This window comes from Esox lucius, chromosome 13 (assembly GCF_011004845.1).
Source record: "Esox lucius isolate fEsoLuc1 chromosome 13, fEsoLuc1.pri, whole genome shotgun sequence".
NCBI classification, from domain to species: domain Eukaryota; kingdom Metazoa; phylum Chordata; class Actinopteri; order Esociformes; family Esocidae; genus Esox; species Esox lucius.
In genome coordinates this window covers 37,653,516-37,788,366 of record NC_047581.1, presented here as the reverse complement: position 1 = coordinate 37,788,366, position 134,851 = coordinate 37,653,516, and the positions used below count along the sequence as shown (strand labels likewise).

At 43.6% G+C, this 134,851-nt stretch overlaps 1 protein-coding gene across 2 annotated transcripts; it reads left to right on the top strand.

Moving 5' to 3' along the window:
* Window positions 1-23,073: 23,073 nt before the first annotated feature.
* antxr2a (ANTXR cell adhesion molecule 2a) lies at window positions 23,074-95,307 on the top strand. 2 transcript variants are annotated; one of them, XM_029124704.2, is made up of 16 exons: window positions 23,074-23,142; window positions 25,680-25,751; window positions 30,135-30,206; window positions 30,561-30,642; window positions 32,774-32,878; window positions 33,085-33,234; window positions 37,115-37,175; window positions 37,748-37,843; window positions 39,128-39,197; window positions 46,769-46,847; window positions 46,950-47,045; window positions 51,220-51,267; window positions 51,625-51,723; window positions 61,396-61,569; window positions 61,807-61,887; window positions 95,036-95,307. In XM_029124704.2, the coding sequence occupies exons 3-16, from the start codon at window positions 30,142-30,144 to the stop codon at window positions 95,072-95,074; spliced, it is 1,245 nt and encodes a 414-aa protein (XP_028980537.1). In that variant the 5' UTR covers window positions 23,074-23,142; window positions 25,680-25,751; window positions 30,135-30,141; the 3' UTR covers window positions 95,075-95,307. The 2 variants fall into 2 exon arrangements, with proteins under 2 accessions (XP_028980537.1, XP_028980536.1); XM_029124703.2 differs by having other exon boundaries at window positions 23,075-23,554.
* The last annotated feature ends 39,544 nt before the right edge of the window (window positions 95,308-134,851 follow it).

The window sequence follows — 134,851 nt, the reverse complement described above, 5'->3', positions numbered from 1 at the left end:
TTTTCACAGGTAGACTTCTTGACAGGTGGATATCTTTAAAGAGAATAACTGGCTGTGTTTTTGATGGCTCAGTGTTGTGTGTGTGTGCGTGTGTATGTGTTGGCTCATTTGGGGCCTGTTTGATGTTTGAACTTCATTGTTCTCATAATGTCTGTGTCACCAGTGAAACAGTGTGAAATCTTTACATTCTGTTATAAGAAGAACCAAAGTTTTGCATGTTCAGTCAAAGTGATAATACCTGAGCATTAATACAGAGTTGTCAGGGATTTAGAAAGACGTTGGTCAGACCCATTCATCTCTGCAACAGGAGGAGAGTTTGGTTCAGCTGTGTGACAGGCACAAGGGATCTATCCATCTGAAGGTAAGCTGGGTATGTTTGGGTTTTAGAATTTGTATTTGGTAAGTTTCACTTTAATGGGAAATCCTGTTTTTTGGGAATACCAAATACCTATATAGGTACCACAAATGTGAGTGAAATTGCTAAATTATATATGATACAATCACTTCATCTTTAAATGTTATGGATTTTTATATGTTATGGATCAAATTATGAATTAAGGAAAATAGACTTCTGTTTTAATGACATAGACCTCTGTTTTAAAGACGTAGACCTCTGTTTTAAAGACGTAGACCACTGTTTTAAAGACAAAGTCCTCTGTTTTAAAGACATAGACCTCTGTTTTAAAGACATAGACCTCTGTTTTAAAGACTTAGACCTCTGTTTTAAAGACGTAGACTTCTGTTTTAAAGACGTAGACCACTGTTTTGAAGACGAAGACCTCTGTTTTAAAGACATAGACCTCTGTTTTAAAGACATAGACCTCTGTTTTAAAGACTTAGACCTCTGTTTTAAAGACGTAGACTTCTGTTTTAAAGACGTAGACCACTGTTTTGAAGACGAAGACCTCTGTTTTAAAGACATAGACCTCTGTTTTAAAGACATAGACCTCTGTTTTAGAGACATAGACCTCTGTTTTAAAGACATATACCTCTGTTTTAAAGACTTAGACCTCTGTTTTAAAGACATAGACCTCTGTTTTAAAGACGTAGACCACTGTTTTAAAGATGTAGACCTCTGTTTTAAAGACGTAGACCTCTGTTTTAAAGACGTAGACCTCTGTTTTAAAGACGTAGACCTCTGTTTTAATGACATTGACCTCTGTTTTAAAGACGTAGACCTCTGTTTTAAAGACGTAGACCTCTGTTTTAAAGACGTAGACCTCTATTTTAAAGACGTAGACTTCTGTTTTAAAGACATAAACCACTGTTTTAATGACATTGACCTCTGTTTTAAAGACATAGACCTCTGTTTTAAAGACGTAGACCACTGTTTTAATGACGTAGACCACTGTTTTAAAGATGTAGACCTCTGTTTTAAAGACATAGATCTCTGTTTTAATGACATTGACCTCTGTTTTAAAGACGTAGACCTCTGTTTTAAAGACGTAGACTTCTGTTTTAAAGACGTAGACCACTGTTTTGAAGACGAAGACCTCTGTTTTAAAGACATAGACCTCTGTTTTAAAGACATAGACCTCTGTTTTAGAGACATAGACCTCTGTTTTAAAGACATATACCTCTGTTTTAAAGACTTAGACCTCTGTTTTAAAGACATAGACCTCTGTTTTAAAGACGTAGACCACTGTTTTAAAGATGTAGACCTCTGTTTTAAAGACGTAGACCTCTGTTTTAAAGACGTAGACCTCTGTTTTAAAGACGTAGACCTCTGTTTTAATGACATTGACCTCTGTTTTAAAGACGTAGACCTCTGTTTTAAAGACGTAGACCTCTGTTTTAAAGACGTAGACCTCTATTTTAAAGACGTAGACTTCTGTTTTAAAGACATAAACCACTGTTTTAATGACATTGACCTCTGTTTTAAAGACATAGACCTCTGTTTTAAAGACGTAGACCACTGTTTTAAAGACGTAGACCACTGTTTTAAAGACGTAGACCACTGTTTTAAAGATGTAGACCTCTGTTTTAAAGACATAGATCTCTGTTTTAATGACCTTGACCTCTGTTTTAAAGACGTAGACCTCTGTTTTAAAGAAGTAGACCTCTGTTTTAAAGACGTAGATCTCTGTTTTAAAGACGTAGACCTCTGTGTGTTTGAGAATGCTGTGTCCAATGATGGTCCAAGCCTCCCCATCCCTCCTACACCCCTGCTCATGTCCCAGCTGTGCAACACTTTTTATGTTCAAGGTTCTTCTGCCCTCTGGCCATCTCCAGCTATCTCTCCCACTCACAACACACACACACACACACATCACACACACCCACACATCACAGACACAGACACATCACACACACACACACAGACACATCACATACACACACACACACACACATCACACACACACCCACACACACACAGACACACATAATTCAAATTATTCTCCTCTATCCTCGACATCTACATCCTTCCATCCGTTCAGATGGACGAGTGTTCCTCCCCCAGCGATTCCATCTCTCCTCTCCTCCTCTCCACCTCTCCTCTCCTCCTCTCCTCTCCATCTCTCCTCTCCATCTCTCCTCTCCACCTCTCCTCTCCTCCTCTCCTCTCCATCTCTCCTCTCCACCTCTCCTCTCCTCCTCTCCTCTCCATCTCTCCTCTCTATCTCTCCTCTCCATCTCTCCTCTCCATCTCTCCTCTCCAATTCAATTCAATTCAACTTTATTAGCATGACAGTTATTACAACCGTATTGCCAAAGTTAGAAGTACAGTAAGAAGGAGTCTACAGGGTAGCAGCCCCATTTAAGGTGACATCAAGAACAACAATAACCAGCATTGTCAGAAATATTCAGCAATAACAAAATGCTCTGAGTGAACAGCAGGTACAAATAAACAGATAACAGTCATATAAACACTAAGAGCAGAAATGACCGTCATCATCTGAAAGACCTAGTAACAGCTAAAACATTGAGGTGAGCAGTAACAATAAAGTGAGAATAAATAATGAATAAAGTGTAACAGTTCATGGCAGGTCACAGGTTATCCCTTATTTTGTGGCTCTCTCTGAGGAAGCGTCCAGCTAGGGGGGCTGTGTGTCCCTCCCCCAAGAACACCTGCATCTTTTCCTCATTGGACAGCATGGTGAATGATGACACTAGTGTTTCAAATGTATTAAAGAAATGCTGTCTGGTTTTTGTGTAATGTTGGCAGTGTAGAAATGCTGTCTGGTTTTTGTGTAATGTTGGCAGTGTAGAAATGCTGTCTGGTTTTTGTGTAATGTTGGCAGTGTAGAAATGCTGTCTGGTTTTTGTGTAATGTTGGCAGTGTAGAAATACTGTCTGGTTTTTGTGGAATTTCCTTCTAATTGCAAAAAAGGCTCTATAGGCCTTCTCCTTTAGCGCGTTCACTGCCAGACCAAATCTTCCAGAGGCACTGATTTTGACCCCCAGGTAATCGTAAGATAGGGTGTGGTCCAGTGTGTTTCCTAGAGTAAACATATGTCTGCTTTCTTGAGATCTGGGCTTTTTCTGGAAGATCATTATTTTAGATTTTCTTAAGTTTACTGTCAGGGCCCAGTTCTGACAGTATTGCTCCAGCAGATCCAGATGTTGCTGTAGACCCTGCTCTGTGGGTGACAGCAACACTAGATCGTCTGCATAGAGCAGGAATTTTACTTCTTTGTTGTTTAGGGTGAGGCCAGGGGCTGCAGATTGTTCCAAAAATATCGCTAGCTCATTAATGTAGATATTAAAGAGCGTTGGAGATAAGTTGCATCCCTGGCGAACACCTTGCCCTTGAGTGAAGAGGTCTGTTCACATAGATTGATTTGATTATGTCGTAAACTTTACCCCCATACCACTTTGGAGAATTTTATAGTATAACCCCTCTTGCCAGATTGAATCAAAAGCTTTCTTAAAATCAATGAAGCATGTAAAAATATTTTTTTGTTTGTTTTGGTATATGTGTCGATCTACTAGGGTGTGTAGGGTGGAAACATGATCAGTAGTGCAGTGATTTGGTAGGAAGCCAATTTGTCCTTTACTCAAGACATTGTGTTCTGTAAGGAAGGCCAGAATTCGGGCATTGATGATGCTGCAGAAAGCCTTCCCCATGTTACTGCTCACACAGATGCCTCGGTAGTTATTAGGGTCCGATTTGTCTCCACTCTTATGTATTGGGGAAATAAGCCCCCGGCTCCAGATCTCAGGGAAGCAGCCAGCTTTAAGGACCAGGTTGAACAACTTAAGCAGGACCTGCTGCAGCTCAGGAGTGCTGTTCTTAAGCATCTCTGTCCTGATACTGTCAGGACCGCATGACTTCCCTCTCCTTCTTCCATCTCTCCTTTCCACCTCTCCTCTACACGTCTCCTTTCCACCTCTCCTATTTACCATTATGATCTGACCACTCAGATTTCCTGACAACCCAGGAATATACCTGTACACCCTGACAACCAGGGAATATACCTGTACACCCTGACAACCCGGGAATATACCTGTACACCCTGACAACCCGGGAATATACCTGTACATCCTGACAACCAGGGAATATACCTGTACACCCTGACAACCCGGGAATATACCTGTACACCCTGACAACCCGGGAATATACCTGTACACCCTGACAACCAGGGAATATACCTGTACACCCTGACAACCCGGGAATATACCTGTACACCCTGACAACCCGGGAATATACCTGTACACCCTGACAACCAGGGAATATACCTGTACACCCTGACAACCAGGAAATATACCTGTACACCCTGACAACCAGGGAATATACCTGTACACCCTGACAACCCGGGAATATACCTGTACATCCTGACAACCCGGGAATATACCTGTACATCCTGACAACCAGGGAATATACCTGTACACCCTGACAACCAGGGAATATACCTGTACACCCTGACAACCAGGGAATATACCTGTACATCCTGACAACCAGGGAATATACCTGTACACCCTGACAACCAGGGAATATACCTGTACATCCTGACAACCAGGGAATATACCTGTACATCCTGACAACCAGGGAATATACCTGTACACCCTGACAACCAGGGAATATACCTGTACACCCTGACAACCAGGGAATATACCTGTACACCCTGACAACCAGGGAATATACCTGTACATCCTGACAACCAGGGAATATACCTGTACATCCTGACAACCAGGGAATATACCTGTACACCCTGACAACCAGGGAATATACCTGTACACCCTGACAACCAGGGAATATACCTGTACACCCTGACAACCCGGGAATATACCTGTACACCCTGACAACCAGGGAATATACCTGTACACCCTGACAACCAGGGAATATACCTGTACACCCTGACAACCAGGAAATATACCTGTACATTGTCTGAATGATGTCCTGGCCCACCCAGCAGCACAAATTAACTGAATACAATTCACAGTATCTGTAAATGCAGTTTAAAGGTGATTTTGAGAGACAGACAGACAGATTGAAGAGCACACAGGCCGGCAGACACATAAACAAACAGACAGGCAGGCAGACAGCAAGATAAACAGACAGGCAGTCAGACCAATAAACAGACAGGCAGGTGGACAGACCCAGGAGGCTGGATATGCTGAGGGACTGTAAAGGCTTTGTGGGGCACCTCCAAATCCCAGTTGGCACTAAACAGGAACCAGGTGGAAACCTCAAACAGCCAGCACAGACAGACAGACACAGAGAGACAGACAGACACAGAGAGACAGACACAGAGACAGACAGACACAGAGAGACAGACAGATGAGTGACAAAGACAAATAGAATAATAAAGAAACAGTGTGGTGCACAGCTGCAAACTGGGGACATCAGAGAAGTTATGTGTGTGTGTGTAAATGTGTGTGTGTGTGTGTGTGTGGCCACTCATGCTCCCAGAGCAGGGAGGCCCCAGTGCTCCACGAGAGCATCAAAGTTTAATCTCAAAGAGAGAAAGGGAGAGAAAAACAGAAAGAGAGAAAAACAGAAATACAGACAGAGAGACAGAGGGGGCAAAGCATTACAAAGGGAGATCTCACAGTCGTGGAAACGATGGAGTCAAAGACGAGTTCTGAAAGTGAAATGATAAATAACTTGTTTGGTAACTGTCTGGAGACGATATTTCAAAAAGTGAATAAAATGTGTTTAATTCTTAGTGGAATGCTAACGAGTTGTTTTGACACACACTGACAAGTCAGTAGTCAACGAGGACCAAGTCCATCACACATGCCGGTTCCTCTGCACCTGACTAGGGGAGAACAACACAGAACACTGAAGCCTTTTTTTTGGTCCTGACTTCTTTTCAAAATAAAGGGCCGGGGGACATATGTAAATGAGGGGCAAGAGCAACAGGATCATTTTGATCTTCATTAAATGTTCATTAAAACCTGCTCTTAGAGCCCACATTTGTTGCAACTGCAGAAGAAAGAGAAATGCCTTCCCTCCAAAAAGGCTTATGGGACACATCTCTGAACCCAGAAACAGGCCAGAGTTGGAGACGTTGAATAAAAGTCAGATTATTTAAGTGATTAAATTTTTTAATATTTTCAGTTTCTTGATAAGTTCATTAAAAAGTTAATACAATTTTTTTAAATTGGAGTTTATTTCCTGAATTGAATGACTTCACTTTGATTAGTTAATGACCCAAATGACCTTAACCCATTTAACACCAGTTAATCTCTGACTTAACCTCTGACCTGGGTCAGTACTTAAATAGTTTTCTAGCTCCTTTATTCTCCTCCCCTCTCCCCTCATTATCTCTGTCTCCTCCCCTCTCCCCTCATTATCTCTGTCTCCTCCCCTCTCCCCTCATTATCCCTGTCTCCTCCCCTCTCCCCCATCCTCTCCTTATACTTTCCCTGTCTTTTCTTTCTAAAATAAATGTGTTTTGAGTCTGGATTTGAATGTGACTACTGTAGGAGCACATCTGATCTCTTCTGGAAGCTGGTTCCAGCTGCGACTGGCATAATAGCTAAAAGCAGACTCTCCTTGCTTAGAGTGAACCCTTGGTATTTCTAGCTGATGTGATCCTAATGATCTGAGTGTTCGTTTGGGTTTATATTCATTGAGCATATCTGCAATGTATTGAGGTCCTAGGCCTTTGAACGATTTATATACCAGTAGTAATACTTTAAAATCGATCCTATATGTAACTGGCAGCCAGTGTAAAGACCTGAGGACTGGTGTGATATGATCATATTTTCTGGTTCTGCTGAGAATCCTGGCCGCGGCGTTCTGTACGAGCTGCAACTGTCTTATGGTCTTTTTGGGAAGGCCAGTGAGGAGTCCATTACAATAATCCACCCTGCTGGTGATGAAAGCATGCACTAGTTTTTCTAAGTCTTGACTAGAAACAAAGCATCTAATTCTTGCAATATTTTTCAGATGATAGTATGCTGATTTAGTTATTGCTTTGACATGACTACTGAAGTTAAAGTCTGACTCTAGAGACTCACCGAGATTCCTGACTTGTTTTTTAGTTGTTTGACCTTTAGAGTGAAGGTACGCGTTCACCTTGAGAACTTCATCTTTATTTCCAAATGCAATAACTTCAGTTTTGTCTTTGTTTAACTGAAGAAAGTTTTGGCACATCCAACTATTTATTTCATCAATGCATTGGAGCAGGGAGTCAATTGGGCTGTAATCGTTTGGCGATAGGGCTAAGTAGATCTGTGTGTCATCTGCATAGCTGTGATAAGAGATTTGGTTCTTTCTCATTATTTGGCTCATTGGGAGCATGTACAGGTTGAATAGGAGTGGCGCAAGAATTGAGCCTTGAGGAACTCCGCATGTCATGGACGTCCACTCAGACCTATGGTCTCCTATACTCACATAATACCCTCTTGCTTCTAAGTATGACCTGAACCATTTTAGGACTATCCCAGAGAGCCCCACCCAGTTTTCCAGCCTGTCTAGAAGTATGTTGTGATCGACAGTGTCAAATGCAGCACTGAGATCAAGTAGTATCAGCACTGATAATTTGCCTGAGTCAGTATTTAAGCGAATATCGTTTATTATCTTAATGAGCGCTGTCTCTGTGCTGTGATGCGGTCGGAAACCGGATTGAAAATTGTCAAAGTATCCGTTTGAGCTTAAGAATTTGTTCAGCTGATTGAAGACAACTTTTTCAATGATCTTGCCTATGAAAGGAAGATTTGAGATCGGTCTATAGTTGTTTAATATGGTCTTATCCAGATTGCTCTTTTTCAGGAGGGGTTTGACAACACCAGTTTTCAGGGAGTTTGGGAAACTTCCAGAGAGAAGTGAGGCATTTACCACTTTTATGAGATCTCCTTCTAAACAGTTTAACACACTTTTGAAAAAAGATGTGGGAAGTGCGTCAAGGGCACATGTTGATGTTTTAAGGTGTTGAACAGTTTCTTCCAAAACTTTGCAATCAATTTCTTCGAAATCAGACATAGTAACCACTTTCTCAGGTTGTGGTTGGATCTGTCTGACCCCAGCACTACTCGAGGATGTGCTGATCACCTTTCTGATATTATTGATTTTCTCAGAGAAAAAGAATGCAAACTCACTGCACTTGCTGTCTGAGAGCATTTCACTGGGAATCTGGCTTGGGGGATTTGTTAGTCTATCGACAGTAGCGAAAAGAATGCGAGTATTATTTAGATTTCTGTTTATAATATTTGAGAAAAAAATCTGTCTAGCTTTGCCTAATTCCATGTTGAAAGCATGGATGGTGTCTTTGTAGATGTTGTAATGGACTACAAGTTTTGTCTTTCGCCACATGCGCTCTGCTTTTCTGCATTGTCTTTTCATATTTTGCACTGCTGTCGAGTTTCTCCAAGGTGCTTTTTGTCTACCATTCTTCCTGACTTTCACAGGAGCAATATCATCAATTACACTTTTAACCTTTGAGTTAAAAGAATCAAGGAGAAAATCAACAGAGTCAGCAGATATGCTTGGTGTTAAAGATATGGCCTTCATAAATAGTATACTAGTGTTCTCATTTAAGCATCTCTTCTTGACAGACACAGATCTAACTTTGATGGCAGGAGAGATCAATATATCAAAGAAAATACAGAAATGATCAGACAGTGCTACATCCTTAATAATAATTGATGAAATATTTATACCCTTGCTGATAAGTAAATCTAGAGTGTGTCCATGATAGTGTGTGGGTCCATGTACATGCTGAGTCAGATCAAAAGTTATTAAAACTGTTTTGATTTCTTTTGCCATATTGTTTTCTGCATTATCTATGTGAATGTTAAAATCTCCAGCAATAGCAAAACAGTCAAACTCTGAGGAAACTAATGATAACAGTTCTGTAAAGTCCTCAGCAAAGGCTGGAGAGTATTTAGGAGGTCGGTAAATAGTGATAAGTAAAATGCGAGGGGCACCTTTTAACACAATACCCAGATATTCAAAAGACTGGTAGTTCCCAAATGATATTTGCTTACATTGATAGACATCTTTAAAAAGAGCAGCTACTAAATGAATCACCCATGTAATGACTAATGTGGTTTCTGGAAAAACCCTTTGTTAAATCAGGCCTTTTAGGCTGAAGAATGTGCAACGTGTTACCAGGAAGCCGGCCAAAAATGATAGCATTCAGTTCCCCTGCTCACATTTTAATCTCTCACATACACTTGGCCTCAGACAGAGAATGAGACAGAGAGAGAGAGAGAGAGAGAGAGAGAGACAGAGAGAGAGAGAGAGAGACAGAGACAGAGAGACAGAGAGAGACAGAGACAGAGAGAGAGAGACAGAGAGAGAGAGACAGAGAGAGAAACAGAGAGAGACAGAGAAACAGAGAGAGACAGAGAGAGACAGAGAAAAACAGTGAGAGACAGAAAGAATGAGAGAGGGATCGATAGACAAAGAAAAAGAGGAGCGAGACAGAGAGCAGGCCATGCTGCAAGAGAAAGCACAAGAGAAAGACAGAGAAACCAAGACTACAGAGAGTGAGGGAAAGCCCTGGCCAGGTTGCAAGAGAAAGACGGTCCCACAATGAGCACCAAATGTTCCTTTGCCAACTCAAGTATGTAACCCATTGAATGGTTCTCCAGTGGTGTGTCCTGTCCTCGCACAGCACAGTGCAGTTTGTTAACTTCTGATGGAGTGCCTGGATCAGCGTCGCGTTCTCTTCGCCACTCATCCACGGCTAGGACGCCTTGGCGCTTCACATTAGTGTAACACGGCTGGGTCCTCAGCACTGCAGCTCAATGTCCAGCTAAGTATTGCAGAGATTGGCCAGAGTTTGCTGGTATCATAAGAGTGCCCATTTAAATCCCTGTTTCCTGGTTCCCACTGGACCACACATTCTCTACACTCATTACTGTCACAGGGCCTTAACATTAGATGAGTGACTGGGGGGAGAGGACACATTGGTGAATCTGGAGAGGCTGTGTAGCAATACGATGGCCAGGAGGGGGTTGGAGGAGGGACATTCATCACTCATCATTCCAAACCTTTGTGCTTTGGGAAAACCAACACCCCAGAACACCAAAGTTCAAATAGAATTGACAGTGAAATTAAAGAGACAGAGGAGAAAAATTAAGTGGGAATGTAATTGAGAGAGTTACTAGTTTTCAGGATGACATAGTCCAAGACACCCCCATCCCCAAAAATAGAGGCCAGAATCATAAGTCAGAATGCAAAAAGAAGCAAATCTCATGCAATATTATTTTTTATTCACCCCAAATATGTAATACATGTGTTATTGTCAACAAAGTGACGCGGTTCAGTGACTCGTTAAGTAACAACGTGTGTGTGATCATTTATGGAAGGAGGACAGGAAGCAGTTCCCAGTTGTATTCTGTTGAGCTACTTGCATAACAACTGTTCTATTGTTCTCCACTGTCTGACTTATCATACAGGCCAAAGTTACACAATTCGAGATTTTTTTTTAACCCTCCCCCAAACTCATAACATGTTTTGTCTTTTCACAATAGATGAAACCCTGGAAGAATAAAACCAAAGTTTTTGGCAGCAGAAATGATCAGTAAACTAGGAACTATAGGTCACTGACAGTCCTCCTCAAAGAGACAAAACTTAAAAGCTTCTGTACAGCACTTCATCTCAAACTTAAGTGTGTATATGTATGTGTGTGTGTGTATGAGTTTGTGTGTGTGTGTGTGTGAGTTTGTGTGTGTGTGTGTTTGCGTGTGGCTCTAAGCTATTACCTCCAGCGTGGGCGGAAACCACCAAGCCCTCGCTGCTAATCATCCGTGACACGGTCTCCTTTCCTCGTCCCAAGTCTGCCTCCTGAAAACCTAAGCGGTAGAAGCGGAGATGGAACAGAGTGCAATGTTTCTTTGGCATTGTATGGCGGGTGGAGGGGACTGAAAATGGCAGCTGTCAGGAGCGGTGACGAGACGGTGAGTTGTGACGGGCGAGGCGGGCAGGAGCCCCCCTGTTCTATCCTCGCCCGGCCGACTGTGGGCTTGGAGAGCTTTGTCACATGCGGTACACACTCCAGGTCGTCACGGCAAACATGGAACGGCAAGCTTGTCAGGCTGAGTGAGGAGGTCTGGCTGCGTGTGAACTCATGTGTGACTGCTTAGGTAAATCTATTAAAGAAGTAAGGGGAGAAAGGAGAGAGAGGAGGCATGGGGAGGAGATGGGGAGGAGAGGAGGAGGAGAGGAGGATTTCTGCATTGATTTATGTACCTGTGATATGACCTATGGGGGTACAGAACAGTTTGGGTAAACTCCAGAGTAAAGTTTTTCCAAATGTAAAGTCCATTTATAATCCAATCCATCCCACATTTCAGTTGGACACTGTGTTCAACAGACAACTACATTTGTCTAGTAGGGGTAGTGGGGGAGGTGGGTGGGGGAGGAGGGTGGGGTAAGGTGGGGGTGGTGAGGGGTGTTGGGGGTGGTGGGGGAGGTGTGTGGGGGAGGAGGGTGGGGAAGGTGGGGGGAGTAAGGGTAGGTGGGGGTGGTGAGGATTAAATAACACTTTAGTCCTGGTCTAATGTAGGACAGTAAATAACACACAGAACCCTATAGTCCTGGTCTAATGTAGGACAGTAAATAACACACAGAAACCTATAGTCCTGGTCTAACATAGGGGACTAAATAACACACAGAACCCTATAGTCCTGGTCTAATGTAGGACACTAAATAACACACAGAAACCTATAGTCCTGGTCTAACATAGGGCACTAAATAACACACAGAACCCTATAGTCCTGGTCTAACATAGGGCACTAAATAACACACAGAACCCTATAGTCCTGGTCTAACATAGGGGACTAAATAACACACAGAAACCTATAGTCCTGGTCTAACATAGGGCTCTAAATAACACACAGAACCCTATAGTCCTGGTCTAACGTAAGGCACTAAATAACACACAGAACCCTATAGTCCTGGTCTAACATAGGGCACTAAATAACACACAGAACCCTATAGTCCTGGTCTAACATAGGGGACTAAATAACACACAGAAACCTATAGTCCTGGTCTAACATAGGGCTCTAAATAACACACAGAACCCTATAGTCCTGGTCTAACGTAAAGCACTAAATAACACACAGAACCCTATAGTCCTGGTCTAATGTAGGGCACTAAATATCCCACAGAACCCTATAGTCCTGGTCTAACATAGGGCACTAAATAACACACAGAACCCTATAGTCCTGGTCTAACATAGGGCACTAAATAACATACAGAACCCTATAGTCCTGGTCTAACGTAGGGCACTAAATAACACACAGAACCCTATAGTCCTGGTCTAATGTAGGGCACTAAATATCCCACAGAACCCTATAGTCCTGGTCTAATGTAGGGCACTAAATAGCAAACAGGGTGTCATTTGGGATGCGTTTTATGTCTCGTTGACTTTCCTTCTGAGAAAGTGTTTTCCCTGCAGGGAAAGGGCAGTGTAGCTGAAGTTAAGTAAGACTCCTACTCCAGTCCGCTCGTGTCTTTGTTTAACGCTCTGAAGAGCGGGATGTGAAGCCACCACCGAGAACAATCAGCTTCCATCCTAAATTATCTGGCGAGTTACTACGACCGTGTTCTGGTAGTTTTCTTGTTCTCCGCTGTTTCTTTCTCTCTCTTTCTCTTTCTCCACTGTTTCTGAACTTTCCATACAGAAGTCCACGTTGTCTGTTAGTACAAAAGTCCACCACATCTGTTAACAAAAAAGTCCATCACATCTGTTCATACAAAAGTCCACCACATCTGTTAACACAAAAGTCCACCACATCTGTTTACACAAAAGTCCACCACATCTGTTAACACAAAAGTCCATCACATCTGCTAATACAAAAGTCCACCACATCTGTTAACACAAAAGTCCACCACATCTGCTAATACAAAAGTCCACCACATCTGTTAACACAAAAGTCCACCACATCTGTTAACACAAAAGTCCATCACATCTGCTAATACAAAAGTCCACCACATCTGTTAACACAAAAGTCCACCACATCTGTTAACACAAAAGTCCACCACATCTGTTAACACAAAAGTCTATTTACGGATCATCTTCAATCATCCCTCCAAGTTGTCTTTCTATTAATCATTGTTCTGATTTAGTGATTGATGTGTACGTGTGTCATGAACAAATGTACGTAAGTGTGTCAGACTTGAGTGCATTCCTCAAAAGTGTGTGTGTGTATGAAGTGTGTGTGTGTGTGTGTATGAGGTGTGTGTGTGTGTGTATGAAGTGTGTGTGTGTATGAAGTGTGTGTGTGTATCTGTGCTAGACCAACAGACAGACCCGATGTTTGCACAATCTCCCCACATGTCAGGGCCGTCTGTGTGTGTGTGTATGATGTGTGTGTGTGTATGATGTGTGTGTGTGTATGATGTGTGTGTATGTGTATGATGTGTGTGTGTATGATGTGTGTGTGTGTGTGTGTATGATGTGTGTTTGTGTGTGTGTGTGTATGATGTGTGTGTGTGTATGATGTGTGTGTGTGTGTATGATGTTTGTGTGTGTGTGTGTGTATGAAGTGTGTGTGTGTGTATGATGTGTGTGTGTGTGTATGAAGTGTGTGTGTGTGTGTGTGTGTATGATGTGTGTGTGTATGAAGTGTGTCTGTGTGTGCACATGTGTTTGCTTGCATTGAAGAAGACGATCAGAGAACAACACTGTCGGTAATCTACAGCTCTGGAAAGTAAGTTGAGCAAGCGATCAGGAGGAGCAGGTGCCATTTGACGGTTGAAGCTGGCAGCACTGGGCTGCCTGTCTAATAGATAGAAACAGGCGTCAGGCAGGAAGGGATGGAGAGAGGGATGGGATGGAGAGATGAAGGGATGGAGAGAGGGATGGGAAGAGGAAGGAAAAGAAAGGAGAAGTTGATATCAACATTCATGACAGATGACTTGGTGCTTGGGGGGTGTTTTTGGGACTGTTCTGCAGGTGGCTGAAGAATGCTGGGAGATGAGGGCCTTGTTTGGTACATAACAAAGTCAAATCCACCACCAGAGACCGAGTCAACCCACTGGGCAAAGAAATCCACACACATTGCTGGGGCACATTTGACAACTGTGTCAGTAAAAGTCAATTCAGTTTGAAGTAACCCAAAACCAAAAGTAAAATTGATGACCTTTTCAAATTACAACAAAAACACCTAAGTTAATACAACTCACTGTAATGACATGAATGACAGATAAAACACCTAAATTAATACAACTCACTGTAATGACATGAACGACAGATAAAACAGCAAATGAATACAACTCACTGTAATGACATGAACGACAGATAAAACAGCAAATGAATACAACTCACTGTAATGACATGAATGACAGATAAAACACCAAATTAATACAACTCACTGTAATGACATGAATGACAGATAAAACACCAAATGAATACAACTCACTGTAATGACATGAATGACAGATAAAACACCAAATGAATACAACTCACTGTAATGACATGAATGACAGATAAAACACCAAATGAATACAATTCACAGTAATGACGTGAATGACAGATAAAACACCTAAATTAATACAACTCACTGTAATGACATGAATGACAGATAAAACAGCAAATTAATACAACTCACTGTAATGACATGAATAACAGATAAAACACCAAATGAATACAACTCACTGTAATGACATGAATGACAGATAAAACACCTAATGAATACAACTCACTGTAATGACATGAATGACAGATAAAACACCAAATGAATACAATTCACTGTAATGACGTGAATGACAGATAAAACACCAAATGAATACAATTCACTGTAATGACGTGAATGACAGATAAAACACCAAATTGATACAATTCACTGTAATGACATGAATGACAGATAAAACACCTAAATTAATACAACTCACTGTAATGACATGAATGACAGATAAAACACCAAATGAATACAACTCACTGTAATGATGTGAATGACAGATAAAACACCAAATTAATACAATTCACTGTAATGACATGAATGACAGATAAAACACCTAAATTAATACAACTCACTGTAATGACATGAATGACAGATAAAACACCAAATGAATACAACTCACTGTAATGACGTGAATGACAGATAAAACACCAAATTAATACAATTCACTGTAATGACGTGAATGACAGATAAAACACCAAATGAATACAACTCACTGTAATGACGTGAATGACAGATAAAACTCCAAATTAATACAATTCACAGTAATGACGTGAATGACAGATAAAACACCAAATTAATACAATTCACTGTAATGACGTGAATGACAGATACAACTCCAAATTAATACAACTCACTGTAATGACGTTAATGACAGATAAAACCACAATATACACATTTATGATTAATCTTAGTTGATTTCAAGGGAACAGGGAAGTGATTCTGATCACACATTTTGATTAGATTTTTTGGAATGTAACAACATACTTACAACATTTAAAGGATACAACATTTTAAATACTCGACTGTATCTCTGGCTGACCAACCACCTCTAAAAAGAAAGAAATTAACATTTGTTACTCATCTCAGTTATACTGTACAGTATATGGACAACATTTTAGATATAAAATATTATATTAAAACATGATTTGAGCCTCAGCTCAGATCAAAAGAAGATAAAATGTAGAGTAAAGGTGTATCTGTATGTGTCTCTCTGTCTGTGTGCTTGTGTGTCTGTCTGTCTTTCTGTATCTGTATTATCTGTGTCTGTGTGTCGGTCCACAGCTGTATGGTTCTGTGCCTCTGTGTGTGTGTCTCTGCCTGCCTATGTCTGTCTTTAGCTGTCTGTGTGTGCATGTGTTTCTGTCTGTGTCTGTGTGTGTGTGTGTGTGTATCTGTCTGTGTCTTTGTGTCTTTGTGTCTGAGTGTGTATGTGTCTGTCTGTCTGTGTGTGTCTGGGTGTCTTTCTGTATCTGTATGTGTGTGTCAATCTGTGTCTGTTTGTCTGAGTGTGTGTATGTGAGACACACAAATCAAACAGAAGCTCTCTTAACTGATCTGATTGAGACTTTACAGGTCAATCTTCTCTAACGGAGACCCTGTCCAATTTCATTTAAACCACGCCTGTTGGTGGTTGTGTGTGCATGTGTGTATGTGAGTGTGTGAGTGTGTGTGTGTGTGACTGTGTGAGTGTGTGTGTGTGAGTGTGTGTGTGTGAGTGTGGGTGTGTGTGTGTGTGTGGAATATTCAAATTAATCCTGACGGTGCCAAACAACAGCAACAATTATCTCCTCCATCCAGCCTGGATTCCTTCCCCTCTCTCTCCTCTCTCTCCTCTCTCTTTCTCCCTCTGTCTCTCTCTCCTCTCTCTTCCTCTCTCTCTCTTTCTCCCTCTTTCTCTCTCCATATTCTGTCTCTCCCTCCTTTCCTCTCACCTCTTTCCTCTTTCTCATTCTCCGACCCTCATTCTTCATGTGAATAAAAGTAGGAGGGAGTCTTCAGTGTTTTGGAGTAAAGGACTGGTCCCTGCCATCCATTCTGGTGGGACAAACACAACTCTAAAATGAAAAAGAAATGAAAAAGTAAAGCGCTGTATCATAAGATTTTATTTGCTGATTTTTTTTGCATTATAAACCGATTAGTCTGAACCCTGAATTCTGGCAGGCTGAATACTGTGGTATATTGTGATATTATACATTGTGTATATGACAGATATCCAGTGGCTTACGAGTGTATCCAGGCACCTAGCTTTGCATTGTGTGTAGGAGCAGCTCTTAACGGTGGAATATTAACCATATAACATGAACCATTGAGTATTACTGGATTGTTACAGCATCTTATTACTTATTCTGTACGTCTTCACAATCGCTGCATATTCACATGTCTGAGTGGGAAGGCTGATATAGGATCACTGTTGACATAATAAAAGATAAACACTATTTATGTGAATAGGTAGGACCTGATCCCAGACCAGACTTAAAAGAGGCCAAGATTAAATTAGTAATTATCAACACAGCACTGATGTACATTTTGTATGCTTTGGGTTTAACTCAGAATGGCATTCCAATTTTAACTAATCATTTTAATCACTGTAACTTTTGACTAACTAGGCTTCCACATTCACATTGAGTTATGAGACTTTGCTCTGAAACCATATTTTGGCCTGTCTCTTTGACTTCCGCGCCAATGAAGGCAGTTAAAATTCAAAACGACTGTTGCATATTCATTGACATTAATCTGTTGTGCCCAACCAACGTTTTCCCAAACTGACGTTTCCCTACATTGAACTGTTCCCAATACGCAGCCTCTCTCATCACACAGTGATGCTCTTTGCCACTGAAGTCCTTGTCAACTCCACATCCCTCCAACACAAAGAAGTTTAAAGGTATCTCCTCCTCATGACTCCGTCACCTGCCTTGGCCCTGCAGGGTCTTAAAATATATTATTCCTGACTTCGTCAGTAATCCAATTAAACCAGGAAGCAGAAAGCCTGTCTATGCAGAACATGTTTCTATGACGCCAACTGAAAAAAAACATCAAGACAAATTAAGCGGCAGATCTTTAATTCCGTAATTGTTTAAGTGTGCTGTCACTGATAGGAAGGAGGAGATGTGTCTTCATGCACACACACACACACACACACACACACACACACACTGTGTCAACATCTAAATGCAGGCCCGAATCTGTGGAATGACTAAACTCTGAAATGCTCTAAGAGAAGCAAGTCATCCCAGGTGTTCTTGGTCTCCCGGTTATCTGGTCTCTTGGTGTTCAGGTATCCTGATCTTCTGGTCTCTTGGTGTTCAGGTATCCTGATCTTCTGGTCTCTTGGTGTTCAGGCATTCTGATCTTCTGGTCTCTTGGTGTTCAGGTATCCTGATCTTCTGGTCTCTTGGTGTTCAGGTATCCTGATCTTCTGGTCTCTTGGTGTTCAGGTATCCTGATCTTCTGGTCTCTTGGTGTTCAGGCATTCTGATCTTCTGGTCTCTTGGTGTTCAGGCATTCTGATCTTCTGGTCTCTTGGTGTTCAGGCATTCTGATCTTCTGGTCTCTTGGTGTTCATGCATCCTGGTCTTCTGGTCTCTGGGTGTTCAGGTATCCTGGTATTCTGGTCTCTGGGTGTTCAGGTATCCTGGTCTTTTGGTCTCTGGGTGTTCAGGCATCCTGGTATTCTGGTCTCTGGGTGTTCAGGTATCCTGTTCTTCTGGTCTCTTGTTGTTTAGGTATCCTGGCATTCTAGTCTCTTGGTGTGCAGGTATCCTGGTCTTCTGGTCTCTTGGTGATTAGGTATCCTGGTCTTCTGGTCTATTTGTGTTCAGGTATTCTGGTCTTCTAGTCTCTTGGTGTTCAGGCATCTTGGTCTTCTACTTTTTTGGTGTTTAGGTATTCTGGTGATCTGGTAACCTAGATTTAGTTTGTCCAGGTCATTTGGTCACCTAGTGTTCTGGTCTCATGATGATCAGGTCTCCTAGTGTTTTGGTCTCCTGGTGTTCTGGTGATCCAATATCCTGGTGTTCTAGTCTCCTGGTGATCTGGTATCCTGGTGTTCTAATATGCTGGTGTCCCTGGTGTCTCTCAAGTGTAGAATCAATCACCCAGTGTAGAACCCACTACCCGAAAATTGTGGCGTGTCTAGACTACATGTAATGATATTAATACTGAATATTTAACATTAAATTGTGGTTATCATGTGCATCCCTCTACATCAAATTCAATCAAATGTATCTTATGAAGCCCTTTTTACATCATCAGTTGTCAGAATGTGCTTGAACAGATACCCAGCCTAATGACTCTTGTGGCCACTGCCAGTCAGGTGGGGTGTGGACTGGGGCAGTCAGGTGGGGTGTGGACTGGGGCAGTCAGGTGGGGTGTGGACAGGGACAGTACTGAGACAGTCAGGTGGGGTGTGGACTGGGACAGGACTGAGACAGTCAGGTGGGGTTTGGACTGGGACAGGACTGGGACAGTCAGGTGGGATGGGGACTGGGACAGGACTGAGACAGTCAGGAGGGGTTTGGACTGGGACAGGACTGAGACAGTCAGGTGGGGTGTGGACAGGGACAGGACTGAGACAGTCAGGTGGGGTGTGGACTGGGACAGGACTGAGACAGTCAGGTGGGGTGTGGACTGGGACAGGACTGAGACAGTCAGGTGGGGTTTGGACTGGGACAGGACTGAGACAGTCAGGTGGGGTGTGGACTGGGACAGGACTGAGACAGTCAGGTGGGGTGTGGACTGGGACAGGACTGGGACAGTCAGGTGGGGTGTGGACTGGGACAGGACTGGGACAGTCAGGTGGGGTTTGGACTGGGACAGGACTGAGACAGTCAGGTGGGGTTTGGACTGGGATGGGACTGGGACAGGACTGAGACAGTCAGATGGGGTGTGGACTGGGACAGGACTGGGACAGGACTGGTGGGGTGGGCAGAGGCCACAGGAGTCATTAGGCAGCAACCTGATGAGCAACACAACCAGGAGAACTTTCAGGCAGGGACAGCTGCGAGTCATTTGGGCCAGGTAGTCATAGGGTTGTGGTTCAGGGGCTCACGTCCTTGTAAGGTCAAACAGGACACCAGGGAAGTTAAAGAGAGCTTTCCTAGGATTCACATGGATACCTGAACATAACATTTACCCATGGTTCAAGTCGAGATAACAAATCACACCACCTGGTCACACGTGAGGTCTCAACCTTTCCGACACATTGCAGTAACTAGAAAAAATAAGCATACGTGCGTCCCCACAGACACACACAAACTTGTTTTTACTTGGTACACACATTAACTCCTGATTGATAGATCCTGATCATATCTGGACAACACACTCCATTTCAACTACAGGGATGCCAGTCATGACAAACAATGTTTTGTCAAAGCAAGGAAAACAAGCTAAAACAACAGTTATTACTGTAATGATGAAGTATGGACATAATTAGTGAACAATGAATCACTGTGATTGTGACTAATAATTCCTTTGGTTCTCTTTCTTGAGGCGGCTTGATTTTATGACGCCTCTCCAATTATTGGTAATGAGGTTTTTTTCCCTTCAATGTCCTTGAGAGGAAATACAATGAGAATTAATCTATGCCGCTAATCTAAACGTCCATATCAATTGCAACAGGCATTTAAAATATAGTCCAAATCCAACCTGTTCTGACTCCTGTAAATGCATTGCCTTTGGACTTTCCCATATAGCCGTAATAAAGATCACTATTACAAAAGATCCTGAGAGTAACCTGAGAGAGGGACTTCTGTTTCAGTGTCCTCAGTTGTTCGATATGGTCATGACTTTGTCTGAATAAATGGGTTTGGCTGAGCACTGATAAAACAAAGGTGTGTGAGACACAAACATTGGTCTTATTATTTGGTCGACTTCCTCCTTCCATAATCTGCTGTTGTCAGTAGCTTGGTTCTGACGTTTTCTTTACGACCTGGTGATCTTGTGTTGCAGTAATACATCACGGTTTCGTCATGGGTTACATTCTGTTGATGACTTTCAACACCTCACCGATTTCTACGATTAGTTTTGTTGTTTTAACTGTCACCTTCAATTCAGAATATAACTTTAAAGTCCTTGACAAATTGCTGGAATACAACTTTTTTTTTTTCGAGCCATTGGTTTTTCAAATACTTTAATCAGAAATAATTGAAATTCAACAGTACATTGTTGGGTCTAGAGGCTTGGTGTTGTGGATGCCACTGTGTTCAGAATGTGCTGTGGGACGATGTGGACCCAGTATGGAACCCATGATGCATGCAGAACCATTAATATCCCCACACACATCAATTAAAATGTAATTATACTCTGATCTACCAGATAATTATGTATACTTTAGAATCATTGTTAACCACAATATTTACATTTCGATGACTTAGCCTTTGTTTATGGTAATTATCTGGTTGCTGTAGAAAAACAAAGGGGCTGATTTGATGATGCTCCATTAAAGACAGCCAGTTTGTGCTTCTTTGGTTGGGGTTGAGCTGATCTGATAAATACAAGTTTTTTTGTGTCTCTCTGGTTCTATCTGACCTGTAACAATGGAATGCCAGCCACATGACCGTTAAACAAACTTGCCACCTGACAGAGGTACATGGCATTTCACTGCCAGGGATGGCTTTTGGAGGTCTTTCTGTTGACTTTGTTCGGCGTCTCATTTCCATACTAGAGGATGTGTGATTGGTTGTATTCAAACACATCCTGGTCCAGATGTTTCTGTTGGCCAACCAACTACTGTGACTGAGTTCTATAGTTGCCATTGCATGTTCATACACCCCAGGCAGAGTGAGGGATCTCATTCTGTTGCTACATTTATTGCTTAAATCTGTGGTCATGAAATTACATTCTGTTTTTATAGGAATTGTTTGCTTTTCAATAACTTATGTTAGTGCAAAACAAATATGAGTATCAAGATTTGGGCTCATGTCTGTAATCTGATAACAATTAGTGTTCTCAGAAAGTTAGCCTTATTTTTGCTAATACTAGCTAGCTTCAGATTTTTCTGTGAGCATCTCTTATATGGTATAGGATACCTGCTGTCACTGTGTTTATAACTTGTTTTCTATGCCATTGATTGATTCGAAAGTAATCTCTGAAAGAAAGTAAAATCTTACCAAATGTGGTCACCTAGTAGATTAATAAGACCTTTCCCACAAGAGATTGAACTGAATCGTACGATGGTATAATCTGCCCCAGTGAGACTCTTACACTTAAATATTGAACTTCTATATTTCTCAGTTCTCATGTATTAGAATTCTATATTGAGCCTAAACATCTGGTGTGTCTTCCTGTTCTTTTATTCCCATTTCCGCCTGCAAAAACAAATGGATTTCAATGTGTCACCCTAAAAGAAATATCCAGTATGATTTGTAATCTTATGAAAAGGCTGCATACACCAACTTTTCCATGTCGCATTGTTTCCAGTGATATTGCTCTGGTAGGCCTGCGGCAGTTGACATGACTTCCCCAAATACCACCAATATGCCAAGTGGCACCTACAACAACCCATTACTTGTTAAAGGGCCTTGGGAGTTATTCTCTAACAGTCACAGTGTTTCTCAAACCTTTTCTCTGTGTGTTTCACAGTTTTGTAGTAAGCCTGAATTAGATCTTTTGATTCACCAATAAAGGGCTGATGATTAGTTAATACACTAAATCTGGTGTGGTAGGTAGGTAAGGTATAGATAATTTACATGGAATAGTTGGGATTCTCAAGGTGAGTTTTAAGAACCAATTTGCAGTTGTTGAAGGAAAGAACTAGTGCCCAATATCTAGCACACAAGTTAGAAACAAATGCTGGAAAAAGAGCAGTGTGCCTGTCTTTCAACTCATTTGAGGTCACAGTGACATATCTTTCACCCTGATTACAGCCCCAGTTTTCACACTGCAACTCTCTAACCACATTAGCCAAACCAGCCACTACCCCAACGAGCAAGAAAGGAAACACGTGACGTCACATCCCCATGGCATGGATGAGCAAAAGAAAAGATACTTAAATGATAGGCTGTAATTTCTTCTTCTACTTTTCAACTGTCTCCTCCATAATAAAATGTGTACATGGTCTAGGCAATATGACTACATGTTCAGGTGATTACATTTTCTAGTTAATGTATTTGTTAGTAGGCCAACCCTAACCCCCACCCAAAAGACGTTAGATACACAGCTGTTGGGTGTGTTCGCACGCGCTCTCGACATCACTACGACCTCAACGCACTACAGTCATCCACATCTGGCCCCACCAGGCGCATGCGCGCTATAAAGAACTATAACTTGGGAGTGTGCCTTTTTGTAGCCTGCGGGACACTTCGTGGAGTAGTCTTTTGTGTAACTCAACAGGAAAAGGTATTCGGATTGCTGCAGTGACTAAAAGTAATATTAAGAAATCGTTTTGATTACGTCAGATCTATGATTTCCTCTATTTCTCTTCCCGGCTATATTTATTGTGCTGTAGACGTATTTTGACATGTTGCTCCTTAACCGTGCAGATGTGCTTTCCGTTTTTAGCCTAGTCCCTCGGCCTGCTTGTGTGCTAGAATAATACGTGGGTCATTTCGCTTAAAACGTTTTCTTTGAGGGTCAAAGTGACACAGTTGAACTTGACAATGAATGACAAAACACCCCATCGTGCTAAAATCCGCTGGATATCTACAGCTGTGACAGCTGGAGCAATTCTGCTGTGTTTGTTTGCATGCTCTTGTCATGCAGAAGAAGCGTCTTGCCACGGAGCTTACGACTTATACTTTGTTTTAGATAAGTAAGTAAAACTTTGTATCACCTTTGTATGACAGGAAATGCTTGTGTTCAGGGATCGATACCAAAACAGTGAATCTAGTGTGCTAAAAGTAACAAAAGCCAAATGTCTAACAAAACATGTGGTAAGAATCTATGACAATTTAACGTCACATTTTATTCCCTACTTTTACAATGACGTTAGACACATTCAAATCAAGCCCTATTGCCCTGCTTAGCCTTTGTCTCTGAAAGGTTACGTTTGAAAGGTTAGTTCTAGCGATGTCAGCTTGGCCTTAAATATAATATTTACGCCGGCCTAACTTGAAGTAACCGCCATTCCAATACGTACATCGTAATTTAGATGTCTCACTATGAATGTGACTATAACGGTGTGCTGTGATTTTATCTCGAGTTGAATTTATCACGAGTTTAATCCCAGGCCTGTGCAACAATGTCAACAGACTATAGGCTATAGCTCTATTGGAAGAACTGTTTGGTCTGCCATGCCATGATTAGATGATGCTACAGAGACTGAGCTTAAATGTTTTGACTTCAGTCCAACCCTTTCTTTTACCCAAAACCTTTGTTTGTCCTGTTCGTGGTTTACCAACTCGTGAACTAATGCCTGTAATTTCCAGTTCTGGAAGAGGTAAAACCCAGTGGATGTGCATTGAATGCAAATAGCAGAAACCCAATATAATAGATAACATTCATTGCTTGTTTTTACTCAAATGTCTACCTAATGTTCTTTTTCTACTCCCCTAAACTGGCAAAGTGCCCTACTATTGCAAGCCTCATGCTCCAGATCAAGTCCTCTTTACTCCTCCCTGTCTATTTGGAATGACCAAATTACCGGATGATGCAGAGATAGGCCTTGGACTGTTGATACAACTGACAAACTGAGAAGGCCTTCTGAGGGCAACTGCCTACATGCTGTAGGCCAAAGGAATAGGCTAATTAGTTATAGACTGTGTGTTCTATAAAACTGTCAGTTGAAAACAGGTTGCAAATGGAAGAAGCTATCTACTGTGGAACAGCTTAGCATGTGGGCTTGACTGGCTTTTTACCATCAAGTTGTTGCATGTTCTCACCAATGCCTTGTCAGTTGAGCTCCTTAGCAGTTGTGCCAAGAGAACTACATTTCTTTAGCTAGGTGTTACATACATCCAAGTGTAATCACGCAGAGTGGTTAGTAGTTACAGTACTGTCAAAGTGCAGCAGACCTTCACCACACGACATGCACACAGCCATTCTAAGACCTTGACCTTGTCTTGGGGAAATAAAGGAAGGGAGAAGCATTTTGAAATATGGTGGATCTCTTTTAATGTTCTCTGCACATACATTGACTTATAATTATTGGTTTAATTACCTCCATGTTGTTATCATCAAGGGCACATTCAGCACACATCTTGTGTTCACCTTGGTCACTTTGACTGATAGAGGGAAGGGGACATGTGACACACACACACACTCACACACACACTCACTCACACACACACACACACACACACACACACATTTAACTGTTGGGCGAATGTATCCAAATTATGTATCTCTTCTATATTGATGACTTCAGCTTATTTAAACCTAATGAAAACATCTAGTTGAGCATGATGTCAACCAGGAAATAGGGTATGATGTCAACCAGGAAGTAGAGCATGATGTCAACCGGCAGTTAGAGTGGGGCATTTAGCACGTCTTCCAGGCCAGGACACATATCCGTTCAATCTCTGTTGTAATGCATCTGAAGAGAGAATCGTCAATAGTATGTATGTTTGAACAAGGCTTTTATAACACCTTATTGAAGACTGATCATCTTGAGACCCACTATGTTCTTTTCAGAAACTGTGTGACTAAAGTTTAATAAGTTTCAAAGCGAATGTGGTTGTATTTCATCTATTTTAATACATCACTCTAGAACACATTCAGCTTAGTCATGCATTGTTCAATCAATAGCACACTACTGGGTTCCACCACATGTTTGTATACACTGCAGAAGACTGTTCTGAATACAGACCTCAGGGCCTAGTCTACCAGACCAACTGTAGGAGAAGCAATGCTAAAATACACTAGTAAATCATCCCAAATGTGGGATGATTTACTTTATTTATTTCATATATTTATTTATATATATATATTTTTTGCAGGTCAGGAAGTGTTTCTAATGATTGGGGTGAAATTTACTCCTTTGTGAAGAACCTAACAGATCGATTTGTGAGGTGAGCATTTTTCCCCTATGTGTAGTAAATGCCTGTTTAACATATTACATTATTTGAAATGTTGCATGGTTTGGATCTGTCATGTAAAATCTAATATGAATCCCACAGACATCTGTAAAGCAGTCAAATCAATCAATCTTTGCCAGCTTTGTGTAATATTTGAGGATTTCTGGTGTTTTTACTATTTTTACATTCTGACTAACTTGTGTCCAGTGAAACTGCTCAAATGTTTCCTTATCCATGAACCAAAGGAGCCTAATTCTGCATACAGTGTTCACCAACTGCTTGAGTAAGAAAGCCTCTTTCCAACCTGGGTTAAAATAATAAAAGCCAGACAATAGGACAAAGGGGATCAACAGAAAGTCAATAAATGTGAATGCAGTTTTTTAAAATGTATTTTGCTTGTGTAACAAACATTGTTGAGTCAATGTTATGTGCCAGCCCAGACGGTACCGACCCAGCCAAACAGTACTGAAGAAACGGTTTGTTGAAGAAAATAGGGACCAGGTGTGAGTGGGTGGAAGAGCGGATCAGTCTTCTGGGCTGTGAGAATGGCCATTTGTACCGGGGGGGTCCAGATCCACACATAGCTATCAGTCTCCCTCTTACCACAGAATGGGCCAGCAGACATGGCTTCAGGTATCGTTTGATATCTTTCAGTGACTTGGCTTGTTTTTCTCTGGCCTGAATGTATTTACAGGTTTAGCGATGTACATTTCTGGGACTGTTGGATTGGATCATTAACCAAAATCTAGTACATGATAATGTTTTATTATTATTTTTTAATCAAAAACATGATTTCACATGTTTTTTAAACCCTGGTGGTCGGCACTGAGCGGGCCTGGGAAGGCAGAGAGGCAGGGAATGTACAGTAAGGCAAAAGAACATGGAGAGGCGAGGACAATCTGCTACACAATGCTAGTTTACCAAGAGCACTTCTGTTCTGCCATGTGGAGCATGCAGACTGCAGAGATTTCTCAGTTTTTTTTTTCCGGATTTAGATTTTTTTTTCTTAGCGCTCTTCATTTATTCAGCGTCGGTTGGAAGATAAAACACAGGAGAAAGATTTAATTGAAATGCAATGTTTCAAATGAACAAATGTTATTCTGAAATGTTAAGTCAGACATCAATCAAATTCTTGAAGAGTCTGAAGTCAAACAGATCAACAGTTATAAACATGTATCTATTGTCGTGGCATATTGTCGCTTTTAAAACTCGTTTTGGTATTTTGGGTTTCGACGAGATATGCCACAGGTCTACCCAAATTTGTTACAATTCTAATATCCTTGACTGATTACGCATTCCCCACATTGATGTTTAAAAAAAAGTAGGTCCTTTCATCCCCACCATAGATGGAGGATATCAAGTTTTGTACAAATCTTTCTTTTTCACAAAACTCCACCTGGTGGAAAATCCTTAGCAGTCCCTTTGACACATCTGGCCAAGTTTCATGACCTTAAGTTAAACCTGTGTGGAGCGTCGCCTTGGAAAGACCTCGGAAAGACCTCGGAAAGACCTCAGAAAGATCTTGGAAAGTATTTTCAGTCGCTGATTTTGTTGTGGGTGACAATAAAATGCTGCTTTGAACTGCTCTCACAGTTTCCATTTATGGCTAAATCAAATTCCCAAACTTCGTCGTTAAAGGACTCATTTTGGTTCTAAAAATACGTCTTTAGAAAGGACATGATCCATACGTCTGCTGTGTTTCTATGCCAGATATGTCCGTGTGGCTAAAAGATGCTGTGTGCTCTGACTGTGGGGGAGGATTAGCTGAGACTAGGCCATGTGTCATATGAGCGAGAGAAAGCAGCACCTCTCCTTATGTTCTGAAGAGCGCTCTGAATCTCTCAGGACCGAACTGGTCCAGCAAGTACAGTCAGAGAAATCCTTTTCAGAGTTCAATAAAAAAGGCAGCAATTTGAATCATTAAAATTTTTTAAAAAAGCTAAATATTTGCACATGTACAGCTGTGTTTGTTGAACTGTAGTCAAAGTCTCGTTGACCTTTGCTAAAAGAACATTGCTAAAAAAATTTAAATTACCAGTCAAGGCAAACCTCGCACCCAGGTCTGACAGATAGATATAGATGTGTGGGTATTGTGTGGGTTTGGTCTGGGGAAAAAACACATTAGTGTCCGTTGCCCATTCGCACCCCCCCTGAAGTGACAAGTACAAAATACTGCGAAACATCCTGCAGTGTTTTTGAGTGCATGTATGTGTGTGTATACGTGTGTGTGTGTGCTTATATGTGTGTGTGTGTTTGGGAATCATGTTTTCTTGGTTAACCACTTCCTCTCCACTGAGAGAACCAAATGTCCTTCCTTTAGAAACAATCTATAATTAACAGATGAAATCCCCCATGTTGGTGTTTTGAAAACCATACAGTTCATTTCTATCTTGATTACCATGCTAGGTTTGTTGGTATATGGAAAACCATGTAATATTTGTTGGTATATTGAATACCATGTGAAGTTTTCATCAGAGTGGCGGAGAGCTGCGCTGCTAAGTTGTGATTCGCCGCAACAGAAAAACAGCATTTTTTTTAACGAAGTTTTTTTTCTAGCAAGCTTAACGCATTTTCCATCGTGCGCAGTTTACTATCGCACGAGCATCAGAGCAGAGCCACAACGTCCTGCACGTTCAGATTATCAAGCTAGTGTGAGGTCAGGGAATAGTAACTGTCTGTGTCTGTGCATGTGAACGTTTGTGTTGAGATTCGACAGCAACAATAGGACTTCCGATTTTCAGGAGTCTTCAAAATAATGTTAAGTTCACAAGGAAGAGAGACTTGTTTAAAGGGATGACATTATTGCAATAAATAAAACACATGTTTGTTTCATCACATAGAAAAATAATGTTGTGATAGTTGGAGGTTTGGAGGTAAAGGAGTTTCAAGAGGCTGGCTACAGTATGAGGCTGAGGCTCTGGTGACGAGTGGTTCTGTGTGCGTCCATTATGCTAAACATAAAACCAGAAACAGCGAATTTGTTTACTGAAATAAAAAGTTTGTATTCAAAATAATTCCTTATTATCTCAAATTAATATATACATGACACAAAAAGGCAAATGTACTTTGTCCAGGAAAAAATATGCTTGGCTGGTGGATTGTTTCATCTACCAGTCCCCTTGACAGGTGAGACAAAAAGTTAATTTCGGACACGGTTTGTAAAGTTTGCTGGTATGTTGAATACCTGGTAGGGTTTGTTGGTATATTGAATACCTTGTAAAGTTTGTTGGTATATTTAATGGTTTGTCAAGTTTGTTGGTATATTGAATACCTTATAAAGTTTGTTGGTATATTTCATGGTTTGTCAAGTTTGTTGGTATATTGAATACCTTGTAAAGTTTGTTGGTATATTTAATGGTTTGTCAAGTTTGTTGGTATATTGAATACCTTGTAAAGTTTGTTGGTATATTTAATGGTTTGTCAAGTTTGTTGGTATATTGAATACCTTATAAAGTTTGTTGGTGACACTGTGCTGTCTCTGCCATAGACAGACTTTTGAGTTGTTATCTAATTTGTCGGGTAGAATTGGTGTCATTCTCATATTATTGGAAGGAAACTAAATGATGCAATGATTCTAATGCTGTAGTACCCCTGCTGTAATGTGGCTGATTGTTGTCTTTTTTCCCAATCTTCCTCTGTCCAGTGGCTGTGTTCTGTTGCCCATTTTAATCTTTTCTTTTTATGGGCCAGTCTGAGATATGTCTTTTTCTTTGCAACTCTGCCTAGTCGGCTGGCATCCCAGTGTCGTCTCTTCACTGTTGATGTTGAGACTGGGGTTTTGGGGGTACTATTTAATGAAGCTGCCAGTTGAGGACCAGTGAGGCTTCTGTTTCTCAAACTAGACACTCAAATACATCTGTCCTCTTGCTCAGTTGTGCACCGAGGACTCCCGATCCTCTGACTCTTTTGGTTAGATCCAGAATGTGTGCTACTCTGTGAAGGGAGGATGATTTAATGCAAACTTTAGTTTCTTGGCAATTTCTCGCATGGAATAGACTTAATTCAAAACCCGAATAGACTCATGAAAGTAGAATAGAAGAAAGTTATTTGTTTCTGGCCATTTTGAGCCTGCAATCAAACCCATAATTGCTGATGCTTCAGATACTCAACTCTTCTAAAGAAGGCCAGTTTTATTGCTTCTTAAAGTCAGCACAACAGTTTTCAGCTGTGCCAACACATGGGAACACAGGACTGATGTAAGCCCATGTAGATAGGCCATTAAAAATACAATAGTGATTTAGCTACAATAATAACAATGTTTACTCTGCATTTCTGTTCAATTTGGTGTTATGTTAATGGACAAGAACAAGGACATTTCTAAGTGACCCCAAACGTTTGAACGATAGTGTACAATCTGTGTCTGTCTTTTTGCTCCAGCCCCAGGATGAGAGTGTCATTCATCGTGTTTTCCTCTCAGGCCAGCGTGATGCTGCCACTCACCGGGGACAGGTATCTAATTTTCTTGTCTTATTAGACATTATAAGGTTTTATAGTACATAACATACCCATTGTACATAACAGTCATATTACTCGCTCATAGTTCATAACACGCGCATAGTACATAAAACGCTTATAATACCTAGTACACTCTTAGTACATAACATGGTCATATAAATAAAGCACTTATAGTACATAACATGGACATATACTCCATAACTCCCTAATAGTACATAAAACACATGGTTTATAACATGCTCATATTAATCACCTGTTCCGTGTTAAAACCGACTCATTTAGGAAAAGAGAAAGCACATTAGCTATTTCTAAAATGTATCCAGTTACTATGTCTCTTTCTGTTTGAAGAACTGAAATAGAGGAGGGTCTGAAAAGGCTGAAAAATGTGAAACCAGCGGGTGAGACCTACATGCATACAGGAATCAAGGAGGTATGTAAATAAGATATTGGAGTAAAAGTAAATAAAACACCTTAGAAATCCCTTGGATACATTGGCTGACTTCATCATTAGTCAGATTTTGCTGTTCTTGTAATTCTGCTATTGACCCTGTTTGTGCTGGTCTGCTAGTTAGGCTGTGCTGTGTTTCATCTGTTTGGCACCAACTCTGTTTATATAGGGAGCTATTTAGATCCACTCTCCAACTGACCAAAATATTATCTTCTGACTATATGAATGTTAGCTCTCTAGGGCAGGGTTTTCTCAAACATTTTAATTTCAAGGCCCCCAAAATGTTATGAGCCCCTAGACGAGTACTTCTAATGGAGTGTAGAGTCACGCAAACGACTGAGCCGCATGTGGGGCTCAAGCTGTGATTGCAACCAATGGAATCCACCTATTCTCCACATTGTTCTGTGGCCTCTGCATTCTGACCAGGGCCGGCTGCAGCCTTCTGAGCCCCTAAGTATGTTTTGGTTTCAGGGCCTCCCTGTCCGCTACCATACATACGTACTAATAACAATAAGAATAATAATGACAGTGTTACGGACCCTGTGGCTCTAGCAGTCTAGGGTGGAAGGTGGAAGAGACCCGTAACACAAAAACTCATGCAGTGTTATTAGTGTAAAGGACCAGTGAGAACAAGACACAGACAACCAAAGCCACCGTCAAACATAAAACCTTTATTATAAACACACGGTAAACAGTTTGGGGAAAAGGGGCTGAGCTGGACCCAATGAATTAAATAAAAAAATAAAAAACCCTAAACTGAACTTGCCTACCTCAAGAACTGCTTATCTCACCACTAACCAATACAGAAATACAGTGTGTGGTCCGCTCAGTTCTATATAGTGTTTTTAGACAAAGTTTTCCTACGGGTTGTGTATACCCAAGGGAGACTTTCTAAAAATCCCCTTCCCCCAGACATGAACAAAACACACAGGTTAAACAGGGACTAAACAGCAAACAATTGACTAGACAACAGCAAACCAAACACATAAAACAGGGCAAAGATGTATGTATGCGCTAATACTATGTGGGAAGTGTCTGTCTACCAAAAGGATATGTATGTAGAGTTTGTGTCTATATAATCGTGTGATAAAGCAAAAAGAGGGTCTCCAACCGCCTGGGTTTTTAAACCAGGGATGTGTGATGTGATTGGGTAATGGATAAAAGGAACAGTTGGGTCCATCAGGAGGATTGTCCACTGATTGGTCCCCCTCAGCAGTCAGAAGATGCATTGTTGACTGCCAGGTGGGAAACACCAATCAGGAACATAAGGGACACCTGTGTTTAGGGCAAAAGGAGGGGAAAACACAAATGCACATACAGGGTACCTGCATGAGTAACAGACAGTTTTAATGTGACCCACTGTAGGATGGGACTCTCTCTGTAGGATGGGATGGGACACACTGTAGGATGGGGCCCACTGTAGGATGGGGCCCACTGTAGGATGGGATGGGACCAACTGTAGGATGGGATGGGACCCACTGTAGGATGGGATGGGACCCATTACATGTTGATGGAAAAGTATTATCATCAATGGGGCAGAGAAGTAAGACAGGACGATTTAACAAAATGGTATACTGTGTATTGTGTGGGTATATTGAAACCAATGTAATTTAGTGAAACATAAATCAAACATTCTTTAGATAATGTAAAATAAATAAATTGTTCCCCCTGATGCACCAGCAAAGTAGAACATTTTGGTTTTCTCAATTCCGGGGGACTATCAATGAATTACCTTGCGTTCCCGATATCCCAGTTGTAGGATTCCCAGATTCAGTAGTATATTAATAGGAAAACTGTAATTCTTGAAAACCAGGGAATTTATTGATTTATTATTTTGTCAGTCTAGCAAGATCTGGACAAATCAGGTGTATTGAGTTGGAGTGAATTCAATTTCAATTATAATCCGGAAATGCATTTATAATCAAAATCAAGTGTAAATTATTTTATAAGCATTGGGAGTTTTAGGCTGAGCATACTTCTTGGCTGATTGGACTACATTTATATTAGTTTGATACAGGCCTGAACCGATTGAGGGGTAATGTTATTTAGTATTAATCACATATTTTTTCTGGTCCTCTCTTTCCCACATCTTTTCTTTGGTTTGAACTAAAAGGCAAACAGTCAAATCAAAGCTCAAACCACCAAGTCCTCCAGCATCATTGTAGCCCTGACTGATGGAAAGCTGGACATTTATGTACATGAGCTTACAGTTATAGAGGTGAGCTTGATTCCATTTTAAAACTACATATTCAGTCTAATTCTTGCTCGTTCAAGGCATATGCTTTCGAGTTAAAGAATTACATTTCCATTAAAAACAAATGTAGTCCTTGACTAGTCAGTTTTTGCTCGCAAAATGAGCCTTTAATATCTATACAGTGAGTTCGTTTTTTTTTCTATTTATTCTCTATTTGTTTTCCATTTCAGGCCAAAGCCGCCAGGGTCTACGGTGCCCGGGTGTACTGTGTTGGTATCAAGGACTTTGACGAGCAACAGCTAGCTGATATTGCAGACTCCAAAGACCAGGTGTTCCCTGTCAAAGATGGCTTCCATGCCCTCAAAGGCATTGTCAATTCAGTAAGTCTGTTGAAATTTGAATGTCACTTCTTTTACAGTTCCTTTGTACTGCTATTTATAAAAATGTAGCTTCCCCCAAATTCATGGTTGTAACAGCAAGACATTTAGTCACTGGCCTCATTGGGAAACTTGCTTTTTACTTCTGTCATTATCACAGTTGGACAGTTTTTATGCGTTGATACTTTTAGAGCAGAGGTGGTGAGGAGAGGGTGTGCTGAAAGAGCTGTGGACTGGATTCAAACATGCTTCAGTGGTACATGTGCACAGAGGGCAGTGGTACATGTGCACAGAGGGCAGTGGTACATGTGCACAGAGGGCAGTGGTACATGTGCACAGAGGGCAGTGGTACATGTGCACAGAGGGCAGTGGTACATGTGCACAGAGGGCAGTGGTACATGTGCACAGAGGGCAGTGGTACATGTGCACAGAGGGCAGTGGTACATGTGCACAGAGGGCAGTGGTACATATGCACAGAGGGCAGTGGTACATGTGCACAGAGGGCAGTGGTGCATGTGCACAGAGGGCAGTGGTACATGTGCACAGAGGGCAGTGGTACATGTGCACAGAGGGCAGTGGTACATGTGCACAGAGGGCAGTGGTACATGTGCACAGAGGGCAGTGGTACATGTGCACAGAGGGCAGTGGTACATGTGCACAGAGGGCAGTGGTACATGTGCACAGAGGGCAGTGGTACATGTGCACAGAGGGCAGTGGTACATGTGCACAGAGGGCAGTGGTACATGTGCACAGAGGGCAGTGGTACATGTGCACAGAGGGCAGTGGTACATGTGCACAGAGGGCAGTGGTACATGTGCACAGAGGGCAGTGGCTTAGACCACTTTTACGCTGAGCCCTCAACCTGCTGATTTGACTATGTCTTGGTGACATCTGAAAGATATCCAAAACACATTTTGGCAACAAAGCCGATACATGTGTTTTCAGCAACCGACCTGTAGATGTTGTTAGTAAGACAACCGACCTGTAGATAATGTTAGTAAGACAACCGACCTGTAGATAATGTTAGTAAGACAGGCTTGGCTGTAGATAATGTTAGTAAGACAACCAACCTGTAGATAATGTTAGTAAGACATGCTCGGCTGTAGATAATGTTAGTAAGACAACCAACCTGTAGATAATGTTAGTAAGACATGCTCGGCTGTAGATAATGTTAGTAAGACAACTGACCTGTAGATAATGTAAGTAAGACAGACTCCGCTGCCTCTTTATGATGTCATTATGTTAGTAAGAGAGGCTCGGCTGCCTCTGGATTCGTATGGTGTAATTATACTGAGGCTGTGGATTCATGTATAATGCAAGAAAGAGTAAGACCTCTTACTTTATTTATACTTGCAGCATGTGTTTTTTTATGAAATTCACCAAAAGAAAACCAGAGAGTCTTTGGGCAATTGATGTTAGGTTGTTGCTCTAAATCTATGCCGAAGAATAGATCCAGGCACTTATTAGTGAAACCATGTACGATGCTGCCATTCACAATGACATTAAAGATTACAATGATAATCCCATTTTGCTTATGTGAAATAGATATTAGACAGCTAGAACGTCTTACGCCATAGACTATGCTTAACTAAAATTGAAAGTCAATATTCCCAATTTCCTGGAACACTCCGTGGTGACATCATGACAAACGTATCAAACATGGCGAAGCAAGCTCTGATTGTTATTTTTCCATTGAGTGTTACTGTTAGCTAGTTCAGTTAGCTGGAGTTTAGACAGCCAACTATTCATGTCTTTCTAATTAAGGATTTGAAGTAATGAAAAAGATTGGGTTGTCCTGCCAACCAGAAACAGACTGTAGAGCTTTCCTCTTATGAGTGAAAAGTCTAGGAATAAGTATATGGCTCTGCAGTTTACCAGTGAGACAGGCTCTGCAATTTACCAGTGAGACAGGCTCTGCAGTTTACCAGTGAGACAGGCTCTGCAGTTTACCATTAAGACAGGCTCTGCAGTTTACCAGTAAGACAGGCTCTGCAGTGTACCAGTGAGACATGCTCTGGATTTTTTTTTGCCACTGGTCCAGTAGGGATTGTGGTTTTGAAACTTACTGGTCCCAAAATTATTACTTTATCAGTGTTAAAACAATTACAATAATGGTGTTACTTAACTTATTAATCCTTTATGAAATGCATTCTGGATTTATAAAACATAATAAATATTTTTGTCTTTCTTTCATCACATTTCTAATTATAAAAATGAATAAAAACCTAACAGTCAACAAAACATTAGACTTTTAAACAAAACATTAACTCATTCACCCCAGGGGACAGGGCTAACGGCTGGTCTGTCTAGTTACTAGGTATGTGGTTGTTGTAAGTCGTGCAGTCACCCAATGGGCATCTGCATTTACATTCCTGACCAGTACGACAAAGGGCCCTGAAGGCAGGTTGTCAGCCACCCGCTTGGCTGTCATGCTGACCAGGTGCTGTTTGCTATTGGCATGGCTGGTCTGGGACTGTTCGCGAAAGTTGTCAGTGGCTTTTTAAAAAGACCCACATTTGTCTGCTGGGAACTTAGGAGGGGGGGGAGAGGGAATATGGAGGGCGGTTGTGGGGGATAGAGAGGGGGTGAGAGAGTAGGGGGGGTGGGGTAAAGGAAGGTGGAATGGGGTCGTGGGGGACAGAGAGGGGGTGAGAGAGGGTAAAGAGTAGGGGAGGGAGAGGGGGGATGGGGGCCGGGAGAGGGGAGAGAGTAGGAGACACGGTGCATCTGAGTTCCTTCGATGAGGAAACAGGGAAATCAGTTCGTAGTTCAGTTAGAGTTCGTAGTTAGCTGACTGACTCGCGTGAGTAAATAATGTTGCTACACACGTGTGTGTGTGATGCCCCTTGGGTCTGTTTGAAGTGTGTGATGCCTTCACATTCTTCCAGCCGCTGCCTTCGACTTGACACTTCACCAAGTGGCGAGGCTTTCACTTAAGTCACAAACCAATCTCAGAGTGCAGCCTTCAACCGTGCCATATCACACCATCACATTTAAGTAAAAAGCCCAGTAAAAGCTTTCTGTACTTCAGATGGAAGTTTCCGTGGCGACATCCTCTTAAGGGTCCAAGTGGTATATTTTTGCAGTTAATATGCTCGTTTTGACCGATTGTGTGTGGCGGATTTGCATAGTTAGTTCTCTAGTTGATTTACTGATGTAATAGAAGACTCACACAGAGGCCTTTTATATGATAATATCAGCTCAGGGTTTTTAATAGAACAGAGGGATGGAATAGTCCTGCAGAATGTCCCCATAAAGGAAGACACAGCTCCTCACTCTCCCTCCCTCACCTCCTCTCTCCCCTCTCCCTCCACTCTCCCCTCTCCCTCCACTCTCTCCCCTCACCCGGGCCCCATCCCCCCTCTCCCTCCCCTACTCTTTACCCTCTCTCACCCCCTCTCTGTCCCCCACGACCCCACTCCACCTTCCTTTACCCCACCCCCCCTTCCCTCTCCCCCCCTCTCTGTCCCCCTTATCTCCCCATCTCACTCCCTCTTTCCCTCCCTGATTCTCTTCTCCCCCCCTCTCTGTCCCCCTTATCTCCCCATCTCACTCCCTCTTTCCCTCCCTGATTCTCTTCTCCCCCCCTCTCTGTCCCCCCTATCTCCCCATCTCACTCCCTCTTTCCCTCCCTGATTCTCTTCTCCCCCCCTCTCTGTCCCCCTTATCTCCCCATCTCACTCCCTCTTTCCCTCCCTGATTCTCTTCTCTCTCCCCCTCTCTGTCCCCCTTATCTCCCCATCTAACTCCCTCTTTCCCTCCTTGATTCTCTTCTCCCCCCCTCTCTGTCCCCCTTATCTCCCCATCTCACTCCCTCTTTCCCTCCCTGATTCTCTTGGCTCTCTCCCCCTTCTATCTCCCCTCCATCTCTCCCACTGTACAGATATTGAAGCAGTCCTGTACAGAGATCCTGTCTGTTGAGCCCTCCAGTGTCTGTGTGAACCGTGAGTATTGTGTTCTTCTAGTTGGAGTGTGACAGGAAGTGTGTGTTTTCTGTTTGTCTTGTCTCTGTGTATGTACTGTTTCTGATTCTGTGTGTTGTCTGTGTGTGTGTTGTCTATTTGTGTGTATTTTCTTTGTGTGTGCATGTTGTCTCTGTGTGTGTGTGGTCTCTGTGTGGGTGGGTGTAGTCTCTGCATGCATTGGTTCTGTGTTTTGTCTGTTTGTGCATGTTGTCTCTGTGTGTGTGTTGTCTCTGTGTGTGTGTTGTCTCTGTGTGTGTGTTGTCTCTGTGTGGGTGTTGTCTCTGTGTGGGTGTTGTCTCTGTGTGGGTGTTGTCTCTGTGTGTGTGTTGTCTCTGTGTGGGTGGGTGTAGTCTCTGTATGTATTGGTTCTGTGTTTTGTCTGTTTGTGCATGTTGTCTCTGTGTGGGTGTTGTCTCTGTGTGTGTGTTGTCTCTGTGTGTGTGTTGTCTCTGTGTGTGTGTTGTCTCTGTGTGGGTGTTGTCTGTCTCTCTCTGTGTTGTCATCAGGCCCAGCTGTTGACTGTCTCCTCTCTATGTGTATGTGGTCTCCAGAGTCGTTTGACATTGTGCTGCGAGGGAATGGTTTCTCAGTGGGCCGAGGCAATGAAGGAGTGGTGTGTAGCTTCATAGTGGGACAGCAAACCTATGGTATGTGCACAGACACAAACACACAAAATGGTGGGGTTAATTCTGGTCAGTCTATATGGTGGGGTTAATTCTGGTCAGTCTATATGGTGGGGTTAATTCTGGTCAGTCTATATGGTGGGGTTTAGTGGGGTTTATTCTGGCCAGTTTATATAGTGGGGTTTATTCTGGTCAGTTTATATGGGGGGGTTTATTCTGGCCAGTCTATATGGTGGGGTTAATTCTGGTCAGTCTAAATGGTGGGGTTTAGTGGGGTTTATTCTGGTCAGTCTATATGGTGGGGTTTATTCTGGTCAGTCTATATGGTGGGGTTTATTCTGGTCAGTTTATATGGTGGGGTTAATTCTGGTCAGTCTATATGGTGGGGTTTAGTGGGGTTTATTCTGGTCAGTCTATATGGTGGGGTTTATTCTGGTCAGTCTATATGGTGGGGTTTATTCTGGTCAGTTTATATGGTGGGGTTTATTCTGGCCAGTCTATATGATGGGGTTAATTCTGGTCAGTCTATATGGTGGGGTTTAGTGGGGTTTATTCTGGTCAGTTTATATGGTGGGATTTATTCGGGTCAGTCTATATGGTGAGGTTTATATGGTCATGTCAGACCAAACTTGTTCCTGTATTATTATAGGTCTGTGTTTTTGACACACTCATTTTTATGTCACATCTCTGCTTCCTTGCAATGTGAAACAGGAAAATTACTTAACACACTCTTTCCTGTAGTGGCCTTTTTGCAAAACATGTGCCATGTGCACATATGTAGAAACACACAGAAACAGACAGAGGCACACAGAAACACACAGAAACACACAGAAACACACACGGACACTCAGACAAACAAAGAAATACACAGAAACGATCAGAGACACAGAAACACCCAGATACACCCAGATACACACACTTACGCACGCGCACACACACACATTTACTCCAGAGTATTTGCCAGGGCCTGTGACGGGGGCTACTGACTGACTAGCAGGTTGTTCACAATGTGATTCCCCTCAAAGACAAGATGCCTTCAACTGTTTTAGATCTGCATGCAAAGCATTTCCCTGGACAGGTGGCTTGGCAGGTGTCTGTCACACGAGGACATTTAATATGTCAGCAAACACTGGAAGCTTGCTACTCCTCTGTCGTGCCTCTTTTCCTCCCCCCTCCTCCTCTCCCAATCTGTCCTGTTCTCTCTCCTCTTCCTCTATTCTCTTCTCCTACCCCCCTCACCTCTTCTGTCATATTTTCAGACTATGATACATATGGAAACTAGGAGCTGACGTTAGTGTTATTTTCCAGATCAGAAGCCAACCACAGTGCGGAACGATTACATCCTGTGTCCTGCGCCGATTCTGCAGGAAGTCGGACAGTAAGTACTTCATTTGGGAGGTGGTGCAATAAGAGGGCTACAGTATGACCAGGTCTGTGTCAGTAGGGCTACAGTATGACCAGGTCTGTGTCAGTAGGTCTACAGTATGACCAGGTCTGTGTCAGTAGGTCTACAGTATGACCAGGTCTGTGTCAGTAGGTCTAAAGCATGACCAGGTCTGTGTCAGTAGGTCTACAGTATGACCAGGTCTGTGTCAGTAGGTCTAAAGCATGACCAGGTCTGTGTCAGTAGGTCTACAGTATGACCAGGTCTGTGTCAGTAAGTCTAAAGCATGACCAGGTCTGTGTCAGTAGGTCTACAGTATGACCAGGTCTGTGTCAGTAGGTCTACAGCATGACCAGGTCTGTGTCAGTAGGTCTACAGCATGACCAGGTCTGTATCAGTAAGTCTACAGCATGACCGGGTCTGTATCTGTAGGTCTACAGCATGACCAGGTCTGTGTCAGTAAGTCTAAAGCATGACCAGGTCTGTGTCAGTAGGTCTACAGTATGACCAGGTCTTTGTCAGTAGGTCTACAGTATGACCAGGTCTGTATCAGTAAGTCTACAGCATGACTGGGTCTGTATCTGTAGGTCTACAGCATGACCAGATCTGTAAAATCCTAACATCCATAAAGGCATGGCAAACTTTAATAATGTAAATGGAATATGGATGCTATTTCTGTCTTAATCTTCAAGCACAAGCTCTGACTCCAATCCCATTTAAATGAGTATGAGTTTGAAGGGGGAAATTTGGTCCTGACGATATTGCAAGTATCAACTCAAAAAGAGATTATAAATGTTCTATGAGAGTTTTGGATTTACAGCAAGCTGATCAACACACAATCCAACATTAAGACTGTATTCCGTAATCCACTCAGGTTATAATCCAAACTGCTGCTGATAACCTGTTTTGCACCATTCTCCTGTGCTATTCAAGTCTCAATTTAGATTGAACTTATTTCACCTTCAATACTTGCATGACCTTCTGAAAGACTTATCCCACTCACAGTCTGACTCTTTTAGATCAGATTACATCAGATTAGAATAAACTGTGGTCTAGGGACATGAGGATCAGGTGTTCTGTGGAAATGTCCCAAAGATCATCTGTTTAATCAAGTTCACATGTGGTATCACTGACACTGAGTGACAAGACATTGTTACGGTAAGTCAGGTTAGGTGATCAGGTTAGGTGGTCAGGTTAGGTGGTCAGGTTAGGTGGTCAGATTAGGTGGTCAGATTAGGTGGTCAGGTTAGGTTTTCAGGTTAGATAGTCAGGTTAGAAGGTCAGGTTGGGTGGTCAGATTAGGTGGTCAGGTTAGGTGGTCAGGTTAGGTGGTCAGGTTGGGTTTTCAGGTTAGATAGTCAGGTTAGAAGGTCAGGTTGGGTTTTCAGGTAAGGTGGTCTGGTTAGGTGGTCAGGTTGGGTTTTCAGGTTAGGTGATCAGGTTAGGTGATCAGGTTAGATGGTCTGGTTAGATGGTCAGGTTACATGGTCAGGTTAGATGGTCTGGTTAGGTGGCCAGGTTGGGTTTTCAGGTTAGGTTGTCAGGTTAGGTGGTCAGTTTGGGTTTTCAGATTAGGTGGTCAGGTTAGGTGGTCAGGTTAGGTTTTCAGGTTAGATGGTCTGGTTAGGTGGTCAGTTTGGGTTTTCAGGTTAGGTGATCGGGTTAGGGTTAGATGGTCAGGTTAGATGGTCAGGTTAGGGTTAGGTGGTCAGGACAGGTTTTCACTTGTGGTCAACCGCTGGGTCGGCCATCGACTCCATCATATCAGTCGTGAACTCCTGCTCCTCACCTTTCCTGAACTCCTGCTCTGCTCCGGTCTTCTGAAGAGCTTCGCTTCATTAACTCTTGGCATCACCATGGTGATCCATTAAGCAGTTTGCTGGTACGGCTTTAACATCGGGCATTGGGTGGGAAGTGGGTAAACACATCTGGTTGTGGGCTTTAAGAGGGATGTGTGACAGATGCAGCCAATCCCTTCTCCACACTCTCTCAATTTAAATAATTCACTATTCTACTGTGACAATCCCCTCAACCTGCCCGTCCCTGCTCCCTGACGACCGGTCCCATGGATTCCTTGAACGGATGGTACGCCTGGAAGTTCTGTCTCCGGCTCTGCCCATCTGTTCACCTCAACTCTGTCAGAATCTCCACCGGCACCAGGGAGGGGCGGAAGGCTTGGTTGGATCGACGGCATCAGGGGATAAAACAGCCCGTACGCTGTTGGAGAAGGACAGATAGAAGTTGATTTGCTCTCAGGAGGGAATATGTCCCGTAAATATAAGAGCAGCATAAAAGATGTACACGACGCTACACTATGTATCCCACAGACAATGCACATTCCATCAATGGGATCACCAAAGTGACATGCTGGCTCCCGACCCAGCCACGGGTCTCATCTGCCGTGACAGCTGTGGCGTGGTTCAGGCCTGTAAAACAGGCATCTGTTACTGCCTCCGCCATCCTCCACCCCCTCCACCATATCGCCCCATTAGGGGTCCCTGAGCTCCTCCCTGCCCCACCCTGCCATCCCCGCCCCCTGTGTGTTGAGGATAAAGGGGTTAAGCGGCGGGGCTCTGGCCTCTGCATGTGTTCACCTGGTGGATAACTGAGAGAGCCTGTGACACCTGCAGGATACCTGCCAAAAGTGAAAGGTCAGGGTCAGGGTTAAGGTCAGGGTCAGGGTCAGGGTTAAGGTCAGGGTCAGGGTCAGGGTTAAGGTCCGGGTCAGGGTTAGGGTCAGGGTTTAGGCTCGGTGTGACTGGCACAGTATTATTTAATGTCCCACATCTAGAAACCCAAGTAGATGTACTCTGTCCTGCAGGCATGTATTGTCACTGAATAGAGATACCCAAAGTTGGCAGTATGTTCGGTGTCTTTTCCATCTGTGTTACCAGGCCTAGACGCTGTGTATCAACATGAGGGTCAGGTCATGACCCTTCATCCACATGTTCATTAGGCCTTTATTTGGTTGGGCTGAAAGGGGAAAGGCCATAATATGGGTGGGTGTGGCCAGTTGCTTGGCACCCTGTCCACCAAACTGCAAACCCACGAATAATACATAAACACATCCCCCTTTTTCCTTGTGATTGACAGTCGAAGACGATCTGTTGGGTTGGGCTGGGGCGATGTCTGAGTAGATGGGGGACGAGCTGTGGAATTGTCAAGCCAGCAGTCGAAGTGGCTGCAGATTGGTCTCTGGAATCATGTTAAGACCTCGTAGTAGGGGGACGCCTGCATCATGACACACAAACCAGGCTTCTCTTTCACAGTGCCTCTGGAGATCTCCCAACATTGGCAGACCTGGGGTTAAAATACTATTTTAAAACCATTCCTATTTTGTATCTGCACTTGTGTGAGCTTGCCTGCCTTAATGGGACAATGGAATTTTCCAAAAAACTCCATACTCCACCCATGTGATACAGCAAGCTGCCAGTAAATGCTGAATGTATTTGAAAGACTTACAATTATATTTCAACAATATATATGATCAAACAAGTCTGTGGAAAAATTTATTATATGAATCTAACCTTTAATTGTGTGAAAATCATTCAAAGAACAAAGATTCAAAAACACATGTGCCACAATTTGTCTGACAAAATAGGGTGCTGTGATGGCCACTGTTAATGCTTAAACCAATGGTCATTGAATTATTTCTGTGTGTATTTGGAGGTATGCTTTGAATCATTTTCCGGATGGACTACCCGGTTTTAGGCTCCTGTCAGAGGCAGACAAAATCTTCTGGTACTTGATGGAGTCCATATCGACATGAATCCTAACAAGGTTCTTAGGCCCTATGGTGTTTGTTGCCTAAAATGTACATTTTGGTCTCATCAATTGATATAACTGGTTCCAAACTAATTTCTAATGACTCAATGAGCTTATATGTGTGGTTTGCTGAAAGCTGAGTTTTTCTAATCTAATCATAATTTTGGAGACTTTTTGACCCTAAAATGTAACCAACTTCTGCTATATACCATTTGTGATCCTTGGTGATTTTTGTGCCTCTGGAACCATCTGTGGGCAAAATACACATGTCCACCGCTCCAGTTGTTTTACATTTCATAATATTTTCCGTAATAGTGGAGCTGGGTATTTTCAGGCATGTAGATAACATTGTTGCAGCCATTGGCTGATTTGTGAACGTCAACAAGCTTTTGTCTCATTCATTTGTGTGTTCTCTGGGCTTCTGTTGTTGATGGATGAGGATGGGAGTCTAGCCATTGTGTCACCTCTTATTTATACCCCAGTGAAACAGGATGCCATTAATGACAACTTAAGAGTTCCTAATGACACAAATTAACTATATAAAGTAAATTCCTTATTGGAAAATACATCAATTACATTTACATTTTTACATTTCGTTCATTAGATTTTCCCGGGGATGCAAATTGGTGACAATGAATACTCTAGACATGATTTTGATTAAAATAATTATTTGTTGATGACCATTTTTATTTATCTACTGTTTTGCAATATAAATAGTCTGTTCTAAATATTATTTTGTTGTAAATTTTGTGGAGTTCTTTAGTATCAGATTGTTTTTATTGTATTTTTTACATTGCAGAACCCAATTAATTTTTCTAAACTTTAGTTTAAATGTGTGTGTGTCAGTGTGTTATGGGTTTGGCATGATGCTAAGCGCTAGTGATGCAATACAGCTGGAGCAGCTGACATCAGTGTCACTAATGGCTTTCCAACTTTTCCTTAAAGATGGGGAAATTGAGGTGGGTAAATTATTCAAGGTTGAACATATTGCAAAGAGGGCTGTCACTAAGAGTTGGGGAAATGTCGCTTGGTTGTTTGTGGTGTGGATTCTGACAGGATTGAGGAAACAATCTGAACTCTGTGGAGAGGGATCGTGGAAGGCGTGGCACAAAACTTTTCTAACTTTACAATTCTTTCAAATGCCTGCAATGTGATGTTTTTTTTTGTTCTGTTGTCACAACTGGGTTGTGATTGGAAATAATCCTGTTATCATGATCACAAAGAAAATGGTCAGCACTAAAAATGCTGAATGCTAACAGGTTTTTTAACAATTACTCTCATGCTAAAATATCTTTATTTATCTACAAAATACAAAAATCTGTCTAAGACCTTTTCTGTCTGGTCCATTCTAAGGAGAAGAATCTGTCGTTTTTCTTCTCTTCTTTTCCGTCATTCTTTCTTAGCTCTCTTTCTCCTTTTCCTCCTCCCCATCACTCGCTTTCTCTTGTCAGTCTTTCTCCTCCTTTGTCTCCCGTTCTCCATCACTCTCTCTTTCTCCTTCAACTCTATTTCTCATTTCTCTCTTTTTCAGGTCAGTTTATATCTCCATACTGATTAACATCCTGCCTCCCGTTACTTTGTATTGAAGATGTCAGCTTAATTAGCTTCTCTCCTCATCCATTACGTCTGAAGCACTTAGTTAACATGCAAGACCCTGGAGTTTCTCCTCTCCTGTAACCCAGTTGCATTGCAGTTAGTTCATCACGGTGAGTCCATTGTGGTCCATGCTTTACTGTGAGGTGGTGACCTTTTTAAGAAACTTGTTTTCCGAACATGTTTGTCTTTTAAGCGAAAAACACAACACTGAACCCCATTGAAAAGGGTCTCAAATCATGCACATTTCATATAATTTAAATAAATCAGGTTGTGGGCAGTTTTAAAATATTAATGTCAATGTTTAGCGAACATTATTTTTGCTTGCTAATAGCAGTGGCTATTCAGGGAGCTTTCAAGCTAGCCTGCATAGGCAAAACAGCAGAACTCATGTCTCTAGAGACACCAGGTCATACTGAGGTCCATGCAGTGCTCAGTTTTTTTTGGCCAAATTTGATCTTTGGCCAAAATTGATTTTGATCACACACGCTGCAAGATTGGAATCTCTTACATAAACACAGTAATTTACACACATTTCATCATGCAGAAAGCTCTGCAGGATTTCTGCAAAAGATCTGAGTCAGGGAAAAAATAAGTTAACATATCCATGATCCATCTGTAAATACAGTATAAACAAAAAAACTTGAATACTGGACCCTCTTGTTTTTGACTTTTCCATGGGAAGAACCAACCTTGGATTCCACAATATCAGTCAAAGTGAACAGAACTGACATTTATCCATAATTGAAGTATTTTGTGGGGGATAGAAAAGGCAACAAATGGTGTTAGGTTATTCAGAATGCTCTGCCGTGACAGGGGACAGTTTGGTGTTCAGTTATTCAGAATGCTCTGATGTGACAAGGGACAGTTTGGTGTTAGGTTATTCAGAATGCTCTGCCATGACAGGGGACAGTTTGGTGTTAGGTTATTCAGAATGCTCTGACGTGACAGGGGACAGTTTGGTGTTAGGTTATTCAGAATACTCTGACGTGACAGGGGACAGTTTGGTGTTAGGTTATTCAGAATGCTCTGGCGTGACAAGGGACAGTTTGGTGTTAGGTTATTCAGAATGCTCTGCCGTGACAGGGGACAGTTTAGTGTTAGGTTATTCATAATGCTCTGCCGTGACAGGGGACAGTTTGGTGTTAAGTTATTCAGAATGCTCTGCCGTGACAGGGGACAGTTTGGTGTTAGGTTATTCAGAATGCTCTGCCGTGACAGGGGACAGTTTGGTGTTAGGTTATTCAGAATGCTGTGCCGTGACAAGGGACAGTTTGGTGTTAGGTTATTCAGAATGCTCTGCCGTGACAGGGGACAGTTTGGTGTTAGGTTATTCAGAATGCTGTGCCGTGACAAGGGACAGTTTGGTGTTAGGTTATTCAGAATGCTCTGCCGTGACAGGGGACAGTTTGGTGTTAGGTTATTCAGAATGCTGTGCCGTGACAAGGGACAGTTTGGTGTTAGGTTATTCAGAATGCTCTGCCGTGACAGGGGACAGTTTGGTGTTAGGTTATTCAGAATGCTGTGCCGTGACAAGGAACAGTTTGGTGTTAGGTTATTCATAATGCTCTGCCGTGACAAGGGACAGTTTGGTGTTAGGTTATTCAGAATGCTCTGCCGTGACAAGGGACAGTTTGGTGTTAGGTTATTCATAATGCTCTGCCGTGACAGGGGACAGTTTGGTGTTAGGTTATTCAGAGTGCTCTGCCGTGACAGGGGACAGTTTGGTGTTAGGTTATTCAGAATGCTCTGCCGTGACAGGGGACAGAATGAGGGACAGGTGGTCACTGGCAGCTCATCTGTTGGAGCCACAGGAGAATAGGAGGCCCAAGGCAGAGCCCGGGGCTAAACGCAGAGCGCCGGCACACACCAACAGAAGCAGACACTCACCGACAATAGCTGGTGTTTTACATATCTCTTCAGCCGTTCTGTTTCCGGCTCCTGGTTTCTCATTAAAGCCATGGTAATTGGTTCTGGCATTATGGACATATGGAAATAGCTCTGCCGTTCATCATTAGGCTTTTAATTGCACCATTTTGGCCTGATCCACCTCTGGATAAATAAGTAATAGGTCTGAAACAGAACCCTATTGCCTGATTTAGTGCACACTCTTTAGGTCTGGGCCCTGTTCTCTACGAAGTGTCCTTCTTTTGACCTGAAATCCTGCCGTTAACATTGTTTGCCCACGATTTGCTTGTCTTCCTCAGGTCAATGGACGTGCTGATCAGCCTGAACCAGGGGAAATCCTTCATCTCCAGCGCGATCACCATCTACGCCTCTTCCTGTGTGAGTTCACATCCACTCCTTGTTGTTGTCTGACCATCCAGAGACTGTGTGCAGTCGTGTGCTGGCCTGTGGGCCCCTCTGACTTCTGTCTCCCCCTGTCAGTCCGATGGCCTGGTGGTGGTCGTGGTGCTGCTGGTGCTTTTGTTGCTGGCGGCCTTGGTGGCAGCCTGGTGGTTCTGGCCTCTCTGCTGCACGCTGGTGAGTCCTGACACAAAGATCATGGCACTTCCTGTTTTGTTTCTTATCACTTTTTGTGTTCTTCTTCTTCGTTTTATCCAGCCCATCTACCTCAACTGTGGTCAAAGTGAGTGCATAGTGTGTGTGGAAATAGTGTGTGAACTTTTCTCCCACCATGTACTTCAGTACTGAACAGTTGCACCTGCCAGCCATGCTCTGCAGATCAGGCATTGTTCAGTAGATCAGCTGAGCTATAAAGTAGTGGACTTTGGCAGGCTGATAAACTGTAAAATAGTGGACTTTGGCAGGTTGATAAACTATAAAGTACTTGGACCTTGTGGCAGGCTGATAAACTGTAAAGTAGTGGAATTTGGCAGGCATATAAACTGTAAAGGAGTGGATGTTGACACACTGATAAACTCTAAAATAGTGGACTTTGGCAGGCTGATGAACGATTGAGATTTGGCTTTACTGCAACAACTCTTGTTGAATTTCCTTTTTATGCCTCACTCGTAGAAAGCAGCTCTGTCATCACCTCCACAAATAACCTCAAACAGGAAACAGGAAGTGTGAAAGAACCTCTAACAAGAAACGAACAGTTAACACTTTGTGTGGCATCAGAGAAGGTTTATAAAACAGTATCTATAAAGAATCCCATTTTAAACAATATGTTTTTTTACAATATTTGTATGGTAATATGTACTCAAGGAATTATCATTGGCTGTACAACCCCTGGTAAGCAAATCATAAAAATGAATCCTTCTCCACTCACCCATTTAGATAAACCAACAATTAGCAGATGATAGTTTCAGACAATGCAGGTGGCCTGGAAGTGCCATCCTGACTTGCTCTATATTATTCCATCCTGTCACCAAGCACAACAGCTTCTCATAATAATAATAGCATGTCCACTCTTTTTGAGACCCAGACCAAAACCCTGGGAGCCTGTCCAGGATGAGATGGAAGCATATTTTGGAAAACCAACAAAGGCATTAAAATGTAAAGCCCCTGCAGCATGTCTGGCTGGGCCCATGTTTGCCTTGGTGCTGGAACTGCTGTTGCTCTCCATCAGGGACCAGTGGAGGAGAGCAGAGGAGGAGGAGAGCAGAGGAGGAGGAAGAGCAGAGGAGGAGGGCCATGTGTGGCTGGTTAATATTTAAACCCCCAGTCTGTCAGGTTTCAGATGGGCTTCAGGCCTTCAGAAGGCAAGATGAGGGTATAAGGAGACCCACACACGCACACACACACGTACACACGCATACACAGCACAGCCACACACACACACATAAACACACACATTGAAATACTTGATATTAATATATTTCAGGCCATAAGTTAAATATACAGTTAAATAGTATTTCTGATATTTTAGGTTGCTGAATGTGAAGTCAACCATGCGTAAAGATAACACCTTGAAGGCTCTCTCTCTCTCTCACACACACAAAAACTCTGATTCCCTTGTGGAACTCGACCCGGTTCGAGGTCAAACTGGTGGTGAATGAATCCTTTATGAATCCTTTACACAAAATGGTAGTCCTAGTACACAACTAGTACACAACTAGTACACACCTAGTACACACCAGAGATCAAGACAGTTTGGGAGAACACGGGAGAATAACCAAAACTATTTTATTTCATTTCCTTTAAAGTTTTCTTTCACTTACACATACTTTGTAAGGTGTACTTAAGTCAGGAGGAACATTGTCTCACCTGCAATGTCGTTAGGTTGAGCATCTGACCAGAGGCAGAAAGGCTGTAAGAATGAATGCCCAAAGGTGCAAGGTGGAAAATAAATGTTCTGTCCTTGAGCAAGGCAATTAACCCTAATTTCTAATTAATTTCTAATTTCCTAATTTTGTTCCACTCTTGACTGGACCTTGCGAGCATGCTGGCAAATATGCCTTTTCACCACGTAGAGCACTCAAACCTGTACACACTTTGTGTCAACTAGTGGAAACTGGCCACATTGGTACAGCATGAAAACATACCAGTGTGTTCACGTGTGGCCTAATCTCTGATAATGTCCCTCATTATCCATGCTCCCAGCCTTCCTCTCAGATTTAACTTGTCTGTAATGAAAGTGCATCATTTTAATTTGCAAATATGCTACCTGCCACTGATCCGGTATCACGATAAGTCTCGGAAACAGCTTGACTCCACATGGAGAGGCTGTATCCCCAATGGAACCCTATGGCCCATTGAGTGCACTTCTTAAGCCCAGTGGCCCATACAGCCCTGGTCACTAGTAGTGCTCTGTACATGGAATCGGGTGCCATTTGGGACACAAGCAGTTTAAACTGATTGGATTAGCATTAGCAAACTCCAATTGGACAATTAATGGAGGGGGCCATATGGGGTTGATGCTGTGCGTGGCTGCGATTGGTTGGAGGAACCTGGTGTTGCTGTTGGAGCTTTGTGCTTGTTCAGGCTGAATGTCAGATGGTTGAGTACTCAGACACGCACGCATGCACGCACGCGTCAGATGGCTGAGTATCCAGCGACTTATCTGGTTTATTAATTACCGTGTGAGAGTCGAACACCATCATCCCGCTGGCTGTTAGCCCCCCCCCCCCCCCCCCACCCCCCCAACACATCTGTCTTGCAGGTAGTCAGACGAGCCATGTCCTGTAACAACAGACCCACACTCATTTATATAATGCTTTATTTATCCCACAATATGTCCAGGAAATCTGCTGCATAATTACTTAATAATAGAAGCTAATCCGTCAACGAACGGATGACGGACAGACAATCACCACAAGACATTACAGGGGGACAGACAGACGGATGGAAGGAAAGGTTATGAGTCGTAGAGCAATTAATCAACCTTATTTTGATATTTTCCTGACAGCCTTTTTCTAGCGGTGACTTTTATTTGTCTTATGGGAAAAATGGGAAAACACTGGATTAGAACTCCTACTGCTTGATGCTTCACGTGGTTCTTTGGCCTTCAGATGCTTCACGTGGTTCCTTGGTCTTGATGCTTCACGTGGTTCTTTGGCCTTCAGATGCTTCACGTGGTTCCTTGGTCTTGATGCTTCACGTGGTTCTTTGGCCTTCAGATGCTTCACGTGGTTCTTTGGCCTTCAGATGCTTCACGTGGTTCTTTGGCCTTCAGATGCTTCAAGTGGTTCTTTGGCCTTCTGATGCTTCACGTGGTTCATTGGTTTTCTGATGCTTCACGTGGTTCGTTGGTTTTCTGATGCTTCACGTGGTTCGTTGGTTTTCTGTCTTCCCACATGTCAGTTTGGTGCCATTCTGAGACGGTGTTCCCTGTCCACAGTAGCCCAAAGTCCTTGTGTGACAGACACCTGCCAAGCCACCTGTCCAGGGAAATGCTTTGCATGCAGATCTAAAACAGGTGAAGGCATCTTGTCTTTGAGGGGAATCACATTGTGAACAACCTGCTAGTCAGTCAGTAGCCCCCGTCACAGGCCCTGGCAGGGACAGGACTGCTGGAAACATCACTCAGGAAGAAGACAGGACTGCTGGAAACATCACTCAGGAAGAAGACAGGACTGCTGGAAACATCACTCAGGAAGAAATCTGGCCACTCAACTTTCAGTCCATTTTCCTATTCTGGTTCAGAGTTCTCTCCTCTCCTCTCGCCTCACCTCCACTCCTTTCTTTCCCCCTCTCTCCCCTCCCTCCTTTGCTTTCTCCTTGCTCCCCTTCTCTCTGCCTCTCATTGATGTTAATTATCTCCTCAGGACTTTGTGATTGGGGGATTGCTGCTTGGGAGCTCTGAACACCATCCAATTAATTACCGGGCCCGCATTCTAAATGGCACTCTGTAACCTTCATAGCGCACTCATTGTAATGCGGCCCAAGTGTAGTCCCTACTAGTGAATAGGGTTACATTTTGGCTGCGAGCGAGATGAATGGGAAGGCTTGCTCGCCCCAAAGGCTCTCCCCTGTCAACAAGCTGATCCGGAGTGCCTCCTGATTATGTTATTTTGCACCAGTGGCCCCTGTGTTGGTTTTTAGGCCCATACACACACACACACACACACACACACAAACATACGCATGCACACACAAACGCACACACAAGCAACATTGCTGACAGAGTCTGTGTCACCTGGCATGCATCACCTCTCCTCAGTCCTGTCTGTGTCTGTTTTGATGGCTGTGTATGTCTCCTCCTGACAAGCTTCTCTGACAGCTCACTGTTTATTTGCGCTTTGTGTTTCAGGTCATCAAAGATCCTCCCCCTCCACCTCCCTCTCGTCCTCCGCCACCCGTGAGTACATCTCTCACACACACACACACACACACACACACCCCTCAGGTTCACCATAGAGCGGGATCCAGTCCTGATTGTTTTTGTACTTCATCTTCTTCGTCTCTCTCAAAAGTTCTCATCATCCAAAAGAGAAGAGCATTCCCAAAGTCACTTCGTCATTTCAGTATTAGTGGGGGGGGGATTTGTTTTCTGGTATGTGTGTTTTGTGTGTAATCCTGTTTTGTGTGTGTTGTCAATAATTGTGTTTGAGTATGTTTTGTGTCTTATCATGTTTTCTGTGTGCTATGAGTTTTTGTGTAATTGTGTTTTTGTGTTTGCGGATGCATTGCTGACGTGTGTGTGTTATGGCTATAGGAGCCAGAGGAAGAGGACCCCCTTCCCAAGAAGAAGTGGCCGACAGTAGATGCCTCATACTATGGAGGAAGAGGGGCTGGAGGGATCAAACGCATGGAGGTACAACTATTTCAGTTAAAAATAAGGACACCAATTTCAGTTATAAATTGAGGGACACCTATATCAGTTATAAATAGAGACACATTTCAGTTATAATGGAGGACACCTATTTCAGTTATAATGGAGGGACACCTATTTCAGTTATAATGGAGGGACACCTATTTCAGTTATAATGGAGGGACACCTATTTCAGTTATAAATGTAGGGACACCTATTTCAGTTATAAATGGAAGGACACCTATTTCAGTTATTAATGGAGGGACACCTATTTCAGTTATAAATGGAGGGACACCTATTTCAGTTATTAATGGAGGTACACCAATTTCAATTGTAGATGGAGGGACACCTATTTCAGTTTTAAATGGAGGTAACCCTATATCAGTTCTAAATGGAGGTGCACCTATTTCAGTTAGAAATGGAGGTACACATATTTCAGTTGTAAATGGAAATACACATATTTCAGTTATAAATGGAGGTACACCTACTTCATTTCTAAATGGAGGTAAACCTATTTCAGTTGTAAATGGAGGTACCCTTATTTCATTTATAAATGGAGGTACACCTATTTCAATTATATATGGAGGTACACAGTGTTTGACATTTTTCTTTTGACTTTTTTGCTCACCAGCCACTGTGGTTAGTGGTTTTCCAAAGTTACTAGCCACTCAGCATTTTCACTATCCACCATTTTGTTGTTGGGAAATTACATTTTATTTGATCAAATTTGACTATAGTGTGCTACATCTTAGCCTGTCTTGTTCACTCGTTTGGTCACTGGCGTGCAAGGCAAAAGGCCTAACACAAATGGAACAGAATCAAACAATGTATGCAGGTAATGCTCATGGGAGTTGTAGGGGCATAGCTTCTAGTGTCATTGCAAGGGGATTACAATTGTAAAAAAATGTGTGTGTGTGTAAGAGACAACTGTATTCTGCCACCGACTCCAGAAAAAAATGACCCGCCCAAGTCCATTCAAAATAGCCCAATTGAGTAGGAAACATACCCCACCTGGCAACACTCAATAAGGAAAACCTTCCTGCTACCGTCAATTTAGCCGCAGTGTTTCACCGATATTTTATATATGAGCGCAAAATCATGTTTTACCATGCCAAATCACAGAGGCAGTGTGAAATTTTGGGACGGATGTCACCTTTGAGCTTTGAATGCAGGAAAACTCTGTGTGTATATATATAGAATATCAACCGCCAAAGTGGCTAGTAAAAGTGACTGCGGTACACGCCACAGTCGATTTCTACCCGCATTTGTCGGGTGGGCGGGTGCCAATGTCAAGTCCTGGAGGTACACCTATTTCAATTATACAGTGGATATAAAAAGTTTACATACCCCTGTTAAAATGACAGGTTCTTGTGATGTAAAAGAATGAGACAAAGATAAGTCATTTCATTAACTTTTTCCCCCTATAATGTGAACAATTCAATTGAAAAACAAACTGAAATCTTTTAGAAAAAAATTAAATAAACTCACAATAACCTGGTTGCAGAAGTGTGCACACCCTTAAACTAATAATATGTTGAAGCACCTTTTGATTTCTTACAGCACAATATTTGCCCACTCTTCTTTGAAAAAGGGCTCCAAATCTATCAGATTCCAAGGAAATCTCCTGTGCACAGCCCTCTTCAGAACACCCCACAGATGTTCAATTGGATTCAGGTCTGGTCTCTGGCTGGGCCATTCCAAAACGTTAATCTTCTTCTGGTGAAGCCATGCTTTAATTTGGATATGTGTTTTGGGTCGTTGTCGTGCTGAAAGGTGAGTTTCATCTTCAGCTTTCTAATGGACGCCTGAAGGTTTTGTGCCAGAATTGCCAGGTATATGGAACTGTTCATAATTCCCTCCACCCTGATTAAGGCCCCAGTTCCAGCTGAAGAAAAACAGCCCCAAAGCATGATGCTGCCACCACCATGCTTCACTGTGGGTATGGTGTTCTTTGGGTGATGTGCAGTGGTGTTTTTGCGCCAAACATACCTTTTGGAATTATGGCCAAAAAGTTCAACCTTAGTTTCATCAGACTATAACACATTTTCCAACGTGGTTTTGGGGGACTTGATGTTTGTTTTTGTAATCTTCAGTCGAGCTTGGATGTTTTTCTTTGTAAGAAAAGGTTTCCGTCTTACCACCCTACCCCATAGCCCATTCATATGAAGAATGCGGGAGATTGCTGTCACATGTAGCACACAGCCAGTACTTCCCAGAAATTCCTGCAGTTCCTTTAATGTTGCTGTAAGCCTCTTGGAAGCCTCCCTGACCAGTTTTCTTTTCGTATTTTCATCAATTGTGGAGGGATGTCCAGTTCTTGGTAATGTCTCTGTTGTGCCATATTTTCTCCACTTGATGATAACTGTCTTCACTGTGTTCCATAGTATATCTAATTTTTTGGAAAGTCTTTTGTACCCTTCTCCTTACTGATATCTTTCAACAATGAGATCCCTCTGATGCTTTGGATGGCTTTTGCTCTGAGATGCAACTAAGAAAGTGTCAGGAAAATCCTACTAGAACAGCTGAACTTTATTTGTGATTAATCAGAGTCACTTTAAATGATTGCAGGTGTGTAATTAATTCTATTTAACATGAGTTTGAATGTGATTGGTTAATTCTGAACATAGACCCACATCCCCAGTTTTTATATCCACTGTAAATGGAGGTACACCAATTTCAATTGTAGATGGAGGTACACCAATTTCAATTATATATTGAGGTACACCTCTTTCAATTAGAAATGGAGGTACACCAATTTCAATTGTAAATGGAGTTACACCAATTTCAATTGTAGATGGAGGTACACTGATTTGGAGAAAACAGTCATACCTTCAAATTTTCCCTCAAGCATTAAGGAATTTCTCAGACCCCCCCCCACACACACACACACACACATCTATCTTAATACACTCCTCCACCCCCTATTTTCATAGATCATACCTTCGACTTTTCCCAGTAGGGATGGAGCTCTCTTCCCTTCATCTCCTCACAACTCCCACATCCACAATCTTCTCTTTTCAGAGACTCCCGGTCGATTCTCATAGACAGCCCATCAGCCACTTCGGAGGCTTGGTCTGTGTATCGGGGGAGAGGTTCTGTGCAATGAGGGAAAGGTGTGATTTAAGATCAACCTGTCCTTTTTCTCTTCATGTAAAGGCAGCATGTCGACTCTGACATGTTGTCGCTCAAGGCCTAGATAACCTACAGTGACGGACATACAATATTATATTAATATGGACAGACAGTGTATTCTGTGTGAGTATGCGTGTATGTGTGTGTATGTGTGTCCTTGTCTGCATATGTGTTTCATCCATCACATCAGATATATCAACGACTGTATATCTGCAGGTGTGAGTTTCTCAGAGATATGTGTGTGTTTCTCAGGTATTGATGTGTGTTTCTCAGGAATCACTGTGTGTTTCTCATGTATCACTGTGTGTTTCTCAGGTATTAATGTGTGTTTCTCAGGTATTAATGTGTTTCTCAGGTATCACTGTGTGTTTCTCAGATATTAATGTGTGTTTCCCAGGGATCACTGTGTGTTTCTCAGGTATTAATGTGTGTTTCTCATGAATCACTGTGTGTTTCTCAGAGATCACTGTGTATTTCCTAGTGAGGAGTGTGTTTCCCTGATGAATGCTGATCATGAAAAGCTGTTCTGTATTGTAGCGGCTTAACCTACAGATTGAAGAGCGTGTCGCTAATTAAAGCTCACCTCTTCTGCCGGTGAAACCTACCCGGTAACAGATGTGATGAATTTAATTAAAACGGAGCTCAGGAGGATGTGGAAGCTAAACAAAAGCTACTGTATTAAGTAAAACAGTTAACAACATCACTAAGTCTGGTTATTCAGAGAGGATGCTTATGAGCTCACAAAATGCCCTGGGAGGAAATTGTGAAGGAAAGTAATAAAAACATTAGAAAACGGTTTATTATTCAGCAAAAATGGGCAAAAGACAAAGGAAAAACACAGCTACCTTAGCTGATACTAACCTGAATATTAGAAATAAAAAATAAAGTTAATGTTTTTTTTTTTTACATATATTTATATATATATATATATATATATACAGAGAAACCAAGAATCGACATTCATCATTTCCTGTCAGTTTTACTGCAGTAAGTGATGATGTCACTACTCTGAGACCTCTGGAAATTTTTAGGTGGAAATCTAATTTGGTTGAATAGTTTTTTTTATAGTTCATGCTTTATATTCTTTGGCGGTTAAAATACCCATCTTCGATCTTTGGAAACGAAACATTCTGAAACGTCACCTCCAAACTTGGAGTAATATCAAGACAATAACAAAAAAATACAATAATAAATGTGGATGTATTTGAAAATGGATAACTTGTAAAACAAGAAAAGTAGGTAAATAGACAAGAAACCTGAGCATGGAAAGAACTGGACTACCCTGAACCAGGGAAGATGTGATTGATACAGAATGAAAGATAGGCATGAGAATTTCAGGGTTGCTAGTCATTTTCAACTGCTCTGAAATTTGAAGGAGGAATTTAATTTGTCAAAGAAAGCAGTGCAGTGTTCTCTGAAGTACTTGGAAAGGTTTTATGCATGCTACAGATTTTAACAGATATTGATGCTTATCTACCTGAACCGGATGACCGTTCAAATACAGGCGCTCAAAGTGACGCCATCTTGGTCCCCAGTAGCCAAGGAATGAAATGTCTGCATTATTAATTAATTAATTAATTATTAATTACATCAATGGCTGCTCCTGAATGGCTGAGCAGTAGGGAACAGAATTGTGAATGTTTTATTTTAACGGAAATGTCATGTGAGGATCTCGTTGTTGAAAAGGTAGATCTGCCAGTTCACTCCTGGTTTCTCAGAATCATTTTGATTAAATTTCAGTTTTATCAATATGTCCATAGATTTTTAGGAGTAGATTAGATTAGATTAAACTTTCTTGTCATTGAACGAGTACAGTACAATGAAATACAGTTAGCATTTAAACAGAAATACAAATAGAAGAGGGCAAGAAATGTAATTATTAGTATTATATGTAGTGTATGTTACAAGTGGAATGTATAGATGTGCAGTGACGGCAAATACAGTGCAAATGGCAATTCTAAATGAGCGATGAAGGCAAATAGGTGAGCGCAGGAAAATTGCATTAAGAAGTATTAAGAATATGTTTATGTATGTAAGTGGGAAATGAGTAGATGTGCAGTGAGGCAAACGCAACTACATAGCTCAATTCTGACTGTGCAAAAAGAATGCAAGTACAATGGCAATTCTGACTGTGCCGTGCATGCTCATTGAAGGTGTGAGGTGGCGTGTGCAACTGAAGTGAAGGTATAGCAGCTATGAGGGTCCTGAGGTAGACACGTACCTGTACAGTTGTGCTCTTAAGTGTGCATACCCTGGCAGAAATTGTGAATTTTTGGCATTGATTTTGAAAATATGACTGATCATGGAACAAAACTGTCTTTTATTTGAGGATAGTGATCATATGAATCCATTTATGATCACATAGTTGTTAGGCTCCTTTTTAAATCATAATGATAACAGAAATCACCCAAATTGCCCTGATCAAAAGTTACATACCTTTGAATGTTTGGCCTTGTTACAGACACACAAGGTGACACACACAGGTGAAAATGGCAATTAAAGGTGAATTTCCCACATCTGTGGCTTTTTAAATTGCAATTAGTGTCTGTGTATAAACAGTCAATGAGTTTGTTAGCTCTCACGTGGATGCACTGAGCAGGCTAGATACTGAGCCATGGGGAGCAGAAAATAACTGTCAAAAGACCTGTGTGACAAGGTAATAGAACTTTATAAAGATGGAAAAGGTTAAGGTTAGTACTGACTAAGTCAGGTTGTCAGTACTGTTCAATCATTTATTAAGAAGTGGAACATTCGGGGCCCTCTTGATACCAAGCCAAGGTCAGGTAGACCAAGGAAGACTTCTCCCAGAAGAATTGTTCGAGATACAAAGAAAAACCCACAGGTAACCTCAGGAGAAATACAGGCTGCTCTGGAAAAAGACAGTGTGGTTGTTTGAAGGAGCACAATACGATGATACATGAAAGATTAACACATTAACTGCATGATCAAGTTGCCAGAAAGAAGCCTTTACTGCACCAATGCCACAAAAAAGCTGGGTTACAATATGCCCGACACAACTTCCAGCTTCTGGCACACTGTTGTTTGTGACGAGACCAAAATAGAGCTTTATGGTCACAACCATATGTTTGGAAAAGGGTCAACAAGGCCTATAGTGAACAGAACACCATCCCCACTGTGAAGCATGGTAGTGGCTCACTGATGTTTTGGGGGTGTGAGCTCTAAAGGCACTGGGAATCTTGTGAAAACTGATGGCAAGATGAATGCAGCATGTTATCAGAAAATACTGGCAGACAATTTGCATTCTTCTGTACGAAAGCTGCACATGAGACGCTCTTGGACTTTCCAGCACGACAGTGACCCTAAGCACAAGGCCAAGATGACCCTCCAGTGGTTACAGCAGAAAAAGGTGAAGGTTCTGTAGTGGCCATCACAGTCTCCTGACCTTAATATCGTCGAGCCACTCTGGGGAGATCTCAAACGTGCGGTTCATGCAAGACAACCAAAGACTTTGCATGACCTGGAGGCATTTTACCAAGACGAATAGGCAGCTATACCATCTGCAAGAATTCGGGGCCTCTTAGAAAACTATTACAAAAGACTGCACGCTGTCATTGATGCTAAATGGGCAATATACAGTATTAATAACTAAGGGTATACAGACTAAAGAACAGGGGTCAATAAATGTTTTTCTTTGTTGCCATGTTTTGTTTTATGATTGTGCCATTCTGTTATGACCTACCGTTGAATGTGAATCTCATAAGAAATACAAGACGTGTTTTGCCTGCTCACTCATGTTTTCTTTACAAATGGTACATACGTATATTACCATTCTCCACGGGTATTCAAACTTTTGAGCACAACTGTAATAGCTGAGAACGTTCTTATAATACTTTGCAAGGCAGTGTCCAGTAGTACAAGGCAGTAGTACTACAAGGTCCCAGAGAGAAAGTACTAAGTGGTAGGTGTGGTTAGTGATGGATCACAGAGTTCAGCAGGGTTACAGTAGATGGAAAGAAACTGTTCCTGAGCCTGCTGGTGCGGGAATGGGGAGACCTGTACCGCCTGACTGATGGAAGGAGGGCAAACAGTTGGTGGCCTGGATGTGAAGGGTCCCTGGTGTTCCTGCGTGGCCTGCACAGACACCGCTTGTGCTGGAGGTCTACGATGGCTGAGAGCTGGGTACCCGTGATGTGCTGGTCTGTTTTCACCACCCGTTGCAGGGTCCATACTGTGGCTCAGTTCATCAGAATGCTCTCGATTTTGCAGCGGTAGAAGTACACAAAGATCTGGATCAAGGATGAGTTCAGTGCCTTTTTGACCATGGCTGAGGTGTTGAGGGTCCAGGAGAGGTCCTCAGAGATGTGGACACCCAGGCATTTGAAGCTGGACACACACTTTTAAATAGTCAGTGGCATTATATAGGATGTCCTTAGTGTTTATCCACTTCCAGCTGTGCGTGTAGACATGGTTGGCATCAGTGAGTTGTAGGTCTGTTTTGCAACTGCAGGTCAGACTGTCCACTAGCTGGTGTTCAGTACAGAATTAAAGACATCTCATACTATGTCCGTTAAACGTTAGGAACTGATTGCTTCCCTCTGTCATGTGTCCTTTGATGCTTGTTTGATGCAGATGTTTGGTTTGTCTGGTCCCATCTGCTTTATATTCTCGAAGGGTGACCCATTCGAATTGTGTTTGCAAGCAACAGCTATGCTGTTCAAGCTCTGGGCGTTTGGCCCAGCACACGGAGCTGCTGCTGGCATCGTTCTTCCTCAAAAGTGACAAAGAATCTTGTCTGAACAATGTATATTTTTTGAAAATGCTGAAATGTACACATATTTGTAATCATTTTCCGGAACAATCAGACGTGGTGCCCCCTCCGCCACTCTTTGAATGGCACCATGGTCAAACATTCCATGGAAGCCTTTAATTTGGTTCTCCATTGTTTTTTGTGGAAGTGGCAACTATCTTTCCTGGGGTCCACACTTGAAACACAAAACAATACAAAGGTTTTCTTTCTTTAACAACAACGTGTTTGATGTTTCAGTTCAGAATCCAGTGTTTGCCCTACTTTTTTTTTCAATGGGCCGAAATGCCAGCATCAACAACACAAAAATGCTAATCCATACTCCCTCTCTTGCTTGTCAACTTTATTTTCTCAACATTATTTGACAATACTGTCTTAACATCATTCTCCAATAATAAGCTAAGTACTCCCCCTCAATTTACCATTCTCTAAATCTGTTCATGAATCGCCTCCAAGACTCCTAATAAAAGCCCCTAGCTACTAACTAATGAGGCAATATGAATTCCATGTACAGTATAATGTGTTGCATTGGGGGTTAAAGAGGGGGTAGAACATATAGTTTTTCTGGATGTAGCACACAGTGTCCCATGATTTCACATTAAATTTGTAACTTTACAAACTTCTGAATATTTCCTATAACACATTCACTGAAGCACTGATTAGTTTTTCCACAAAAGGTATCTCTTATACATTACAGTGGGTGATGGAAAATATAGTGTGGTTGGAATAATAATACAATCCCTCTCCAGTGAGCTAATGAGGACAATCACATTAACAACAATAATGACATAAAATTGGATTTTTTATATCAGATATGTTCTCTAAATAACTTATGCGCTAACCATTTCTCAGTGTGCTCCAGGTTATAAGATTATTTAACTTATGTAAAGTATTATTTAAATTGTCATTTTGTTCAGTTTATTTTTTTCCCATAAAGTTTTTCCTTTGACAATAAACACAATACACACTAAATAAACACACCACAGAATTTTTTTTGAAGGTAAAACACGAAAATTGGAAGTCTTAATGTTGTTGCCAAATGTATAACTTCTCACCACAGACATTTATTTTTAAGGCAAAATAAAAAAAACGGATGTCTTATTGTTGCTGCCGAATCTCTAATGTTTCCAGCATGACACTGATTTATTGTAGCAGATTGTATGTATCAAGTTGTGACAGTTAGCTAGCTAGCTTCTTACCTTTGCTTGTCGCTCAGATGATGGGTACCTTCTGTATATCAATGTGACTGACACGTACTGACAGTTCAACACAAACGTGCGCATGCACAGACACAGTCAGTTATGTTTCTTTGACCTCACACTAGTTTGAGACTCGGACAGTTGGGGGCAGGATGTTGTTGCTCTGCTCTGATGCTGGTGCGATAGTAAACCGAGCGATGGTAAACTGCACGTGACTTGGGGATAAAAATCTTATTTAATAAAATTATTCTGTTTCTTTGAGGCAGCGCATCACAATTCAGCAGCAGAGGGGTGCCGCTCTGATTATAATAACAGGGGAAACACTGGAATCAGAATCACATGTTTGACCTGGTGAAATAGTGCTACTACAATAAGCAGAACAAATAGACAGAAATTACTGAATATGTAAATTAAGCATTTAAAGAAAGTCTTAGTTAATATAATTAATTGAATATGTGGTTGACCTCTGACTCTCTGATGTGTGACATCTGGGCCCAGACACTCTGGTGTGTCCTATCAGATTTCCTCTGAACCCTCAAGTGACCTTCTGACTCTTAATGATCTGATGTGTCCTATCAGGTGCGATGGGGAGAGAAAGGTTCCACAGAGGAAGGGGCAAGGCTAGAGAAGGCCAAGAATGCAGTGGTGTCAATCCCTGAGGAGGTGGAAGAGCCCATGATCGCCAAAAGACCCCCCAAACCAACCCCAGCATATCAGCAACACCCGGAGTCTAAATGGTACACTCCTATAAAGGTACGTTTCAGGGTGTACCCAGAATCCTCCTTTGGGTCTTAAGTTCAGTTCACTGTTCGCTGTTTTTTTCAGCACCGAACTCCGACTGTGGTGTGTTAATGAACTAATGCCGAGACCAAAAAAAAAATTTGTTCAGAAAACCAAATACGAATATCCGAAAAGTATGTCATTGTATGTCTTATGTTTTAAACGAATCAGCGTCCAGTCACTGACGATGTTTGTGGTCTCTCCGTTCAGGGGCGTCTGGATGCGCTGTGGGCATTGCTGCGACGCCAGTATGACCGAGTCTCTCTGATGAGGCCGACCACGACAGACAAGGTAAACCACTGGAAACCAACTGAGTTTCTATCCAAACCCAAACCACGACCACAATAAACCAACCATGACAACCAAGCCTGGCACAGATATCACCAGGTGCAGTAACCACATGGTTGTGGGGTTTCAGTCCGTGCTGTACGCTGTGGACCGTGGAGAGACTAGTTTATATTAAGATTATAGATTAAATAGCAGTTTCACAGACACAGATTATGCCTCTTGCTGGACTCTGTATCTGGGAATGTCCTGTGGTGTTGGGCTTGGTGAATCAATGGTGTTAGTCTGGAGGTGTTTTTCCAAGGGAAGGAAATTGGCAGAATGTGCTGTTAGCATGAAGTGTCATGTCGTTACTTAATAATGTGGTTCGCATTGTGTGCTAGCATTGTGTTGTTGTTACTTAATGTTGCTGTTCGCATTGTGTGCTAGCATTGTGTTGTTGTTACTTAATAATGCAGTTCGCATTGTGTGCTAGCATTGTGTTGTTGTTACTTAATGGTGCTGTTCGCATTGTGTGCTAGCATTGTGTTGTTGTTACTTAATGATGCAGTTCGCATTGTGTGCTAGCATTGTGTTGTTGTTACTTAATAATGCAGTTCGCATTGTGTGCTAGCATTGTGTTGTTGTTACTTAATGGTGCTGTTCGCATTGTGTGCTAGCATTGTGTTGTTGTTACTTAATAATGCAGTTCGCATTGTGTGCTAGCATTGTGTTGTTGTTACTTAATAATGCGGTTCGCATTGTGTGCTAGCATTGTGTTGTTGTTACTTAATAATGCAGTTCGCATTGTGTGCTAGCATTGTGTTGTTGTTACTTAATAATGCAGTTCACATTGTGTGCTAGCATTGTGTTGTTGTTACTTAATAATGCAGTTCACATTGTGTGCTAGCATTGTGTTGTTGTTACTTAATAATGCAGTTCACATTGTGTGCTAGCATTGTGTTGTTGTTACTTAATAATGCAGTTCACATTGTGTGCTAGCATTGTGTTGTTGTTACTTAATAATACAGTTCACATTGTGTGCTAGCATTGTGTTGTTGTTACTTAATGGTGCAGTTCGCATTGTGTGATAGCATTGTGTTGTTGTTACTTAATGGTGCAGTTCGCATTGTGTGCTAGCATTGTGTTGTTGTTACTTAATAATGCAGTTCGCATTGTGTGCTAGCATTGTGTTGTTGTTACTTAATGGTGCTGTTTGCATGGTGTTGTTGTTACCTAATCGTGTTGAGAAGCAGCTGGAAATCCTCAGAGTAACAGCAGTTTAACAGGATGTGATGTGCGACAGTCAAAAGGCCATATATGGAGAAATCTACTGAACTCTCAGCAATCACAATACGTCTCCCTCTCTCTCTTAACCACCACATATCTCTCTCTCTCTCTCTCTCTCTCTCTTAACTACCACATCTCTCTCTCTCTGTCTCTCTCTCTCTCTTAACCACCACATCTCTCTCTCTCTCTCTCTCTCTCTTAACCACCACATCTCTCTCTCTCTCTCACTCTCTCTCTTAACCACCACATCTCTCTCTCTCTCTCTCTCTCTCTCTCTCTCTCTCTCTCTCTCTAAACCACCACATCTCTCTCTCTCTCTCTCTCTCTTAACCACCACATCTCTCTCTCTCTCTCTCTCTTAACCATCACCTCTTTCTGTTTCTCTCTCAACAAAGTGACACCAGACTGAAAACATTCAGGTAGAATTCCGCTCTCTTTTCTCTCTCTCGGTCTGTATCTATAGCCCCTATCTCTCCTCCTTCTCAATCTCTGTTTTGGTCTCTTTCTTCTCTCAATTTGTCTTTCTCTCAGCAGATGGATGGCAGGGTTCAAGGGTACTGTGTTCTCTCAGATAGAGTTGAATTTATTATTGATGAATTTTGCTTCATTGTGAAGTGCAAATATTTACACATTTAAGTACTTATATATATATATATATATATAAAGGTATATAAATATATACAAAAATAGTACATACACTATCGTTCAAAAGTTTGGGGTCACTTTTCTGTCCATTAAAATAACACCAAATTGATCAGAAATACAGTGTATGCATGGTTTATGTTGGAAATGACTATTGTAGATTTTCAATGGCATATCTATGTAGGCCTACAGAGGCCCATTATCAGCAACCATCACTCCTGTGTTTCAATGGCACATTTTGTTTGCTTTTCCAAGTAAATAATTTTTAAAGTCTAATTGATCATTCGATTATATTAGCACAGCTGAAAACTTTTGTGCTGATCAAAGTTGCAATAAAACTGGCCTTATTTTGTCTAGATTAGTATCTTCTGCCTCAGTGTTTGTGGGTTTGGTTACATTTAGATTTTATTTTTAATGCTGATCCTAAATGTGACCCAAATGAAAATATAGGTATTTTGGGGAAATCTGTCACTCCACCCAAAACATTATCTAGATCTAGTATTGAGGGGACAAAACTCCTGGTTTTCACCAAAGATTGAAACCAAAACAAGGAACAGTAAAATGCTAACATGCCAGATAAATGTTGGTCGAAGTCTGGACTGACATCCTATCGACCTTTACTAACATTGTTGGTCGTCGTATACGATAGAATTGGTGTGCACACAAAGCAACAAGTTGGCAGGACTAATGCAATATAAATGATCGAAGTTACATACAAGCTGTTACAGTATAAAGGCCTGAAGTTACATACTGTATATGTTTCATAGCGAGAACACGAGAACATGTTTTATACACATTTTGTTAGGATGATGTTGCTCAGCAAATGAGGTCATTCAGGCAGATCTCTTTGGTACACCTTTTATTAAATGGAACAAAGTGGCTACTAACCAAACCACATCCTGTTGCTGTTGGTAACCAAACTGCCAGACATGAGGGGTCTCTGTCTGTCTGTCTGTATCTCTGTCTGTCTGTCTGTCTCTTTGTCTGTCTGTCCGTCTCTCTGTCTGTCTGTCTGTCTCTGTCTGTCCATCTCTCTGTCTGTCTCTGTCCGTCCCTCTTTCTCTCTCTCATCTTTCTGTCTCTGATCTTTCTGTCTCATTTCTCTCTGTGTCTCTGTCTTTCTGTCTTTCATTTTTCTGTGTTTGTTTCTCTCCTGTGTCTTTCTGTCTTTCTTTCTTTCATTTTCTGTTTGTTTCTCTCCTGTGTCTTTCTGTCTTTCTTTCTTTCATTTTCTGTTTGTTTCTCTCCTGTGTCTCTCTGTCTTTCCTGGCATTGTTTTGACACCTAGCCGTAGCTCTGTGTGTGGCGAGATACAACCACGAGGCAATAAAGGCTGATGGAGTCACAGGCCAGGGAGGGAGAGAGGCATGCTGGGAGGAAGGAGACGGGAGGGATAGAGGCATGCTGGGAGGAGGGAGGGAGAAGGGCAGGTAGGGGAGTAAAGCGGGCAGTTAGGCTGGCAGAGGAGGGGAGGGTGGGAGGCATGCTGGGAGGAGGGAGGGAGGGCCACCGCAGAGCACAGAGGAAAAATGTGAAGGGAGGCAGCAGGGATAGAGAGAGGGGGAGGAGGGAGGAGGAGGGAGGGGCTGGTCTTTGATGGCGGACAGGAAGCCTCCCGGGTCATGAATGTTTCAACGGGCTGGTAGGCAGCGCCAGGTTACAAGGACTCGTACAGGTGTAAGGAAGCAGGTTGTTGCCAACATCTGTTCTGCAGAGGAACTACGGGGACTCTCCCTCCCTCCCTCCTCCTCTCTCTTTCCATCTCTCCTTCCCTCCTCCTTTTTCCTACCATCCCGCTTTCCCTGAGCACCAGCAGTCGGGGCACTGGATCACAGACGGATGCCTGGAAGAGAGAGGCAGAGAAAAAAAGATAAAGTAGGGCGTAAGAAATGGAAGGAAAAAAGGAGAAAAGGAGACCATAGGGGCCCCAGACCGACTGGAGGAGAGAAACAACTGAAGAGACGGCGAGGGGGGTGGGGGGGGGGCCAGAGGGTGAGGCAGAGCTGGAGCCAACAGAGGAGCGGGTTTTTTGGTCTCACATTTAGCGCCTGAGGGCGAGTAACACCAAAGGTAGAGCGAGGGTTGGTCACAGCTGCATGGCGGCTTCGCCCCAGGGCAGGGGAGCACATCTGATGTGGTTTGACTGGGTTGTCCTGGAGACCGGGAGCCACTTCAGAGCCAAGTTAGCAACCCAACATCTGCCGCCAAGTTTTAGCCCTGCTACGGATCAACCAGGGACATCAGGTAGAGATGGAGGATTGGCGTCAGGGAGAGAGAGTGGGGGAGGAATGGGGAGAGAGAGTGGGGGAGGAATGGGGAGAACGACGGGGGGACAAAGAAGAAAAGAGTAAAAGAGGGAGGAGGGAGAGATACGAGAGAAAGAAGAAAGAGGAGCGAGAGAGGAGGGAGGCAGTGAACTAGACATTGTTTTTCTGAAGCACAAAGCAGATGTGTGTGTGTGAGTGTGTGTGAGTGTGTGTGAGTGTGTGTGAGTGTGTGTGAGTGTGTGTGAGTGTGTGTGTGTGATGTCCCCACACAGACAGCAAAACCTGACAAATCAGACCCCACTATGTTTTTTGGCTGGTCCCCACTTGGAATCAATTGATATCCAGCGTAGGGGTTAGGTTTAGGGTAATACTTACCACTGGGCAGCGTGTTAGGCTTGGGGTTACTTTCAGGCATTACAGGATAGAATAACAAGGTTAAGTTAAGAGTCTGGATTAGGCCTAGGATTAGGGTTTAAGGCTAGATGATAAGGAACATGGATTTCTGGGGTCTGTTCCAAGCAAGAAAAGGTAATGTAGTCTCTGTCTGTCTCTGTATGTCTGTCCGTCTTTCTCTTTCTGTCTCTGATCTTTCTGGATTACTGATATATACTGATATTATCTGTTAGACTCAGTGGACATTTTCAATTTGTTTATTATGTTTATTATTTTATTTTCCGTCTACCAGACGTATGTGAATTCAGACCACAGATGTAGATGTTAGACAGCAGTGGACCCAGGCAAGTCTAGTTCAGCTGGCCCACAATAAGAAGTGAGGAATGTTGTTGTCCTCACTGGATTCGAACCCGGGTCTCCCACGTGAGAAGCTGTGTCTTTAACCACTTCACATACGGCCGTGTGTCGGTATAACATCTCAACATTAGATAATGTTGTCAATGCATTAACATCACGCCAAGTTTGAATATTTCACTAGACACCATTAAGCATTGTGTTAAACTGACTAACATTTCTTATTAAGTATGCTGCCACCACAAATAGCATCTATGGACTGTATGTTTTTTTTGCCACTGGCCGTTTTAACAGCTTCTTAGCCAGTAATAGGCTTACTAGTATCTACTAACTTACTACTTGGAATAGTCATAAGAATTGAGCAATTGCTAGTGAGACTGAAGATGAACTTCACACTGCCAAAGCTATTTCATTTCATGGCACAACAAAGCTTGTTTTTCATTCATTTGTGAATGACATTGATACAACAACTGTCAATATAGGAGACAATAACTGACCTTTTCGTCAAGTAAAAAGACGAGAATCGTGGAAACCCCTCCTCTTTAACTGACCAATGGGTTGTGATCTAGCGTACATTACCGCAAAAAGCATGCACGGATGCATACTTCAAAAATCCACCAGAAATAGTTGCGTTATAAACAGTTTTATTTTATGCTTTCTTATAACGTAGCTACTGAAGGTTGTAGCCATCAAAGTTTTTGTCTATCCGGAACTAATCCTAACGAATCATTTATTTAGACGGTGACAAGATTCTAATAGAGAATCTAATAGAGAATCAAACATGCCATCAGATGGAAGGAAGACGAAATGGAGGAAAAGGGTAAAACATAAAGCAGAGAAACAGAAGAGGAGAGGAGGAGGAGAGGGCGGTGAGGGAGGTGAGGAAGAAGAAAGAGGGAGATAGGAGGAGGAAAGACAAGAGAGAGGAGGGGGAAGAGAACGAAGAATGAAGGGCAGAGGAGGAGGACTGTGAGGAGTGTGGGAGTACAACACAGGGTGTTGACAGCCTGGCACCCTTTAGCCTGGCCTGGCACCCTTTAGCCTGGCACCCTTTAGCCTGGCCTGGCATGGCTCGGCCTGGTGTCTCCGGACGAACCCTAGATAGACAGGCTGACTTCCTGGCACCGCTCTTCTGCGCAGTGGGTCTGCTACTCCGCCAGACAGGGTTGGATCAGGGCCCATGTCCACACACCATCTCACAGGAGGAGTACCGATGTAGGATCAGCTCTCAGACTGTCCGTGTAATTGTATTCACTATAATCTATAGGGCAGAACTGATCCTGAATCAGCACTATTGATCTGCGTGGCTTTGTGGCCCGCGGCGGGACGGAGCTCGCGGTGACACCAGGGACGTTGAGTGACTCACCGTAGCAGACTGGCTGATGGAGGAGCGTCGGCGGCACATGGCGAGCGGAGGTCTGCTCAGACAGGGGAGAGCAAACACACCCGTCTGACAGGCAGATTAAGGAGTCCTTGTCCCTCTGTTAGATGTAGTCACCGCTACTTTCCTCTGTGTTTGACTCCAACAACGTCGCTGACCAAAAGGATGGGAGAGCATTAGAGGAGGAGACAATGCTAACACATCAGATACTGTATCGGCCCAGCAGCATTTAAATACTTCAATAAGCACACCATTAAAATGCCTGTTCACATTAAATGTATTATTGCAAATGTACTCCTCAATTTCTGTTTCGCTGCACAACAGCTTAGATAGGAGGAATAAACAATTCTGGCAAACAATATTACGTTGAAACGAGCCACCAGATCAAAGAGCATGACATTAGTTAATTAACAGGCTAATTGGAATTCAACCAAAGCGTCAGGAATAATTGAACGTTATCAAACGCCACAGAACATTGTTTTCTATTCCTCCCTGTTTGTTAAGTGTTGGCCGTTATCTAAAAGACACTGGGAAAGCATTAGATGTGAGTGCATCAGGAAAACAAAAGCTTAACTAACACACCATAAATACAGTTTACATTTTAAAATGTTTCCTTTATCAGGCACCTCTGAATCCATGGGTTAAGGTTGGCTGCACATGGGTTAAGGTTGGCTGTTCATTGGATAAGGTTGGCTGTACATGGGATAAGGTTGGCTGTACATGGGTTAAGGTTGGCTGCACATGGGTTAAGGTTGGCTGTACATTGGATAAGGTTGGCTGTACATGGGATAAGGTTGGCTGCACATGGGATAAGGTTGGCTGTACATGGGATAAGGTTGGCTGTACATGGGATAAGGTTGGCTGTACATGGGATAAGGTTGGCTGTACATGGGATAAGGTTGGCTGTACATGGGATAAGGTTGGCTGTACATGGGATAAGGTTGGCTGTACATGGGATGAGGTTGGCTGTAGATGGTATAAGGTTCGCTGTACATGGGATAAGGTTGGCTCTTCATAGGATAAGGTTGGCTGTACATGGGATGAGGTTGGCTGTAGATGGTATAAGGTTCGCTGTACATGGGATAAGGTTGGCTCTTCATAGGATAAGGTTGACTGTGTTAGTTAATCTGGTGGGGCACCCCCCCCTCACACGGATACACACACCGGCTCTTAACAGGATTAACAACCGTGGGGGTGGGGGGGGAGGGGGGCAAACAGGTTGTGGGGCAACAGAGTGGGAGGTAGTCTGCATGTCTTTCTGTCTGGGTGGGAGGTAGTCTCTCTGTCAGGGTGGGCGGATGTCTGTCTATCTGGGTGGGAGATAGTCAGTCAATCTGTCTGTCTGGGTGGGAGGTAGTCAGTCAGTCTGTCTGTCTGTCTGGGTGGGAGATAGTCAGTCAGTCAGTCTGTCTGTCTGTCTGGGTGGGAGGTAGTCAGTCTGTCTGTCTGTCTGTCTGGGTGGGAGATAGTCAGTCAGTCAGTCTGTCTGTCTGTCTGGGTGGGAGGTAGTCAGTCTGTCTGTCAGGGTGGGCGGAAGTCTGTCTGTCTGGGTGGGAGATAGTCAGTCAGTCAGTCAGTCAGTCAGTCAGTCAGTCAGTCTGTCTGTCTGTCTGGGTGGGAGGTAGTCAGTCTGTCTGTCTGTCTGTCTGGGTAGGAGGTAGTCAGTCTGTCTGTCTGTCTGGGTGGGCGGAAGTCTGTCTGTCGGGGTGGGAGGTAGTCAGTCTGTCTGTCTGGGTGGGAGGTAGTCAGTCTGTCTGTCTGGGTGGGAGGTAGTCAGTCTGTCTGTCTGGGTGGGAGGTAGTCAGTCTGTCTGTCTGTCTGTCTATCTGGTTGGGAGGTAGTCTGTCTATCTGGGTGGGAGGTAGTCTGTCTATCTGGGTGGGAGGTAGTCTGTCTATCTGGGTGGGAGGTATTCTGCATGTCTGGGTGGGAGGTAGTCTGTCTGTCTGGGTGGGAGGTAGTCTGTCTGTCTGGGTGGGAGGTAGTCAGTCTGTCTGTGTGTCTAGGTGGGAGGTAGTCTGTCTGTCTGGGTGGGAGGTATTCTGCATGTCTTTCTGTCAGAGGGGGAGATGAAGCATTAGTGTTTAGTCTTTAGAGTTTCAAATTGTATTCATCATATTAAATAATGCACATTTAATTGTGCTTTGTACTGCGGAGAAGTCCAACTTCTAATAATAGCATTTGTACCATAAGCTGTTTATCTGATGTGGAAATGAAACCTGGACAATTTTATTATCTGCTCATATCTTTTTTATCAGCTTTTGAAATTTCAAGCTTCTCTTCTAAGTCTATTTCATATCCCGGATTAACGCTTTATTTTTCTTATTTTCTTAAATCCAATCCATTACTATCATACAGTATATTATTTCCATATTCTTATGTATTTGATTATTTTGTTATTCTGTTTTTCTGAGGTTAAGTGTTTCCCTCAGATGATGTTAGTGTGTTGTTTTCCTGCTCTTTCTTGTGTTCTCTGTAAATCATCCCTCATCTTTTCTGTGTATTTCTTAATCTCTTTGTGATTGTCTTATTAGTTTAGGACAAATACCGGATTGATTTGTTAGGTTATGGCTGATACCTGATCGGTTTGTAAGGTTAGGCTTGATACCAGATTGGTTTATTAGGCTAGGGCTGGTACCTGATTGGTTTATTAGGCTAGGGCTGGTACCTGATTGGTTTATTAGGCTAGGGCTGGTACCTGATTGGTTTATTAGGCTAGGGCTGGTACCTGATTGGTTTATTAGGCTAGGGCTGGTACCTGATTGGTTTATTAAGCTAGGGCTGGTACCTGCAGCCTGAACAGGGGTTAGGGTTAGCCCTCCTCCTCGCCTCCTCCTCGCCTCCTCCTCGCCTCCTCCTCGCCTCCTCCTGTCTGATCAGATCTGACTGACCCACTGCTGCCTTTACCCACAACCCCTCAGACTGGCAGTACCTCACATCGAGACGCACACAGACACACACACACACACTAACACGCACACACTGACACACACACACTGACACGCACAAATACCAGCCGAGGCACACAGACCCAGACACACACACCCAGACACACACACCCAGACAAACACGCAATGAGACACATGAACACACCGTTTTCCCAGCCTTCCTTTCTTCATCATCTATTAAAATCAAACCCTGGCCGGGGCTCTGAGCGCTGCAACGCTGGCTTTAATTAAAGTACATTACTGTTAATGTCAGCAGCGCTACTGTAGGAGCGAGCCTCTCTTTCTGTCTGTCTGTCGTATACATTAGATTGCCCTCTGACAGACGCACAGTGGAATCACACGGCGATCAGTAATGTATTCTAATGCAGCCCTCGTCCAAGTCCCCCTCATCTGAATTTAAAAGAAGATGTCGTCAGGCCAGGGTCAGGGTGTTACATGGCAAATATGTTTTGGGTGAATATTCAATGATGCTGTGTTTTGTATACATGAATGTAATGGTGTGTTGGTACTCGCTAACATGTTTTGAAGGTCTCTTGGAATTTCATCAGTATGTATTATCAGCTACAGTTGTATATTCAATGATGACAGATACTGTGTATGATTATGTATATATTTAACTCTTACAACCCATCTAAGCAAGAGATTAGAAGGTTTTACCTCAAAATAAGATAAAATGTTGATGATGATTTGGTGGAAATTATTTTCGAAATTAGGGAATTTTATTACAGTGCATAATTGTTTAAGAGGAAATGTGTTAAAATGTGTAAACAATACAATTTTATTAAATACATTTTAATGCTTTGATTATGTGAAAGCTTAATCAAATGCATAAAAATGAAAGTTTTTTGCTTTACAATCCCATTGTGACCTCAGAGTGTGAAAAGGCAGTTGCATTTACCTGACTGGTTGTGTCTCTGAACAACCTGGCGTATGGATCCCACACACACAGAGAACAGACCCCAGAGCCGGCAGCAAATGTGCCCCTATTCATCAGTCACACACATATAGAACGCTGGAGGGTCCGGTAACTCTGAGATCATTACTGGTCGCTAAACTGTTTCAGTATCAGAAATATCGGTCTCTGACAGCCTGTAATGTGAAATTATCTCCAAACTAATGACACTACATCACACTGACCTGCCACAGACTGGCACACACACACACACACACACACACGAAAAATTATCCCTTAAATTGTTTTTTTCTGATTTAACAACAGTTTGTGGATGTTCTTGTCCCCGATATATAGCTAAGACAGAAACACACACACACACACACACACACACACACACACACTAGCCGTGATCTGGTAGCGACCCGTCAAACCTGTCAGTGACTGGCTGCCAAGAGGTCACCCCGTGCCCAATTACTGCCCCGCATCTCGTTAACTCCTTCCTGTCCAGCCGACAACCAATTCGTTATTTAATTAGCTTGATTATGCTAATGAGCGTTATCAGGCCAATGAATGGCAGTAGACCCTCTTATCGGTATAAAGTGTAGACTCAACAGCTATTTAAAGCAGTTTTTTTATTTATATTTGTCACTAATTAATTGCTCTTGTTAAAGCTCTTTGGCAGGGCTAAGTGATCTCGAGCAGGGAGTTAACTGTCTACAATCACAAAGAAATGTCAACTGGCTGACTGTCGCTTTAATGACTCTGGAAGATTGTGTTTCTTAACCTCATTTGGTTATAACTTGACTACAGCAGATCATTACAGAGTTTAACAGATGTCACCCAGATGGTTATAATGTGGCTACAACATTTCTTTTTGTGGATATTATGGCCAGAGTAGATATTAAAGGGTAGATATTAAAAGACTGAGTAGATATTAAAGGATTGTTTAACTTTCCTTATCCCAGACGTGGAAGTGGTTCAGAACATGTGTTTTTTTGTGAGTATATTATTATGCATAGTATTTGACAGCCAACAGCACTGTAGAGAATGTGAATCAAACAGATGTCTTTACAGTGGAGGTAGAGTGTAAATCAAACAGATGTCTTTACAGTGGAGGTAGAGAGTGTAAATCAGATGTCTTTACAGTGGAGGTAGAGTGTAAATCAAACAGATGTCTTTACAGTGGAGGTAGAGAGTGTAAATCAGATGTCTTTACACTAAAGTTGTAAATCAAGCAGATATCTTTACACTAAAGTTGTAAATCAAGCAGATATCTTTACAGTGGAGGTAGAGAGTGTAAATCAAACAGATGTCTTTACACTAAAGTTGTAAATCAAGCAGATATCTTTACAGTGGAGGTAGAGAGTGTAAATCCAACAGATGTCTTTACACTAATGTTGTAAATCAAGCAGATGTCTTTACAGTGGAGGTAGAGAGTGTAAATCAAACAGATGTCTTTACAGTGGAGGTAGAGTGTAAATCAAACAGATGTCTTTACAGTGGAGGTAGAGAGTGTAAATCAGATGTCTTTACAGTGGAGGTAGAGAGTGTAAATCAAACAGATGGCTTTACATTGGAGGTAGAGAGTGTAAATCCAACAGATGTCTTTACACTAAAGTTGTAATTCAAGCAGATGTCTTTACAGTGGAGTTAGAGTGTAAATCAAACAGATGTCTTTACACTAAAGTTGTAAATCAAGCAGATATCTTTACAGTGGAGGTAGAGAGTGTAAATCCAACAGATGTCTTTACACTAATGTTGTAAATCAAGCAGATGTCTTTACAGTGGAGGTAGAGAGTGTAAATCAAACAGATGTCTTTACAGTGGAGGTAGAGAGTGTAAATCAGATGTCTTTACAGTGGAGGTAGAGAGTGTAAATCAAACAGATGGCTTTACATTGGAGGTAGAGAGTGTAAATCCAACAGATGTCTTTACACTAAAGTTGTAATTCAAGCAGATGTCTTTACAGTGGAGTTAGAGTGTAAATCAAACAGATGGCTTTACATTGGAGGTAGAGAGTGTAAATCAAACAGATGTCTTTACAGTGGAGGCCTCCATTTTCTGTCCCTAAATATATACAGTACCAGTCAGACGTTTGGACACACTTACCCAATCAAGTGAAATATATATATATCCATCCAAATCCATATATACAGCTCCGGAAGAAATGAAAAGATATAACAGGAGGAAGAGCTCCTGACTTCCCTTCATCATTGTATAATTATGTCTTTGATGTGTCCTGTCTCTACAAATTGATCCAACTTCATTTTATCTAAAAAAAATTACTGAACTGAAGCCATTTATTTGGGTAGTAAAATAGATAAACATTGATGAATTTATTTTCAAATTCCTCACTCAAAAGCTTTCTTTTTGACATTTTTGGATAGGAGAGAACAAGGTGCAGTGGTTTCTTACTTTTTCCCGGAGCTGCATATATACAGTACGTGGACTGACGTATACAGTACTGTGCAAAAGGCTTAGGAACCTGAAAGTTAAACTATTTTTGTGGTGGTGGTGGAGAGGAACCAGGCGCAGGCATTTGAATGTTGACTTTAATAAGACAAACACTGAATACAAAATAAACTGAAAGAAAGTGCTGAACCAAACACCCACCCCTTATATGTGCAACGTACAAGCAAAGAGAGGGGAGCAGTGGAGAAACATTTAAACACATAGGTATAGGGAGGTATTGGGAGGTGTAGTGAGGACTAGTACTCCTCCTGTTGTGGGAGGTGTAGTGATGATTAGTACTCCTCCTGTTGTGGGAGGTATAGTGATGACTAGTACTCTTCCTGTTGTGGGAGGTGTAGTGATGACTAGTACTCCTCCTGTTGTGGGAGGTGTAGTGATGACTAGTACTCCTCCTGTTGTGGGAGGTGTAGTGATGACTAGTACTCCTCCTGTTGTGGGAGGTGTAGTGATGATTAGTACTCCTCCTGTTGTGGGAGGTGTAGTGATGATTAGTACTCCTCCTGTTGTGGGAGGTGTAGTGATGATTAGTACTCCTCCTGTTGTGGGAGGTGTAGTGATGATTAGTACTCCTCCTGTTGTGGGAGGTGTAGTAATGACTAGTTCTCCTCCTGGTCAATCCCAGCCTTCATGCAGTGTGTCTGAGCTTCATTTTAATATCCCACAGTCACCCACTCACACATACTGTTCAAGCTACTTTTTTCCCAACAATTATTCCAAATATTATGCAGTCTTAGACAAAAAGACACCTCATATTTTCTTAATACGTCATTTCTCATTATAGTGGATGTTTGGGATGCTAATGATGATAGTTTATAAGGCAGCGTATTAACCTTGATGCCAATGTGATGTTTTAGAATTGATAGGTTCCCTCACCCTCAGTTATATTGAGTGATGATGGTACAGGATTAATTAACGTGTTGGTGATGTAATGGATTTTACATCACCAAAACGTTACTAAGACTGGAGCTTTGAAAATCGAATCACAAAAAAGAATGTATATGTGATTAACTATTATAAACCTCATGTAGACCTATTTGTCAAAACAATTATAAAAAAACACGTCAAACATTCTGATGTAGTCAACAATGTGACTGCACCCAAGTAGTCAGATTTAATCACACGCTCTTTGGATGTAAAGCTTCATGCTCAATGGAATATAATATATGAATATCAAAAATTAAAAGCATTCAGCGTTTAAAATAATCAAATCCAGACAGCTATTCTATAAAGACTAGCTGCTTTCACTACTTCATTTGTCATGTGTGGATCTCTGGCCATGTGACTCAGAATGCGTGTCTGTCTGTGATCTCAGAATGAGCGTCTGTCTGTGTGGAAGTGTTCCTGAATCCCCGTCTTTGTGAGCGCAGATGTAGCTTCTCTCTGTGTTCTCTACAGTCTTAGTAGTGTGAACTCGTTACACACGCAGACACACGCACATGTACATACACACGCAGGCGCGCAAACACACACTAGCAGATGTAGCTGTATTGTGGTGTTCTCTCACGTCTTTGTAGTGTGAACCTGTCAGATGGTCAGACGGAGGACAGGCTTCTCCTCTGTCTTCACCACTAAGCTGGCTTTATATCTTCAGTTTCTGAGAGCCAGTCGCCAACACAACTTCAGTTCACTCTTTATTTCTCCCTCTGTCTCTTCCCCTCTCTCTCTCTCTCCTTCTCCCTCTCTCTCTCTCTCTCTCTCTCTCCCTCTCCCTCTCTCTCTCTCTCTCTCTCTCTATCTCCATCTCTCCCTGGCCCAGTGTGTTCGTTCCCATTGTGTGTTTGTGTGTGTGGGTGTATATGTGTGTGTGGTTGTGTGTGTGTGGGTTTCTGTGTGTGTCAGTGGTCCTAATGAAGATGTAAAGCTGTGGGCAGCAGGTTTCTGAAGGTTGCTTTGTCTACTCTGGAGGAATGTGAAAAAGAATGATGTCACTGATGACATCTGACGGTGTGAACTCTGTGAGACCCAACCGGTGAGATGGTCTCTGTTGGTGTGAACTCTGTGAGACCCAACCGGTGAGATGGTCTCTGTTGGTGTGAACTCTGTGAGACCCAACCGGTCAGATGGTCTCTGTTGGTGTGAACTCTGTGAGACCCAACCGGTCAGATGGTCTCTGTTGGTGTGAACTCTGTGAGACCCAACCGGTCAGATGGTCTCTGTTGGTGTGAACTCTGTGAGACCCAACCGGTGAGATGGTCTCTGTTGGTGTGAACTCTGTGAGACCCAACCGGTCAGATGGTCTCTGTTGGTGTGAACTCTGTGAGACCCAACCGGTCAGATGGTCTCTGTTGGTGTGAACTCTGTGAGACCCAACCGGTGAGATGGTCTCTGTTGGTGTGAACTCTGTGAGACCCAACCGGTCAGATGGTCTCTGTTGGTGTGAACTCTGTGAGACCCAACCGGTCAGATGGTCTGTGACGGTGTGAAGTCTGTGAGAGCCGTCCTGTGAAATGGTCTCTGTTGGTGTGAACTCGGGTGGCGTTAGGCCTGCGGGTGGTGTTAGACCTGTGGTTGGTGTTAGGCCTACGGGTGGTGTTATTCCTGTGGGTGGCGTTAGGCCTGCGGGTGGTGTTAGACCTGTGGTTGGTGTTAGGCCTACGGGTGGTGTTATTCCTGTGGGTGGCGTTATTCCTGCGGGTGGCGTTAGGCCTGTGGGTGGTGTTAGGCCTCCGGGTGGCGTTAGGCCTGTGGTTGGTGTTAGGCCTACGGGTGGTGTTATTCCTGTGGGTGGCGTTATTCCTGCGGGTGGCGTTAGGCCTACGGGTGGCGTTAGGCCTGTGGGTGGTGTTAGGCCTCCGGGTGGCGTTAGGCCTGCGGGTGGTGTTATTCCTAAGGGTGGTGTTATTTTTGCGGGTGTTGTTAGGCCTACGGGTGGTGTTATTCCTGCGGGTGGCGTTAGGCCTATGAGTGGTGTTATTCCTGCAGGTGGTGTTATTCCTTGCGGGTGGTGTTAGGCCTACGGGTGGTGTTATTCCTGCGGGTGGTGTTAGGCCTATGGGTGGTGTTATTCCTGCAGGTGGTGTTAGGCCTGTGGGTGGTGTTAGGCCTGCGGGTGGTGTTAGGCCTACAGTGAACAGGGAAACACGATCCCCAAAGTGACCCTGTGTCTCAGACCATATGCAGCTTTGCTCTCTGCCCTCTGCTCTGCTCACACTGGTGTTGTGGCTCACTTCTCATGGTGACAGTTGGCTCTGAGTGCCACTCTGATTTATACTGTTCCTCACAGACGATCCGGCCAAGTTCCTTCAGTTCAACACAGCTCAGGCCAGGCCAAGCTGGGCGTCTCGGCTTTCAGCTCGAGTCCCTGTAATTGATTTGAAGGTCTTTTCATGTGGTGCAGCGGTTCACACCCTTTCTCCAAAACAAATGACTCTCGTAGGAGCTGGCAGCGCCCTTCAACCCATTAGTTGTGTGTGTGTGTGTGTGTGTGTGTGTACAGATTTTGACTTCAGTGTATAGAGCTTGTGACTTTACTTGAATTGAAAACATGGTTAATATACTAAGCAAATCTTGATACCTTGATTTTTTAATCCTGCTATTGAGTTGTTGCCAATTAGGCAACGCCATCATTGCAAATTGGATGTCAGGAAGGGAAGAGTGGGATGAATGGAATTTTTGAATTGTTTTTTCTTTCAACACTACATAGTTTGAAAGATTATCCAAATATTTGGTAGCAAATGAATGAGGAAAGTTGCAGCATTACATTTGCAAATAGCTAGTTACTAAGAACCAAAACGCTTGCACCAAGATGGTTAAAATTGTGAATCTTCTGCCAGTGGCTACTGTAGCATGCTAGCATCTGAAGAATGATTTATGGGACAATAGCTTATGATGGGACACTAGCTTATGATGGGACACTGAAGTGCTGAGTATCATTGTTGGTACTTGTGACAGTCTAACTGGAGCACTAATTCCCCGGGTACAGTAGTTAACAGTAAACAGCAGCTCTTTCAGAAAAGTGTGATCCGGACTGAGATCAACGACAGCAGTTGGGGAAGTAGACTGTTCTTGTGCAAGACAATATGAGTCAGGCGGACACAAATAACAAATTCCCACACTCAAACACGCACACTCACTAAGGTGTCAACTACTTCATAAGCAGCTGATGTGTTGAGGCATGGTTCCATGGTACAGCAGGGCTGCTGTTGTGTTATAGAACAGTTTTGTGTTATGCTGTATTGTAAACTGCTGATTGGCTGATTGCTGTAGTAAGTGAGTAGGGATGTGTAAAGAATTTCCAATTACTACAGAAAAGCTTTTAAAAGATGTGGTTCCAAATTTCGGTTTCAATGGGAAAGGATGACGTTACATTTTAAACAAAAAGTGTGTCCTTGGAGATAAATCATTTCTTAATCTCTTAATTTGAAGGGATTTGTGGAACATGCACAAGCCAATAGAAGGAGTTACAGCCGGGCCTCTCACTCCTCAACCAGTAGCTAGCCAGTGTCTTAGAAAATATACATCTCTGGTGCTAGCTAACGGAAGTGCTGATTACTTTGCAGGAATTATTGGAGCTGTCTGTCATTTTAGATGGCTAACTAGACTAGCTACATTCAGTTTAACGCTGCTATATGGAGACAATAAGGAGGGGACACATGTATGTCTTTGTAATAAGCTTCATGGAAATTAGACCAGTTCTGGAGACCTGACTAGTAATAAATACATTAAGTTAATAGCTCTTCTAATGATTTAATAGGAACCAAAGCATTTTATTGATAGAATTTGCTACCAAAAGGAGGAACCGGTACCGAAACTGAAAAATGTTAAATGGTACCCATCCCTATATATGAGGCCATTTACAATGGATATGCCATTACTTTCTACCTGTCCTACTGTCATTGTGACTGGTTTATAATAGTAACTATGCATGTTGCGGGTTTGGGGTATTTGGCCAATATACAACAGCCAAGCCCATCATCTGGACACTGCGATGTGTTGTGCCTAAGAACAGCTCTTAGCCATCCATATACCTCACCCCTTTCTGCCTTATTGCATAAGTATATTGTTGTTTAGTGCAGAGAGTATTGAACTTACTTGCTCTACAAAGTCTAGAGCCTGCTGGTTTTCACATTTTCTGTTGTTGCTAGATTAATTTCCTGTACTACCAAAATATCTCAAATTAAGGTATTGCATCTGTATGTTAAGGCTACGCAGTTTTGATTCAAGTTGGTTAAGGCTGTGCTGAAGGGATTTACCGTCCCAGTCTGTCTTAATGTCTAAAGACCATTTTTACTGCTACATTTCAGTCTGATATTTTACCACAGAAAATGTATTATTTATGCAAGGCTGTTAACTAGGCTGGTTGTAAATAGAACACACACACTCACACAATGTTGATGTATTGCAGACACAATGATTAAATGTCCTACAAAGTAGAATATGTTTATCATGGCTCATGTTAATGTGAGTTGTAAATTACACCATGATCGCTGTGTGGCCTGGGGCTATAACAGAACCATGACAGAGGTTATGGGCGTGTTGGCCGTGCCCCAATGTCAAGGCTCCACCCACTTTTTGGTGGACATGGACAATTTGTAACTGGTTACCCACTGCCCCTTTAAAACACACAAAGCCACGCCCAATAATCTTGGAGGAACTATCCAGTTTGTCCTTATAAACCGCCATTCTAAATCGATTTCTTTTAACGGCACCTTTGAAGTTATTAACTGATAACAAAAAAGATTTTTGTGTTTCTGCATACAACCTTAATTAGAGGGAAAATCCACAGTGGATGTAATAGAAAATATATGGATTTATCTAATGTATAAATACTAGAGGTGTCATGGTAATATCTGTTCGTTTCGGTACCTGCTGTGATCTGAATTAATACCGTTTTAACCACACGTTACTTTGTTGTGTGTGTAACTAACATTCTAAACTCAGAGTTTCCCCTGGAGTGGGATCTTGGATTCATAATTTAGCAACTGATGTAGCCTAGAACATTACGGAAAATTACGGCTTTCCAGTTAAGCTCCATAAGGTAGGATTTGTTCAGTAAAAAAACTTAGGTTTTGTCCCCAATAAACATGTTGTGTAAGCTGATGAGGCCCTCTGTGTTGCTAAAAGAGTTGTTTAGCAACACAGACGGTTCTTGCCAGTGAAATGTCAATTTATAATTCTTGGAGCCTGATGCTACTTTCCAGACTGTTCCAGCAATCCCGTTCAATCCAATCGCCTTCTGCAAGGCTTTCCTCCTTGGTTTATTTTGTGAATGCGCATTTTACCGGGATGATATACTGTATATACCGTAAGTACAGGAGCGAAGTTCGGTTACTGTAAGACACTATAATGGCAGCTAGAGACCAGGATGACAAGCTCTCTATGGCTAGCAACCAGAAACCCGAAGCTAACGTTATCAAGGCTAGCAGTAACATTGAACTCTGAGTTAGCGCTTTTTTTGGAACATGTAATTCCATTTTTCATATTATTATTCAGAACCTCATTCTCTACCTGGCATGGGTGCGGAACAGCTTTCTGACCAGTGAGTAAAAAATGCTGTAATTGTTTTTTTTACTGAAATATCCTACCTAGTGCAGCTTTAATTACAGTGGCAATGGGCATTGTTTATAACTTCGTAATAAATTAAAAGAAGTGTTATGTTTGGCATGTCTTTTTCCACTGTACCGAAGTCGTACCGAACGAAAAGTATTGGTACTTACCGAAACAACTTTTTTAGTAGTTGAAGAAGTTAAATACTTTTTCTTCCGTTTTGCATTGTGTCGAATCCTGCCTCTAAACAATAGCACAACTTGTCTCCTCCTTGTTTTCCCCTATAGAACGAGACTGGTATAGTACTAGTTAGTCCAGGGTGGTTTAGGTTGGGAAGGATAGTAATATGAGTGTCTAAAGCGCGTATAAGGAGATTACAAGTCAGGCAAACTGATAGACAAACTGGTGAGAAAGTTTAAATGGGGATGATGTCAGTTACTTTGATTAATTCTGTAGAAAACTATTATTTGAAACATTAACTTTAAACATTAACTGCAAATTTCTACTCTGCATTTGTGCTTGTATTTATGCTAGTATTATATTACAAATTGCACCTTCAAAATGTGTGATATGATGCTGACTATCACTGGTTGTGGGTGGAGCTTTTTTCAACAATATCACTCAGGTGGGGGTGGTGCTATTACAATAATTTCACTAAGTAGGGGTGGAGCTATAACATTGATATCACTGGGTGGGGGTGGAGCTATAACAACAATTTCACTGAGTGGGGGTGGAGCTATAACATTGATATCACTGGGTCGGGGTGGAGCTATAACATTGATGTCACTGGGTGGGGGTGGAGCTATAACATCTGCAGGCTCCTTGCCTTATATTTTATCCAAATTGGCTCATGTTCCGTACTTAATGAACTCCTTTCAACCGCCCATAGGAATCTATACAAGAAACAGGGTGTTGTTTTTGGGGTCTAGCTGAGAGAAGTGTGCTAATGGGAACTGGGAAGACATGGGCAGAGGAAAACACACAGACACACACTCATACATACTCACCCTCACACAGACACACACTAATACATACTCACCCTCACACAGACACACACTCATACATACTCACACAGACACACACTCATACATACTCACCCTCATACATACTCACCCTCACACACAGACACACTCATACATACTCACCCTCACACAGACACACACTCATACATACTCACCCTCATACACAGAGTTACACTCATACATACTCACCCTCATACACAGAGTTACACTCATACATACTCACCCTCATACACAGACACACACTCATACATTCTCACCCACACACACAGACACACACTCATACATTCTCACCCACACACACAGACACACACTCATACATACTCAGCCTCACACAGACACACACTCATACATACTCACCCTCATACACAGAGTTACACTCATACATACTCACCCTCAAACAGACACACACTCATACATACTCACCCTCAAACAGACACACACTCATACATACTCACCCTCAAACAGACACACACTCATACATACTCACCCTCATACACAGAGTTACACTCATACATACTCACCCTCAAACAGACACACACTCATACATACTCACCCTCAAACAGACACACACTCATACATACTCAGCCTCACACAGACACACACTCATACATACTCACCCTCATACACAGAGTTACACTCATACATACTCACCCTCAAACAGACACACACTCATACATACTCACCCTCAAACAGACACACACTCATACATACTCACCCTCAAACAGACACACACTCATACATACTCACCCTCATACACAGAGTTACACTCATACATACTCACCCTCAAACAGACACACACTCATACATACTCACCCTCAAACAGACACACACTCATACATACTCAGCCTCACACAGACACACACTCATACATACTCACCCTCATACACAGAGTTACACTCATACATACTCACCCTCAAACAGACACACACTCATACATACTCACCCTCAAACAGACACACACTCATACATACTCACCCTCACACAGACACACACTCATACATACTCACCCTCACACAGACACACACTCATACATACTCAGCCTCACACACAGTTACACTCATACATACTCACCCCCACACACAGACACACACTCATACATTCTCACCCACACACACAGACACACACTCATACATACTCACCCTCACACAGAGTTACACTCATACATACTCACCCCCACACACAGACACACACTCATACATACTCACCCCCACACACAGACACACACTCATACATACTCACCCTCACACAGAGGTACACTCATACATACTCACCCTCACACAGAGTTACACTCATACATACTCACCCCCTCACACAGACACACACTCATACATACTCACCCCCACACACAGTCACACTCATACATACTCAACCCCACACAGACACACACTCATACATACTCACTCCCACACACAGACACTCACTCATACATACTCACCCTCACACACAGAGTCACTCATTGTGAATTACACATTGATTCGTACAATACAATACAATGCTAGCAAAGTGTTCAAATGTGATTTTTCTGGGATGTTTTCATACGATATGGGATGAAGTCATGGTTACAGATGTTTAGATATCAACAGATGAAACTACATCTGAAACGTACAGCTATATACTTCCCGCATAATTAAATCCATTGTATCAGTGATTACTGCTAATTACCATATTACTCTTTAGTCTTTCTCTATTCGTAGTTAATCATGTCAACTGTGTTTCTATTATATTCTTGCATGTTTTTAAAAACGACGATAATTAGTTGGAAAATTATCAAAAATGCAGTTTCAATAATTTGTTGATAACCAGTTTGTTAAATACGAAATTAGATCTTAATTTTCTTCAATAATTTTATAATTAACGTATTTACTTCACGGTATCAATGACAGAGGCTTAGTGTAGATCTTGAGGTACTCCAATACATTTTGTAATTGAGGAATTGAACATTTCTAATGTTCTCATTAGTTGTTGCTTCATTCATTTCTAAGTGTACATTCAGTAGACTACAAACAAGACACTGGAATTAAAACCCCCCCACCCCACATTGGAACCACCACGGCGGACCACGACTCATCATCTGCCCTGTCCACATCCGCCCCGTAGTCTAGTGCTCTACATTTATCGTCCTGGTACGGCGTGTTGCCCTTTGACCCCAGCGGGCTGTGGGCCAGGGCCTTATCTCCCTGCATTAGCCTCATCTGGGATGTTAATATGTGTCCCCCCCATGGGAGAGCCGTCCTAACATGAGCCCCCACCATGAACACACACACACACACTGTCTCCACCTCACATGAGTCTCGCCCCCCGCGTCCTGACAGCTCATTCAAATGAAGCGGCCCCCTGTCCTGTCCAGACACCATGTGGCCTCTCCTCTGGGCTCGGATCTCATGTGATCCCCATCAGGGCACCTCTGGAGGAACACACACACACACACACTCATACTAACACACACATACATGCCCTCACAGACACACTCCCTTATATGTAAACACACACACACTCAAAGACATGTTGTCGCTGGTGAACCTGCCCTCTTTTTTTCTGTCTCAGTACTTAACCTTGTTATAACAGTCACTCGGAGTGGAAGAACAACTCGAACCCTCGGCAAATGAGAAACACATTCCATATGCATGTTTTCTTCCTCCTTACATCTCAGCGTTATGCAAATCATATGGGTCTTGCTGATGGCTGGTGGTCAGGGTTACGGTTACAGACTTATGCAAGCGTATGGTTTGGGCGGATTTCTGTTTTCCAGGATCTGTGGGTCTCTCTGGGGGATGTGTGAAGGCAGACAGGCCATGCTCTCTGGCAGTTTTGGATCCTGATCTAAGGTGTCATGAGAAAGGAATTGAAAAAGTATTTCTAAAACAGAAGAACTGAGACGTGTTCATTACCAAGCTGTTAACACTTCATGATTTGGACACTATTTGGGCCTTCAGCCCTTATCAAACAGTTCCATTGTAATGTAACCCTGACACTATCTCTTTTGAAGTTTTCAACAATCAGTTGTGCTGTTTACCAAGTCTTGCAAATGCTTATGCAAGTGTCAGTAATCATCTGTGTGCTAACTATTCGAACACAAAGTCCTCGGCTACGTAATTACCAGCAGAAGAAGTTGTGTGATAAGAGGCGTTTGGGAATCAATCCCTATTGTTTGTGAATTAGTCAAGGCTGTTGTCAGTCATTATACAGTCCAGAACATTGCTGGCTGCCCAAAAACAACCCCACAATTTCTAGTTCATTTGCTCTCCCTGTCCTCCCCTGTTCTTTTCTCTTCTTCTCTGTTCTCATCCTGTGTTCTCCTGTTCCTCTCCTTCACTTCTCTTCTCTTGTTAGTATTTCAACATTCTGAATTCTTTATTCTGAAGCTGCTGAAGTGGCGTGGATTGGAATGATGCTCGGTGGAGCAAATAGCTGGAAGCCTGATTGTGTTGGCCATGGATTAGAGACCGACACACACACACACACACCCACACCCCCCCTACACACACACCCACACACACCTGCACACACCCACACACACACACACACACACACAGTGTCTCCACCACACCCACACCCACAGTGTCTCCACCACACACACACACACACACCCCCCCTACACACACACCCACACACACCTGCACACACCCACCCACACACACACACACACACACAGTGTCTCCACCACACCCACACCCACAGTGTCTCCACCACACACACACACACACAGTGTCTCCACCACACACACACACACACACACACACATACAGTGTCTCCACCACACACACACACACAGTGTCTCCACCACGCACACACACACACATACAAACACACACACACACACTCACAGTGTGTCCACCACACCCACACACACACACACACACACACACACACATCCGACCCACTAGAGGTATTTGGGTGAGGCTCAGTTCGGCTCCTTGGTTGGATTCCACTCGTCCATTAGTGCCATCTGTGTCGTTCTGCGCCCGTCTGTGAGGCACGCCGACGCCAAAATGACTGCCGTGTCTCCGGGACGACCAGGACGGTGCCCAGAGCTGCCCAGAGCTCTTAGCTGGCAACGATCTGCACTTTACTCTGACTGACTGGTACCGGGGGAAGAACCAGGCGAAGGACCAGGGGGAGAGAGATGAGTAGACAGGCAGGATGCAGGCATAGTGGTGGGGGAAACAGCTGGGGTGTGCGCCTTTAGTGCTGCACAATTCCACAGGCTTTCAGGAGAATTCTGCTCAACCTCAGACCAGCACACAGGCAGCGTTGGTGTTGGACATGGGGATAGAACCAGTAGACGAGAAACACATGAAATAATGTTGACATCTTAAGACGACTGGCCTCTGCAACCAGGACCCTGTGGATTGGTCAGTAAGGTGACGTGCTGTATTTACTTCCTGCCTTTCCTTTTCTTTGGAATCCAGATGATTCAGCACTGTTTGGTGAACTTCTCCTTTCTGGATAAAATACAAGGGACAAACTGAACTTTAATCAAAGGTCAGAGGTCTAACAATGCTGAAAGCATACAAATGGCTGTTTAGCATGCAGCTAAGCCTCCTTCTGTCCCATGAAACAAATACAACAGAGCATGCCCTATATGTCCAGGGCCTTCCCAGATTGGGCCACAGTGTCACTGGACCCCCCTGTCTCGGCCCCAAGGTCTTACGCTGCTATATTATTGTGGGGGAGTAGGGTCAGTTCTCCTTCTCTGTAAATCCTTGTAGATCCTCCTCCGGCCCTGTTTTAAACTTAGGAGGACATGAGGTCTTGGCCCACACCTCTGGAGTACCAGGCTTGAAAGACTTGTTGTTGTCCCTGTCCAAAGTCCTCCTGGTTGTGTTACAGATCAAGACGATACCTGATGATTCTAGCTACCCCTCTGCTGACCATGTTTCCGCCTGCATGGTATAGCCTTGTTTCTGGCCATTTTTTAGCCTGAACTCAAACCCACAAACTCTTATGCCTCAGAAACTGAACTAGTCTAAAGAAGGCTTCTGTATTGCTTCTTTACTCAGCACAGCTGTTTTCAGCAGTGCTAACTGAATCGCTATTTTTTTTTTAATGATCAATTAGACTTTTAAAATGATAAGCTTGGATTAGCAAACAATGTGCCATTAGAATAAAAGAGTGATGGGTAATGGGCCTCTATATAGCTATGTAGATATTCCATAAAAAATCTGCCATTTTCAGTAACTGTGGTCATTTACAACATGAGCAATGTCTACATTATTTTACTGGACAGAAAATGTGCTTTTCTTTTGAAAACAAGGACATTTCTAAGTGACCCCAAACCTCTGAATGGTAGTGTAGATATAGTCTGTATCGTAAGTAGAGAATAGCCTGTCAATTTGGAGTGCATCAATTGTCAAAAACACTCTCACTCACGCTGCATCACAGCGTTCTTATGAGGGACTCCTCATTCTGACAGCGTGATCTACCTCAGCAACACTTTATGGGACCTGCTCTGGCACAAGTCTGTTAGTGCTGTCAAGGAGGACAGAGTCTTGGTTCTAATACCAGTCTGTTGATACTGGTGATGGAGACTGGCTTGGTTCTAATACCAGTCTGTTGATACTGGTGATGGAGACTAGCTTGGTTCTAATACCAGTCTGTTGATACTGGTGATGGAGGCAGTGGCTTGGTTCTAATACCAGTCTGTTGATACTGGTGATGGAGACTGGCTTGGTTTTAATACCAGTCTGTTGATACTGGTGATGGAGGCAGTGGCTTGGTTCTAATACCAGTCTGTTGATACTGGTGATGGAGGCAGTGGCTTGGTTCTAATACCAGTCTGTTGATACTGGTGATGGAGGCAGTGGCTTGGTTCTAATACCAGTCTGTTGATACTGGTGATGGAGGCAGTGGCTTGGTTCTAATACCAGTCTGTTGATACTGGTGATTGAGGCAGTGGCTTGGTTCTAATCCCAGTCTGTTGATACTGGTGATGGAGGCAGTTGTCGGTCTTCCATGTTCCAAGCACTTCTTTGACTTTTCTTTCTCTCCCTAACTTGATGGCCTGGATGTCAGTGAGCAGTTGGCTTTAGCCCTGATTTCCCTATAGGACAGATGGCATCGCTGTGTGGGCAGTGTGTGTGTGTGTATGTAAGTGTGTGTGTGTGTGCTTGTGCGTGTGAGAGCGGGCTGTGAAATAAAAGCCTGTCTTGAGTACCGACGGAGGGCTGGGATGGCTCCCACTCTGACGCCCCGAACCCCCCTTCATCATCAACTTGTTAATTTGTTCAATATGGAGGACTGAGGATGAAGCAAAGACACGTTTCTGATGTGTGAGACTTTACAGACATACAAGGACACTGGAATGTGTCCAGTGTCGAGGTGTTCTTCACCAGTTTTTCTTTTCCAATAATTTCCCCTGGGACCCCATGCAGGGAAAGCAGGACTGCCTCTGAAATGTAGTTCGATTATTCCTTAACTTGGTTTAATTGAGCCAATGTAAGATTTTGGGAGAGGATGGCTGTTAAGTGTGTTCTAGTCAATAGTTATTTTTGAGTTTCAGTCACTGACTTCTTTTTAGAAATTGATTCATATTAATCTGCTAAACATGTATTTTAGAATCCAGTGGTACAAAATTATTGTTTACCATGTCTTACAATGTTATATGGACAAAGTCATACGGACCATGAATGGTTTCCAAAATCTTGGGTCCTGTAAAATGACCTCCATGTTAACAAATCTCCCAGGAGTCAGACACACCTACCTATTTGAAATGAAAAGCTTTTTTTTTTTTTATCAGAAATGTTGAAAACCTTTAATTTGAAGTCTTTTTAAAAAATGTCAGCTTTCACAACTGCTTCAATTGTCAAAAACTCTCTGTCGGTTCTCATGCAAGATTGTTCTTAATATGGGTAATGTCCCTCAGAAAACAAATGGTTTAAAGCAGATCCTGGGGGACTTGCAGTGTTGTCATGGGAATCAAGCTGTTCAGAGAGACGAGGGGTTAAATCACACATTGACATTGACTCCACTTCTGGAGTGAAGCCCGGAGCATCGACCAAAACTCAGAGCGACAAACATGTTGGTGTTCTCTGAGGTCTGGCCAACATGGCTCATGGAGACACAACCTACAAACCTTCACCAGTATGGTGACACTTCACCAGGCCAAAGCTGTAGTCAGACAAGGAAGGATGTGAGGCTCGGTGGGGCCTTTTTGGCACAGCCAAAAAACTGTGGTGGTTGGTTGCCATAGATGTCAGTGCAGTCCATTCTGAACACTTCCCAGAGCACTCCGATTCCTGTTCTGTTTACTTAAAACCTGGCTTAAATTCATGGACATTACAGCAACTCCTGCGTCATTGTGGGAAGGAGATGTTTCAAAATAAAACCGGTGCAAAAACGTCTGACGAGTGAGTCATTTTGGCAGTGTATTACTCAGTGCTTGCCTCAGTCCAAAACACCCCTATTATCTGGTGAAATGGTGTGCGTTTTAAATGAGGGGGGGATTATCATTGGTCGTAGATTGTCATGTATAGATAAATGATTAAACCATTAAGACACATAAGCAAAAAAAGGCCACAGTCTGTTTGTTCAAGCCAGTTTTAGGAATGACATGTTCTATTGTACTACAGTTGCATGAACACACGTCTTACACTGCAGCGTGGAGTGTGATCGGATTACTTAAAGACACTACACGGTTTAGTAAAAAAGGCTTTATGAATATATTTAATTGATGGTTTGATTGATTGGGTCACACTCATTCACATGGCAAAGACAGGGGCATCAAAGCTCTCCAAAGTCTCTGACTAATGGATTTATAATGCTGTCTGTAAGTATTTGGACAGCGTGAAAAGTTTGGTTGTTTCGGTTTTGGCTTCTCCCTGAAACAATGATTAATAGGTTGAACTGTAGACTGTCAGCTTTCATTTTGAGGGTTTTTCCATCCACACTGGAACCATTTGAAAATAACAGCATGTTTTGTTCATTGCCCCCCCCCACCCCCACACCTTTCCGGACAATTACCTGCTCAGCCTTTTAGTGGCGTCACGTCATGAGTTACAGCTTGAGAGAGCTGATAAATGCTCTGCAGGTGATTATAGGTGCTGCGTTTGCATTTGGAGTCTGCTGCTGTTGTCTCTCAACAGTAAATATATATTTTTGGGCAAAAATTGAAATCAAGCAAACTATCATACGGCTGAACATTTTGAATAAATCGATCAGACACAGACAAAACGTTAAAATAATAAACTGATTGTTACATTGTTAATAGGCAGGAACACACTGGTGAGCTCAGCAACCAACCTGTTTGACCACGGAAGTCCACTGTAATGGATGAGCAAAGACGGTTTGCAATTGTGAAGAAAAAAACCTTCTCAACTGTCGGACTCTCCAAGACATAGACATAGATGTCTTCATAAATTGAAAATAAATATATATTTTTATTAATTATAAAATGTTTTTCAAAGCCACTGAACACAATTCTGTCTCCACCCTCCAGGTCTCTTCAACAAATCTGAAGTTTTGTTTGACATCATTAGAAAGTTCACATCTCAATATCTCCCAATTTGTTTCAATCCAAACCTAATGGAGGAGTTTTAATGGTCCCTATTTATCATCATACAGTAGCTGGCCATTTTAATTTCCCTCTCGCTGTCTCTCTCCCTTTTCTTTCTTTCTCTCTCTCTCCTTCACTCTTCCCTTTCTCTCTTTCTCCCCCCTCAGTCCCTGTATCTCTCTCTACCACATTCTCTCTCTCTTTCCCCCCTAGTTCTCTTACAGTCACTCTCCCCTCTTGCTCCCTTCTCTCTCTCCCTTCTACTGTCCTTCTCCCATCTCTAAATCTCTCCTCTCAGAATCTCTCCTTTATTCTCTCTCTCCTTCTTTGTCCATCTTCCTATTGCTCTCTTTTGCTTACTCAAAGGAAAGAGTAGAAACACACCATGTCACTTCTCTGTCTCCTGTGTCACCTGGTCATCCCATCCATCCGTCTGATTGTTCTTCTCTGTCTCCTGTGTCACCTGGTCATCCATCCATCTGATTCTTCTTCTCTGTCTCCTGTGTCACCTGGTCATCCATCCATCTGATTGTTCTTCTCTGTCTCCTGTGTCACCTGGTCATCCCATCCATCCGTCTGATTGTTCTTCTCTGTCTCCTGTGTCACCTGGTCATCCATCCATCTGATTGTTCTTCTCTGTCTCCTGTGTCACCTGGTCATCCATCCATCTGATTGTTCTTCTCTGTCTCCTGTGTCACCTGGTCATCCCATCCATCCGTCTGATTGTTCTTCTCTGTCTCCTGTGTCACCTGGTCATCCATCCGTCTGATTGTTCTTCTCTGTCTCCTGTGTCACCTGGTCATCCATCCATCTGATTGTTCTTCTCTGTCTCCTGTGTCACCTGGTCATCCATCCATCTGATTGTTCTTCTCTGTCTCCTGTGTCACCTGGTCATCCATCCATCTGATTGTTCTTCTCTGTCTCCTGTGTCACCTGGTCATCCATCCATCTGATTGTTATTCTCTGTCTCCTGTGTCACCTGGTCATCCATCCATCTGATTGTTCTTCTCTGTCTCCTGTGTCACCTGGTCATCCATCCATCTGATTGTTCTTCTCTGTCTCCTGTGTCACCTGGTCATCCATCCATCTGATTGTTCTTCTCTGTCTCCTGTGTCACCTGGTCATCCCATCCATCCGTCTGATTGTTCTTCTCTGTCTCCTGTGTCACCTGGTCATCCATCCGTCTGATTCTTCTTCTCTGTCTCCTGTGTCACCTGGTCATCCATCCATCTGATTGTTCTTCTCTGTCTCCTGTGTCACCTGGTCATCCATCCATCTGATTGTTCTTCTCTGTCTCCTGTGTCACCTGGTCATCCATCCGTCTGATTGTTCTTCTCTGTCTCCTGTGTCACCTGGTCATCCATCCATCTGATTGTTCTTCTCTGTCTCCTGTGTCACCTGGTCATCCATCCATCTGATTGTTATTCTCTGTCTCCTGTGTCACCTGGTCATCCATCCATCTGATTGTTCTTCTCTGTCTCCTGTGTCACCTGGTCATCCCATCCATCTGATTGTTCTTCTCTGTCTCCTGTGTCACCTGGTCATCCATCCATCTGATTGTTCTTCTCTGTCTCCTGTGTCACCTGGTCATCCATCCATCTGATTGTTCTTCTCTGTCTCCTGTGTCACCTGGTCATCCATCCATCTGATTGTTCTTCTCTGTCTCCTGTGTCACCTGGTCATCCATCCATCTGATTGTTCTTCTCTGTCTCCTGTGTCACCTGGTCATCCATCCATCTGATTGTTCTTCTCTGTCTCCTGTGTCACCTGGTCATCCCATCCATCCGTCTGATTGTTCTTCTCTGTCTCCTGTGTCACCTGGTCATCCATCCGTCTGATTGTTCTTCTCTGTCTCCTGTGTCACCTGGTCATCCATCCGATTGTTCTTCTCTGTCTCCTGTGTCACCTGGTCATCCATCCATCTGATTGTTCTTCTCTGTCTCCTGTGTCACCTGGTCATCCCATCCATCCGTCTGATTGTTCTTCTCTGTCTCCTGTGTCACCTGGTCATCCATCCGTCTGATTCTTCTTCTCTGTCTCCTGTGTCACCTGGTCATCCATCCATCTGATTGTTCTTCTCTGTCTCCTGTGTCACCTGGTCATCCCATCCATCCGTCTGATTGTTCTGACAGTAAATGCTGACATGTATACTTTTCTATTGTCCCATTATTTTTCCTCCGGCAGCCGGGTTCACACAAGTGGGCAGTCCCCATCACCACCTCTCCATCGCTTTGTGTTTATGTGTGTGTGTGTGTGTGTGTGTGTGTGCACAATATGGCCCAAATTCTGTATGTCAAGTCACTATTCCAAGTTGGTAAGTTGGATCAGGTGAGCTGGATACCCCAACCCTTTTCCCTTGAGCCCAGTCCTATAACCCAGCCTTAAATCAGCACCCCTATACCCCACCCCTATACCCCACCCCTATACCCCACTCCTATACCCCACTCCTATACCCCTGTCCTATACCCCACCCCTATACCCCAGTCCTATATCCCAGTCCTATACCCCAGTCCTATACCCCTGTCCTCTATCCCTGTCCTATACTCCACCCCTATACCCCAGTCCTATATCCCAGTCCTATACCCCACCCCTATACCCCTGTCCTCTATCCCTGTCCTATACCCTACCCCTATACCCCAGTCCTATATCCCAGTCCTATACACCAGTCCTATACCCCATTCCTATATTCCAGTCCTATACCCCTGTCCTCTATCCCTGTCCTATACCCCACCCCTATATCCCAATCCTATACCCCACCCCTATACACCAGTCCAATATCCCAGTCATATACCCCACCCCTATATCCCAGTCCTAAACCCAAGCCCTTTACCTCAGCTTTAGTCCACTCCCTCACCAGAGGACCAGTCACAGCCATGATGCTCCTGCTGGAAGTCTCCCTCTCATTTTAAACCCTAGAAAATCCAGTGAACTTAGCTGCTCTGGTGTCGCCGGCCAAAACAGCATCTGATGGGCCTTATTTGTTGACTGTGTGAGATTAGGCACAGAGGGTCGACGTTGAGAGGCTTACCAGACAGAGATGGAGCAAAGCCCACACAAACACATAGACACTAACATGCATACACACACAGAAATGTACGGCAGAAAAGAAATGGAGGAGGATTTTCTATGTTTTGTCCAGCCCAAGCCCAGTTCTAGTCCAAACACAAGTTAGCAAGTGCAACCCAAAAGTGGAGCTGCTAACTGTTGTGGCTGCCCTGAACACTGGTTACTGGCACTTGAACCATGGCAACTTGAACCATGGCAACATTGAACCATGGCAACAACAACGGCAGGAAAGTGGTTGTTGCGCTCAGCAGTGTGGGAGTAGCGGTCTTCAGTGTTGGAGTAGCGGTCTTCAGTGTTGGAGTAATGGTGTTCAGTGTTGGAGTAATGGTGTTCAGTGTTGGAGTAATGGTGTTCAGTGTTGGAGTAATGGTGTTCAGTGTTGGAGTAAAGGGGTTCAATTTTGGAGTAGTGGAGTCAGTACAGTGGGAGGTTTGGGGGAGTGAAGGGTCAGTACAGTGGGAGGTTTGGGGGAGTGAAGGGTCAGTACAGTGGGAGGTTTGGGGGAGTGAAGGGTCAGTACAGTGGGAGGTTGGGACAGGAGCCTTGTTGATTTTCCTCTGTATATTAGCTGTGCTAGAGCTCCCTCTTGGTGCCACTCAGAGCTCTAGCTGGATCTCTGCCTCTGCAGCGTATTCCCCCCAGCAGGCTGCAGTAAGGCTGGCTGAGACAGATGCTCCGCTAGGCCTCCTGTGGTCCATGCCAGGGTTGGACTCAGCTTAGTTTCAGGAAGGAAACTGACATTCCAGTTCAATAATTGAACATTTTTCTTCCTGAAATAAACTAAAGATTAGAAACAATGCATTTCAAAAGTTGTTTAATTATTATTTTTTGCTTGAAATAACTTTGCCAACACATGGTGTTCTGGACCCCCAGAATAGACTGGTAGTGTTGACATGTTGTTGTGGTGGGCAGATTTGTGGGCTGTGATGAACCAGAGGAAGACCTGAGACATAATCCTTATATTGTCCATTCTCTTGCTAGATATTTTTTTATGTGTATATTATATATTTATTGTATGTGTGCCATATTATTAGCATATTATTCTTTACCTTATTTAATTTGTTTTTGTAATATAAGATCTGTAATATTTGTGTTTTTACTGAGAGCTGAAATGCATTTGATGTTTTTAAAATTCAAATTAATTAAATATATTTTTCAGTTGTTATATTTTTATATATAAAAGTCTTTGATTAATTTAATATTTTATATGTGTATATTTAATTTATATATTTATTGTATATTTTATATTTATTTGCTAAATTAAATAACATTGTAGACTTGGAAATCAATATAATGGCCTTTTGTGGATGCAATTTAATTCTGACTAGTACTCGCTGGTTCAAATATTACTATAATTTACTAGTGTTATATATCCATATTCATATATTATTTTCCATAGCTATAATGTATAAATTATTTGTGTTATTATTGAGTCTAATACCATATATTTGGTTTCTTCTCTTTTCAGGGCCGATGCATTAATTTCAACCGAGTGCAGAATCGTTAGAAGACTAAGGAAGACATCCACAACATTCAGACAATGTTTTATCAACACCTGAAAGTCTTTATTGTTCAATTCCCTTATCATTCTGCTTCTCTCAGTTTCATGCACAACTTCCTGTCTTCAATATTTTCATGTTTCCATTCATCCAAAGCAGAGTTATAATGATATAATTTTCTACTTTTCTTTAATTTTTTTATTTCACAAGACGCCTAAGCGAATAAATACTGAGCAAAGAATGTGGCCGCTCGGATCCGGTTAGCTTTTCTGAGCGCACCGAAGGCTTAACATATTCTGACCATATTGTGCCTTCTGTGAAAAACCTAATTTCATGGACACAGACTGAAGCCATCTGAAAAAACAACAACCTTGCAGAGAGAGTGAGGCAGTGTGCTGTTGGCGTGGCAGGAGGAAGTCTCCCAGCAGGCCTCCACACAGAGCAGGGCCATGGCCTCTTGGCAGCGTCACAAAGCCGAATCCACTCTCTCCGCTAGCGTTAAAAGATGCCCGACGGGACCCCCTTCGACCGGGGATCCTGTCATTCTAACACGTAGAAGTGCACACGCTTGACAACCCGGACAGGACGCCCCGAGGTACCGAAAGCAGTAGCCAAGACTTCGCCCTTTAGTTTTGTGAAAACACCTTTCTATCATTGTGCGCCCGGGAAGCGCCCGGGTAGCGAGGAGTTACTAGAGCGTTATTCCACCGCGGGCCAGGACAGGACAGCCCCTCTGACCATCACAGCTCTGCTCCTCTCCGGCTATGTTTGAGGGTTGAAGCCCTTGACGTGGCGCTTGGCTGTGTTCCCCTGTACGTTGAGGCAGTCTGCTGTCTGCTCACTAAGGCGTACAACATCACAACCTATGAACATGCCAGTCAGTCAGTTTGGAGAGTTTAAGATATAGGTTCCTGCTGTCTGCCCCAACACTGACGCTCAGCCTCTCCATCTCCAGTCCTCTAAGGGCTTGCCTGCCGCCTCCAGTCTCACCCCACTACCTTCCTTCTGTGGCAGAATATCAAAGTTTAATTAAAATAATTAAAGAGAACAGCAAGCAGCAGCCTGTGAAGGTCTGGTCGTCTTTTTTTATGCCTTTTGACATTGAATGACCTATAACTGCATGTGCATTATTTGGAGAGAAAAGAGGCCACCCCATCCGCTCTCCTTGGCGACGGTTTGGTGCACCCCGGCTGTCCGGAACCCAAACACAAAACCAACAGAACGGATGCGATGGACGGATAAGTATTGTTCATTACCGAGCCGCGCGTTGGTACATATATTTGCTGTAGATTTCTCAAGCGCGCTGTCATGACGCCAATCCCAAATGATGTCAGCGGGGTTGGGGGGGTGTGGGGGGGGGGCTGTGGGGGAGAAGGAGGCAGCAGCTGAGGAGAAAAGGCTCGAACGATCCAGTCACTTTCGATACAGTACTTCAGTTGCAAAATGGATATTGGAGTGGAAACCTGACAAAGCGCGCCCGGTTTTGACGGGGACCGGTATGGACAATAACCGGTGGCGGGGTCAGTGGGGGGGTCAGTGGGGCGTCTCCATGCAACCAGGGAAGCTTATCAAATGACACTAAAAATAAGTTCAACCACCATCAAGTTTCAGGGGGAACGGGCGAGGATTTCGCATTTGGTGGGCACACGAGTGCACTTGGCGGGTTTGGGGCGTCCCGGCCGTCCCGGCCTCCCAGTAATTATTCCTTTGTTTTGTTATCTAGCTGAATGCTGAGGGAGAGATCATTCTGATGGTCATACACACTGTCCTGCAGGGGCCGCCGTGTTATTTCACACAACCACATACACATTTTAGTCTCTTGCGTAATCTTCAGCATGACATTTTAGTTGGATAATCAGCTTGTTTTATATATTTTGGAGTCAGAATTTTCTTTTTTTTGTTTCATCTGAGGACGCCGGTCTGTTATTAACTCATCCTAATGAGTTATTAACATACCAGTCAAAACAAAGCTATCATATCATCCTAATAACCCCTCTCCGTGGATTTAGGACCCATTCCCCTGTGCCATGTCCAAAATACTCCACAGAGAAATCCTGTTCTAGCTGTTTATAAATTAACTATATGATAATGATGATAATTTAATGGAACAGTACCCTTTGCCAAAAATTATTTTATATATTTTTGCACTTTTCACGTGGAATTGCAATTGTAAGATTCCTACAATTACTTTTTCTTACACAATGTTAAAGAGTTTGTTTGCACCTTTGTTGCTATTTTGTTTTTAGTTTTTTAAGATTTTTAGAACATGTTTTTTATAACGGTTTTATTTGTGTTTGGAAAGAAATTATGCATATTTTGTTCATAATTTCAAAACATTTATAAATGTCACAAATGTTCAACTATAGTGGTGTTTTTTAAAGTTTATTCAAAAAATATTATTCATTTTGTATCAGGAAGATACATTTTTTATTTCAAATACAACAGTTTATTACAATAGCACTTCAGGTGTTTAAGATGTCTGTCAGGCTTTTCCTTTCATGTGTTAATTAATGGCTGCAATGCATTTGAATGACCACTGTATTTCTTTTAAATATATATTTTAAAAATATTAAACATTTTCCACATGTTGGAAGTAGCAGATGTTTTACTTCAATTATATTGTAATTTAACTACAGTTGTGCCCATTGGGATGTTACGACTCTCAAGACTGTTTAATGTTTTAGGCCCTCCAATGGAAACGGTACAACCCATTTTTACACAATAGTTCTCTGTAGTCTCCACAGTGAAGATGTTGCCGGCTACTGTTGGAGTATAAGTGTGCTAAAGGCTACATCTAATTGGGTCTGTCCAGATTTATATGGCCCGACAGGGACTGTGATTATATGTTATGCGGACAGTGAGACTGGACAGTGGGCAGCCTCTCCCCCCCTGTGAAGCCAAACACTGGAGGCATCACACACACGCATACACACACACACAGACACACACACACACAGACACACACACACACATACACACACCCACACAGACACTTGCAGACACACCCACAGACAGATGCAGACACGCATACATAGAAATTGCTCCGAGGACGCCAATGCCCCGAAAATTAAGTCTTCCATTTAGTAAAAATATGCGCTTGTGCACCTTCTGTTTTCACTACATTTGCATGCTGTGATGAGATGCCTCCTGAATTTCTGACTGTGTGTGTGTGTGTGTTAGCGCACATGTAGTTCAAGAAACTAATGGTTGTACTTCTATTGAGTGATTTCTCTCTGTCTATTTTAACACACAAAGTGCCACTTGAAACTAACTAAAACATCAGAATCCCTGCAGTAAGCAGATTATTTTGTTGACCGTTTCACCGGCTTGGAACGCCTAATGCTTACTAACTGTTACTCTTAGTTATTATAGACCCTATTTTCATATGGTTTAATATTAAAATGCCATATTCTCATATGCTTTCAAATATAAGTCTGCCAGTTTCATAAACTGCTTTATTAAATCTACTTATCGAAATATTTATTTACCAATTCACTAAAGCCACTGCAACAGTCTCCACGGACAGACTGACTTCTGTTTTAAACACAGGCTATATTTGAAATACTGCATGAATACTGTTCTATTCCATGTAAAATAAGTATCTAAGTTATAAAAGCTGTTAAACGCATTGACTGTAGCTTTATGTCCATTGGAATTCTTTTTAACAGCTACTAATTTAAGTAGCTGATAAAAGTACTAATGTTCAATTATATGATGGGTATATTATATTATACAGTGTTGTAATTTAAAGTGTTATGTTCAGCAACACTTTATGTGCTAACTTATGAATAGCCTGCTAACATTGAGATCATAAGTGAGCTGTGTTTTTCTTTTTGTAGATGACTATTTTATGTTGGTCTGATTTCTTCCAGTTGTTCAGTTATTCTACTGGCACTTTAAATATGGCCTTGTGAAAACAGGCATCGTGTGTAGGTTTTTTATTTATTAATCTTTTATAACCAACAGGTGGTGTTGTTCCTACGCACATGGCGGTCATGTCCTTATCAAAAGCTTCCTCCACACTCGACTGTCCACGGAACGACTGTTAAACGACAACCACAGGAGTGGGAGGTGGCGGGCCAGTGTGGTTAAACCACTTCCTTAATAAGCAACCACATAACTGTCAGGGCTGCATTTTAAATGGTATACTGTAAGACTGTCAGCCAATGGCTAGCGCTTAAGCTAGCCTTCAAGCCCTGGATCAGTTGAAGAGCCAGGTTGTGTACTGTACTGTCCCAGATGACAAAAGAGCCAGGTTGTGTACTGTACTGTCCCAGATGACAAAAAAGCCAGGTTGTGTACTGTAGTGTCCCAGATGACAAAAGAGCCAGGTTGTGTACTGTAGTGTCCCAGATGACAAAAGAGCCAGGTTGTGTACTGTAGTGTCCCAGATGACAAAAGAGCCAGGTTGTGTACTGTACTGTCCCAGATGACAAAAGAGCCAGGTTGTGTACTGTAGTGTCCCAGATGACAAATCAAAGGGCTGCGTTGTGTGTAGGCTGCAGGTCTAAACATTTCTCCATAAAAACTCCCTGATGTCTTTGGTTTCAATTAGACTTTTCTGCTTTGTTTAGGGAGAGTACGTGTTTAGATAGTTACATAACACCAGCATAGGATTCATAGTGTCTTCGCCGGTAGCTGTTTTAGCATGTAAATCATGGGGCAAACTCACCTTAGTGTTTTCTAAAATGCCACATGAGTCCCAAACTTTTTATTGAATGGAAAAAGATTATATTGCCTAACCGAATTGTGATATTGCCAAACATTATGAATAATACACTAACAAAATAGTCCCAGATGAGCAGCAATGGAAATTCTTATTTCATAGGAACAATTCTGGAGCAAGTATGGAAGCACAAACAAGCTTAGAGAGCAGATACTAAACCTATTAGTTTAGTGCCTTAGAAACAATGATACATTTGATTAGTACTTTAAAACCAGCTATATCTGTTGTTTCTAACACCAAATAAAAGGGGGCATATTTCATTGACAGTAGTATGTTGACAAACTTTTTACCTTCTTGTGGGCACATTTTTCAGATGTTTTAAATCCTTGAAACCACTTGGTCCACAAACGCTAAGGCTTTTTTTTTGGCATGCTAGCTGTTATACACTACTTTTGAATTTGCAATTTCAAATGCAAAGTATTTGTGTTATGTTTTAGTCAGTAAGAAACAAGTTTTTTTAACTGTTTCTTTTACCATGAAGCATTTTCAGAAGGATTTTCCAGTAGACTGGCAAAATTAAAATCACTGCTTAACTGCTTGCAATGGCTAATATTTTAAAACCGATGACGTAACACTTGACAAACAGTCCAATCAAATCTTTGGGACATACAATAACAGTGATTGACCTGAGTCATTATCTATGGCCAATGACCATGTGCCTCCTTAGGCTATTCTTGAACTGTAAATCTATGTCAACACCCAAAGGGGTGAACTCTCTGCTAGCACCCCCAGTACAGTACGTGCCACAGCAATGTGGTGTCCCCACGATTGACTGTCCAATGAGCCAATCACACACAGAGAATGTCAACACTTCGGCTCTTCTCTTTGTCTGGCACCCAGTCCGTCACACAAATCTTGAGCGAGGCAAAAACAGCATACATTTCTCAGAGGTAATTTACCAAAAAAATACAAAAGGGGAAAACAATAATGTTAACTGAAGCTAAATATATTAAATGCTTTAGCTAACTAGTGAGATTATTGTCTTTTTGATCCAAATAAATTGTAGATTGAAATTAAACTGATGGGGCTCTGTTCCACTTGCCCTGACATATTCATCGCCACTGCACATTGTATAGAAAGATAGCTAGCTAGTTAATGTGCAGTACACTTACTGTAGGTAGCTACTGTAGCTATTAACAAAGTGTCATTGCCAAGATTACACATCAGGTTTGACAATTTTCAGGCTGAGTTTGGCCAAAAGGAACATTCACATAACTGTAATCCAAAACCAACCTTCCTTTACAATGTAGAACGCTATGGTCCAAACTAAAGGAACATTCACATAACTGTAATCCAAAACCAACCTTCCTTTACAATGTAGAACGCTATGGTCCAAACTAAAGGAACATTCACATAACTGTAATCCAAAACCAACCTTCCTTTACAATGTAGAACGCTATGGTCCAAACTAAAGGAACATTCACATAACTGTAATCCAAAACCAACCTTCCTTTACAATGTAGAACGCTATGGTCCAAACTACATTTTTGGCATATCTATCCTATGGGCACTTTGTACTTAATAGAAACATGTTTCTGACTCATAATGATGTCAGTTGCGCTTTAAATACACTCACCAAACACAAAGCAACATCATAATGTAAATCATCTTTGAGCTGTAGTTTATAGTTCTTTGACTCTCAGTTTCTACTGAGGATCTTAACGGTCATAAAACCCAACACCTACTTCTCTCAGTACCCTCAGACCTGTTGCAGCAAGTATCAGCTGGCCGGATGGATCCAGCTGTCAGTCCTATAAGCCTGTCTGGCCTCACAGCTGAGTGAGACCATGGGAATGTGGGTAACCACAGTATCAAGTAATGTCTGCAATGAGAGGAGAGAGAGAATGGGGAATGAAGAGGGAGAAAGGGGGGGGGACAAAGAGTTAGATGAATAGAAATGTGTGAGAGATGGAGGAGTAAAGGAGAAACAGAAATGTGTGAAAGATGGAGGAGTAAAGGAGAAACAGAAATGTGTGAGAGATGGAGGAGTAAAGGAGAAACTGAAATGTGTGAGAGATGGAGGAGTAAAGGAGAAACTGAAATGTGTGAGAGATGGAGGAGTAAAGGAGAAACTGAAATGTGTGAGAGATGGAGGAGTAAAGGAGAAACTGAAATGTGTGAGAGATGGAGGAGTAAAGGAGAAACTGAAATGTGTAAGAGATGGAGGTGTAAAGGAGAAACTGAAATGTGTGAGAGATGGAGGAGTAAAGGAGAAACTGAAATGTGTAAGAGATGGAGGAGTAAAGGAGAAACTGAAATGTGTAAGAGATGGAGGAGTAAAGGAGAAACAGAAACATGTAAGAGAGGGAGGAGTAAAGGAGAAACAGAAACGTGTAAGAGAGGGAGGGTAGAGAAGAAACTAAGTAAGGTGAGGGACAGGTAGCGAGGATGAGGGAGACATAGGGAGGCAAGAGGGACAGAGAGAGAGACAGAAAATCAGGAATAGAGTTACGAAGATGAACCTTTTGAAGTAGTCTGGTATGTCTTCCTGGTAGGAATTATATGAGTCTGGGAATTATATGAGTGGGATGTCTTCCCGGTAGGAATTATATGAGTCTGGGAATTATATGAGTCTGGGATGTCTTCCTGGTAGGAATTATATGAGTCTGGGAATTATATGAGTCTGGGATGTCTTCCCGGTAGGAATTATATGAGTCTGGGAATTATATGAGTGGGATGTCTTCCCGGTAGGAATTACATGAGTCTGGGAATTATATGAGTCTGGGATGTCTTCCTGGTAGGAATTATATGAGTCTGGGAATTATATGAGTCTGGGATGTCTTCCCGGTAGGAATTATATGAGTCTGGGAATTATATGAGTCTGGGAATTATATGAGTCTGGGAATTATATGAGCAGCCTTATCAGTCGACACCTGATTTCAAGTATTATATTTCTATTAGTCCCTGGACCAATGATGCAATGCAGAATGCTGCTTTTCAGGTCTTGAGAAGAAAGGAAGCGGGCAGTGCAGGTGGAGAATTGTAAAGGCTTTTGAACAGCTACGTTCATGTTATCTGGTACACGTACATTCTAAATGTATGTAATACAAAAAAAAGTATTTGTTGTATAAGTGTGAAAACCAGTCAAATATAAAAAAGACCAGAGATGATGTGCCTGTTGACATCTAGAAAAGCTACATTTTCAAGGTTGTGTAGAATTTTGCTATGGACTGTTTATACAGTGTAAAGGGCATGACATAGGTGCTCCCCTTCTTGTTAGAGTAGCTTACAGTACGTTCTCTTCAGGGACTAAAAGAACGTATTCAAATGTATAATTCTCACAATGCGACTTGAGCACCCTGTTCAGAATCGGCACGTGTTTAACACAATATTTGTATTGCCTTCTAAAAATATATATGCAGAATTACCGAAAAGAAGAAAACCACAGAGATTAATGTTGCAGTATTCATCTAGATGAGTTATCTTCAATAAAAAGTTATAGAATCTGTTCTTGGGTTTTTCCTACCAGCTAAAATTTCCTTTTTCACCTGTTACACATGTCCGCTCAGCCTGAACAGGGTTCATCATACATCTCCCCCTGCTGGATGGAAAATAAGGACGGCACAACGCCTGCATTTGTGAGAGCCCAAGGGGCAAGCACTGGGGTAGTTTAGACGGACACACCAACCGCTGCGCTGACCTCCACCTCCCTGCCGTGGGCGCTACCAGGCCCGTCTGTGTTCTAATGATAAAGCCTAGCATCTGACTGTCGGCCGGGGTTAGAGTTAGACTGTGTCTGCTACACCAGAGCTCACAGATCGTCTGCTGGGTGTCCAAACCCATATCACCTGGCACCCTGGCTGACTGACGGCTCCCTCAGCCAATCGGACGATCGCCGTTGGTTACTGGAGGCGGGGCGTCTGTTCGGGGAGGCGGGGTCAGCTGAGAGGCATGGGGTGAGAACTGAGGAGTCACCTTGCCGGGAGCAGACAGTGTCCTGCCTAATGAACAGTGATGACAAACATATCTGGAGGTGTTTGTTATCATGTCACGTCCCAGAAGTCTGGTAGCTAGCAGGACCCGGTTCAGATTGTTCTGACATACTGCTCCAGCAGATGTTGTTGAAACAGTGCTAATGTTGCAGATTACACTACATAGGAACTGTGGGAGGGGGTTCTGGTTTGTTGTTTTGTGACCTTCTGTGCTCTTATTTTAGCTCTCTCCCCCCTCTCTCGCTCTGACTCCCCCCCTCTCTCTACCTCTTTCCCTGGGTCTCTCGTTCTCTCTCCTCCCAGTTTCTCATCTCTCCCTCGCTTCCATTTCTCCTCTTTTTCATTCTTCTCTATCTCTCTAATTCTCCTTCTCTCACTCACCATTCTCCCCCCCCTCTCTCTGCCTTTCTCCCCCCCCTCCACCTCTCTCTCTCTCCTCTCTTCTCCCTGTCTCTCTCTCTTTTGTCTCACTTTCTCTTCTCTCTTTTCTCTTTCTCTCTTTTTCTATAGAGGCAAACACACACACATCATACATCTTTACAGTATTTAAATGCTCTAAAAGGGTGGTACTGTGTACCATGTTGGTACATTCTGTTATGATTATTATAAATATTGTTAATATTATTAGAAGGCATTTTTTGAATCCTCTTTTCCCAGCAGGACCCTGAAAGTAAGAATCTGTCTGTGTGGTTTGGGTCATGTACCCAGTGCATATGACCACACTCAGTCCCATAACCAAAGTCATTCACATTTTCAATACTAAGCCAAAGGCTTCATTGAAATCAAAATCTGGTATTCAGTTTAAGCCCACAGGGTGGATGTTTCTTCACATCCAATGTTATCTTCCACCACTAGACTTGGCGCACATTTTCTGACCAACTGGGCACTGTTCGGAAACATTAAAGCACACGTTTCACAGTCAGAGATTGGAACAGACAGAAAGGACCCCCCCCATGGAACTGTGTGGTATTAGTCCACATATAACAGACCTTCCCTTTCTCATGCTTCTCCTGCTATTAACAGCATGGCCAGAACAGAAACTGAGGCTGTGATTGGAGGCTTGTTATAGTTCACTACTACCACCTGATGGCCTGGGCGTGTCACCCGATACGTATCACCATGGGCGTGTCACCCGATACGTATCACCCTGGGCGTGTCACCCGATACGTATCACCCTGGCGTGTCACCCGATACGTATCACCATGGGCGTGTCACCCGATACGTGTCACCCTGGGCGTGTCACCCGATACGTGTCACCCTGGGCGTGTCACCCGATACGTATCACCCTGGGCGTGTCACCCGATACGTATCACCCTGGGCGTGTCACCCGATACGTATCACCATGGGCGTGTCACCCGATACGTGTCACCCTGGGCGTGTCACCCGATACATATCACCATGGGCGTGTCACCCGATACGTGTCACCCTGGGCGTGTCACCCGATACGTGTCACCCTGGGCGTGTCACCCGATACGTGTCACCCTGGGCGTGTCACCCGATACGTATCACCATGGGCGTGTCACCCGATACGTGTCACCATGGGCGTGTCACCCGATACGTATCACCATGGGCGTGTCACCCGATACGTATCACCCTGGGCGTGTCACCCGATACGTATCACCATGGGCGTGTCACCCGATACGTATCACCATGGGCGTGTCACCTGACGCACTAATATCCGACACCTGATTTTACACATTCAGGCAGAAGATTTTGGGGAGGCAGAGAGGAGACTTACTGTTGTCTTAGGGGACCCTGGTGTCAACAGACACCATATATGGACTATCCTGTCTCCCTTGCAATCACTGTGGTTTACAAATGGAGGAGAGGCAGCTCGTCCACTTCTTACCTCTGGTTTCAGTTGAGTTGTAAATTGGGGTCTGAGTGGAACGAGTGTTGGTTCTCCCTTTTCTCCTACGGGCCACCCATCACACCTGGATACCTCGACCAATGAGAGCACCTGGATACCTCGACCAATGAGAGCACCTGGATACCTCAACCAATGAGAGCACCTGCTCCTGATTAGTTTCCTTTTTGAGGTAGAAATGATGAAAATGATGAAAGACATGCATACAGTGTGACACATGTGAGGGAGATCTAGCCTATCATCTAACTGTAATGTAGTAATTGATCTGGATAATATTTATGAGTCTAGGGTGTTTTGACCAAGACCTGACATAGCAGAGAACCCCTGTGTGAGCCATTCTTTGTTAGTAGCTAACTTCAGTCCTCCTGCTAAACATTGCTATAACCAAGACAGTTATTCCTGGAACCAAACCACAGTCATTCCCATAACCAAACCAGTCATTCCCATAACCAAACCACAGTCATTCCCATAACCAAACCAGTCATTCCCATAACCAAACCAGTCATTCCCATAACCAAATCCCAGTCATTCCCATAACCAAACCCCAGTCATTCCCATAACCAAACCCCAGTCATTCCCATAACCAAACCAGTCATTCCCATACCCAAACCCCAGTCATTCCCACAACCAAACCATAGTCTTCCAAAATATATTATATATTATAATTTATATATATATATTTTGCTGTGCCATTGCCCTAATGACAAAATCCCACCTCTCTCCCTCCTCCGTCCATCCACCTCCCCCTCCATCCATCCATCACTCTCTACACTCCTCCATCCCTCCATTCCTCCATCCATCCCTCCCTCCATTCCTCTATCCATCCCTTCCTCCATGCATCCCTCCATCCATCCCTCCATTCCTCCATCCATTTATCTATCAATCCATCCACTTCTCTCTCTCCCTCCATCAATCCATGAAAAACATCCATCCACTCATCTCTCATCTATCATATCTCTTCTCCATCCCTCCATCCATCCTTCCATCCATTAATACATCCCTCCATCCATCCACTTCTCTCTCTCCACCACGACTGATCCATCCCAAGAGTACCGGGTCAGTCCCATCCTCTGGCCCTCCATCCTGCTCGTTGCCTGGCGTCGTTTAACATTACGATATTGTCCCGGCAGTGTTTACTCACGGATGATGAGCCACCTCATGGCCAGGCGCGTGCCAGACGAATCGTAAACCTATACCATATGCCATCGCAATTTACTGATGGGCCCAAGCTGTTTTGGTGGATGTAAAATCCTGGGATTACGGAAGCTTGATCCTCACTGAACGGGAAGAGAGGGGGAGGGAGGGGGAAGGAGGGGGGAGAGGGGGAGGCGGAAGGGGAATATAAAGTGTGAGAGGGGTGGAGAGAAAGAGGGGAAAATGGAGAGGGGAGGAGAGAAAAGAAGATGGGGAGGGATGGATAAGGACAAAAAGATTGGAACAGGGTAAAGGGAGAGAGATACAAAGAAGACAGAGAGAGAGGAACAGAGCGAGGAAAATAAAAACATAACAGTGGAGACATAACTGTTACTGGAGACGTAAAGGTTACTGGAGACGTAACGGGGTTCTGGAGACATAACGGTTACTGGAGACGTAACGGTTACTGGAGACGTAACAGGGGTATTGGAGATGTAACGGTTACTGGAGACATAATGGTTACTGGAGACGTAACGGGGTACTGGAGACCTAACGGTTACTGGAGACATAACGGTTACTGGAGACGTAACGGTTACTAGAGATGTAACAGTTACTGGAGACATAGCAGGGGTACTGGAGACATAACAGGGTTACTGGAGACACAACGGTTACTGGAGACGTAACTGGGGTACTGGAGACATAACAGGGTTACTGGAGACGTAACGGTTACTGGAGACGTAACGGGGTACTGGAGACATAACAGGGTAACTGGAGACATAACGGTTACTGGAGACATAACGGGGTACTGGAGACATAACGGTTACTGGAGACGTAACTGGGGTACTGGAGACATAACAGGGTTACTGGAGACATAACGGTTACTGGAGACGTAACGTTACTGGAGACGTAACGGTTACTGGAGACGTAACGGGGTACTGGAGACATAACAGGGTAACTGGAGACATAACGGTTACTGGGGACGTAACGGGGTACTGGAGACATAACAATTACTGGAGACATAACGGTTACTGGAGACGTAACGGGGCACTGGGGCATACCTTGTCAACCACCTAATAACTAATCCTCCAGGAATGACGTGTTAACCCCAACCTCATGGCTTCAAACAAACAAACAAACAGAAAATACACATAAACACAGGTCTTCAGAATTCAGTTAGCAAAACAAATTGACAATGAATGTTTTTTAGTGGGGTGATTTATTAGAGTTATGTATTAACCAATTATATTTTCAGTGAAAGCTAAAGCTCTTGTTTTTCAAACCTCACGGGTCTTTAGTTACAGAAAGGTAAGCTACTTTACCCCCAGTCCTAATTCTGATTGTTGAATAAAGAATAACAATAAGCTTTAGCAGCTTAGGGCACATTTACGTGTTAACTCAGGAGATATTAAAACCATAGCACACGAAGGCTGTTATCGTGATTACCGGAACAATGGGATGCAGTCGCTAGAAACACCTTCAGCATCACAAACGCAACAAAACAACTGACAAACAACTGAAGAGGCTTAAACTGAATACCAGATTTTGATTTCAATGAAGCTTTTGGCTTAGTACTGAGTATGTTAGGTCATTGACGTCCTTTGAGGAACAAAGATAAAGTTAACAGTTCACCACAATACCCCATCTTGGCAGTGCTTTAATGCCATGAGAAGAGCTACAATAACCCAGAGTGATGAAATCAAAAAGGTATTTGTCGCTCTCTTTGTTTACATTAAGTATCAACTAAAAAGGAAATGTTTTCTTTCAAATACTAATTTAAATAAATAAAACCTGATAAATTAATAAAAAATTATTGAAGATATTAACACAAGAAATATACAGTACATGAAGTGTTATGAAAAAGCAGGGACTTGGCTATTTATGTTCTTTCAGACTGGCGTCAGGGATCCATATTAGCTTTGTGCCGTAATTCCAGCAGAGTAGCAGAGCTGTGATGGTGAGGGGCAGACAACTCTCTACTTTTAATTGACTGGGATAAAAAGAAGCCCTAATGTCTTTACTTTTAATTGACTGGGATAGGGAGAAGACTTAACGTTTCTACTTTTATGAGCCACAATCTCACGTTGGCCGGCCCACAGTAATTCGATAATGATTTTCATTTGGTAGAATGCTGGCGATCAATCTGATAGATGACTTCATCAATCTTGATATTATAGTTATAATATGGTTGTATCCAAAATGACAACCTATTACCTAAGTAGCGATCTACTTCCCAATGGGCCTTGGTCCCAAATAGTGCACTAGAAAAGGATTAGCGTGCCATTTGGGATGCATGCTGCATTATATTAAGCTCTGCAGACCCAGGATATACAGTAAAGTGCTAGGGTCATGAATTCTCCATTTATGAATCACTTTTCAACTACAACTTCATTAGCCAGTCTGGCTAGGGAGGTGAAATACAGCCACTTCATATTCAACAGAACTAGGTGCAACACCCTCGGTGGAAGTTATGTGGTTTTTAAATTGGGACTTGAACGAATTAAGTTTGAAAATGAGAAGAGTTTTACAGTATTTTTGGCAGTAGGTCATTAGAAGTTAGTGAAATTAGTTGATCAAAATCTATGAGAAGTATACTTGATTAAACTGTAACATTTACTCTAAGATGTCAGGGTTAAGGCCCCGTCAATCTCTTTTTCCATTTTCCCCTCTTCAGTATAATTACATTTAAAAATGCTTTATTGATATCAGAAACAAATGTTTTAAAAAGCTAAACTGATACTCAATAAGAAACGTGAAATAAAAATGCATAATAATAATAAATAAAGAATAATGATGTTTCAAATGATAATTATTATCTATGTATGGTGTTGTGACTATATGCCAATAGTTGAAGTATGACAAGAGAAAATGAGTAAACATATGAATATTGATTAAGTTTCCATTGTTGTTGATGCTTCACTGGTTGTCCTTTCCTCATGACAACATGAAACAAATCTTGCGGCTGTGATCGCATATTGTGGACATTTTCCAAACAGATTATCAGAGTTTATCAGTGTTTGATGTGTTTAGAACTATTTGTTGGTCTATATAATCTGAGTGAAATGTGTGCTTCTAATATGGTCCTACTCTTGACGGGCGGTAAGGAAGTGCAGTTTCCACCTCATTTTGTGGGCAGCGTGGACATAGCCTGTCATCTCAGATCTTCTCTCCCTCCCTTTTGCATACTCTTTCTTTTAATCTGTTTACACTCTTTCCCCCTCAAAAAAAAGATCCCTCTGAGATCTGTCCACATCAACTAAGAACCTGAATCTATTGAGTCGAGACAATAATAGGTCTTTGTTTTGCTCCAGTCCATCCTCACTGACTATACAGTCATGCACATAATGAGATTATATTCCCCATTTGATGATACCAGTTTTTTTTGGTGTTGCATCAAAACAATCAGATATTGATAAATGAGTTTTCTGACCCAGGGTATGAGGTTAACATAGAGGAACAGTAGGGGATATCAAGGGATTTACAACAGCTGCATAATGCTATTATTAGACAATATTTGTCTCAATTCTTCTTGAAAATATTTTGTAATAACATTCTATAAGTACTTTGCTGCCCAGAGCCATCGGACAGAAACGCTTCAATGTAAGTCATTAGTGGTCAGACAATGTATTTTATTTCAATCTTGTTGCCTCACATTATTCATATCCAACAACAATCAAAAAAGCATGGCAGCAGTTTTGTAAAGATAAATTCAAAACTAATGACAATGAAGCAGAAGGTACAACATCCACACTCAGGGGCTGACCCCACAAATTACATCTTGGCCCCTTTATTATTTAGCTTACCTAAGCAAACATATGGAATTGTGGAGATGCCATGGACATTTAAACATTTAGCTGTTAGCACCTTACAAGTGTACCCACGTGCAGTACATGATCCCAACACATGACTGCAACGCTATCCTCCCTCTCTCCTGTCTCACTGTCATCACCCTCTCTCCTGTCTCACTGTCATCACCCTCTCTTCTGTCTCACTGTCATCACCCTCTTTCCTGTCTCACTGTTGTCATCCTCTCTCCTGTCTCACTGTTGTCACCCTCTCTCCTGTCTCACTGTCATCATCCTCTCTCCTGTCTCACTGTTGTCACCCTCTCTCCTGTCTCACTGTTGTCATCCTCTCTGCTGTCTCACTATCATCATCCTCTCTCCTGTCTCACTGTCATCATCCTTTCTCTTGTCTCACTGTCATCATCCTCTCTGCTGTCTCACTGTCATCATCCTCTCTCCTGTCTCACTGGCATCATCCTCTCTGCTGTCTCACTGTTGTTACCCTCTTTCCTGTCTCACGGTTGTCACCCTCTCTGCTGTCTCACTGTCATCATCCTCCCTCCTGTCTCACTGTTGTCACCCTCTCTCCTGCCTCACTGTTGTCACCCTCTCTGCTGTCTCACTGTCATCATCCTCTCTCCTGTCTCACTGTTGTCACCCTCTCTCCTGTCTCACTGTTGTCACCCTCTCTGGTGTCTCACTGTCATCATCCTCCCTCCTGTCTCACTGTTGTTACCCTCTCTCCTGTCTCACTGTCATCATCCTCCCTCCTGTCTCACTGTTGTCACCCTCTTTCCTGTCTCACTGTTGTCACCCTCTCTGGTGTCTCACTGTCATCATCCTCTCTCCTGTCTCCCTGTTGTCACCCTCTCTCCTGTCACACTGTTGTCACCCTCTCTGGTGTCTCACTGTCATCATCCTCTCTCCTGTCTCCCTGTTGTCACCCTCTCTCCTGTCACACTGTTGTCACCCTCTCTGGTGTCTCACTGTCATCATCCTCCCTCCTGTCTCACTGTTGTCACCCTCTTTCCTGTCTCACTGTTGTCACCCTCTTTCCTGTCTCACTGTTGTCACCCTCTCTGGTGTCTCACTGTCATCATCCTCTCTCCTGTCTCACTGTTGTCACCCTCTCTCCTGTCTCACTGTTGTCACCCTCTCTCCTGTCTCACTGTTGTCATCCTCTCTGCTGTCTCCCTGTTGTCAGCCTCTCTCTCGCTACTTCTAGAAAAACACATTTTTTATTTGATCTTTCATGACTTTGATTGCCATCTATGACACCAAGTTTTATAAAATCCATGAATGCAAGAAAAAACAAACCCTCCAGACTGCATGGATCATAACATCAGCCACAACAGTTTTATTATAATATCCACCACCCAAGGCCCTTCAATTACCTGCTTGATTTAATAGTCTTCAAGAATCATGTTTCAATTAAAAACAAGAACATATTATTTATGTAATTATAACAAGAAGGAAAAGTAATACAAAGCAAATTTGTAATAACATTTTTATTAAAATAATGGGATATGTATGACAGAATTGGAATGTCTCATTCTGCCCATCAGCATTTCACCGCCATCATATTCTAACAGCAGCAGGAGTAAACTCACTATTTACATTTCATTTATTGATCAGTATCTGCCTGTCTGTCTGTCTGTATGTCTGTTTCTCAGGTTGTCACATTATCTGTCTCACTGCCTGTCCCCGACCAATGTCTGTCTGTCTGTCTGACTGACCCCATGTAACCAGATATGTTGTACCCTCTGATACTCATTAAGACCTTACTAATTGAGTTCAAATAATAAATACTTTGTTCTTCATTTGAGGTTTAACTGTTTAACAGTTTCCAAGACCCTTACTGCCTTGTCTGAAACCCAATTAGCTTCTAATTGATGCACTTTGAAATTCATTAACTTGCCTTCATCAGCGTAGCCTAAGTTCTAATTAACTGTCTCCGTGCTTAGTGGTGTGGCTGCTAGGTTCCTGGCACTAACTGGGATTAGGATTGCACAGAGATGGAAAGAGGGCACATCTTTGGTATGGTCCATACTGAAACAAGATTTAGTGTAGTCCATACTGAAACAGGCTTTGGTGTGGTCCATACTGAAACAGGCCTTTGAAACAATTCTGGCTTTTATCCTCTACTATTAATATGGGACTTATTCAGTCCTGAGATGCCAGGTGAAGCCAATCAACTAGCAGGTAGAACCAAAAACTAGAAGTGTTTTGGCCTTTCAGGACTGGATTTGAATAGCCCTGCTGTATAGACTCTAGACCAGGGGTGTCAAACCGGTTCCATGGAGGGACGTGTCTGTAGGTTTTAGTTTTTTCCTTTAAATTGGTTCCGAATTCATACTTAAACAACCAGGTGAGGGTAGAAACTAACCAATTACAGACCTAAATATTCAATCAAGTACAAACTGAGAGCGAAAACCTGCAGACACTCAGCCCTTCATGGAACCGTTTTGACACCTCTGCTCTAGTATGTTGCTTTTAGTATGACTCAAAACCCTTGTAGGATGTAGACTCTAGTTTGACTCTAGAGACTCAAGTATATTGATTCTAGTATGACATAAGAGACTGTAATATGTATATATGTTATGTATATGCAGAGTAACAGTAAGTGTAATCCATTATGTTACCAACACAAATATTGTAATCGGATTACAGATACTTTTGAAAAAATTAATGATTACTTTTGGATTACTTCAATTGAAAAAGAATATGTGCGCAAGATAATTATGACACGTTGTATGTTATTTGAACCAAATATGAATTGTGCTCCTCAGTTGTGTGTGTGATCATCATGCGTGCAAAGGTGGACGCGCACAACCAGTTTAGAGACGGAGGAAGCGCTAGTTTAAATGTATCTGGTTTTGGTTGGAGTATATCTTCGATAATATTGACTGAGTCATATAAAATGTTATTTAGTTATCTACTCGACCCATAATTAGTAATCAGATTACGATTTAGTTTGAGTGATCAAAAAGTTACATTACTGATTACAAATGTGGACAGATAACTTGTAACTGTAATAGATTACATTTAAAAAGTAATCTACCCAACCCTGTGTATAAGTTTCTATCTTGAACCACCAACACGCCCTCTTGTGAACGGAGCGACATAGGACCTATATAATTCATCCCTCTCAGACATCCCTGTCCAACACAAAGGACAGAACATACTTGACAAAAACACAAACAAATTATCAATAACTTAATTGACTAGCAAGTTTGGGAGGGCAGGCCCGGTCACTGATCCGTTTCGTGTGGGTCTGTGTGTGTGTGTCTGTGTTCATGTGTGCTTTTTCTGAGCAGCTGTCCTCAGAGACCTGCATGGTGGAAACCGAAACAGATGCTCAGAATGGCAGATGACACAACTTAGACACAACTTGGAGTCCACATGGTGTGCCATGCTGCACTGTAGAGGCTCAGAGTGACTAGCTCCTACTGGTGAATAATGTAAACAAGACTGTTCACGAGGGAGGCCTGTTTCTGACGGTAGTACACGGATGTCTCCATCACAGGAGATCAATCTGTGGCTCCAGTCACTGGAGGAACATACAATATCCCTCTGTAACCAACTGCCAAACAGTAACAACAGCAGAGGCCAGTAGCAGACCATGGGGCTCCTGTGTGATGATAGAGGAGGAGGTTCTATGCAGAAGATGGAGGAGTTTCTTTGCAGATGATGGAGGAGGAGGTTCTATGCAGATTATGGAGGAGTTTCTTTGCAGAGGATGGAGGAGGAGGTTCTATCCAGAAGATGGAGGAGGACGTTATATGCAGATTAGGGAGGACAACGTGGTATGCAGATTATGGAGGAGGAGGTTCTATGTAGATTATGGAGGAGGAGGTTCTATGCAGATGCTGTACATACACTGATCAGCCATTTCATTATGACCACCTGCCTCATCAGACCAGGCCACCTTCTTCCATTGCTCAGTTGTCCAGTTCTGATGCTCACGTGCCCAGTGACATAGGCTCTTTCGGCAGTGGACAGGGGACAGCATGGGCACCCTGACTGGTCTGTGGCTACGCAGCCCCATACACAACAAACTGCGATGCACTGTGTTTTCTGACACCTTTCTATCAGTACCAGCATTAACTTTTTCAGCAATCTGAGCTACAGTAGCACATCAGTTGGATTGGACCACACAGGTCAGCTTTTGCTCCCCACGGGCATCAGCGAACCTTGGCTGCCCATGACCCTGTCACCGGTTCACTGCTTTTCCTTCCTTGGACCACTTTTGATAGGTACTGACCACTGCAGACCGGAAACACCCCATAAGGGCTGCAGTTTTGGAGATGCTCTGACCCAGTCGTCTAGCCTTTACAATGTGGCACTTGTCAAAGTCGCTCAGATCCTTACGCTTTCCCCATTGTTCCTGCTTCTAACACATCAACTTTGAGGACAGAATGTTCTCTTGCTGCCTAATATATCCCACCCACTGACATGGGGCACACACTGGCACATGGATGACATGGGGCACACACTGGCACATGGATGACATGGGGCACACACTGGCACATGGATGACATGGGGCACACACTGGCACATGGATGACATGGGGCACACACTGGCACATGGATGACATGGGGCACACACTGGCACATGGATGACATGGGGCACAGACTGGCACATGGATGACATGGGGCACACACTGGCACATGGATGGCTTGGGGCACACACTGGCACATGGATGACATGGGGCACAGACTGGCACATGGATGACATGGGGCACACACTGGCACATGGATGACATGGGGCACAGATTTCAGGGACCCTTGGCTCGGCTGTGCCACTTTTACCACCAGTGGTCGATTATCACAGACTGTATCTTTAAGAATCACCATCCTGCATAAATCATCCTGCATCAATCATCCTGCATCAACCATCCTGCATGATCCTGGAAATGTAAATCCTTTGGTGGATTTGAATTAAGGGACATTTATTGTTGGGGGGCACTTCAACCACGAAAACACAACAAGTTTGCATTCCAAACTGTGCAGGAAAATTCCTGAAAACATCAGGAGCATCAAATTAAGATCTGCTATCTGTAAGCAAGTGTATCGTGCAAAGGAAAGACAGTGAGTCTTGGACCCCAGTCCTCTGTTTTCATCAGGGCATTTAGGGAAGCATCCCATTTAAGGCCCCTCCTTGAACTGCCACCTTAACGTGGTGGAGGGGTTTGAGTACCCGAGTGACCCTAGGAGCTATGTTGTCTGGGGCTATATGCCCCTGGTAGGGTCTCCCAAGGCAAACAGGTCCTAGGCGACGGGTCAGACTAAGAGCGGTTCAAAAACCCCTTAATGATGAAAAATATTTTGTGCCCTGTGACGTCGCCCGGCATGGCGCAGCCGGGGCCCCACCCTGGAGCCAGGCCCGGGGTTGGGGCTCGTCCGCGAGCGCCTGGTGGCCGGGCCTTTCCCCATGGGGCCCGGCCGGGCCCAGCCCGAACGATCAACATGGGGCCGCCCTCCCGTGGGCTCACCACCCACAGGAGGGACCATAAGGGGCCGGTGCAGAGAGGATCGGGCGGCAGTCGAAGGCGGGGGCCTAGACAACCCGATCCCTGGACACGGAAACTAGCTCTAGGGACGTGGAACGTCACCTCGCTGGCGGGGAAGGAGCCTGAGATCGTGCGTGAGGTTGAGAGGTTCCGACTAGAGGTAGTCGGGATCACCTCTACGCACGGCTTGGGCTCCGGAACCACACTCCTTGAGAGAGGATGGACTCTTCACCACTCTGGAGTTGCCCATGGTGAGAGGCGGCGGGCTGGTGTGGGTTTGCTTATAGCTCCCCAGCTCTGCCGCCATGTGTTGGAGTTTACCCCGGTGAACGAGAGGGTCGTTTCCCTGCGCCTACGGGTCGGGGATAGGTCTCTCACTGTTGTTTGTGCCTACGGGCCGAACGGCAGTGCAGAGTACCCAACCTTCTTGGAGTCTCTGGGAGGGGTGCTGGAAAGTGCTCCGACTGGGGACTCTATCGTTCTACTGGGGGACTTCAACGCCCACGTGGGCAATGACAGTGACACCTGGAGGGGCGTGATTGGGAGGAACGGCCCCCCTGATCTGAACCCGAGCGGTGTTCAGTTCTTGGACTTCTGTGCTAGTCACAGTTTGTCCATAACTAACACCATGTTCAAGCATAAGGGTGTCCATCAGTGCACGTGGCACCAGGACACCCTAGGCCGCAGGTCGATGATCGACTTTGTTGTCGTTTCATCTGACCTGCGGCCGTATGTCTTGGACACTCGGGTGAAGAGAGGGGCGGAGCTGTCAACTGATCACCACCTGGTTGTGAGTTGGATCCGATGGCGGGGGGAGGAAGCTGGACAGACTCGGCAGGCCCAAGCGTACTGTAAGGGTCTGCTGGGAACGTCTGGTCGAGTCTCCTGTCAGAGAGATCTTTAACTCCCACCTCCGGAAGAGCTTCGACTGGATCCCGAGGGAGGCTGGAGATATTGAGTCCGAGTGGACCATGTTCTCCACCGCCATTGTCGAAGCGGCCGCTCGGAGCTGTGGCCGTAAGGTCTCCGGTGCCTGTCGAGGCGGCAATCCCCGAACCCGGTGGTGGACACCGGAAGTAAGGGATGCCGTCAAGCTGAAGAAGGAGTCCTATCAGGCCTGGTTGGCTTGTGGGACTCCTAAGGCAGCTGACGGGTACCGACAGGCCAAGCGGACTGCAGCCCGGGTGGTTGTGGAGGCAAAAACTCGGGCCTGGGAGGAGTTCGGTGAGGCCATGGAAAAGGACTATCGGCTGGCCTCGAAGAGATTCTGGCAAACCATCCGGCGCCTCAGGAGAGGGAAACAGTGCCCTACCAACGCTGTTTACAGTAGAGGTGGGCAGCTGTTGACCTCAACTGGGGATGTCGTCGGGCGGTGGAAGGAGTACTTCGAGGATCTCCTCAATCCCGCCGTCACGTCTTCCATTGAGGAAGCAGAGGAGGAGGGCTCAGAGGTGGACTCGTCCATCACCCGGGCTGAAGTCACAGAGGTGGTTAAGAAACTCTTCGGTGGCAAGGCACCGGGGGTGGATGAGATCCGCCCTGAGTACCTCAAGTCTCTGGATGTTGTGGGGCTGTCTTGGCTGACACGCCTGTGCAACATCGCGTGGCAGTCGGGGACAGTGCCTCTGGGATGGCAGACCGGGGTGGTGGTCCCTCTTTTTAAGAAGGGGGACCGGAGGGTGTGTTCCAACTATAGGGGGATCACACTTCTCAGCCTCCCCGGGAAAGTCTATGCCAGGGTTCTGGAGAGGAGAATACGGCCGATAGTAGAACCTCGGATTCAGGAGGAACAGTGTGGTTTTCGTCCAGGCCGTGGAACACTGGACCAGCTCTATACCCTCTACAGTGTGATGGAGGGTTCATGGGAGTTTGCCCAACCAATCCACATGTGTTTTGTGGATTTGGAGAAGGCATTCGACTGTGTCCCTCGCGGCATCCTGTGGAGGGTGCTTCGGGAATATGGGGTCCTGGGTCCCTTGCTAAGGGCTGTCGGGTCCCTGTACGACCGAAGCAGGAGCTTGGTCCGCATTGCTGCCCTTTGTCACCGGTTCTGTTCGTAATTTTTATGGACAGAATTTCTAGGCGCAGCCAGGGGCCGGAGGGTGTCAGGTTTGGGGACCACACGATTTCGTCTCTGCTCTTTGCGGATGATGTTGTCGTGTTGGCCCCTTCAAGCCAGGACCTTCAGCATGCACTTGGACGGTTTGCAGCCGAGTGTGAAGCGGTGGGGATGAAAATCAGTACCTCCAAATCCGAGGCCATGGTCCTCAGTCGGAAAAGGGTGGCTTGCCCACTTCAGGTTGGTGGAGAGTGCCTGCCTCAAGTGGAGGAGTTTAAGTATCTAGGGGTCCTGTTCACGAGTGAGGGAAGGAAGGAAGGAACGGGAGATTGACAGACGGATCGGTGCAGCTTCTGCAGTAATGCGGTTGATGTATCGGTCTGTCGTGGTGAAGAAAGAGCTGAGCCGCAAGGCGAAGCTCTCGATTTACCGGTCAATCTACGTTCCTACTCTCACCTATGGTCATGAGCTTTGGGTCATGACCGAAAGGACAAGATACCGGATACAGGCGGCCGAAATGAGCTTTCTCCGCAGGGTGGCTGGGCGATCCCTTAGAGATAGGGTGAGAAGCTCGGTCACCCGGGAGGAGCTCAGAGAAGAGCCGCTGCTCCTCCACATCGAGAGGGGTCAGCTGAGGTGGCTTGGGCATCTGTTTCGGATGCCTCCGGAACGCCTTCCAGGGAAGGTGTTCCGGTCCCGTCCCACCGGGAGGAGACCCCGGGGAAGACCTAGGACACGCTGGAGGGACTATGTCTCCCGGCTGGCCTGGGAACGCCTAGGTGTCCCCCCGGAAGAGCTGGAGGAAGTGTCTGGGGAGAGGGAAGTCTGGGCATCCCTGCTTAGACTGCTGCCCCCGCGACCCGGCCCTGGATAAGCGGAAGAAGATGGTATGGTATCCCATTTAAGGGCAGAATCTACTACATCACAGGTAGCCTGCCTCATCTTCATAATCATTTTGGGTGAAAATTCTTCCATTCGTAAAGTCTTACGATGAATCAACCCTAGTATCTTCACATTGATGTGGCCACTTATACATCCCACCTACTACTGTAGAGAAGAGACACCCCAACGAATACCAACAGATCAATAAACCATGAGCTGTTAATCAGCAGCTATCATACCCTGAAGGCGTTTATCGCCCTTTGCCCACGATGTACAGGGAAAGTATGATGATAAAGAGAAGAGTTAGACATTTAAAATGGCCGACAACGATTGTAATGGAACCGTGCTGGAATAACCATTTCAGCTGCCTCCATTACTGGGGAATTAATGAATGATGAAGCAGCGTCTCTCACACATTGACTCTGAACGCATCCTGAACGGAGCACTTCTGCGTGCATAGGCCACTTGCGCTGATACAGGACCAGAAGAGCCTCGGTTCAGAAGTAAGGCACTTTTAATGGGAAGGGAGCCATTTGGGCCTGCTCCTCTGTCGCTCTTCTCTCTCTGCTCCCTCCGGAGGTTATTGATCGTGTGACATTTGTTCAAATTTGGGCTAATGTGTTAATTCCAAGATAATTATTCCAATATACTTTTGTCACCGTTGATATACATCAGAGTCCGCAAGCTCGGGTCTGCCAGGAATAAAGGTCCGTTTGACATTAGCCATCAGGAATCCGGCAACAAGGGGAACGACTTCCCTGGAAGATGGTCATATGTGGAGAGGATGTCGCTGGAACTGATTCAGACACCAAACAAAGTGTTCAGTGACAAATAGCAAATTGGCTTTTTTATGCGAGAGCATGATGGACTGAGAAAATTGGTCAGTCTGGAGGGCAATGTTATCGTTCTAATGTAGGCATGGGGGCCATGCTGGGCCTGTTATCGTTCTAATGTAGGTATGGGGGCCATGCTGGGCCTGTTATCGTTCTAATGTAGGCATGGGGGCCATGCTGGGCCTGTTATCGTTATAATGTAGGCATGGGGGCCATGCTGGGCCTGTTATCGTTCTAATGTAGGCATGGGGGCCATGCTGGGCCTGTTATCGTTATAATGTAGGCATGGGGGCCATGCTGGGCCTGTTATCGTTCTAATGTAGGCATGGGGGCCATGCTGGGCCTGTTATCGTTCTAATGTAGGCATGAGGGCCCTGCTGGGCCTGTTATCGTTCTAATGTAGGCATGGGGGCCATGCTGGGCCTGTTATCGTTATAATGTAGGCATGGGGGCCATGCTGGGCCTGTTATCGTTCTAATGTAGGCATGGGGGCCATGCTGGGCCTGTTATCGTTCTAATGTAGGCATGAGGGCCCTGCTGGGCCTGTTATCGTTCTAATGTAGGTATGGGGGCCATGCTGGACATGCTATCGTTCTAATGTAGGCATGGGGGCCATGCTGGGCCTGTTGTTGTTCTAATGTAGGCATGGGGGCCATGCTGGGCCTGTTATCATTCTAAAGTAGGAATGGGGGCCATGCTGGGCCTGTTGTTGTTCTAATGTAGGCATGAGGGCCATGCTGGGCCTGTTGTTGTTCTAATGTAGGCATGGGGGCCATGCTGGACATGCGTGCACATCCACTTGGGTCATGGTCCAATGTCAGTTACTGTGAGGATTGGAAAATGTATGTAACGCATCAGGATCATGCAGATTGGAATGTAGAAGTCCATCCCTGGCTGCGAACAGCATTGCCCACACCAAAGTATAACATATATTTTAATATGTGCCTGTATATTTTTTTTTACATATTCAAATGTATTATATGTATTACTAATGTACAGCCATATATTTCAGACATATTCGATTTTGGTTGCATATTTGAGATTTCAATTTCAAATTTTAATATGTCTTAAAAACATGTAAATATATTTACCAAACACACCCCACAGAGCCCCAAGAGAGTCACACAGCCACACCCAACCAAACACACCCCACAGAGCCCCAAGAGAGTCACACAGCCACACCCAACCAAACACACCCCACAGAGACCCAAGAGAGTCACACAGCCACACCCAACCAAACACACCCCACAGAGCCCCAAGAGAGTCACACAGCCACACCAAACCAAACACACCCCACAGAGACCCAAGAGAGTCACACAGCCACACCCAACCAAACACACCCCACAGAGACCCAAGAGAGTCACACAGCCACACCAAACCAAACACACCCCACATGTACAGACTCAGTGATCATGGTCTTGACTATGTACAGACTCAGTGATCATGGTCATGGTCGTGTCAGAGGTGGTGGACGAGGAGGAAGAGTATGTATCAGAGGTGGTGAACAAGGAGGAAGAGTATGTGTCAGAGGTGGTGGATGAGGAGGAAGAGTATGTATCAGAGGTGGTGGACGAGGAGGAAGAGTATGTGTCAGAGGTGGTGGACGAGGGGGAAGAGTATGTGTCAGAGGTGGTGGATGAGGAGGAAGAGTACGTGTCAGAGGGGGTGGATGAGGAGGAAGAGTATGTATCAGAGGGGGTGGACGAGGAGGAAGAGTATGTGTCAGAGGTGGTGGACGAGGAGGAAGAGTATGTGTCAGAGGTGGTGGACGAGGAGGAAGAGTATGTGTCAGAGGGGGTGGGTAAGGAGGAAGAGTATGTGTCAGAGGGGGTGGATGAGGACTCAGCACATAGACATGATGGTAGCTGGTAGAGGAGTTCATGGCCAAAGAAGAGAACAATGAAATCAGAGCAACCTTGATCATGTCATCTACTATGGGCTGACAATGCCAGAGTGCAGCCCAACTTGAGCCGTTTTACTGTCGCCTGTGTCATCCGGACATTTAAACTGGATTACAGGTATGTAACCAACATGTCTTTCACACTATGCAGTACACATGTCATAGTGTATCAGTTGGGTGACACCTGTTTACTTCATGAATGGCTGATGTCATGCACTAACTGTACAACTTTCTGGTACAATTTACTCTACTGTGGGGGAAATATCTTTAGGCTGCATTGCACAAGCCCTTTGCAGTTTTGTGAATTGTGTTAGTTATTTTGATAAAACCAGCCTAGCAATTGGAAAAAACTGTAACAATTTTGGGAACAGTGTGTCAGCATTTGAAAAAACCTGTCCTGTGAATATATTGTCTTACAGGTGGTGGAGTATGAATGAGAAAAGAGTTCATGGGTTTTGGAGAATGTGTTCTTTTAATGCATGTTCTGTTTCACAGACTGTGTGATGAGTTTTGACAATGTGACTTCAGTATTGACCGATGCTTGTTAAGAATCATGAAAAACTGCAACATTATTACTGTAAGCACCAAGGCATTTGTTTGCAGAACACCTGGGTCCCCTCTGCCAGGCTGAGACCCATCTGAGAGTGGACCACGCCGGGTTTCTTCCGGTCCAGGTTCTGACCTAGTGCACTGCAAGCAGTCTCTCCATGTCTGGCACCATCTTGCCAATGTCTATGTTCCACGCGTACACACAGACACACACACATCATTGGCCAGTGTGTCTATGTCCCACGCGTACACACAGACACACACACATCATTGGCCAGTGTGTCTATGTGGGTTGGAGGGGAGGAGACGGGGGGGAGGGGATGGGGGGGTTAGCAGCTGCTTTCTTCGTGCAGCTGGACTCTCAGACCGGACACATCACATCATCCTCTGCACCTACCAGCGTGTGTGTGTGTGTGTGTGTGTGTGTCAGTCTGTGTGTGTTTGTCAGTGTGTCTGTGTGTGTTTGTCAGTTTGTTTTTTGTGTGTGTGTCTGTGTTTGTCAGTGTGTCTGTGTGTGTGTGTGTGTGCTTGTGTGGGTGTCTGTGTGTGTGTGTTTGTTGATGTGTCAGTTTGTCTGCGTGTGTTTTTGTCAGTGTGTCTGTATGTTTGTGTGTCTGTGTGTGTGTGTCTGTGTGTGTGTCTGTGTGTGTGTGTGTGTCTGTGTGTGTGTGTGTCTGTGTGTGTGTGTGTGTGTGTGTGTGTGTGCCAAACCCAGTCAAAGTCATCTCCAGACTACATATTTAGGTGTGTATGTGTTTAAATACTGTAGGGCTGGTGGCTATTAGTGTACAGTAGGACAGAACAGTTGGATGAAGAAACAACAACATTTACATTCCTATTCATATAACATGACACTGGAATGACCACACACACACACACACACACACACACACACACACACACAGACATACACTCATACACTTAAACACACACAGACACACACTCACACACAGACACACAGACACACACTCACACACACACACTCACACACACACACACTCTCACACACACACTCACACACACTCACCCACACACACTCACCCACACACACTCTCACACACACACACACACACACACACACACTCTCACACACACACTCACACACACTCACCCACACACACTCACCCACACACACTCTCACACACACACACTCACACACACTCACCCACACACACTCACCCACACATATACACTCGCGTGCACACACACACACGAACACACTCACACACACACACTCACATGCACACATACACACAAACCCGCGCGCACACACACACACGCGCGCACAAGCAAAAACACACACACTCACACACTTCAGCCCATGTCTGGTGGAAGAAGATCAAAAGACACAAAGAGACAGATGATGTTACAGAGTGAAAAGGAGACCAGAGAGGAGACTGGAGTGGAGACAAGAGTGGAGAGCAGTAGACAGGAGAGGAGACTGGAGAGGAGACAGGAGAGGAGACATTAGAGGAGACAGGAGTGGAGAGCAGTAGACAGGAGAGGAGACAGGAGAGGAGACAGGAGAGGAGAGGAGACAGGAGAGGAGACAGGAGAGGAGACAGGAGAGGAGACAGGAGAGGGGAGGAGACAGGAGAGAAGACAGGAGAGGAGACAGGAGAGGAGACAGGAGAGGAGAGGAGACAGGAGAGGGGACAGTAGACAGCAGGGGTGTCCTTTAAGGACGGTGAGATGTGTTGCTTCCCTGAACCATTATGGGAGGCACTCAGCCTCTCCATGCACCTCTTTCTGTTGCTTCTTCTTTTTCTTAAATCTTCTCAGTGGTTGGTTCACTGCATTTCCATTCACTGGACGAATCTTCTCAGTGTGGCCTTTGGTTCACTGCAGTTCCATTCAGTGGATGAATCTTCTGTGTGGCCGTTGGTTCACTGCTGTTCCATTCACTGGATGGATCTTATCAGTGTGGCCTTTGGTACACTGCTTTTCCATTCACTGGATGAATCTTCTTAGTGTGGCTGTTGGTTCACTGCTGTTCCATTCACTGGATTAATCTTCTCAGTGGGGCCATTGGAACACTGCCATTCCATTCACAGGATGAATCTTCTCAGTGGGGCCATTGGAACACTGCCATTCCATTCACTGGATGAATCTTCTCAGTGGGGCCATTGGAACACTGCCATTCCATTCACTGGATGAATCTTCTCTGTGTGGCTGTTGGTTCACTGCTGTTCCATACACTGGATGAATCTTATCAGTGGGGCTATTGGTTCACTGCTGTTCCATTCACTGGATGTTTTAAAAAGTTGTTGGGGGTGCAACCACTCACATTTTCTCAGTTACACAAAAGTTACAGTAAAACACAAATAACACATGAGGATGCAGTATATTGTTTCTATGCAATATGTCCGTAATATATATATATTTTTAAATGTCTATAAAAAAAAATCCCCACCAATGTTCAAACCAAACCAATGCCCCTGGTAGACAGAAGAGGGGTTTAGTGGAGAGGAGTGGACAGAGAAGGAGTAGATTTGAAAGGAGTAGACAGGAGAGGAGTAGACAGGAGAGGAGGTGGGTGTAGTGGAGAAGAGTAGACAGGAGAGGAGATGGGTGTAGTGTAGAGGAGTAGATAGGAGAGGATAGGATTGGAGAGGAGTTTAGTGAAGTGGAGAGGAGTAGACGTGAGAGCAGAGGAGAGGAATGCAGAGGAGTGGAGTGGAGGTGGGGGAGAGGAGGGTAAAAGCCAGTGTCCTCCGAGCTAGTGTCACAGGGAAATGGAAGTTGAAGCTGACGCCAAGCTTGACACTCAGAACATGTGACAGGGCAGAGCCAGGGTGGGCGGCCCCTGCAATATTAACTTTCATTTGGAGAGCAGCTGTGGCGTGTGTGTGTGTGTGTGTATGAAACATTGAACAAAACAGCTGTCGTAGATCCAGTGCCATTGCACACTGTCTATTAAAGTTATTCCTCATTCAGAGCCCATACACAAACACACACACATACACACACACACACACACACACAAACAAACACAGCAACACAAACAGTCACACACACAGCACACACACAAACATGCACCCCAATGGGCCCCAGCAAGTTTCTAGGTGGCTGTCAGGGGGCGATGTCTCCAAAATCTGTCAAGGGATTTCCTCTTCCTCATTGTGTGTAGCTGAAATTATGGGCTTCTTTGAAAATGGAAGCCTGGCACCAAGACGAGGAAACAACAGCCTGGCGCCAAGACGAGGAAACAACAGCCTGGCGCCAGGACAAGGAAACAACAGCCTGGCGCCAAGACGAGGAAATAAGATGAGGAAACAACAGCCTGGCACCAAGACGAGGAAACAAGACAAGGAAACAACAGCCTGGCACCAAGACGAGGAAACAACAGCCTGGCGCCAAGACGAGGAAATGAGACGAGGAAACAACAGCGTGGCACCAAGACGAGGAAACAAGATGAGGAAACAACAGCCTGGCACCAAGACGAGGAAACAACAGCCTGGCGCCAAGACGAGGAAACAAGATGAGGAAATAACAGCCTGGCACCAAGACGAGGAAACAACAGCCTGGCGCCAAGACAAGGAAACAACAGCCTGGCGCCAAGACAAGGAAACAACAGCCTGGCGCCAAGACAAGGAAACAAGATGAGGAAACAAGAGCCTGTTGCCAAGACGAGGAAACAAGACGAGGAAACAACAGCCTGGCACCAAGAAGAGGAAACAACAGTCTGGCGCCAAGACGAGGAAACAAAACGAGGAAACAACAGCTTGGCGACAAGACGAGGAAACAAAACGAGGAAACAACATCCTGGCGCCAAGACTTGGAAACAACAGCTCAGTAGTGGACAATGAGGTGTCTGTGGGAACTGAGGGATGATATCATTATGGGAAAGATGCAGGAATATAACGCCACTGATGACAACAACACTGCTGCTTATGTAATGACCAATCAAGTTTGTCTAAGGTGACTAACAATGAACCAGCCTGTCTAGATGGACCATTTTATGTTTACGTTTTTAATTATCTGTAAAACTGTGGCAATATTCCCGTGGCAAATCAAGCATTTGTGAATAACTGGGATTCTACAGGTCAATAGCAGCATCAGATCTAGTTATTCAGTCATGTCCCATTATTATTGTCAGATGGCTAACTGCTAAATAACAACTAGCAACTGGAACTTCATTACTACCTCCAGAAACGGTTGCTCAGACACAAAGTAAGCCTATTTTAAGAATTCTAACTCAGTGGACACTTATGTGACCACAACACCGGCCCTCCAAGTCTGTCTGGAGCTTACTTTGTCAGGACTTGTTACAGAAGCCTCACTTCCTTGCTAGCATACATGCTCATACAACCACCAAATTGTAACTTTTGTTTATTCGCTAGTCATGAAGAGCTAGCCAGCCAAATATCAAAACTACACCCAAGTAACAGCCTTTGTTTTGCTATGAATATTCCTTTTTGCATGTGTTGGAGTCTACTGCTAACACATTAGCATGGAAGTTAATTGCGCAGATGAATGTGAGGTTTTTTCTTCTGTGTTTCAGGGATGACACATGTTTTAACATGTAATTATTGAGGATGAATTGCCATTGTTACATACAGTTGGGCGAACATGTATTTGATACACTGCAGATTTTGCAGGTTTTCCCACTTACAAAGCATGTAGAAGTCTGTAATTTTTATCATAGGTACTCTTCAACTGTGAGTGACGGAATCTAAAACAAAAATCCAGAAAATCACATTGCATGATTTTTAAGTAATTAATTTGCATTTTATTGCATGACATAAGTATCAGAAAAGCAGAACTTAATATTTGGTACAGAAACCTTTGTTTGCAATTACAGAGATCATAAGTTTCCTGTAGTTCTTGACCAGGTTTGCACACACTGCAGCAGGGATTTTGGTCCACTCCTCCATACAGACCTTCTCCAGATCCTTCAGGTTTCAGGGATGTCGCTGGGCAATATGGACTTTCAGCTCCCTCCAAAGATTTTCTATTGGGTTCAGGTCTGGAGACTGGCTAGGCCAGTTGTCAGTTTTAATCATCACAATTAAAAGAAATAAACATTTGAAATATATCAGTCTGTGTGTAATGAATGAATATAATATACAAGTTTCACTTTTTGAATGGAATTACTGAAATAAATCAACTTTTTGATGATATTCTAATTTTATGACCAGCACCTGTATATATATACAGTATCTCACAAAAGTGAGTACACCCCTCAACATCTTTGTAAATATTTGATTATATCTTTATTTGATTATAACTCTGAAAACACTGAAGAGAAGACATTTTGCGACGATGTAAAGTAGTGAGTGTACTCACTTTGGTTGCCAGCAGTTTAGACATTAATGGCTGTGTGTTGAGTTATTTTGAGGGGACAGCAAATTTACACTGTTATAGAAGCTGTACACTCACTACTTTACATTGTAGAAAAGTGTCATTTCTTCAGTGTTGTCACATGAAAAGAAATAATCAAATATTTATAAAAATGTGAGGGGTGTACTCACTTTTGCGAGATAGTGTACATGCACACATACAGATGCTAAACTGGGATTTGAGAAGTAGGGAAGCAGTAGGGAAACTGTAGGGAAGCAGTAGGGAAGCAGTAGGGAAACTGTAGGGAAGCCATATGGAAGGTGGTGGCTCTAAGACCGTGCTGCAAAATAAGCATAAGCAGCTCCAGCAGGGGACCCTAAACTTCTCTTTCCCGAGCCACACTTGCCAGCTCTGACTGGGGGATCCCGAGGTGTTCCCAGGCCAGTGTTGAAATATAATCTCTCCACCTTGTCCTGGGCCTACCCCGAGGTCTCCTCCCAGCTGGACGTGCCTGGAACACCTCCCTAGGGAGACGTCCTGGGAGCATCCTTACCAGATGCCCGAACCACCTCAACTGGCTCCTTTCGATGCAAAGGCGCAGCGGCTCTACTCCGAGTTCCTCACGGATGGCTGAGCTTCTCACTCTATCCCTAAAATAAGCACCTGTTTTATCTAAACTGTTAAACTGCTGGCCCGTGGAAGTACTCCCCCTTAGGTCACATTTTAACCTCATTGACTGTGGCAAAAGAGGCCTGCAGATCCCTTTATGTTATCTTTGGGGTTCTTAGGATGAAGTCAACTTCTTTGAGCATCTTTCCGTGCTTAAATGGCATAAATGGTATAAATTGGGTCCATTGTCAACGAATGTCCATGGGTCCCGAAGTGGTTCTGTGTGATATCTACGACTATGGCATATCTGTCACAAAGTCCCTGAGGGGGAGGTCTTCTGAAGTTACCGTGGTGAAACAAACATGCACACACACACACAGATACACACATACACACACACACATACACACACACTCTTTCCTACCCAGAATGCAAGTGTCAGTGATGGATTGGATGGTGAATAGTTCAGTGGTTCATAAACTAATTGCGAGGTTGTGTGGTGATGCTGCATTTCTCTACAAACCAAGAAGCAACATGGTAAGACACTATAACAGCAGCCTTTATGTGCAGCATGTGCGTCTTGGGAATAGGGAATCACGGCGACTCAATGAAAGTGACATTTTGTTTAATCAGAAAGTGGGGGATGTGTTTACTATCTTTACTACCCTGAGCAAGGAAATTATCAAAAGGATGATTTTGCCTCCTATCGTTAAGGTCAGAGGTCATCCCATCAGGCAAGTCTCACAATGTTGTCACTAACTTAGAAAGGCTTTGCAAATTTGCATTTTCCTTCACTTCCTCCAAATTAGCAATTATCATATCCCTCCACTTCCTTCCTTCAAAATAGCAATTAGCATTTCCCTTCCTTCAAATTAGCAATTAGCATATCCCTTCACTTCCTTCCTTCAAATTAGCAATTAGCATTTCCCTTCACCTCGGTATGAAGAAAAGACAGAATGCCTAATGATTCCGAAATAGCCATGTCCCGTACCACCAATTAGACTTGTCACCTGCTAAATTGTGGTAATTTGTAAATACATTAGTAGGGTTCAGGAAGAGACAGTGCTGAAATCGATTAGCAGTGATTGAGGTTTATGTACTAAAGATTCCAGATGTTTTCTCAATATATTTGGGAATAGAACATTATGCTGGTGATAAAAATAATTTCCAAATGATGAACAAAATGCAACAAACTTCCCCTGAACGCCTAAACGCAAAGTGTGCAGCTAGTTTTCTCCCACTCATGTCACCTCGGCCCAAATAAACTCTCTCTTCGCTTCCTGATTCTGTCTTTTTTTGCTCTCTCTCTCTCTGTCTCTCTCTCTCTCTCTCTCTGATTGTCTCGCCTGAACTTTTATTGTAATTGGCTTCCTTTTAAAAGTTGTCTGTATTCGTGCTGATAGATAGTGATAATACAGCAGTCGCACAGCTCAACAGCAAAGGGCCCTGGGGATCACGCACAACACACACGCACACAAACACAGTCACACACACACACTCCCAGTCCCATGAACCCAGCGAGTACACTTCACCCTAATGGAGGACAGCCAGGGTAAATGCCCCAGGGATGTTCCAGGATCCAGTCAGTTGTCAGAGACTCAACGGCCACCAGAGTTCAAACCTGCGTCAGTTTTGATTCCTGCCCTCTCGGTCTGATCCCTCCCCCGTTTCCCCAACGCCTCGCCACACGCCTGAGAGAAAAGGCCTGTAACAACATATAGCTCTGACAAATGACTGATCTCCCACTAATGCTCTCAAATAAGCTGTATCGGAAGGTGGGTGGGTGGGTGAGAAGGGGGGGGGGACCGGGGAGGGACGGGGGAGGGATGGGGGAGAGGGCGAGTGTGATTATGTAGGCCACCCTGTGTCAGGTAAACTTTCTGCTTGTAGCTAACCGGACATGTCAGGACGGCTAAGTGTTTGGAGCTGTCAAACAGGAACAATGGGGTTAACTATGTTCTATGTGTTCTGCTGCATAACAGAGAGAGAGAGGGAGACAGAGAGAGATGGAAAGAGAGGGAGACAGAGAGAGATGGAGAGGAGGACAGACAGAGAGAAAGAAAAGGCCCCGCCATGTCTCTCTCTGTGACACATCATGCTAATTGTCATCTGATGGAGGAAGAGGAAGTTGAAGCACATGGCGCGGAGTTAGAATGCATGTCTCACATCGGATTAACAAAAACCTTCATACTCAATTCCGCCAACTCCCTCCATCACCAAAAACACACTGTATGAATGTGTTGTTTGTTTGTATGTTTTTCATTCCTCCGGTCTGCTGTACCCTGGGGGGTCCTGGGCAGTTGCCCCTCAGTGTTTTCATAGGTAATGGAACCATGAGACAAACAGTGGCCACAGCTCCCATCCTGTCCTCAAAGACTGTGAATCCACCTCCCTATATCAATCCCCTATCCTGAATACAAATCAGAATAATTAGTCAAATCATGTGCTGAAACTGCCTGGGAGAGAGAGGAGAGACTGGGAGGAGGAGAGACTGGGAGGAGGAGAGTGTGTGGAGGAGGGAGGCATTGAGGGACATTTATATAAAGAGAGAGAGAGACAGAACAGAGAGAACCAAGACAAAGTCCTGAGATCTGTTGTTGTAATGTCTGTGTTACTGGAAGCTGTTGTAGAAACCATGCCTGGACATCTTTAATAAGCAGACGCAATGCTGGCGTGTATGCATGACTGATCGGCCTGCCTCCTGCCTGACACAACCCTGCTCTGCCTGTCGGCTTTAAGTGAGAAACCTGGAGGTTTAATTGCAAAGGGCACATTGAGTATGAATCACCCAGGAGAGACAGATAAAGAGGGAGAAAACAGACAGGGAGAAAGACAGTGGGAGAGAAAGAAACTTCAGGCAGACACAAAGAGAGAGAGAGACAGAAAGGTAAGGGGTGGAGAGACAGTTCAGACAGACAGTTGTAAAGAGAGACTGGAGAGATTTTTTTATTATTATCATTACTATTATTGGATCATTATACCAGGTGAGGTTAGGGGGTCTTGGGTTAGATATATTATACCAGGTGGGGTTGGGGGGTCTAGGGTTAGATACATTTTACATGGTGGGGTTGGGGGGTCTAGGGTTAGATACATTTTACATGGTGGGGTTGGGGGGTCTAGGGTTAGATACATTTTACATGGTGGGGTTGGGGGGTCTAGGGTTAGATACATTTTACATGGTGGGGTTGGGGGGTCTAGGGTTAGATACATTTTACATGGTGGGGTTGGGGGGTCTAGGGTTAGATACATTTTACATGGTGGGGTTGGGGGGTCTAGGGTTAGATACATTTTACATGGTGGGGTTGGGGGGTCTAGGGTTAGATACATTTTACATGGTGGGGTTGGGGGGTTTAGGGTTAGATACATTTTACATGGTGGGGTTGGGGGGTCTAGGTTTAGGGTTAGATACATTTTACCAGGTGGGGTTTGGGGGTCTAGGCTAGACTGGGGGTGGTGGCTGATGGATGACAGGCTGACAAATGTCCAACTTTTCTGATAGCGAGGCATAACTGGATGCCTCGCTATCTTTGGTTAGTTTAAATAATAAAGCTCTTTCTAATTAATGTAGAAATGACAAACTTCAGAAGCCCAATTGCCTTGAGTTCACCACAAGGTGGCATTTCCTGCACAGCCGAAACATAAAGAAAATGTCAAATTAAGATGTAGCATCTGTTGTCCTGCTAGTGTGTCTTCACAATGACAGTGAGTTGGTGTGGGGAGGGCATGTGCGGAGGGCATGTGGGGAGGGCATGTGGGGAGGGCATGTGGGGAGGGCGTGTGGGAAGGGCGTGTGGGGAGGGCGTGTGGGGAGGGCGTGTGGGGAGGGCATGTGGGGAGGGTGTGTGGGGAGGGCATGTGGGGAGGGTGTGTGGGGAGGGCGTGTGGGGAGGGCTTGTGGGGAGGGCGTGTGGGGAGGGCTTGTGGGAGCATGGCTCTGGGACATTTCTAGAATGGAGCTCATGGAATGGAATTGAAAATGTGTGTTGTGTCCCCATTCCATTGATTCCATTCCAGCCATTACTACTAGCCCATCCTAAAATGTCAACAGCTACCAGTGGAATGTACATCCAGGTCTCTGACAGTCAGTCCAACTGGTGACAGTTGAACAATGGTTTTGTTTGGAAATTATGTAATTCAAGCCGTTGATTACACCCAGTGCACTGACCTCCAATCCCAGATCTGCTGGTCCAACACCGCTGGTCCAACACCACAGGTCCAACATCACAGGTCCATCACTGCTGGTCCATCACCACTGGTCCATCACCGCTGGTCCAACACAGCTGGTCCAACACAGCTGGTCCAACACAACTGGTCCAACACCGCTGGTCCAACACCACGGGACCAACACCATTGGTCCAACAACGCTGGTCCAACACCGCTGGTCCAACACTGCATGGAAACAGGTAGCTTCAGTGGATTGCAAGGTGACATTACGTCAGAAGAACAATAAACTAGCAGAGGGTCCTGCAGGGCTCATCGCTTGGTTTAGCAAGTTGTCAGCAATATTACCGTCACTAATTCATCTGAGAAAGCATTTGCCTACGTGTCAGTGTGTGTGTGTGTGTGTGTGTGTGTGTGTTTGTGTTTGTGGATTCCCACTGCCTTATCTATGGTTACACATGGCAACCTGACCCAGCGCTAATAATCATCTATTAAATAGGACTTTATTACTCTCTGACATGCACATATGTTAAGTGGTTGGTTGTGCTTGTCTGTGCATATTTGTCTGTGTGTGTTTGTCCGTGTGTGTTTGTCTGTGTGTGTGTGTGTGCGTGTGTGTGTGTGTGTTTGTATATCTGTGTGAGACCAGTGACTGTACATGAAGCCTCGTCACTTGTCGAAGAGTTGATGACCAGGTCAGCATGCTCATCACATCAGACAGAAGATGAAAGGCTCGCCTCCACTCCCCTCTCCTCTCTCCCCTCTCCTCTCTCCCCTCTCCTCTCTCCCCTCTCATCGCTCCCCTCTCTTCTCGCCCCACTCCTTTCTCCCCTCTCATCGCTCCTTTCTTTTCTCTCCTCTCTCCTCCTTGTCTCCTCTCTTTTCTCTCCTCCTCTCTCTTCTTTCTTCCCTCCTCTTTCCTCTCTCTTTTCTCCTCTCTCTTCTCTCTCCTCCTCCCCTCTCCTTTATCCACCTCTCCTCTCTCCACCTCCCCTCTCCTCTATCCACCTCTCCTCTCTACTCCTCACCCTTTCTCTCTTCTCCTCACCTCTCTCCTCCAATTTGTCTGATACAGGCTGTAGTGACTCTATGCAGTACCGTCAGAACACAGACCGCAGAAGTAAAATTACTAGAATGAGAACCCTCATTTTACTTAATTTACTGTAATTACATTGATATGAATGTGGTATAGTGACAGGCCCTACAGTACAGTCAGAACCAGCATGGACCACAGAAATAGAATTGGAAGACTGATAATGCATATCGCAGTAATTGTTTGTCTATTCTAGTTGTATTATATATATACATCCTTGTCTATGGCCTTTCTGACCTCAATATAGTAATTGCAGCATTTATATTGAGCTATTTCTGCTGTACATAAAGCAGCTTATAGAGGGGAATGTTCATATTTATCCTCTTTAGGTTTTCAGCTCATGGAAAAAATGGCATAGAGCTTGCATATGTTTCAGATAAATATATAAATGGTTTCCTCTTTCTTTCTCTGTCCCTCACTCTCTGGCATCTTTTTCTCTTTTTCTCTCTCTATATCTCTTTTTTATCTCCACCTTTCTTGTTGTTTCAGTCTCAAGCCGAGGCCCTCTGACAAATATGATAGAGATTGACTGAGCGATGGGGGTGACAGTGGCGAGGAAAGGCAGTACTTACACCCACCACAAGAGGTCTCCCTGTAGCCTCTGGAGCCTTATGAGGCAGGTCACTGGCAGACAGTGCCTGGGTGGGAAGGAATGTTACAGTACTGCAAAACTTATTTGGCTTTATAAGCTAATTCTCTGAGTGGTGTGTTTCTCCAAGTTTTTTCACAACACCCTGAACACATCAGCTTGTAGTCCACTCTATGTTCAGAACATTGGGTGTATGTCAGGGCTAGCATTACATTACTCATTGGGTGTATGTCAGGGCTAGCATTACATTACTCATTGGGTGTATGTCAGGGCTAGCATTACATTACTCATTGGGTGTATGTCAGGGCTAGCATTACATTACTCATTGGGTGTATGTCAGGGCTAGCATTACATTATTCATTGGGTGTATGTCAGGGCTAGCATTATATTACTCATTGGGTGTATGTCAGGGCTAGCATTACATTACTTATTGGGTGTATGTCAGGGCTAGCATTAAATTATTCATTGGGTGTATGTCAGCGCTAGCATTACATTACTCATTGGGTGTATGTCAGGGCTAGCATTACATTATTCATTGGGTGTATGTCAGGGCTAGCATTACATTACTCATTGGGTGTATGTCAGGGCTAGCATTAAATTATTCATTGGGTGTATGTCAGGGCTAGCATTACATTACTCATTGGGTGTATGTCAGGGCTAGCATTACATTATTCATTGGGTGTATGTCAGGGCTAGCATTACATTACTCATTGGGTGTATGTCAGGGCTAGCATTACATTACTCATTGGGTGTATGTCAGGGCTAGCATTACATTACTCATTGGGTGTATGTCAGGGCTAGCATTACATTACTCTCTTCCAGTAAATAACTGATGCCGGACAATAATAACATGTAGAATCTCTACTTTTCTGTC

Bases quoted from the DNA above. Each gene is read 5' to 3' on its own strand.
- antxr2a (XM_029124703.2), top strand. From the start codon at position 23,403: ATGAATGACAAAACACCCCATCGTGCTAAAATCCGCTGGATATCTACA. The intron at 30,643-32,773 runs GTATGTAAATAA...TTGAACTAAAAG, and splicing joins TGCATACAGGAATCAAGGAG to GCAAACAGTCAAATCAAAGC. The intron at 51,268-51,624 runs GTGAGTACATCT...TTATGGCTATAG, and splicing joins CCTCTCGTCCTCCGCCACCC to GAGCCAGAGGAAGAGGACCC.